This window comes from Perca fluviatilis, chromosome 8 (assembly GCF_010015445.1).
Source record: "Perca fluviatilis chromosome 8, GENO_Pfluv_1.0, whole genome shotgun sequence".
NCBI lineage: Eukaryota > Metazoa > Chordata > Actinopteri > Perciformes > Percidae > Perca > Perca fluviatilis.
Window position 1 is genome coordinate 14448050 of NC_053119.1, and position 120000 is coordinate 14568049.

General features: G+C 40.2%; 2 protein-coding genes across 3 annotated transcripts; both read right to left on the reverse strand.

Moving 5' to 3' along the window:
- Positions 1-15309: 15309 nt before the first annotated feature.
- LOC120564472 (hepatocyte growth factor) lies at positions 15310-32737 on the reverse strand. Of its 2 annotated transcripts, none has more exons than XM_039809493.1 (18): positions 32571-32737; positions 31010-31166; positions 30597-30709; positions 29873-29987; positions 27991-28139; positions 26458-26578; positions 25340-25458; positions 23340-23505; positions 23114-23247; positions 22193-22286; positions 20796-20926; positions 20087-20116; positions 19471-19576; positions 17950-18024; positions 17553-17702; positions 17344-17450; positions 16757-16899; positions 15310-16259 (listed from the first exon to the last, which is right to left on the reverse strand). In XM_039809493.1, exons 1-18 carry the CDS (start codon positions 32617-32619, stop codon positions 16080-16082), a joined length of 2139 nt encoding a protein of 712 aa, XP_039665427.1. In that variant the 5' UTR covers positions 32620-32737; the 3' UTR covers positions 15310-16079. The 2 variants fall into 2 exon arrangements, with proteins under 2 accessions (XP_039665427.1, XP_039665426.1); XM_039809492.1 differs by having other exon boundaries at positions 27991-28154.
- A 21109-nt stretch (positions 32738-53846) lies between these two features.
- LOC120563775 (voltage-dependent calcium channel subunit alpha-2/delta-1) lies at positions 53847-110179 on the reverse strand (the record flags this gene model as incomplete). The annotated part of the gene is made up of 40 exons (XM_039808182.1): positions 53847-55878; positions 57589-57668; positions 57994-58076; positions 58912-59024; positions 59777-59906; positions 60821-60876; positions 61272-61324; positions 61645-61797; positions 63167-63238; positions 63377-63415; positions 63527-63594; positions 63696-63785; positions 64343-64446; positions 65051-65113; positions 65642-65723; positions 66775-66866; positions 66960-67020; positions 67374-67382; positions 68766-68777; positions 69697-69773; positions 70235-70296; positions 71062-71133; positions 71415-71471; positions 74457-74516; positions 76088-76162; positions 76517-76597; positions 76701-76775; positions 77483-77572; positions 77664-77713; positions 78729-78807; positions 79771-79875; positions 80654-80812; positions 84371-84470; positions 84685-84735; positions 85247-85316; positions 86836-86967; positions 93404-93533; positions 94410-94445; positions 95049-95108; positions 110066-110179. Coding segments are annotated over 40 exons (3132 nt in total), but the record flags the coding sequence as incomplete, so codon positions are not given.
- Positions 110180-120000: the final 9821 nt, after the last annotated feature.

Sequence of the window (120000 nt, forward strand, 5' to 3'; positions counted from 1 at the left end):
GCCGAACAAGCCTACACATCTTCCGCTGAAGGCTAAAAACACATCTCTTCTGACTACACCTCAGATAAAAAAAATCTGCGTATAAAAAATGGTTCTGCATAGGCTCCACGCAGAGCTTTCGCCGTAGCCTACGTAAGTGGCTTGAAGTTTATACTTGTGCGTTGGTTTGTGCGTCGAACCGGCATGTGTGTGTTTGGGGAGTGTGTGGTAGAGTGAGGGAGAAGTGAGAGAGCGAGTAGCGACTTTAGAGTCACAGTGAGAGAAACAAAGTGTCTCCCCTGTGTTTTCTGACCACGGTGGAAAATCTGTAGCAGGAAAAGTTAACCCTTTAATTGATTTCATGTTGTTTATGGAGAAGGAGAACCAGGAAATAAGTAGGGGGAAATGCAACGCTACCAAGCCCCGACATGCGTGGCCGCGACGTGTTGTTACATTTTTCGTCAGGCACGTCAGGCTACAGCGCAGGGTCCGGCGTATGTCCGTGTCTCCACGTACCTATGTCTGTAGCCACAGTGTAGAGTCACACTGTAGGTTTGAATATATTCGAATATCTATTTTTGCGCTATTATGTCCATAAGAGGGCAAACCAATATGAGGGGCCGTATAAGACATTATTCATTCTGATACTCTTACATACATATATTCTCTTTTCACATGCATATATTTTCAGTCTCACACACATACATACATTCTCCTTTCACATGCGTATATTCTGCTTTCACATACATTTTCATTCTCACATACATATATTTTCCTTTCACATACATACTGTTTTTTCTCTCATAAGAATATATTTTAAACTCACACATTCATACATTTTACGCTTATATTTTTTATATTTTAACTGGCACTGTGATTGGCTGTGAACTTCACGCTGTGATTGGCTGAGAAACTCAAGCAGGGTCACGTTCAGGTCGCGATCAGCATGGACGGAGATGAGACGAACGCTTTGCAGCAAGACATTGGAGTTTTAAGAACTATTTTAACATCCTCTGATATTATTTCTGCCATTGAGCGGCAAAGGACATGCTCATCTGCACCTAACGTTGTTCACAGCACGGCAGAAAGTGAAATAAGACAACTTTTCAGACCAGGCGGCAACTCACAAGTCCGTGCTACAGGTCACGCAGCTCAAGCGACACAAGGCTAAACATGAGGATCACGGCAGTCTTTGCGATATCAAATGCAGCAACACTTTAGCAAATGGGGCTCTGGTCCGAGGAAAAGGTAAGAATAAATAAGCTTTATTTTTCTGGTGCTGATTTGTATAACTGATTTGATTGTATATTGGTAAGTGACCGCGCTTTTCCCCCCACCTGTCTAGCCTAGCTTTAACCTCCCGCAATTGTGTATGATCTCATGCCCTCACTGCAAAGACATATTATAAGGCTTCAAACATGCGCTTTGTCACGCTAAAAATTAAAGGCAAACAAATATTTTATTAAAAAATTATTAAAATAAAAAAGAATTCTCGACACTTTACCTCTCCTTAGCACATGGCAATTTAATGTGTTTTTAGAAAACTCTTTCCTGAGTGGACAGTGGCCTCAATAAGAAATGTAAAAAAGAGGCTTTAGGAATTGAATCTTCAATGTTGTGAATACATAATAAATTGCAATTATAATACATTTCCAGGGGCATTATACACCTGTGTGATAGGTTATTAGTTTTTGGGGGGTAGTAATGGAAAAAAAAAAACTCATTCAAACTTAACTCAAGTTAACTCACTTTACTCCTTTTGGATTGTGCTTTTAAAAAATTCCAATAAAATGTAAATCACAACTACAGATCATTGTCACTTTGTTCAGCGCTGAGCGCCAGTAGCATTCACAATCCTAATATTGACAGTGTCAAATTTTAAGTAAAAAGGGGTGTCATTATTTGTGGGAAAGCCTTTTCTGATTTTTAGTTGTATGGTATTGTTGTTTCATCAGCTTAATTTAAGTGAATCAAATGGTTTAATGTAGGCCTAGCCTACACTGTCACCAGTTTTAGTGAAATGTTGAAGGACATAAATCATTGAATGACAGCAAACTTTAAAGTTGTTGTGGTAGAGTTCTAGAAATAAAATAGCCTATAGTTAATAGTTAATAAAAGGATGAATACATATCAAGTATGAGGTCTGCTTTGTTTTGTAGGACCACAATTCACCATCACAATACTTTCAACAAAGATGTCATCCTTCTTTCGAAGCCACCACGCAATGTCGTCATCAAGCATCGCACAACAATGGTTACATGAACGACGACATATATTGGATGGGTTTGAATTCCAGAAGTCTTGGGACCAGAAGACTGTCACTGAACAAATAAGGGAAGCCTTTGGAGAAAAACTGTCTGCTGAAGTGAGGTAAGCATTTTTAGTTTATTGGCTATATCATGTCCAATCATCACTTCCAATGTGTGTTGTGCATTTTGGCATTGATCCCAAAAAGAAGTTTTTTCTTTTTAAATAAAACCATGTTTACTCTTTTTTTTTTCAGCCTTGAGTTTCTGATGGCATGTGGCAACAGATTGATTTCTCCCAAACTGCATGCTTCGTCTTAAACACCATAGACCTCTCTCTCTCTGGAGCATTCAGGAGGCAGGAGAAGACGCAGATCGTAATCACGTTTGTAATTTTGTCAAAAGACACCGTGGGCCCTATTTTAATGATCTGAAGCGCAAGTATCAAACGTGAAACGCAAGTAGCTTTGTGGGCGGATCTCGGGCGCTGTTGCTATTATACCGGCGGGATAAATGAGTCTTGCGCCCGACGCAAATCTAAAATGGGTTGGTCTGAAGTAGCTAGGTGTGGTTTGCGTAACGTGAAAATAACCAATCAGAGCATCATCTCACATTCCCTTTAAGAGCAGGCGCGCTTGTTCCATGGCAGATTGCTATTATAACGGCGGATTTGCCTGGCGCACGCCAGCGGGAGCTGTCCGGGATGCGGCAAAGTAATAAATGCCTGTCTTGACCGGGTGGCGATGTTGCTGCGGCCTCTCGGGCGCATCTCCACAGTCTGGAGAGGATTGCTGCAGCCGCACCTGTTGTGCCCCTTCCTCCACCCCCCACTCCATCTCCGTCCACCCGCTCCACCAGGAGCGCATCGCGCATTACTCCCGGACCAGATCCCGCCGGAGTGTCCAATCCCGCCGTAGTTCAACATCACATCTCCTTAAGTCCTCTAATATTTCCTCATTTATGTCATCAACACATCCATGATTCATGGAAATGTGTAAAATACAACAAGCCACAAAGAATGCTGCGACTTTTTGAGGACTGTACTGTAAAATGCCTCCTGATCTATCCAAACACCTGAAGCGCATTTTCAGTAACATTTTCCCTTGTAATTATGTATGGTTTGCAAAAATAGGAACTGCTGCATCCTTGTAGATAAGGGAAGCAAGGTGTATGCGCGTTGTGCACACGCTACATTATAGCCAAGCATGCGCCCCTAAAATAGCATCTGAATAACGCGCCACTGACTTTAGACTAGCGCCACTGACTTTAGACTAGCGCCACTGACTTTAGACCAGGTTTTTCCTGGTAAGTGGCGGAATTGTTTTCTGAAACTGCAAAATAGCACCAGGGAACGTTTCTGCCGGAACACTCCTCCTCTTTTCGCTGAACCGCCCCCGGGAGCGCAAATACATTCCCTAATTTACCGACGTGCGTCTGTGGAGGGAAAAGTCCCCTGTGCGTCGGGTGCAAAATAGGAATGATACATGCGTCGGTGTACAAAGGCAATTGCGCTGAGTGCAAGATAGGGCCCCTAGTCTTTTGCCGTTTCTTGAATTTGATCGACGATTTTGGCATTACTTCTTACCGACAGAGGTTCCTGAATCCCGTCTTCTCTCCAGTTAGTTAACCGCTGTACCTGTAAGAAAAAAACTATACCGTCACAGCCCTAGTTGACATATGAAAGCATCAAAGCATTTTAGATAAATGAGATAAGAGTATATCCATATACCTTGTTTTCTTAGCGCCGTTAAATTGTATGTACAGGATTTTTGGATGTCTTTTTTAAAACAATTCAAAAATACATTCAAATTTAGAATATTTGCTGACTGCCTTACTGGGGTGTACACTGTAGTGAAAAGGTCTCCACCTCTCTGCTTGTCAGAATGGCTGGTGATGTTAGCTCGCTATCCTGGGATTGCTCATCTGCCAGATGGTAGTGTTTCTAGCTTTCCTCTGGGTGCTATATGTTTACACAGTGGCCTATTACATAAGTACCTTGGGTTTGCCTGTGGCTTGCCCAACTGTGCAAAGATGTAAAAGTGATGCCTCCATTTGGTTATGATGGCCATTTTTACAGCCCACATCAGGGGCGATTGTTTGGCCTGTGCTGGTATACAGAACCGGCATCCTCAAACTACTTTGTAGTTGTAAGTTTGTTACAGTGCATAACCTGACACAGCTTTGGTCTCAGGTAAAACTTCTTCCTTACAATCTGTGATAAGACTAAAGTGGAAACACAAATGCAAACAGTGTTTTAATTTGGATCAATAGAAAACCCAATGTTATAGGCACCTAATCCATAATTGTAAACAGCACTGACACTCAAAATGTACTATCCTGAATGATGCTGAATAAATAAAGATACCGCCATTTAATCTCCTTTTCAGAGATAACATCTCTCCATATCTGATCTGCATGAAAATGATCAGTTCTAAGCAATGTTTGCTTATCTCTCGCCATTCCCTAAGAAAGATAAATAAGTGGGCATTTCTCCAAAACCATCAGTGGTATGAACTAAATAGACTCGCTGGGGGCAAAAAGACCTTCTCGCACACAAACACCGTAAAAGAATGAAACCAGAACTAACATTATAAGATGAAGTAGAAAGGGGATGGGGGGGGGTGTAGAAAGTAACACAGATGAGGCTAATTTTGACAGCAGTCAAGTACTTTCTGCTGCCTGGCAGGCTAATCGCAACACATTCGCCAACAGATAAGATTTCCCAGAGTGCCGCAAACTTCAGGTGAACTCCGTGGCTCTCATAAGGGAACAGGCCTGGGAAGAAGGACAAGTACACAGGTAGCTGTGGAGCTGTCTAGTAATGTGCTTACATCAACTTTAGTCCCGCATTCAGCACACAGTGGGATACATGCCTACCTACTGCCTCAGAAGAGAGTCCCTGACAGAATAAAGTATACAATAAGGTATATATTAGTTGTTTGTTATAATAAATAGTTAAGAAAAGAAAGAGGTCAAACCACGATTCTGGATGTACATGCCCTGTAGTGGAGTACTGTCACTTAGTGCATGTGGTCAATGTGTGTTTTTGTACATACATTTAAAACATAAAGAAGTGGCACAGTAATGGAATTAAGACTTGTGGAAAGACTGCAGAGAGTAAAAGAGAGAGAAAGATAAAACACTCGATTTGATAACATGTGCTGTGACAGACACACAACCACATTTGTAGCAGATTATGCATTCCTAATGCACAACAAACAAAATATCATTGAAAAATACTGCTCAACACAGTGGTAAATATGCAGTGTTTGCAGGGACAAAATAGACCTACTTATCGGGTGCTTATTTGCTGTGCTCCAGCACAAATGCCAAAGTTGTTTTCTGCAGCGCTGTGCACATTTAAGGAGGTCTTCTCACCCTGATTTCTTCTTAGACACATATCCTGGCTACCAACCTGCCTCCGTCAGCACACACATCTCTACACACACAAACACAAGTTTCCAAGGGCATTCTCACACATGCATGCAAAGGCACACACACACACACACACACACACACACACACACACACACACACACACACACCACCCACACACAGTCAAATACCCCTTGGCACCTGAATTCAGGTTGCTATAACTGTATGGGCCATTTTTAGCTCTTTAGTAATACTTGAATAGTTGTTACCTGAGATAACCCCAGGGAGAGGAAAAACAATTCCAGTCTCCCACAAGCCCTGGAGTTTAATCCTCTCTAGTATCCTAGGGAAATAATGCTTCCTCTAATAATTCCTTGGTCTTTCAGTTCAACATTGATGTCATTTTGTGTTGGCTGGGGCCATTAGTTCTGACACATGTATAATTGATTATCATATTAACAGCTGCAATCATTCAGCTCATTTTTGCTGAGGCCGTTGGGATCGACAAGGTGCATAATGGCTTTGAGCAGTTGGATCCATAGCGTGTCCTCTTTGCTTTAGTTGGAGATTAGCCATGTGACCCTGCAGTGTTCTTGCCTTTCTTTCAGTCAGTCTTTCAGCCCAGCAGTTCACTCCAAAGACTCATTTTAGTGCAGTCGTCTCAGCTAGAGCAGTGTGGCTTATATAGTATAAGGAAGGAGACACAGTCGTCATGGAACACAGTTCTCTTTACTCAAGTTCAAAGGCCACCAACTAACATTATTCAAAGGGGCTAAGTGTTCAGTTAGAGCCACAGAGAGAGTGAGAGAGAGAGAGAGAGTGAGGGAGAGAGAAAGAGAGAGAGAACAGGGAACAGGTTTCTGTGCCACCGTTCGATAAATGAGCAGAACACAAATTACTTTAAGTGTGTTGCCGTGAGCCAATTCAAAGGGCAGTGCTGGGCCAGCACTCTTTGACCTTATCTAAAAGGAACAATTAGTGAGTAGAGTTCAAAATGTGTCCGGTGAGAACACATAAACACAAATGTGCAAGCGCACCTACATTTTTACACAGATATGTAAGCGAGCAGTATAATTCAGTTTCAAATTATATTGAATTGAAATAAAAAAAATTCTGTACAACAAATTAAAACCAATTAATATTGTTATTAAGGGTTAAGTCTAATCAAAGAATAACAAAAACACATATCAAATTCAGTGGCGTGTTGTGACTTTTCCACTAGGTGGGGCTTCGGCCGTTTAGGTAGCTCTGTGGATTTTTGGCCGTTTTTGTATTTTTAGACATTATTATTTTGGTAGTATTTTTTTGTGCCTTTTATTTACTTGCCAGGTTTGTAAAAAAAAAAGTCAATATATGAATATCGAAAAAAAAAAAGAAATACAGCACTATCAAAAACCAGGCCAAAATGTTGTCAACCCACCCAAGCTTATTTTTAATAATCTATCCTAAAGCCGTCCAATTGGGCGGAAATCGCCTAATCTGGCAACATTTCATAAACTTTACTGTACTAATTATTCAAGTGTTTGTAAGTGTGTTTAACAGTGTGGTCAATTTAACCCCTAACATAATGGATGTCTTTTTTTCAATATTATAGGAGGGTTAAAGACAGAAAGGAAAAATGGCGTATGTGCAAGGAATGAAGGAGAGAAGATGGGACGAGAGGAGGTCTATGACGTCAAAGGGTAGTTGGTGGCATACATAGCTTTATCTGTAGCCTGTATCCCATGGTTACCATATGCCGAACTCGGCTGGGAACCTGGGCCGGAGAAAGCAGGGTGACGCACTGGACACACACACACTGCAGGACAGCTGGCACCCCTCACGAATGCAAGCAAACGCACCTATACCCGCACTGGTGCAATTCCACTGTACCTGAATACAGAACGTCTCGCTCACACAGGGGGTGGTGTTTCTAATTCCATCCTGTGTTAGAGAGAACACAGAAGGCTAATATCTGCAGAATCTCCAACTGGGAGAGGTAACACACCTCTATCCCCATGAGATCATCCTGACGGAGAGAGATAGAAAGAAAGAGTGAGACAGAAAGAGAGATACAGATCCAGAGAGAGGCGGAGAGAGACGCAGACAGAAAAAAAAAGAGAAAGGCGGTCTGATACGGAGTCAAAGACAGAGACAGACAGAAGGGAAAATAGGGGGACGAGAAAGCAGCACATTATCTCTGTGTAGAGTCCTGGGAGGAACAGCCTGTTTGTAGAGTGATACCTATCAGCTCCCTGGCTGTCTCTGGAGATATTACTGCACTGTGGTGTACTTTACCCAGATAAAACATCCCTGTGTCTCTGATAGAAAGACTCAGACAGATAGTGGCAAGGTGAAAGGAAAAGAGGCAGAAAGACTGTCAGACAGACTGACAGACAAAAGATTGGGCAATTTGGCCTTTTAATGCATGTTACAGCATAATGGATAAGATTATGCAGAATACATTACACTTTACAATACACTTTTGGCAAATCCTTGTATCAAAGGTTTGTACATGATGTCCCAGCAGAAATTAAACACACATTTGTGGCTGAATGAAACAGAAGTTTAAAACATGTTTGTGAAGCAAAGAAGAAAAAATCAGAATGCATAAAATGTACAGTTCTGGATGTATACATATATTCAGTATGCTGTGTATGTTTATTTGTGTGTATGTCGTTCCCCACCATATTGAATTTTGAACTACTTCTTCACCAGTTCAGTCAGTAGCAGTCAGGGAGAATCACATCATCAAATCAAAAAATGCATCAAGTTTTCCATATGGAAAGTCAGTTTTGATGTGAAAAAGACATGAACTTGGAAGTTGGTTGTCACTTGATTCACCCTGATGTGTGTCTGCCTGTCTGTCTCTCTGTCTGTCGTGATACATCCTGGGGCCCTGATTGAATAACTAATGATTAAACCGTTTTTAATGATTAAAAATTCAACACAGCCACTGCCACAGTGACTGATTTACCGCACCCATTGATCCAGACCTTGAGATGTCATGAAAAAAAGACGCAGATTGAACCGCAGGCAAGGTTTTGTACAACCAAATTATCTGAGCCTGACAACCGAAATTCTGTGTGCATTGGTAGAAATAATCCCCAGGACAGAACTTTTCATCCTCAGTTCTAAGCATTAAATCAAATCATCTATTAGCCAGGTGTTTTACAAAAAATAAATTTCAGAATTTGTACCTGGTTGCTGCCCAGTATGAATATAATGTCAGTTTGTTGGCCGATGAGCAGCTTCATTTGGACAGTTAACTGCTTTTCTCCAGGGTTTTTGCAAAGCAGTTGCTGAGCAAAGATAGAGCACTTTACCCGTTCTTTCTGCCAGATTTTCTAAACCCAGAAATATGATGCGGAGACTTTCTGGAAACAAGTTAGCTTTTCTAAAAGTCTGAATAATGCCACACTGAGATAACTCATCACTGTTCCTAAAACATTAATCAAAACTGGGACTGAGAGTTGAGTTGTGGTAGAAATTAAAAATTAGATTTCCAAATAAATATAAAACAGGACTTTTGAAAGCCTGGTTCAACCGTGCTGTATGATTTTCATCTTTCATCTCTGCAGAAATACTCTTTTGTCCTTTCCGTTTCATCTCTCTGACTGTCTTAACTGATCAAATATAACCTGCACTGTTAAAGTACAAATGTATTAGTCAAAAGTGGATATCTCCAACATGTATTCAGACATACACAACATACACAGTTTGTCCAAACTGCCCAGTTGCAACCGTTGCACCCCTTTCTCCACAAAACTGAAAAACATTAGAAACAATACTAAATGTCTGTAACTACATGAGTGACCTCATAAAAATACAATGCTCATTGCACACCAGGAAACAAAATTGTTGTATGGATGAAAAATGTTGACACTTTTTCTAGACTCTAGTTTGCCAGAGATATGGTCATGTTGTCACCTAAATCCAAAGGATTTACTCTCTGTACAACGGTTGCCTATTTACACATTCAACAGTAGACACTCAGCAACATTGGCATTCATAGAAATTGTGTTTCTGGCGTATATAGTTTCAATATTCTGTCTATACTTGTAGCTTTGTTTTGAACTCCACAAATTCCTGAGAGTAGTATCTGACCCTTCAGCTGCTAAATGATAAACTATTTTCAACTGTAGACGCTAATTTTGTTTGTCTGCCATTTGCTACTGGACAGGTAGGGTAGAGTGGAACTTTTACGTTGAAAGAGCTTCCTGCTAGCCTGGCTGACACCAGACCCTTCTCAGTTGTAACTGAGAGTGGGTCTGGGAAAGGTTCATTGACAGTTCATTTCCAAAGGGGCGTCACCAATGGACGCTGCTCAAATACCTTTGGGCGCAATTGGATAATCCTTCAACCAATCAGACCAACGATCCGGGTGACGCTGCGCTTCGGTAGCTGTCATGTTGAATGTAAACAAAAAGCTGCTCGCCGTCGCTGCGCTATCGTCGTCGCGTAAAGCCCGCCTCAACGGTTGTGAGTGGTGTAAAGCCCGCCTCAGCGGTTGTGAGTGGTGTAAAGCCTGCCTCGATTTTGGGGACATTGGAAATGGGTTTGAATGGGCTCTTCGCCAGTCTGACTTGCAGAGCAAATCTCAAATTTGCCAGAAGTTCTTCAGGGTTTACCCAGGCTAGCTTCCTGCTGCATGTGGAAAGAAGGTTCATAAAAGCACTTAGAGTGAACCAAAATAGTGAAGTTGTGGGCCTGAAAACCAAAGCATAGAGCTGAAACACGCTGAAAAACTCTGTCGAGATAAGGGGAACTGCAGAGTCAGGTTTTCATTCTTTGTTAATATGAAAAATATTGATTATAGCACCTTTAGGAAGAAAAAAAACGTCCAACACATTCATCCCACCTGATAAACTATAATTCACCTCAGAAATGAATGCAACTAATACTTCTACTAAAACGTCTAACAAGATCATGCATTACTCCAAAGGCAAAGCTGAAGAAAACAGCCAAAGGGAGCTCATTTGACCAGACCTGATTAGTGACCATTTGCTGCACACCTCATCTCATGCATGAGCATTTTTACAATGAGACGTCAGTCAGTCTCCAGGAGTCCTGAAGTTTATTGAACACTTGGTTGGATTTGGACAGTTAATTTCATGAGCGTTGTGTTCTGTTGTGTGTACTGCATATAGATTGCTCTACCTCCCTTAGTTGCTGAATTACAATTTCTGGCAAACTCAGTAAAATTGTATTTGTAAGTTGGTAGGAATCTAGATAACAGGCACAATAGCGTGCAAATACATTTAAAGATGTGAGAACATTTCATACACATTTGTAAGTCCCCAGAGAAAGAAAATTTTTTTTGTTGATGTTATTGTCAGAGTATCTTTCCTTTTTGAAGTGTGTGAGAGGCCAATATGTTTTTTACTCGCTCTGTTGCATTTGACTGTCTGGTGGTTTTTAACTGAACATTCTATGAAAAGTGAGAATCATCTTGATGGTAAAGTAAGTGTGAGGGTAGAATGGTGAGTCAAGTTACCGGATGAAATACTGTTACATACGGGAAGGATTATTTTAAAAGCTTTACTATTCTCTCACACACACACACACACACAAACACACACACACACACACACACACACACACACACACACACACACACACACACACACACACACACACACACACACACACACACACACACACACACACACACACACACACACACACACTCCTTTCTGTCTCATGTGTTGTAATGTGTAATCCTACACGTGACACTTGGAAATATGCACTCCTACACAACGGGTCTTAAAACTGAAGAGTCCGCAGAGAGGGAAGAAAGTGCCTGAAAAGAGAGAGTTAGATGACATTACAAAGACAACCCAATTAGATTATGAAAGATATTCTTAACTAAGTCTGAAACGCAATGATCTGTAATGGGAGTCCTGTGGCTTATAAAAGCCTTTCCTTGAAACAATCAGTCTCTCTCTCCCATTTTCCCTTTTTCACTCACACACACACGTGCATGCATGCACGCACGAATGCCCGCACACACAGACACACACAGGCACACACGCATACAGAGGGATTGCGAGGCCACCAGTCACACTTAGATCTCTGCATACAATCATCAGCCAACTGTGGCTGCATGTTCCCTGCTACTTTGTTAAAATTTCAATCGCCAGCCAGTCAGAGTTTTAGTTTGAAATTTATCAGGAAATGCCACATTTATCCATTACAACAACTCAGTCTGAGTTCACGGTTCGATATTACAGTTTTTTTCGATTGCTAAACGACAGTGGGCACAACTGGAGTCACATGTGCAAAACTCAAACTACAGTCTGCACTACCTACAGTCACCTGAGCTAAACAGTTCACATCACCTGCAAAACTCATTCAAAGCAACACAACTCCTAACACATGTCTCAAACAGTATGCACAGGCCTCACTGAGATAACACACACTGTCACTCAGAACACACTGAGGGTAAAAACACTAGCATCAAACACCAATACAGAAATTACAAACGTTCTCATCTTTACAGTTTGAACAATTTGAGTGACTTGACACTACTCAACAGTTTATTTAAGGAAAAAATATAGATTGTATAGCATACCAATTTTTACATAAGGTAAACAAGAAGGAATGAAAATCAGCAGTTTTCTTCAATAAAGTATTTTGTCTAGTAATTTATGGAATTACTGGGGAAAAAAACTAAAGGTACATAACAGTACCAACAAATAGTGTGACTAATCCTGCCTCTCTCCAGCATCATGTGGCAAGTTCTCTTCATCACATTGGATGTCTGCATCATCTCTAAATACAAATTAATGTGGTGTTTCTATTGCTTTCACCTCCATTACTTTCTGAAAAACAGTAAGAACGCAGTTTTAATATTGTAAAGATATAGTGTTTTTCACTTTTTTTTATAGCTGTGTATATAACCTCAGACATCTTACCTGGACATATTGGTATCTTTGCTCTTTTACCCGTTTCTCTCAAACAGTACAGTGTAGAATTGTTTCATTCTTATTTGGTGTTTGTATACAAAAAAATACTTTCTGAGCTGTATAAATACCATATATGTTCACTAACTAGTCTAAAACTAGACACCTGCTTAGGCTTTCAGCTAAAATTGCAATCAGCAGTGTTTGATAGGCACCAGACTGAAATCTATTCTGTTTTGAATGTGTGGTTTACAGTTTTGACAGCAGTGTGTTAGCATTTGAACAAAGTGCTGTAAATCTACAGTGTTGTGCACGTTGTGGTTAAAGTCATGGGATAAGTGTGTAGAGTTTTGAAAACTGTGTTCAAGCAATGAAAAATGAACTAGAGTTTGGTCCACATGAACTGCTGCTGTGGAGACTGTAGTTAGAGTTTTGCACATGTGACTCCAGTTGTGCCCACTGTCGTTTAGCAATAAAAAAAAACTGTAATGCACCCTTATGTGAACAGTGGAACTTGCGAGTTCTTGGGTACAAGCGGCACCTTGTCCCACAGTGTAACAAACTACATTACAGGTTTAGAAGAGGGGGGGAAACAACCATTCACCATACTAACAATTCATAGCTGGGATGCTACACATCTGTACCTGTCTCCCTTTAATTCTCAACCTGTCATATTACAGCACTGCAAATTCATTTATTTTTCGATTTCGTCTTTGCACAATTTCCTTTTAACTGTTATGAGGAAGAAATTGCTTTTTAGAAATTGATTATTGTTCTAAATCATAACATAGGGTACATAATTACTTTAATTTGGGACCACCAACAATGATACATCTGAAGAGGTTCCAACGTGATATAAAAGACTTTAGTATTTACAGTATAACTTATAACATGCTAATATAATTGTAAACACATTTGCAATCAAGCCACTTTGGTAAATTGGACTACACACCAAAAGACAGCCTTTTGGTTCACAAGTGAATGTGCATCTCAGTCTGTTCTCTTTTTATCACTCTCTTGCACACACACACACACACACACACACACACACACACACACACACACACACACACACTAAAATGCTTTCTTGCCAACCTGAACAGACCTGACACAAGCAATGTTCTCTGGATCATTAGCCTCATGTATGCTGTAGATCTCACGGTGCACTGAGCCAGGGTCAAGTCAGCCGCTGTGTGTGTGTGTGTGTGTGTGTGTGTGTGTGTGTGTGTGTGCGTGTGTGTGCGCAGTTGTCCTTCTGTCTGTCTTGTTGTTTATGTCTACATTTTCTGTCCATCCAGCAGATGAAAGCAAACTTCTTACACTTCATCTCCCTTTGATGCTTCTACAGTATCTGTTATCACAGAGTGCTTTGTTCGTGTGCCTGTGTGTGTGTGTGTGTGTGTGTGTGTGTGTGTGTAGCCTACTGCATACGTGTGTGTTGTGTCAGCATCAGTGCAAACAGTGTGCATAGCAACAGAAAATGTTGATCTCCATGTATTTTCTGCTTGCTCCAGAAGGTCCGTAATACAGCATCAGTGGATTCACAATTAATCTCCAGCTCTCAGTCCCCGACTTTCCTTCGCTCTTTTACCTTCACTCACTCCGCTTTTCACCCCCCTCACACACACTTACACAAACTCACACATACACTCTTGTGCCCAATCATATCTATCTTTCAGTCCATTTTTATTAAAACGCTGAGTAGAGTGAGAGCAGAATACTGCCATTCTGTTGTAGTATTTGATCAAGGACAGCTTCAAGGCTGAATGGGTGGTATGTGTAGGTATGTGTGCCTGTGTGCATGTAAATGGATTAGAGTGTGACTAAAGATGTGGAAATGTGTATGTGTGTGTTTGTGTGTGTGTGTAAGAGAGAGAGAGAGAGAGAGAGAGAGAGAGAGAGAGAGAGAGAGAGAGAGAGAGAGAGAGAGATTAAGATTACCAAGACGTCTTTATAGTCTCTGTGCTACTGTGGTGCCATCTTCTGGTAGGGAAGCACAACAGCTTTGATTTAACTATACAGCAAGCATGAGAACTGGCTGAGACAGTGCACATTTTGCATTCAGAACAATCAACAGGGCATTCAAAGAATGCAACATTTAAAACATGAAGTGAAAACAATACTCATAGATTAAAAAAAAACATTTAATATAGTGACAGACATCATACAACATTTCAAATACAGTAATTGCTGAAAATGAGTTTAACATTTAACATATTGGATATGATGACATGAAATTTATAGTGAATGTACATTATACAGAGAGCACAGGACAGTATTGTACAACCTGTAGAATATAGCAGCTTGCAGCATCTTTCAGTGCACACACATACACACAGAAACATTTTCTCAATCGTATACAAACATAATGCAGTTGTTCTATAAAGCCATCTCAATCATTTACACTGCTAAAAGAGATGTGTTAATTTGTTTCAAGGGCCATTTCAGTCATCTCAGTGAAGCATCCATTACAGACAATGCAGTTACAAAGAGCGTCCCTTAATTTCCATGACAAAGTTTGAAGTGACAGACTTTGTGACTCTAATATCCAGAGTGGATTGAAATTGGAGGTCTGCCAAGGTCTGAGTGTGGGGAGAGGATAATTCATTCAGCTCAGGCTCAAACACACACACACACACAGACACACAGACACACACACACGCCATCTGCAGTTTTATTTTTGCATACCGACACTGCTGCAGAAAAACTTACAAAAACTGATGCACACACTCGCACGATGAATTAACACAACAGGAAAATATGCAATTTTGTATAGAAAGAACTTGTGTGTATACATGAATGTTACACTTTCTGCTTTTTTTTTCAAATCCTATAAAGCTGACCAACTATGCATTCCTTTCAACTACACAGAATGCAAAGAGCATAATCATATATACAGTCAGTGGCTTTGTGGTAAACATTAAAATACTGAAAATGGTATTCATTTTGGTGTTTCTGTACAGCTGACATAATTATGAGACAGACACTTGGCTGAAAGCTGAAATGTAACACTGTACATCATTTATCTGCCTACCACGGCATTAATTTCTCTTGTCATAGATCTATAAGACCCAAATCACCTTTGGAGTGTCACAAATACACTCATTAAAATACTATGTACAGTAAGGACCACTTTGTCTAAGCCCTCTGGAGATGCATGGAGCTTGACAAGAGTGCCCTTAGCATTGCCCTACCACTGGATAGTTTTCTAAGTGGCCCATTGATGTACTCTACAAAAGGAGCTGATGAACCACTGCACTTTGGTGTTAAAACATTCAAGTAATGCCAGGAATCAAGAGTATTCACATACACACATACCACTCTAGTGGATTTGCTACCAAAAGAAAACCATAAAAATGGAAGAAACCAAATGTTTGCCTGGTCTGCTCCCAACTCAATCAAAGAATCAGTATGGTATCTGTTTATGAAGTGTTTAAATCACAGTGTTTACATTCATATTTTAAGAGTGCTCAGATCAGGTTCTTATTGATATGTGGGCTATGCAAGTATGAACAACAGAAATACCAGGTGTCCTGAGTGCACAGCTGGATTTACAGAAGTAGAGGCTCCAGGTTTGAGTTGGTTGTTTCATTCTCTATTGGGTGTCAGGGTTGGGGTAATATTTGAAGACCTTGTAGATCCACTGTGTGTAGAAGGGCACATTGACGAAGATGCCAGGCTGGTTGGCGCGAGCACAGCCTCTGCCATGGACGCTCAATCCCACAATAACCCTGAGCTCACCATCCTGACACACAAGAGGGCCACCGTAATCCCTCTGCAAAAGAAGAAATAGATAGCACATTTTTCTACGTTGCTGGTTGAGAAATGGTTAAATGGAAGCGAAATACATTTTAAGCTCTCAGTGACAGACAACACCACCAGTATTTGTGAACATGGACAGCTCTCCTCCAAAGCTAGAAACCACAAAACCAAGGCTTTGATCGCTGATGAAATTTAGTGAAACAGTCTCCAGCTGCTCTATTTACAACAGATTGAATACTAAGCCTACGGATTTAAAGAACATTTATTTGAGATGTGGATCAAACTGAGCTTTGAAAGCTCTATGCTTAACCAAGGCGCTAATATACTCATAGATTCACACTGGGAACAATTACTATATCCAATAGTCTAAAGGCCTTTACCAACAAGGACTAAATGCACCATATGAATTCTTACATAGTTTTCCTTCTGATCACTGAAACAGTTATTTTGGCTCAATTTAAATGGTAAAACAACTCACTGGGAAAAGAAGATGAATAAGTAACAGTTTACCTCACAAACTCCCTCATTCCTCCTGCCTCCTGCACAGATCTTGGTGTTGGTGATGTGGAGGTTTCCTCTGTGCATCTCTCTACACCTCACATTACTGACAATGGGCAGGTTGACTGCCTTCAATACGTCATCATGGCCAGTGCCTGAAAGAGTTGAAGGTTGCACTCATTATGCCTCTGTTCTGTTGTAGCATATGCAGTACAAATTCCACCATTGTATTATAAAATCCCTACATTTTTGGCATGGTCTTATATAATATGGTTATTGTTATTGTTATTATAAGTCTGAATGACTTATACAGAAATCATGGCACATTTGAACTTTTATTAAAAATATCAATCTTCTGTGGTCCTTTCTGTCTATCAAGCCACCCAACAAGCAGATCTGACCCAGAGTTAAAGAAACATATGGCCTAAGCTAGGCAGTAACGAATTATTTGAGAGAGGACTGTGTTACAATATACTCGGGCACCTCCAGAATATATAAAATAATCCAGGACTGCTGCAGTAGAAATGTAATATTTATGTAATATAGTGCAGACCTGGAGAGTAGATACAGCAGCTGTAGTGAATATAGAATATCAGTACCTTTGGTCTCCCCCCATCCATACATTTTACATATTGTTCCCTCTGGGATGGAGCACCCAGCCACGGGTAGCTGAAGTGTATGGACGTTGTCTGCAGGAAGAGCAGGCCTAGACGTATTGTAATGAACACAGAAAGTACAAAGCATGATTAACATTACACACATAAAAGTATATCAATACATCTTTGAGATTATTTTTCCAGGAACTCACTTAGAAAGTCTTATGAGTGCTAAACTGGAGCCCTCAGGACCACATATCACATGCGCTATGTTCACTTCCTGTCTCCTGGACCAGTCAGGAGCTCCTTCTCGAATATCAGAGACTCCCAGCCATACCCGATACTCACTTAGGTCTGGAACACTGAAGACAGAGTTAATACTTAATAAAAATATTCCACATTTATTACTCTCTACAAACTCAGACTAACCAGGACAGACATGAGCGAGTGAAGAGAGTCAGTTAGGTATTTAATAAAGAGAAATACATACTGAACAAATAAATCTTACATTTAATACACTGAGGGTAAAAAAAGCAAAATGCACTCACAGTTGAAGGTTCAAACAAAAGGAAATAAATGACATTAACAGACAGCGAGCATTGAAGTTACCATGAGGAGAAGCACTGTCTGTCAGTGAGTACCCAGTCCTCTCGTATTAGTGAACCCCCACACCAGTGCTGTGACCTGAAAAGAGCACAAGACACAAATAAGACATCAAGGAAAGCTGTGAAATACCCAGAGCTGTATAGTAACAAAGTAGAACTACTTCACTACTCTACTTAAGTACTAAAAGGCTGTATCTGTACTCTACTGGAGTATTATTTTTTTCTCCTACTGCCACTTTTACTTGAGTACATATTTTCGATGAATGAAAAACTTTTAATCCGATAGATTTGTTATGTGCTGCATAGTTACTTGTTACCGTTGTGAATTCCTCACGCTACGGAGTTAGTTACGTACGCTAATTACGTAATTTACGTAAGAAATCGTGTTTCTTTTCATTACAGTTGCCCGTTCAGAAGTCAGAGACGATGTAAGTTTGTACTCTTTCTATTTAGCCATTGTTGCAGCAGATGAAGCTATTCCGGAGTTGTTTCAGTCTGCAGTGAGTACTGAATGTTAACCGTTTGACCCTGTGATGTGAAGCTGCTAGTTTATCTGTATGTTGCTAGCTTGCTAACTTTCCTGTTCATCACACATGTTACTAGCTAGTGTGTGATACTTTTTTGGGGGCTTAAATCGTTACTGTGCTGGAGAGGATGTTCATTTTACTTGCACAGTGTGATAACTGTACTTTTTTATTTCAGTAATTGTTCATATTTGTTATTATTAATATATTTAATATTTGTTAATTCCTTTGGCTACAGCCTTAGGCTAAACATTTGACATAATATAAACAATATGATATTCAAACTTTTGACTGCTTTCTTTAATAACTAGATAACACAATACTTGTACTTTTACTTTCAGTACTTCAGTAGATTTTAAAATGAACTACTTGCAATACTTAAGTACAAAAAATGTTGAATACTTTAGTACTTCTACTTAAGTGTTGTGCTTTCAAGAGCACTTCTACTTTTTTGATAGAGCACTTGTACTTTTACTTAAGTATGGGTCTCTAGTACTTTATACACATCTGGACATACCATACACAAGAAATTACATAAATCCAGTTGTTCCCCAAGTATGTCAAATTTGAGGAGAGGGACATCCAGTAGTACAATAAAAACATATAAATATAATGTTAGTCCATAAGATCTCTATATAATATCTAAACTAACTAAAAGATCCAGTGAATGTGGGCTTTGGACAACTCAAAATTCATCTTTAGAACAGGTAATTGGCTTCGTATAATTAGGCGAGTTCTACTGCTCTTTGAAGGTACTGATGAATTATAAATGTTTGGAATGACCAAAGCTACTCTATCTAAAAATATTTGCCTGCACGTGTTTCTATCTAGGCATGGTGGGAGGGCCTCTGAAACAGCATTTGAACCCTCCACCGAAAACAAAGAGAAAAACTATTCTACTGAATTGCTTTATGAATTCAAAGGTGGTCTGGGCAGGATGACCTACTGTTCTTCTTCAGTGGTAGAAGAAAATGTGTAGAATATGAAATGCACCGCCGTACCCTCTCTGTATGCTGACCATCCAGCTTCCGTCTGATATGCCCACCGGACCTCCTCCCACGATCCTTGTTCTTTTATGGATAAAACATGCCACAGAGGACAGCTCACCTGGAAAAGCAGAAAGACACAAACACACACAGATAGTTTTATATATCTCATGTCATATAATACGCATTTAATTTAAGACATACATATGCATTCACAGGCACAGACATACTGTAGTTAGTGGTGAAATATTGTTTACACAGTCACAAGAGAAGAGGCACTTGAGCTGCCTAATGATCCACCATAATCATCATACTATATAACCAGGCCATTAATTAAGGTCATTATTGAAAATGTTCATATAACACATGGGTGTCATTTAAACTCTACACGTCAAGAGATGAGGGGTTCATTCTCTGTTCTTGAGTTATTATGTTCAGAAGAAAAACAGAAGCCACCATGACAACATAATGTCCTGCATTCTGTACCTTAATAGCTGGACATAAAAAGGACTTTGAGGGGGGTTGAATGAGGTGAAAGATGAGGTTTTGAAAACACCACTACTTGCCTAGGCTAACAAATACAGATCAGCAGCTGAGCCACAGGCAAACACAGACAGACATAGACACTCACCCAGTGGAATGGTGTTCTGCAAAGCATCACCTGCAGAAAGAAGAGGAGACAAACAAGGGATCAGGGAGTATTAACCGATGTAAGAGAAGAGGCCACCTCATATAGTGTTGCATACATAACGGTGACCACCAGGACACTTTTGTTTGTCTGCCATGAAACGGTCAGCATTGTTTTTGAATCTGGAGGGCTTTAATTGAATGTCACAAGCCTTAACGGACCATGCCACAGTATGTGTTCTTTAATTCCACACCGACAATTGGTTTTCATACATTTCTGTACAATCTGAATCCATCAATTTAAACATTACTGTTCCACTCATTTGTTATTAGCTGTGATGTAAAGACACACACACACACACACACACACGCGCGCACGCACACACACACACACACACACACACACACACACACACACACACACAGTCATGATGCCTCTGGCTCTTGGTCCATGTGGTAATAGTTAGAAGAAGCCCTCCCCTGTCTTCCTGATGAGTTGTGAATCTCCTCTGACATACACTGACCTGTGAGTGTGTGTGTAAGTGTGTGTAAGTGTGTAAGTAAGACAGACAACCAGACAGAGTGCAAACAAATCTACACTAGCTCTTAGACCAAGAAGAATTTCACACAGTCTCACAGATTGTTTTCCCCTAACTGTGTGTCTCTATGTGTGACTGTGTGCGGCTTGCATGTACACACTCTTGTCCACTCACATGGTTTTACATTGCAGTAGTCCCAGGGAATGGCAGTGTTGTTGGTGTAACACCAGGGACCATGTTTGTCTTTATCAGGGTTTCTGCAGTAGCTTCCCTCCAGGCCAGCCATCAGCATGCCCCTCTCGCCACTGGACAAACATACACACACACACACACACACACACACACACACACACACACACACACACACACACACACACACACACACACACACACACACACACACACACAAAGATCCAATAACTTATCTTTCATCAACATTCCGTAAGCCCAAAAGACAATTTTCAAAACAAAAGGAAGTTTTTTTTCCCCTTTAAGCAGATAATCCATCTGTTGCTGAAAGTTAAAGGATTTGCTAGTGATTTATAACCATTAGTAAAAGCTGTAAAAGCTGCCAGATAGGATCTGGACAGTCAAACTACACAGCTGTGTAGGCTCTGTCCCTCTGGACAAGATAAGGAGGTGATTTGCAGAGGAATTACTCACTGAGACAGTATGCACCCACCTACACTCACACATCTAATACATGCTCATGCAGACATATCCCACACATGAAGGTATTCTCGTAAGAATTTTAAAACCACGAACAGAACTCTTTCCCACACTGAATTCCTTGACCGATACGGTGGACAATTGTAAGGGAAAAGCGAGACATAGGAGAGGGACGCTGGGTACCAAATCACAGTAATCCAGTGTGTGTTGTGTTTCTAGCAGCTAGCATAACAGCCAGCTTTCACTGGGACTCCCTAACCCTGACTTTTGACCTTTGGGCAGGAGCCAAGCAGTGGAGCTGACTGGCTTTGAAGTGTCGCTACAAAGGAGAGGTTTGGGGTCAAAGCTGAGGAGTGAAGTGTATATCCCTCAGCCAAGTTATCACTCTGAGTCATTCCTGCTGAGTTAGGTCATCTTCAAGGAAACACTTCTATAGTCGTTAGGAGATGCTGGAGAGGCCAGTCACAGCACCCGCAGGAGCCGTTTTCTCCTCTGAGGAACAAGAGGCCTGACTTGATCCGCTAACAACAATAAGAAGTAACTAGAGGTCAATAATACGGCGCCTCCCCACACTGACCACCACGTCTCAGGTTCGCACACATGGTTCTCGAAAACACAGACACATTTCCCTGCACAGAGGGAGTTCATTTCTCAAGAATTATTCCACCTGTTGAATGCATCAAAATAGCATATTTTCTGCTGATGATTTCCTTTGATTGCACTGAGCTTTAAAAAAAAAAAAAACTACACTATGTTAGACTACCTGTGTGACATCTTGATCTCTGTTTTAGGCAGAAGCGCTTGTCTGCAGTATAGTGATGGTGCAGGTCTGTTTTCCACATCATTGGAGGAGTTTGGAAAAGTTATTAGGTTAGAAAGTAGCAGGGATCCAGTGGGCTGACCTGTTGTTATGGTCTCTCCAGGGAGCACAAGGCAGGTTTGATCTAGTCCTTGACTGCTCTCCTTGGTAGTTCTCTCCAAAGTCTTCGTAGCAGTCTGTATTTGGACAAAAGATTAGTCATACTTCATGTCTGTATGAGCAAACAGCTTTGAACAAAAAACATACATAACATGCAGTGCTCAACATCACAAAACCACAACAATAGTTTTAGTTTTTGTGCATTCTTTGTATTATTACTACAAACTATTAAAAAAAAGAAACAAGTAAATTATATGCAGAATAATAAAAACAATCCTGAGTTTCTGAGATATCGTGGTTGTCATTGGATCTAGAATATACAGAGCTGGGAACACAAAAAATTGTCCATAATGATGCCTAGAAAAACAGGGGTCATAAAAAAGGTTTTGAAACTGTCTGTCACCCTGCATCTCATTTCTATATGGGAACGTATTCAACACTCAAGTGTAGACCACAACACAACCTCAAAGGGGGTTTATATTCCCAATGCAAGGGCACATACTCTAAAAGACATGTCCCTAAGATCCCTTGGGAAATTTGCATTTGTGTACTCAGCCATAGATCTACATCTTTTACTTCCAAATTTCTTGCTACCCCAGAAAGACCCCCATTCAGCAATAATCCTTCCACTCCATCTTTCACTGTCCAGTGAGACCTGACAATCCTGAGCTGCTGTCAGAGTTTGTTTATTTGAGGCGAGGTGGTCAGTCCTTCCCACAGTCCTATAGGGCTATAGTACCCCGCGGGGACGGAGAATACGTAGTTACAAGCCAATGTCACAGGGTCTCATGTGAACTCGTCCACAAAATATAAAAATGTACGCTATTTCTCTGCTTGGGATGTAGTGAAGATCAGCTTTCTCATTGCTGTTTTGAGTGTGAAATAAAGCTGTCGAGTCTCTCACCGCTGACAGGCTTGTTTTGGGTGCCGCACTGGGGGATGTTGGTGCAGAACATTGTGCGGACTCTTGGGTCCGTAGTGAAGCACCACGGGAATTCTTGGCCATCTGGATTCCGACAGTAGTTTTCTCTCAGGTCTCTGGAAAACACAGAGAAAGTCATTCTGCAATCTGCTTGGATATACAGTAAATGCATCCAGGTGGGTGAGTGAGTAAGTAGTGTATGACTCACTTGCAGGGGTAGGCTTGAGGTATGAATGTGTGGTTATGGGGATACTGAGAGTCCCAGTGTTGACAGATGATTCCGTTGGGCATCACGTCTACTGTCCCTCTATAACCCTCTCCTCTGCCCTGGTAACACTCGGTTGTTTCCACCACATTACTTTTAGGAGATGTTTCTGTGAATGTGCAAAATATATGAAGGGTTGGGTGACTGGTCAAGGTAAAATACAGCATGTTTATATTCACCCAAATTACTTGTGTGAATATCCAGATGAAAGAAATAGTTTGAATAAGCGTTGAACAACGTAAGAGCGAGGCGGACTTCAGATGAACTGTGGCACTGCACTGAAACCTTGATGAACGATAGATTATAGAATAATACTCTGAAAGCATAGCACACCACACGTTTCTATCTGCCTGCCCTTCTATTTCTATTTCTCCCACTCACACACAAAATGTAGAGTTCCCAAATCTGTTCTTAAAACACAAAATGCAGAATTTTGTCTCCCAACTGTTAACACCAAATGGTCCAGACTGTAACAATTTGCTCCGGTCCAGAGTGATGCCCAAATGAATTGTCCAAAACATTTCTAGCGTCTCCGCACCCTTGGGTTATAAAGTGTTTACATGAGAATGGCAAATACTTCCCTTTATCCGGTTATAATCAAGGTATTGTAGAACATGTACAAACAATTACAAGCAATGATGAACAGTAAATAATTTAGCACTGAGAAAGAAGACAGTGTGCTTTTGACATGATGGATGGCTAAACAGCCTCAATGTCTTGGCCACCTGCTTTCCACAGAACAGCTCACTCTATGTGTTTAAAATACTCACAGTATAATGAGGCTGATATGGCCAAAATTCAAAAAAACAAGGCCGGAAATCTTATCTGCTCTACTTTTCTTTATAGAAGAGCTGCTCATTACGCAATGAACACAAGTTCATTAGCCTGAACAATGTGCGTCATTGTATCCAACAATGTGCAAAGTTGCAGATCTTCAAGACTCTAAAACAGACATTTTCTGGCCATACAATATGTCTAAAAATAGATATGCACTAGTTGTGACAGTAAACAAAAGAGCAGGTCTTGACAAAAGAACACTTTGTCTCTCTCCTCTCTGCCTTGTTTTGATTAAGACTAACTGGGTCGTAAACTTGGTCTGTTACCAACAAACTCCCAAATTAGAGAGAGAGAGAGAGAGGGAGAGAGAGAGAGAGAGAGAGAGAGAGAGTCAGTGAGAGAGAAAGAGTCAGAGAGAGAGAGTGGGGGAACAGTGAATCACTGGGTCCACATGGAGGAGTGCCATCTAGTAAACATGGTGCCAGGAGTGCTGATGATTCTAACAGGCAAACAGGCCAGTCACAGACCCAGGAGAAAGAAGCTAAGCCCAACAATAACACCAGCACTCTCTCTGTTTTATGTTCTTGAGGACCACAGTGGTGTTCTCAGTGATTATAGGTCAACTACAGTAAGAGTGTGCATTATTTGCTGATGTTCTACTAAGTATAGACACCCAAAACACAAAGCCAGACGTGCACCTAGCTCTTACACACCAATCACACTGCTTACGCTAAGTGTATGAGATGTAATGAAAGCAATCTGCGTGTATTGTGCGCGACCCTCGTGTTTTGTCTGTATGTGTAATAGGAGGTTAATGTGGAGCAGTAACTGAGCCCAGTGCAGTTTGACCACCACACATGAGCTGGCATAGAACAATAAACAGCAGTCCAGTGGCGCAGGGGAAAAATAAACATTCTGGCTATTAGAGAAGACATAACAGAAAGTCAAATCAAAGAGTGTGTGTGTGTGTGTGTGTGTGTGTTCCATAGTATAAGCCAATGAGAGTGAGAGGAGTGGTAAAATGGAAGGTACAGGAAGCTGTACATTTTGGTGCCGTCAGTCACACTTCTTGGGCCCGTACAGAACACACCCATACACAGACATGCATAGACTTCCACTTAACATGCATGACATTCAACAGCGCACAAACATGTATGCATGCTTACCACAAACTTTGATGTTGCAGTACTCCCAGTGCGTGTTTGGGTCCGTGGTAAAGCACCAAGGTCTGTGGCGTCCATCTGGGTTCCTACAATAGTTATCATCCAGGCCCTTGTCAGGGTACCTAATACAAAACATGCAGTACAACAACCTTAGTGTATAGACAAATGCAATATAAGAGTAAAAAGAAAAGCACAAAGCAACTACCATACTGTTGCATCACCCGTAGCACAATTCAATTTAAATTTTTCTTCCAAATTCGTTAGGAGAACTGTGTAGAAGTGGAGAGATAATTCACTCTTGCACGCAACTGAAGCATTAATAACTGGAATGGTGCAAGGACTCCATCTGTGAATCTGTTCAGAGCTCAAGGGAGTGAGGAAGATAACAAGCTGCACCACTACAGGTGTTCTACAGTAAGTCATCCCAAATTCCAACATCCCTTCAAGCCTCCAGCCTCCAGGCGTGCAGTATCAGGCTGTGGGACCCTCTCATTACATTAGTGCTATGAGCAGTCTGGGACCTCGTTTACACAAACACTGGGATGATTAAGGATGTGTTAACGAGTCCCCGCTAATCCAGACCACCTGCCATCCAACTTCCTGGAACACTCTCCTGACACAGAGGCACACGCACACAGCAGACATGCACATACACAAACAAGGATCATGTAAGGAATACTAATACAGACTAAAATATATGGCCTCCCTATAATAGGTATAAGCTTATCTCATGGCTGGACACCAGTCTGCTTCTTAATCTATTGAGAGTTTAAAGGAATTTGTGCCAATTAAGTGAGAATGAAGAGTATTCCCAGCATACTGTAGTGCTGTTAAAAACATACAATTACACACTGGATTCTGATGGCATTCCTTCAGGGAAAGGCACACTGGCTGACTCCAAATCACTCCAGAGTTAGTGCACCACAACCATAGGAAATGATTATGTGAACTTGTTATTACATCAAGCATTCTCATGCTTTTTTTGCTATAAAATTATGTGTGTCCATGTGTGTGGGCCTAAGTGTGATTGAGCATGCACAATTTAGTGTGATGCTGAGTGATGCAGATGTGTGTGTGTATGTGTGTGTGTGTGTGTGTGTGTGTGTGTGTGTGTGTGTTACCTCTTGGGGTGGTACAGGTGTTTGTGTGGATCATCCAGGTCCCAGCGCTGGCATTCCTTTCCACTTTCTGTGTGGTCCATGGGTCCTCTGTAATCTTCCCCATTACAGTTCATACATTCAACTATGCAGCAAAGAAACGCACAAACACAAAGAGCAACAACACAAAATCAAAAATTCACTTAAAAAAAAGAATCTCCCAAAAAATTTAGAGCATGGAATGAAAGTAAATCATGATACTTTTAATAGTATAGCTGTGAGTTAACAAAGCAATACACATTTTAAGTCATGACAGTTTGCCCTAATGGTTGTGCAACATTTTGAAATAAAACCCTTCACAAAAGGTTGATATATCTCTATCTATATATAAGTTCAGACATTATACACGTAAACTTAATGTAGGTACGGACATATTATGTATCACACTAACTGCAATGTTCTCTTTGATGTAGAGAAGGCACCATGTTTTGCATGGTGACTAGTACACACTGTCAGTGTAAACAACAGAGAGCGATTCAGATTGGAAACAGATGGTTATGAGTCCACTGCTGTCATGACACTTGTAATACCACTGGCTGCATGAGTATGTGTGTTTGCGCACACGCCATGTTTGCGTGACTGTGTGTATGTTTCCTATTAGGACAAGCTAATTTCTGGAGAAACCCTTCCAGCCAGTACCTACTGAATGAACGCAGGCTCTCTATCAAAATAAAAAGTAATTATCTCTGTTGTACAACTTGTGATAACCCAGTGGGACACCATATGTGAGTTGGAGAGCAAGAAGGATTCCCATACTGTCTTATCGAGCCACAGCCTGGTTCCTCATTAAGGTGATCCAGTATCATACATGCAGAGGAAACAACCTCTCTGACAGCATGACTCCCCAGGGATTAGATAACAGAGGTCATTATCATCCTTTTCTTCAGGGAGACACCAGTGCCTGACAGTAATATTGTGTGATATAACATAGAGGCTGAAACATTGGTGGGAAAGTGTTTTTCTTTCATCACAAGTTTTACTTTTATAGACCCATAACTCAAACTCAGCAGTTACCTTCTACATGTGCCAAAGGGATGGATAAAATAGCTAACAATTTATCTATAGGAGACGACAGGGGATTAATATCCTCTAACATTCCAACACCAGCCTCTTTAGGTACAAACCATTTACAAAAGCTGAACCTGATGGAATAAGAGAGGACAGCATAAACTGAACCACACACCTGGAAACGGCTGCAGCTGGCCTCAGCAAATAAATGTCTGTGCCCCATACACATATGCACACACAGAGCACAGAGCACAGTTAGAGCCAGCGTTGCTTAGTCCAGGGCACTATGTGACTGCCTAATTTGCTGCAGCTCATTTAAGACTATCAAGCCTCAATTGGTGAGGCAATTTGCAACATGGAATGGGCATTATAGTATTTAAGATAAATGTCTGCTAAGATACACACAGACATATACACGTGTGTGTGTGTGTGTGTGTGTGTGTGTGTGTGTGTGTGTGTGTGTGTGTCGTGTGCGTGTGTGTGGCCTACCCTGTGAACACTGTGGTATGCCACACTCCTGGTGTCTGAGGTGTGGCCGGGGATCGGTGGTAAAGCACCATGGGCCAACAGTGGAGTTGTCTGGGTTGCGACAAAAGTTTTCTCTGAGGTCCTTCTTCCTGAACCTCTTAGACATGAATCTGTCAGGAGCAGAGCTGCAGTTACACAAACAGGCACATGAACTCTATCAAGACCAGTTGCCAAATATTTCACTGTCATACAGATCAACTTCTTTTTGAAAAACACCCAAGGTCACAGTCTCTGTTGTCGTTTTATATATCTCTTTGACAGAATGATGAATCCTCTACTAATTTATGAGACAGCTGCTGCTTCGCTCTGAGGGCCGAAACCTGCCTGTAAACATGACCAGTGAAAATTAGAAAGTAATTGATGGCAAAGGTAAAGGGTTAAACCAATGATGACATGATGTTATTAATGAGAGGAATCACATTAATATGTTGAAGCAATGTTAGTTTTCCATGAGGCAGGTTCTGTGTAAACACACACATGACTCATACCTTCTACATCAGGCAAGCACATGGCTGTGGTCACCGGTTGCGATGTTAGACAAAGTGTAGTCTTTGAGTCAGGCTGTGTTTTTTCACATAATGATGAAAAGATAACGTTCTGAAGCAGTCTTTCTGTCTGTCTTAATGACAGGTACAGAAACGAGAAGGCCTTTGCTGGGCAATCATAAATGAGGAGGAACCTTTCACGGATAAGAATGCAATTTGTTCTTGTGTGTGTGTATGTGTGTGTGTGTGTGTATGTGTGTGTGAGAGAGAGAGTTTCCCATGCCTGTAAGCTAACTGATAAAACATACAAAGGGCCTGGGTTTAATTACCCGATCTACAGAGACATTAATAGTAGTTTGATAAAGCAGGTTCACTGGAGGTACAAACGTATACTGCCCTCTTTGATTCGTCTGCTGCAGCGATATCTCACTACAAAGCCTTTCAAAGTCATTTAATACCTCGGAGTAGAGGGGAGTGGAGAAGGAAGGAGGTAGCATGTAGTTCAAAGATAATAAGACAAGGTGTATGTGTTGTTTCTGAGGTTCTCTGATGATTATTAAAATATCTGGCAAGTGATCAACTTTGTTCTTATTGTACTTGTATTTTCTCCTCAGTTCTCCTGACTTTTTTTCTAACATTGTCCTCCCTTGACACAAAATATTGCAGTATTTTTTTATTTTAACAAAACTGATGGGATGTGTCATATTATCATGTTTCAGAAACCTAAACTCCATCTACAGTAGACTGAATATGAGACTAAATACTTTGTTAGATATTTTGTAAAGGATAAATGCAGTTATCTTGTTTCTTACCAGTTAATTACTAAAGATCAGTGCTCATTTAACTTCCATAATCCTACAGAAGGAATTGCTTCACTTGAATCCCTCTTCTTTAAATTCCACTTAATTGGCCCTTTTTTCTATTGGGAGCTACACTGCATCAGAAAGTATGCCTGCATATTGAAAAATTGAACAAAAAAGCTTAACCAGAGGCTGCATATTAGATATGATCCTAATCCCAGTAAAAACGCACACACACACACACACACACACACACACACACACACACACACACAAACACAAACACATGCGCACACACACCTAGATAAACAGTAGGGCCACAGCAGGAAATGATCTGTGACTCTGTAACGCGTTACAATGAGGTCAGTTCTGATGAATGACTGCTCCCAGGAGCCTAATCAACCTCTAATATATCATACTCATATACACACACACAGACACATACAGACTAGCCCCTAGCTACTAGCTAATTGCATCACTAAAATACCAACACTAACACTAAGAAGCAGCTTTAACACTACTTTGACATTGTGGTGAAAAAGTTTATCGGATTCTTACTTGTGTTCATGAGGTATAGGAGAGGCCCAGGCCTGGCACAGGATGCCGCTCACCGTCACCGTCCTCCGCCCCCTGTAGCTCTCACCTGTACCCACAATGCATTCCCTCACATAGTCTAAATGAGAGACAGAGAGAGTAAGGATGAGGGGAGACAGAGAGACAAGATTACAGCAAAAGAGTGAGTGTGAGTGGGATGAGCCAACAAACTGATCGCAGTGTTGTGTACACAGAGCCAGTGTGGATGATGAAGAAAACAGACAGAAGGATATGTTCAGCTAAAATGCAGAGCTTCACAAAGACGCCAAAAGCCAAATCTGTTTTCCTAATCTTCTGCAAAACATTTGGATCCAGTAAAATAGGTTACACAGCTTGCAAGATCACTGTTGTGGTCAGTCAGCGTCAAGTTGGGTGGGGGTTTCCATCGTTTACACAAACTTAATGACAGAAAATGAACCATAATGTGCTGCGACACAATAAACACGACAATGGTCTTCGCCCTTCCTTGTCTTGCTCATGAGAGATTACAAAGCTACAATCACTCTGAAAATAGGTATTTACAGTACAGGGGTATAGAACATATGCATACAAAAAACATGCATATAACAACAACAAGGAGTATGCTGCTGATTAGAAGTGAGACTACATGTAGGGACATTTTTTTTCAGATGGAAAGGTCTGGTGACTTTAGTATCAGCTGGTTGAATGAAAAGTTGGAACAGGGCACCTTTCTTTTGATAGAGTTGGTAGTTGAAGTCCGGTTGGCTCTGAGCTCCTGGTGAGTTCCTGTCGAACGACAGCCACTGGCATTTCCTGTTTTTATGATCATAGAGGAATGCTCTAGAGAATAAGAAGGACAGGAAAGGACCAAGAAAGAACAAGGGAAGTGCGAATTACATAATGTCAGGGCAATTAACACAGCTGTGACATGAGTATGTAAAGCAGCTAGGAGGCCTACAGTGAACCAGACAGGCAGCATTATACATGTGGAATGCGTTATTAAGAAACCTCAGGAACCACCACTTTGCTCTTTGTGTGTATTGACAGCCATTCATTCACAGTGTGGAAGAGTTACTTTACCATGTCACATCAAAAGAAAACCCTGCAGTTAAAAGGATGAAGCCATAAGAGCAGACATACCTGCAGCTGAAGGGGAGTCGTCTGTTGCGGCTGCAGGCTTTGGCACACTTGGCCGTGCTCAGCTTCTTGCTTTTGGTCAGGTGGGAGGCATCTGACACGACAATCAGCCGTATACCATCAGTCTTCTGGTAGTCCTGGAGCGCATTTCTTTTGCCCTCTGATACACAATCACATAACATGACCATTCAGCAGTATTTATGTCTACTTTTCCATCATCACAAGGCCTATGGCTCTGATGAGAATAATGTATACTAGCCTCATCATTGCGACAGTCTGCCTACTTTATGGATTGTTTTATTTAACCTTTATCGCTACTATTTTCTTATATAATGAACATTGAATTGCACTTGAAAGGTAAACAGGCCTAATAAGGCCTATTATTTTTATTGTTATTATTATGAATAATTAACATCCACACCAACCAACACACTAGCAAACCCCTCTCTGTGGTCTGGGAAGCAGTGTGGATAATCTGCTAATGAGCCCAGCTAGACTGAGAACACTGTGGAACAGCAAACAATGTGTGAATTAGTATGATTTAACTGTCATTAATCTGCAGGACCTAATAGGATGCGCAGTCATTTACCACTGCCCCTAATGAAACCAAGGCTGACACACACACACACACACACACACACACACACACACACACACACACACACACACACACACACACACACACACACACACACACACACACACACACACACAGTGGGGAAGCAGGGTTGTGTTTATATGTTGCTTCGTTTGTTGGCAGGTTCTCTTTGCAAAATCAGAGAGCCAGTTAGACATGTACATCAATCATGAAAAGCTTCCCGACAATCTTTCGATTCTTGGAATCACGTAAGCAATTTGAAGGCATCAGAGCTTCAGATTCAGTATTTGGGTGTTTGGGGATGCGGTGATCAACCTGAGGATCGCGGAGTGTTATCATGTTAGTCCGATCCTCAACTTGAGTTCACCATCTCGTTTCTCTGGTGCCGGAGCAATGAGCCGCACTCTCTCAGGACAACAGGATGACTCAAGCACTTATTTGATTTTAATATAGGTCATTTTGTGGGACAATGGGTTGTAGATATCGGTTCACTTTATCATAGAATGTATTTATCTCGTGATCCATTCAGATAATATAGCCTATGTCTATGCGATGCAAGCGCTCTGGTACGGAGCGGTTACACTAATACCCTACTACAGCAAGAGTTTAGATTAAGCCTCTGCTAGATCGTCATTATAATAAAAACATCGTTTTCATATTTCTTCCAGGAATGGCCAACTTAAGAAATGTTCTCATGACTAAGAATCACTTTTACTACTCTATCTTGTTAGAATTAGATCCGAAAATAACTGAAACAGGCATATCACAATTATCAAAACACTAGGCTACACATAATAAAGACAAGATAGGGATTGTAGGAATATTCGGCTACAACATAACATAATAAAGTTACACGAATAAAGCATCTGTTAACTGTGTATTTTACACGCAGCGCAACGCGTTGTGACACCAGCTCCAGTCCAGTGGCAGACGTACGGGAGCAAAATGCTTTTATCCAAAACTTACCCGAACAAGAAATGACGAAGAGTCCGAAAATGAGCTTGTAAATCCACATCGCCGCGTCAAAGAACAAAAGTTTCAGAAACAAATCGGCAATTGCTGCTTGCTGTGCTGTCAGCCTGCGACCAGGAGATGTTGCTTCCACCACTGCACAGATGATGCGTCTCCTCTCTAAGTACTTCCTCGCCTCCCTCCTCTCCCTCCCTCTCCGTGCGTGCGTCCGACTTTATCTCTCGCTCCCTCTCTCGCCTTTTTCTCTCTCTCTTTTCAATTAAGTGTTCTTTATTGGCCTGAATGTGACACACACTATTGCTAGAACTTCAGTGACAGTGTTGAATATGCCAATTTTCCTATGATCTTTATGTCACCGTGTATGTTTGTACGTTTGTGTGTGTGTGTGTGTGTGTGTGTGTGTGTGTGTTGTGTGTGTGTGTGTGTGTGTCATTAGGCTATTATGTTACTATACCTTCCCAGTCCAAAAGACTTCCTATCATAAAACAAATGTATTACATTATAAGCAGATTGTGCTACTTTCTCTTTTAATTTCTTTGTCTAAAAAAACTAACTGAGATAACATTGGAGAACCCTTTTGCAATTATGTAAGCACATAATGTAATCTGAAAACTGCTGCCCTAGATAAAAAGACAATGCAACTGATCTCAGTTGGTATTCTGTCTATAATGGAATGGAATAGAAATTTTGACTGGTAGTGTGTATATATATATATATATATATATATATATATATATATATGCACACTATAAATCCCTGTGCAAAAACTGGAGGAATATAATAATAATTGTATTTATTTATTAACAGATTGTGTCCATCCCTCCTTGTCACACAGCAGCATCCCACTCAATCATCTTCTTGTACCTTTTTTTTTTTCACTCCCCCAATCGCACAGTGTGCACAATGAAACAGATATTGGCAGGCACTTGTCAGTGCCGGGAAACTCAGTGGGGATGTAAAAGAGGAGGGGGAGGAGTGTGTGGCATTGTTTATGCTACTTTACTTCTTCCCCCCTGTCTCAGATAAGAAGTGAAGTTGGGGGGGGAGGGGGGGTGGTGAGGACATCCTAATCCATCTCCTGAGTGTCATCTCTATTTTCAGCGATGACAGCATGAGATAGGAGATGTGACACTTAGCTGGCCTTAGCATTTTCTCTAAACATCTCTGAGCACTCCTGTCCTCCAGTGACAGTCCAATGGGGTACACACTAAATAAAAAATCCCATTAGTTATCACGGCGCAGATTGGCACTTAATGTACTGTGGGGATTCCCGGTATTTTCTTTAAACAGAGGAATAGATGGATAAATATGTAGGAGGAGACATATTCCATCTCTATCTCCTCTCTGGTTCAATGAGTAATGCTCCTGTGGCTTCCTGAGAGGACCACAGAGTCATTCGCAATAATAAACAATCAGCCATGAGTCAGATACTTTCACTGGAGTGGAGCGCAAGCCTCTTTCTCTCTCTCTCTCTCTCTCTCTCTCTTTCTACCTTCCTTGACGTACATACACATGCAACACAACCACACACACTGTCTCTTGCAGGAAAACATGCATTCAGACTCTCTTTCTTCTTTCTCATTCAAAAACACGCATGCTTATACATAACGAGCAGCAGATGAGGGCTCCAACCTTCACCAGTTTGAGCCCTCATCACCACAATCTCATTACTGACTCTCCTAGCAAGAATCCAGTGGGTGTTTTTTCCGCGTCTGAGAGACACAGCTTCGGCTAAAACATGGAAATTAGAAAGACCCAGTAGCCCACTGCTCGCTCAACCACTCAAGTCCTACTCCTCACATCTGTGGCTGGTTATTGCCAGAAACTTCATATCTTCATGCAGCTTGTAATTGAGGGAGGAAGTTCGGTGGGAGATGGAGATGATATGGAAAATGAAGAAGTTGATACAGAGAGAGTGTAGATGAAGAGCAATGCAAGTAAAATGGATGGACTGTTGCAGGGAGGCACAATACAGACCAGTGTGCTGAAGGCTGGGCTGTCTGAGTGCATATTTGGGGAGTGCGTGGCGTATTAATAGACTTCCTGCAGATTTGTTTGGAAGTTTTTTTGTGCATTGTGTGAGTCATGCGATGTATACTGTTATTTCTCTGTGCATGTGTGTGTATGTATGCGTCTACGTGTGTTTTCATCTGGAGCAAGTAAGTTAGACCTCCTTGTGACCTCTAATCGTTGCAGACTCTCATCCAGATGTTAGCCATATAACCTTTGGAGTGTGATGTAAAATTGAAAGAAAGGATGACAGCGATAGGGGACAGAAGAGTGTGATCATTTGAGTGATACGGGAGAGATAAGGAAAGTGGAAAGGGACTCAGATTGAGGAAGTGTGGGAGTGAGAAACAAAGGCCATTTAGGGGTTTTGTGTGTGTGTGTGTGTGTGTGTGTGTGTGTGTGTGTGTGTGTGTGTGTGTGTGTGTGTGTGTGTGTGGATTTGTTGGGGTTAGTGATGACAGTGGTAGGACTAGATGCTGTAAACACAGATACTCTGTCAAGAGGTCCTTTAAACAAACACACACTTCCTGTTGTCAGTGCATGCGATTGTAGTCACTGCTCGTAATTAAGATGTGCCGACATTTACGGCTAACAAAAATAAATTACGCACACGCACACTCTGTCCACACAAACAGTTAAAAATCCGGCTTCTCAGATAAAACGCGTTTAAAGAAAAAAAGACTGATTGGTTTTCTTTTAGCCCGGTTGTCTGCCTTCATGTCAAATTTCCATTAGATTTTCCTGAATGGTGAAAAAGGGCTGGAGAGTACAAAACTGGAGTTTTAACACATCAGTTTGTTATCACGCACATTAGCAGACTCACACCAACACATCACCAAAAATAGCTTTAAAGAGGATCAGAGGACTCTAACAGATATACAGTAAAACACTCAATGTGCCATTGAGGTTTCTTCACTCTCTAACAGAGAGCAACTGCTTTTGTCAGTGTCACTGACATACTGGAACTTTGTCTAACAATCACAGAAAGTAGAGCACAAAGTTTTAGTAATGATTCATGATGTGCTGAATCATTCAATGCTGAACAAAGTGGTCATGTCTGCAGATGTGTTTTAAATTTGTTTTTGGCAAAAGTGATTTTAAAACTTATGAGAATTATTATGAGTCTGCAGTCAGTTTCGCATTGCACTGGGTTTTCACAGGCAGCTTCTATAGCGGCAGAGCAGAGCAGTTCGTTTCATTCCCCATGAGAAGAGCTGTATAACGTAATAACGCTGTAAGTGCTCGGATCAGCTCCTTCAGAGAGACTGAGGGAGGGAAAGAGCACCCCCCCCCCCCATTATTTGAGTATAAGAAATGAAAATAAAAATAAATAATACAAGTTTCCGGAGATAAATAAAGGTTTACTCATGAAATGAAAGTCCCCTGAAATAAATAAATGTGTACTTATAAATAAATTTGTACTTATAAATAAACGTGTACTTATGAAATAAATGTCCTATAATATAATCATTCGGAAAAAAAAAAAGCAGAGTTGCAGTTGAAAAAAGCTGCCTGTGACAACCCAGCGTTAGACCGCAAATTTATTAACTCACAAACTTTAACAGGATAATTAATAATTGAGTCTTAAGACACACTAACCGTTTCAACTCAACAGAACATATCCGGTTCACAGGGCACACTCCTTATTCAGCCTTTTGTCTGTACCTCCTCCTGTGTTTATGGGTGTTGATGTGAACGTTTGAGGCAGAACCTTGGAACAATTCATCAACAACATGGCCTGGTGAGTTTGTATATCCACACAAGCCATAACTGTTTAAATGACACATCCTTTAGCATGGTACACATGAAGTCACATCAACCTCCCACACGCACTCTATTGTGCTGGCCCTTTGACAGTAAATGTCAGTCACTCAAAAGCGCCCAATACTGAAACAAACTGGAAAACACACACAAATAGGTCATGTTTACTTACCCAAGCTATATTGTAAAGGAGGGTATTATTTTGTACTATTGGCTATCTATCAAATACAAATGTTTATTTTTTAAACAACCTTCCTGGACACAGTGGTTTAACCTATACTACCCCTTGGGACCTGGTCATTAGAGCTTAACATTTGATCAGAATTACTCAAAATAACATCTGTTCCACACAGTGAATTGAACTCCTTAACAATCCAGTGTAACCACCATAGATATTTAATACAGTAAAGTGTTTGAACATTTTACAATTTCAATTTCTCAACTACCACATGGACACAAAATACAGCTAAGTTAAGAAACCAAACACTGCCTGAGGACAAGTCGAAAAGGGGAGAGGGGGTCTAAAAATAGTGCCCAAACCTGTGTTCCCTCATTTCTTACACATCTGCTAACAGTCAGCTTGTCTTGTCTGCTGCTTACTGCTAATTTACCCCCACATGACTTAGAACTGAGACACACAGGGGAGAGAGGGTGGTCGGTAAAATTAGAAAAGAACAGAGGGGGAAAAACTGCTCTGGGGCAGTAGGTACATTTCATCCCACATGTGTCCGTGTCAGACCTCATACATGTAATTAACATGTTGATAGTGAACACGGCGTAGGGCAAGCGGGACAATGTGCAGCCTGGTCTAGAGCCCACCTGAGTGATTCGCCAGGCACTCACACAGGTAACTTGATGCTTGACAACAAACAAACATGTTCTGTGGGGTCTTTAGGATCCAGCTGCAAAAGTTTTTCCAGTCCACCCACTCTTAGTGGAGGGCCGGCACAGCAAAGAAGCTGCCCCCCTTTTTTTTTTTTTTTTTTTTTTTTTTTTTTTTCTCTGTAGATCTATCTTGTTTCCATGTTTATCTAATTTTCTCTTTTGGGAGCAGTCTTGTGAGTACATTATTGTCGCAAAAAAACAGGAAAAAAAAAAAACAGACAAACAAGCACTAGTTTCTGGCCCAAGTAGCTTTTTTATAGCTGAATAATGTCTTTATTAATCAATCAATCAATCAATCAATCAATCAATCAATAAATCAACCAATTTGTATAGCACCTAATCAGTAGGTTAGTGCAATTCAAAGTGCTTTACAGATGACTCACACGCTGATATTTATTTTAGTTAATAAATATTTTTTTAATACTAAATCAGTAATAAGCCATTACGAGCAACATTTGAGTTGGCAGGTTGTCAAATAAAACTTTGGCTGATGTAATCTTATCCCAGTATAACTTTATCTTTTGAGTCAGCAATTTAACTTGATGAATTATTGTAGTGAAATATCTCGACATCTACTAGAAGGACCACGACAAAGTTGGGACATTCATTATCCCAAGATGATGAATGCAATAACTTTGGGGATCCTCTGACTTTTTCTCTAGCACCATCATCATCATCATCATCATCATCATCATCATCATCATCATCATCATCATCATCATCATCATCATCATCTTTATTGCTGATCCCATGAAGATAATGACAAATACTCTTTAACCATCCATCTTTAATGGATGGATGGATGGATGGATGGATGGATGGATGGATGGATGGATGGACTCTTTAACCTTGGTGAATGTGCGTGCCCCCGACAAATCGAACACCTCATGTTACCAGTTAATGTATGTTAGGCGCCACTCTAAACACAGACAAAATCCACAAATCAATCCCCAATCTGGGCTGGAATGGAATGTGTCCCGTTGAGACTGTTCACCTGGACAGAGTTTTCCAGTGTTACGCCTGCCAATCACAGAGCACACACACTCCCCATGCGCAGCATGTTTACAATCTGAGACAAGAGGAGAGAGGAAAACCAAGGTAGTGAGAACAGACAAGTGTGTGGTCATGTTTATGTGTTTGGAAAAAACCTGTGGCATTTCCTGATAATCCATGCCAAGTGTGTGTTTGGTGTGTTTGTCTAACACCAATCTTTCCCATTTAGCAAATATAGTTTAAGGGTTTCTTTGGCTTAGGTTGTTGCCAGATTGAGTGGGGGTTTGTAAGGTGCCAAAAAATTTGAACAATTGCAGGAAAATATCTGAAGCCTATTTAGGTTCCTTTTCTGTGATTAAGAACTTATTTGACGCCATCTGTATTTTCCTTTTGTGGCAAACAAAACCCATTAAGAGTTCCATAATGGTTAGCAAAAACATTACGATTTATCTACAAATACTTTTTGATCCAAGTCTGGGGAGAAAGAGTATGTCTCATACAGGAAAACCCACTGTAGATCAGTCACAGGGAGCAGTCACTGACAATACTGAAAGACTTCAATGCACAGTAAAGAATTGGTTTAGGTTTTTTATGGGATGTCAGAGCTACACCGCAGAACCTCAGTGACCCTGATGCCCTTGCCCGGCTGTCTTTTATGGTGATGGAAAAACTGTGACCTCTTTGTTGCTGCTTACAGGGAGTGTACACTTATTTCAGTATTAGAAAAAGAACAAATGAAGCCAATTAAAAATCTTGCAGCTAGTGTAAACCACACTATATTTACCAGATTGAGGGAAGTTTATGCGGACTTGGGTTGATTGCCCCAGGGTGTCATGACCCAGAGGCTGCTGAGAGTGTTGGGACTAAATTTAGGGCTAATGGTACAATCAAAGTGTCCTTAATCTGCAATACTGTTTCAAAAATAGCCTTTACTGGTAAAACTACGCAAATGGATGTTACTATATTACTATCAAATGAACTTTAGAGGGGTTTATAATGACACGCTGATCCTTGGAGTTCCAGTCACGGGTCATGTTGTTGATGCAGCATCAACCTCATGTGTGTCACTTCCTGCAATTAGGGGAAAAAAACTTAAAAAAAGCCACTCTCTGACTTTAACTTCCAGCTTTGGGGGCTTTATATTGGGTGGAATGTTCTTGTCTTGGGGAACATAACACTAATGGTGTTCAGCAGAAATGTGTGTGTTGGATCAGTGGGTAAACAGAAGCGAAAAAACATCAGGACATCATGTGTTTGAAAAGTGGGACGTTTTCATTGTTCAAAAATGAGGGTGAACCAAAAGTCCATTAGTCTGTTAATCATCATGTGCACGTTTGCTATACTGTAAGTACTGTACTGTATGATACGTCAAAGGTACACCAGAAAATAAAATGTTTGACAGATGAGGTAATTATTTTAATGTTCATCTTTATTTTCTCCCTAAACAAACGGTTTAAATACCATGGTAAAAATATGGACTTGTTTTGTGTTAGGCCAGCGGTCTAAGACACATGCCATAACTGCGATCCCACAGTTTGATTCTGGCCTGCAAGCTTTATTGCATTTTACCCCCTCTTGCTCTCTTACCATGACTCCAATCACACTTGACTGTCAACTGTCCAGTAAAGGAAAAATAAGAAGACAGAATTGAACAGAGAAAAATGGGAAGCTGTTGCATGTCCTAAATTGAGTCAGTTAAGCCATGATTAGCACAGTCACTTTGGTCCCTTATGTCAGCATTGAAGTTGCTAACTTGTCGCAATTAAAGTGATCCATTCCATGAGCTACAACAATAAAAAAGCAATTCAATCATTCTCTTATTGTGGGTTTTTGACTTTGACTATTCCAAATTCCAAATTGAAAAGAGATGTAGAACTTGCTTTTCCTGCGTCTGTAACTTCTTAAGCCAGGCATGCTAAAGGGTATGACCTCGTCCCCATTTACAAGAGTATCCTGTTACAACCTCCCTTCTAATTATTGCTATATAGCACACATACGAAGACCTCCCAGTCTGACACATTTCCAAGAAAAACAAACGCCTTTATACTCTCCACTTCAACTGTGGCCATTGATTCTTGGATTACCATCAGATAAACACAAATACAAAAGTTAAGCACTTGTAATGTGCAACTGTATCTTTTGTGTTAGCATCTGCTGCTCTGGACAGGAGATGGCTGAGTTGTCTCTGTCAATACTCAATTGCCAGATGCGTCACAAAATAAGAAACATGGATAAGACCTCAGTCAGAGTTCACTGGGACAAACGTGTGTGTGTGTGTGTGTGTGTTACCTCTTGGGGTGGTACAGGTGTTTGTGAGGATCATCCAGGTCCCAGCGCTGGCATTCCTTTCCACTTTCTGTGTGGTCCATGGGTCCTCTGTAATAACTAATTCATGGATTATTAAAAAAGGGCAATTACAGGGTAGATATTCTCCGGGGTGGCCATTTCTACTGTATATTAATGTGTGTATGTAGTATATGCATGTTCATTTTTGGCCAAATCTGTTTTTAAGCTGACATGAATTGTTTTAAATAAGAGATAACTTAACAACCCCCTGAATATTTTGTTTTTGCTGACTGCCATTGGTTTAACATCTGACCTTCCTGAAGTGACATAGAAGTGTATTTTAGGGTGTGTTAGTACTTGACATTTGTGACATTTCTGTTTGTTGGCTGTTGTTACACATGCAACATAGCACACTGCTGACCACAAATCACCAGTGGTGTTTGGTGTGGTCAGACGTAAAACAGACTTGAACCTATCAACCAAAGGGTAGTGAAACACTGCTTTTCAGCATGGTGTTAAATTACTTTTGAATCCTATTTTCTTAAAATACACTGTTAAACCTAACAGCACATCTTAATGAAAGAAGTAATTTAACAAGCACAACCATGGCCAGAGGTAGCAATAACTCCTAAATGTCTTTTGAGCAGCATAACGAAGTTATAATGGCATAAACATAACAAAAAGAAAAAAAACATAAGTTACATTTATTTGATAATTTATATAAAAAAAAAAAAAAATAGAAAAACAGTTGAAGCAGATAATTAAACAGTTCCCTAAGGGAACACATGTAAATACAATTCAGGAAATAAATAATTTTGGCTGTAAATCATTCACACAAATAATTATTATTTCTACAAAGGTAACACATCCAATCTCTGTACGACCAAAGTGAGAGCTGTGTCCGGGTTCTCGGCAGTAAGTCGGACTCGTTTCAGGTGAGGGTTGGCCTGCGCCAGGGCTGTGACCAGCACTCACTGGATCGGTTCACAGCCGAGTGTGAAGCGGCTGGGATGAGGATCAGCACCTCTAAATCTGAGGCCATGGTTCTCAGCAGGAAACCGATGGAGTGCCTACTCCAAGTAGGGAATGAGTCCTTACCACAAGTGAAGGAGTTCAAATACCTTGGGGTCTTGTTCGCGAGTGAGGGGACAATGGAGCGGGAGATTGGTCGGAGAATCAGCGCAGCGGGTGTGGTATTACATTCAATTTATTTGTCAGTTTTCGTTCCTACCCTCACCTATGGTCATGAAGGCTGGGTCATGACCGAAAGAACGAGATCCAGGGTACAAGCAGCCGAAATGGGTTTCCTCAGGAGAGTGGCTGGCGTCTCCCTTAGAGATAGGGTGAGAAGCTCAGTCATCCATGAGGAGCTCGGAGTAGAGCCGCTGCTCCTTTGTGTTGAAAGGAGCCAGTTGAGGTGGTTCGGGCATCTGGTAAGGATGCCCCCTGGGCGCCTCCCTAGGGAGGTGTTCCAGGCACATCCAGCTGGGAGGAGGCCTCGGGGAAGACCCAGGACTAGGTGGAGGGATGATATCTCCAACCTGGCCTGGGAACGCCTCGGGATCCCCCAGTCAGAGCTGGTTAATGTGGCTCGGGAAAGGGAAGTTTGGGGTCCCCTGCTGGAGCTGCTCCCCCCGCGACCCGACACCGGATAAGCGGATGAAGATGGATGGATGGACAAAGGTAACACCAGTGGTGGAATGTAACAACTTTAGTTACTAGTTTTGGTGAGTGTGTGTTATCAGACAGTAATACTCTGTCGTCTGTGCTGGTTGAACTCAGATCTAGTTCAACAAATCTTACAATCTTAATGGTTGCCTTGGATGGTAGGTTGTCAATGTTGACCAAATAGCAGAGGGCATTGTCAAACTCTTGGTCTTGAAACTGAAGATGAAAGTCATAGGCTAGGTTCAACTTATTGTTGATCTCTAATATGAGGGCATTTACAGTCTCAAGAGGGCAAAATAAGCCTCTCAGCTTTGACATCATCAAGGATGACCCTTAGTTTCAAGACATCCATCGCTTCCATTTATACTGTGTTAGGGAAGCCTGTAATATGAAACAGACAGAGCTACTCCAGGTGCTGCTGCTATGTTTTTCACTAGCCTCCTAGACCATCCACACATTATCTATCTGAAGCTTAATATACCATACAGCGCGACATTGGTAACAATATAAACATCAGATTCTCCCAAAATGTCATAAAAGGTAATGGTTAAACATTTTAGAACATAGTATGGTATAACTGGGATAGCTCAGTCCAAGTGTATTCTAATTATTACTCACAGACAAATTACCACCTCATTGCATGTATTTACCTTTGTGATGACACATGGGTCAAAGTGGGAAATAGACATTACCTTTAATTACTGTATGTTGTCCAGTGTGCCCATGATTACTAGTGTTCCAGACAGATCTTTAGCCTCCCTCAGGTCACTGGGAAACAGGCTGGGGGTGTGCTGCTCTGTTACTCAGACACTGTAATGAAATAGTTGTTAGAATTAGCTAACTTGAAACCCTGTACGGAAACAGTGGCATTTGGTCAGTTAGCTTACATACATATTTCACTTTAGGGCCCTTGCTTTTATGATCTGTTAGCTCATACGACCGCAAATGCTGAATATACCAGGCCTCATAGTCTTTCAGTAGAAAGATGTCATTTCCAATAAGTAATATGTTTCTGATCTCTTTAAACTCAGGCAAGGCAGCATGTGCCCCAGTGCAAACAAGCATGCCCACAACAAACGTGCCTTCAATGGTTACCTGTTTTGTGGCATGTACACTGCTGCCGTCTGTTATGCTAGATATTAACGCATGCATATCAGTAGGCAATGACTCAACAAAGAAAGACTCCACTTTTGAAGTCTATACTGGTTGCTTGAAAAAATGTTGTGATGACAAATAGAATGTCATCATGTTTTGGTGTCTCTCTGCCAAAGTTTTCAACACATATTTGTAGTTATGACTGCCACGAGCAACTGCCTTGAAGACTTTGTGCTTCCCCTCAAAAACGATGGTCCATAGATGCCCCAGAGGACCAAAGCACTTAATGAGATGAGGATAATGCTCAACTGAATGATGCTTTGGTCATAATCGTAAGTTGGGAAAGAATTCCTGAAGCAGCTGCCTGTGATCTGAAATCTTACAGTCCACATACTGAATGGCAGAGGTGTATAGTCCAGGTGCCAGAAAGTAGAAATCCTGTCCAGCAGCTGTCCCAACCATCACTAAACCAGCTCCTCTACCAGGTAGATGAGCTCGTTACTGAAAACACCTGTTCTAGATGTAGAGGCAGATCCAAAAACATGGCAGGATTTTTACTTTCTGGCACCTGGACTATACACCTCTGCTGAATGGTATCATTAGTGAACGTATGGCACATAGCAAGCTCAACTATGTCTTTTAAGTGCATTATGACCTCCAAGAATTTGTCCCCTTCAGGGACTCTGGAGCCAATGAGAACAAGTAGCAGTCTAAGCAGAACGTGGTTCTCATGCCCATTCCCGCCAATTGTTCCTCGACCGGCAAAGAGAGATATCAGAGAGAACACATTTTCTAATCTCAAAACTACCAGTTACTGCATTTGATGTTTGCATTTCTGACTGGGTGGCGAGACAAAATCTGCAGAAATATGTAGCCCTGAAACTCTCTGAAACCAGCTAGCCCGTGGGCAGCAAGGTTATCAGCTGCAACAGAGTAGACTGCGCCTTTGAGACAGTGACCAACTGTCTCAATGTAGACACCCACTTCTTCAAGAGTTGTTAGGTCACTCAAGAGAGGCGCGAAAACCTTTTCATATTCATTTGAATTGCACAAAAGGGCCAGTTGAGAAGAGTGGAGGGCTGACCGATACTTTACTGGCAGGTTATGTCCAATGAACAACATTTTTTTTTTTACAATGAACAACATTTTTTTTTTTTACATTCCTAGAGGGTTTGCAATTTCAAAATCATCAACATAAAGAATTGATCATTTCTGACCCTCATCTGAGAGAAGCATATTTTCCTGGAAGTAGGAGCCATCACAGTACGAGGAATACTGTCCAGGCAACAGTGAAGTGGTTTCTTGGACTTTCTCAAGTACATCTCTTTTTTTCAACAACAGCTGCCAAGATGTAAGAATAGGCACATACTGTACATAAAGGTACGCTGTGACGATTCAATAAGGTACTCTACAGGCTTAGCAAACGGAAACTTATCTTCATATGTTTTTCTCCTCTTTGCTGTTGACAGTGGTCCTTCAGAAGTAAGATTTATACAAAATATTTCTCTCTGAAATTGCCTGGACAATCTCACTAACAAGTGTGTCAGTAAGAGGGCAGTTGTATTTTTCCAGTATTTTGATTAGATATCTAGGGTGGGGGCTGCACGCGCGGAAAGAGGTGCAGACTTCTTATATTAATTGTACTGCAAATATTTGTATACAAAATTCTGCAGTTAACAATTTAAAAAAATATATGTAATGGTATAATGCAGTAGGGGAAGGGGGCATTCACATCTGACTACACTTGATAACAAATTCAGGATCACGTTTTGCTCCTCAGTTGAAAAATGTAGGAGTGACTTACATAAAGTAACTGCTATTACTGTTGTAGCTAATTTAGTACAATAGTGTTATGAATACAAAACATTATGAAGTGTAATGGTTTCTATTTTGAAATATTGATAAATAAATTGTCCGTGATGTAGAGTAACAGACTGCCCTTACAGTTCGGCATGCATGTGAACCGCAGATTATTGCAAATGTAACCATATTTCAATCAGGAGAGACGTTGTTGCAGATATGCAAACATTTATTTGTAAGAACCAATTGCAAAGTAAGACAATACATATAATTATTTTGGAGACTAGGTTTACAGACAACCCAACATATCCCCCAATGGAGTCTAGACACTGGTGGTGGCGACTAATGGTGAGTTCTTTTTGTCCACCGAAGTCGTTTTACGAGTTGTTTTCCGGAGTTACGACCCGGAAGTTGCAAAAAGAACGCCACCGAGGTCGTATTTACGACTCGTCAAGTCGTCTCAACTCAGAGGACCCCGAGCTCACTTTCAAAGATGGCTACGTCGTGCATCACACGTAGTAAACATTGTGGTTATCTACAATTTTAAGCACTTTTGTCTTTGTTGTAACCAAATGAAGAAGTCGTACACATAGTGCTGTATACTGCTACCTATAGGCATGTCGCTACAGTCTTATTAGGAGTTAAATACCGCCTAATTAGTTATTTTGTAGCTTGTGCAGCTGAAATTGGCTAGAGACGCTCGGTTGCTATATGACAACAACGGCTTTAAGCCGAGTCTTGAGCAGAAAGCAGAGCAGTAGCCTAACGTTAACGTTAATCAAAACGTAATTTTCATGTATCAAACTGTGAAAATATATGTGTGTAATATGTCAATAACTGGGTGAATAGAATCCTAAATCTTACTAAAAATGTTACAAAAATCCATCTTTTCTCCGACAGTAGTGTGACAAAAAGAATGCAACAACCCGCGGTTATTCGTTTTTCGACATGGATGTGACGTCACACTCGAGCTACTAGTCGCGATTACAAGACAAAAAGAACGCACCATAAAATCTGTAGACCAGAAGACCAAAAGGGAGCCATCAGCCAGATAAGACCGAGACACCGTAGTCGAAGAAGCCTGGAGGCAGAAGGGGAGGAGGCGGGTCACACTCTCGTCTGAAACGACAACTGACAGAAGCGGGAGAGAGAACAGCTTTAAAACAAGGTAGTCAAGCTGTGATTGGCTTGAACATACATGCCCGATTCTGATTGGCTTACACGAACGTAACACCCACCAACCAGCTGATCAGTTTAATAGAAGCGAGTAAACGTAACTGACATCTTCCTGACAGAATTTACGCTGCGCTACATTAGTGTGAAATACAGTTTAACTGCTGCTACTATGTGAACGGGCCTCAGCAGACTCCCTGAATATGTAGAGACATCGTCTCGCTCCGCCTCTACATATTCAGGGAGTCAGGGCAATGGCCCTAAAGCACTCAAAACTTTGAATTTCATGTGTAGGCTACTCCCATATGGCTCGCATCAGGTGTTAAAATGAACTGTACCAAAACACAGGGAAAAGTATTTAACGAGACGTTTTTATTTTTACAGGTTATGAAACTGTCTCAATTTAATACTGATAGACGGCAGCAAAGCCTGCCGCGCAGACAGACAGCAGTCAGAGCCCCGGCGGATGGAGAGCTCTACGTTCGTCAGCAGCGGTTTCTCGCTGCGCCGCTGGTCCCCAGAGCAGCATGGTCACCGGGAGAGTCCGGTACAGTCTGACTCTGTAAACGCTGGCAGCTGAAAATCAGACGTTTTGGCGCTCTTGATATTCCTTTGGCGCTGGCTAAAACCTCTTTAGGGGGCGCCAAAACTTTCTCTATGCAGTAAAAACCCTGAATAAATACCGGTAATAACTTCATAATAGAGCTGGGCAATATGGAGAAAATCAAATATCACACAACTTTTGACCAAATACATCGATGACGAAATTGCGGCAATATTGTAGGGTTGACTATTGGTGCTTTCACAAAATATTTACACAATGATATTTTTGATAAATAATCACCAATAATGTGGATACAATGACTAAGTGGGTAAATGCAAAATAATAAAACAGTAGAAAATCTGGTAAGTTCAGAAAATGACTTCACTTTACTGTAATGCAGCCTTTAAAACCAGGAACAGACAACACTTGTGTTATATTACGATGGTAAGATATCCAAAATGTAAGACGATACCTAGCCTCATATATCGATGTAGATATAATATTAATATATTACCCAGCCCTACTTCATAATACTAACCATTAAATTCTGGATTGACTCTAGCCGTCTTCTCTGCGGGGAAAAAGATTGGTGTGGGAAAAGCAACTTCTTCTTCTGTGTTAATTAGCGGATTGCAAACCAAGTTTAAGACTGATACCGCCACCTACATTACTGTATTGGAGTGTGTAGAATAATCAATGGCATTAATTCCTCTGCACGGAGAAGTAGGGGAGGAGTAGGGTATGTTGTGTTTGTTTGTGTGTGTGTGAGAGAGAGAGAGGAGAGAGAGAGAGAGAGAGAGAGAGAGAGAGAGAGAGAGAGAGAGAGAGAGAGAGAGAGAGAGAGAGAGAGAGCGTTTTGTGTGTGTGTGTGTGTGTGTATACAGGTGCTGGGGAAAGATGCTGTGCTGTATAAAGTATGCCTCATTACCACCCTTCCCATCTTCTTGGGCTCATATAGTGTAGCAATGTGCCCCTGAAAACAGACCCCAATTAATTCTTTGCATTGTGCATGTAGATAGATTTTCTAGAGAGAGCATATACAGCAGTATGTGGCAGTCAACACTGACAACCCGGTCTCACGGCAGTTCGTGTAAATGTCCACGTTATTCTTAATCTATTGATACGTGTTCACGGAGACGTTTTTCTCGTTTTTTACGTGTAACCGTCACGTTATGTTTTACGTGTAAATGTCACATTATTTTCTCGGGGAAATAAGCCGGGAGGCGCCCGTGAGGCGGCCCGCTGGGGACCCGCCGGGAGGCGGCCGAAAAGGACGCTCCATAAGCCGGGAGGCGCCCGCGAGACGGCCCGCGAGACGGCCCGCTGGGGACGCCCCACAATAACGGGATGGCGGAGGTTGGGTTTAGGAAAAAACTTACGGGGAAAGGGCGCCTTAAACGCCGGGGAAAGGGCGCCTTAAACGCCGGGGAAAGGGCGCCTTAAACGCCGGGGAAAGGGCGCCTTAAACGCCGGGGAAAGGGCGCCTTAAACGCCGGAGAAAGGGCGCCTTAAACGCCGGGGAAATTTCGTGCTGTGGCCACGAACTATGCTTCCCATTGAAATACATTACTTCACATTTTCGTGTTGTCCACCACGTAAAAAACGACAAAAACGTCTCCGTGAACACGTATCAATAGATTCAAATAACGTCACATTTACACGAACTTCCATGAGACCGGGCTGACACTAATTGTGTGGCGGCCGCCACAGATATATCAATGTATGGGAAACACTGCATATTCTCTGAAAACTGGTTCCGACAGTGAAAACAATTGATCAACATCCTCAATGACTTCCTGTGTTGCTCTCGTGGCTACGTGGAGAATAGTTTGCATTATCAAGAAGGCAGCCAGATTGTACTGTAGTTGCTCTGTTAATCCCTCATTACTACTGCCTGCTATAGGGATAGTTTCATTTTCATCTGAAAGCTCTACTGGATCATGTGCAATGTCACTATCCTGGTTTAAATAGGTTTTAGCTAGGTAGCTCACTCGTTGTGGGCGTTTATATTACTGTAGCATCTGTTACATTTAAGATAGCTTACTTAGCTAAGGTTAGCTAGCTTTTTAAAAAAAACAATTATTATTAAACACACTTATTTACAAAACACAATTTACAAAATATCTTGTTGGGAGACTTATGTGCAGAACATAGTTAAACAGTTAAATAGAACAAATTACTTGGCTTGTCAAAGTTGTTCACATACATATAATGTCCTCAGTCTTCATATATTTTTAAAATAAAATTACATGGATGCTTTACAAATTATAATGACAAATATTTTGAGACATCTTCACATAGAGAGTAAAACTTATCACTGGAGTATTTCAGAAGTTTCAAAGAAGCAAAGTATTCCCTCAGTTCAATTTTAAACACCATTAGGGATGGATTTTTGTTTTGCCATTTACATTTATGGATGTGGTATTTACCCATAATTGTTATGATGTAAATTCTAAAAAGTTATTTTGGAAGGTTTTCATTACCAAAAAGAATTTGCTCTAACTTTAATTGTGTAATTTTCTCCATTTTTGTTTCCAGCCAATTCATGACATCTTGCCAGAAATTTTTTTTATCACTGGACAAGAGAAAAACAAATGTTCAATAGTTTCATCTTCCTGGGAACAGAACACACATGGCTCCACTTCAAAACCAAATCTCTTTTTAAGCATTGCTGCTCCTGGATAATATCCTTTTATAATTTTGAATTGCATTTCTTTGATTTTAGGAGGTATAGGCCATTTCATGAATTTGATGTATTTATTTGTTATTTTGTCATCAAAAGTTTTTGCTATTCAGGGGAATTTGGTTTAGTTGCAGTTTAGGCAAATTTATTTGACTTTTGGAAAAATGTAAATAGTTTTGTATCATATTTAATAGGGCTATTGGTATTGCTTTACATACCTTATTATAATCCCTTATTGAACTTTGTATATTAAATTTTGTTTTAAAATCCGTAAACCTAAGAAAATTACCTTGTTCATCTATAAGGTTAGCTAGCTAATCAAAAGAAAAAAGGCAAGGGCATATTACGTTTGCTAGCGCGCCAACATAGTTTGCTATCCTTAACATAACACTTTCACAAACTAACGTTTGCGTTGGTTTAGCAGCCGAGTTTACTCGATGAATGACTTTGAAAGTGCCTTTTAAGTAAGTTAAGTGTTAACGTTAACGGGTTTTTTCTGAAGCAGAAATTGGTGCAAGCTAATGCTAATGTTTGCACAACTCAGTAAGGTAACGTTACATTAGCTGTAATGTTGCCTGAAAATTAAAATTCAAACAGCAGGACAAACAGAATGCAAACCATCAACGGTAATAAAATAACCGAACAACGTTATCTCGCTTGGAAGACAAGAGCATGTCCCGTCACCCGTGGCAAATAAATTATGTCAGCAGCAAGAAACACACAGACAGCACACTGGTGCAGGCAGTGCAGGGGCTTGTTGCAAGCTTCTCCATCAAGTGCCGAGTGCAAAGGGATATAAACTGGTTACATCTTCTCTGTTTAGCGCAGCATGATCAAAGTGATGTCGAGATAAACTGTTCACTGAGCATAATGCATCAAACTTGCCCAAATAGGGAGTTTAGGTCAGCAACTAACTGATAAAACCAATAAATCTGCCGATTTTATTATCGATTTATTTTCTGGTCTAAAGACATCAGGAAGTTTCCGAGAGTCCAAAGTGATAGTCCTACCAACACTCGAAAACCAAGAAAAATATTGAATTTACTAATGAGTCAAGCAAAAGCAACACATTCTCACATTATAGAAAATGAAAACATAAAATGATAATCAGTTTTACTTGAAATGTACTTAACATACTCTTATGAAAATAGTTTGTATATGACTAACATTAAATATTTACGTTTAGGGAGATCATAAGGAATTTTTTGGGATTATGCTATATGATTTATAAAATGAAATTTAAATGGAAAATCCTAAACCACCCTTGGCAGCAGGGCTTACATTTTTGTAATGATGATATGAAGTCAACTTAAAGAGAATAGCCTAAGTTAATAGAACAAACTTGGAATCATTACCATACTTAAAATAGCGCACAAAGTTAAGTGCACTTAAACCACCTCAGTTATTAGTTAAACAATTCATTTGAATGAAGTTAAATGTATGTATATGAGTCACTCCAAATTCTGGGGAGGATAAAGTTATGTTAACCCTCTGAAACCCAAGCCATTTTTGAGCGTTTTTTTTTTTGCTGCTGTCACATTATTACTCACTGTGAGCTCAAATTTCTTTTTTACTTACAATCTTACATGGCTTAAAGTTGTGATAATGAATAATGCAAGTTAATTTTCATAATTTGTGCTTTTGTTTTTTCATGCAGCTCTATAGTTAATTCCACAGGATCACCAATCAAAATCTACCATTTTCCTTCTATGCTGCACTTGACCCTCAGCTGCTGAAGCTCTATAAAAAGAGGAAGACGTGAAGTTTTGGTGAGAGGATGGAAGAAGTTTTGATGGCATTTGAGCAACAGGTAAACTATTTTTAAAGCATGAATGCATTACATTTTTGTTGAACAGCAGATCCTAACATGCATGCCTTGTCTTTGTGCAACAGGACAAGAACAACATTACTTTGTCTAAAAATCAACAAAGTAATGTAATGGCTGGCCTACCACTGTACCTAAAGGAGAATTCGTCAGAGGTCTTCAAAACTTGCAAGATACTTTTATATTCTTCTTTTCCCGTTTCCATAGCCAAAATCACCATAAACCTAGTGGTTTTATTTTGAAATCCGTTTTATTTTGTAAAGTACCCGACCACCCTGGACATAAAGACAAATTTAACAGATTATCTGATCCCAAATTTGGAACACAAGTTGAAAATTTAAAAAAACAAAACATCATAGACCTCCTACTCATTTATTTTTGTATGGTGTTTGTGCTTTTCTAAAATCAGAAAGCTTCTACATTAAGTCCAGATCCTCATAAATATCGATAGTTAAAAAACCTTGGTAACAAGACACGGATTAGAACGCTCCACTTTTTATATGGAAGGTTAAATTGAGGGTATGAATCCACTTAAATAATCTTGCATTTTATGACAAAGTCTCCGTTTGTCATAAGATGCAAGTATGTAAGTACTTTTTGGTCAAGCTTACACGTTGGCCTTTTTTTATGTTGCTTCTACCTGCATCTAAAACTGCATCTGAAACTAGTGGTGTAATGATGTTTTCTTTTACATCATTAGGCTTTTTGTAACTTAATGATTTGTAACACACACTGAACATGTATTTATTTTTCAGGATGATTTGGAGGCAATCCAGGAGGGAGCACTGGCTCTGTTGGCAGTGGTCAATGAAGAGGAGGTGCCTAGAGGAGTGCCCTTCGAAACTCACCATGTATCAATTGTCCTCGAGGATCAGGTTGTAATGACTCACATATCTTGGACAGATTCACTGGTGATTTTGTTTGGACTGATCTATGCTGTCCATGTGAGCTAGCCGGAGAAGCTAAGTGGCTTCTTTGAATTCATTCAGGGTGTCCTCTTAAACATTGATGATGGCCTTGAAATGAGCTAGATTAAAGGTGTCACCAGCTTCTGTTGTTAAAAGGGCAGCAGTTATCTGAAAATTATCCATTGGCTTGCATGCCAAAAACTGCTTTCAGTTTTGATTTTTGGGTTGAAACAGCTACTTAGTTAGTTGGCTTTCTATTTCAGATGTAGTGAGAAACACAAGCACAAATTAATAGTGTTGTAATGCTTTCAGTTTAAAGGTATTTTTTTGCCTGTACAAAAATGATGTACCATTATTGAACAATCAATATTTGACCTCAGCTGGTATGACATACACATCTTTACACTACAGAGTGTTCAATGAGTCTAGCTGTGTATACTAATGTCAAAATCTTAGTATTAAAACTCACTTCACACATACAACAAATATACTGTCAAGAGTTTCTCAAAATTTCCTTTAACTGTTGTGAGGTTAATTTTCTTTCTTGTGTTGCCTCACAAATTACAAATTGTTAATTGGTACAACAACTTTGCCAGAACAGTGTAATACAGTTGTTTGGAACATTGTGAGATGGCGCACGGTCACTGAGCTAAAATAACTTTAAATTTGTTCTTGCAATCGGTTTCCTCAAATTGAGTAGCCATAACAGTGTAAAGTGGTCACACCTGAAACGTTACAATTTGCTTAAGTGGAAATGAACTGAGTAAATAAAACTTAAGTGGTAATATTTGTGTAAAGAAGATGGATTTAAGTTAGTCTTACTTAAATGAGATATATTAAATTAATACAGTTGTAGTAAGTTTGGAGAAATACAACATTTCAGTGAAAAAGAATGTATAGGTTTAAGTTCAATTAACTGAATGGAATTGATACTAATAACTTTATTTACCTAATTTACCTTAACAAAAAGTACGTGAGTTACTTGGACACAAATCAAATATTTCTTTATGCTTAAATTATTTGAGTTAATACACTTAAATGGTTCAAGGCGATCGGTTTCCTCAAACAGTTTGAGTTGAACTAACTCATCCGGATTTACAGTGTATTTGATATTACAAATGAGAATACCCAGTATGTATAATGATGCACGTATGCGGAACCAAAGTTCACGAGTGCGAGTTCCGCCCTTAAACTTTTAGCTGTATGCCGTTTGCACCATATGTGAGGTTGGCACAACAAGTGGATTGGCGTGAGAGTCAGTCACACTATGGCGAGTGCAAATGAAGACCCGCCTGTCCAGCAACAACAGCAACAGAGATACAATTGTCTATCAAGGACAAGGGTGGTGTGTCATCATTGCTCCACCATTGTAGGGTATGTGAATGGAAACAAATCCAACCTTCTAACTGCATCACCCAGATGTGCCAATCACCGGGAGGCGGAAATAATTACCGTTACACCACTAGGCAGTGTAAAGGCAAAGTAGCTATCACCAACACATACGTCATACACAGACAGTGAAACAGATGCGGATGCGCTTTTTCAGCAGCTGTTTTCTTTCTCCAGGAAGTATGACATGTTGGTCTTCTCCAAGTGGAGCCAAAGCAACTGGCCAGATGTGATAATAAAAAGAAGCATCTCAGGTCATAACAATACAACACTTTTATTGTGAATATATTATATTTGCACAATAATCAACACCATATTATAAACATTTTTCTTTTCTTTCATTTTTCTCTTTTATACAGTAAATATTATTAGTGTACAAATGTATACAAAATGTATTCAGGCTAGTCAAGTTCCACAAAAGAGTAATTCATGTACAGTATTAAAGCACAATCAGATATCAGAGGGGCACACACATGCCTGCACATAGACACGGGATCCCCTTGGTAAAACACAAGTCAACACACAACTTTGATAGACAGGCATAACCTGAACACTCAACAAGGTCAACATGAAGGCGAGGTGGAGAGAACTCAATTTTAATTGTTAAAATAGCTAAAAAAGAGGAAAAATGTAACACTTAAGTGTGATTTCTATGACTTATGGCAATGCAAAATTACCACTGGTAGTAGTATATTCTCAAAGTTCTCTCCAACAGGCCCTAATGCTGACCATAGGCATAGACAGCGTTCAAACACAGAACAAGCTCATCCCATGACATTGCAGCGTTTCGACACCGAGCCCTCAGCGTCTGCTTCACAGCACTAAAACAAAGAGGAAACAAGCAAAAGGAGGAGAACAGCAAGAAGAAGAATATAAAGAAACAGTCATTTTGATATGCTGATCTCATTCACAAGTCATCTTGGCGATCCAGAAAGGGAACAGAAACAGGACTAAAAGAGAGAGGTGTTGGAACGCAAAGCTCAAGTCTGGTTTAGGTTTGTTTTGACCATGGAGGAACATGATATTCCTCTACTACAATCAAAATCACTGGTTGTTTCTACTGAGGTCTTGACCAAATAAATTAGAAGAACTGCAGCAGTTTTGGCCCAATTCAAAACTTACTACTACCCGCTCTGCTATACTGCAGAAAGCATTAGCATACACGCGTACATGGTAAGAATACAACTCTGACTCATTGTTTCATTCAGATAACTACTATGTAGGCACTGGGAATTTGATGCATCAAATTGAAGACAACCAAAGCTGTCAGACCAAGTACAAACATATTTGAAATTGTAATATCCTAATAGATTTTGATTCACATGATCTCACTTAATTCTCAGCGAGGTGTCTAAGCTATCCGTCTTACTTATCTAGCTAATGTTGTAACTTTAATACTGGAGTACATCCACATGTGAGGAATCACTTAAAATAAACTAGCCTGAAGATTCTCTAGTAGCTTTGTATCTGTGGTCCTTGGTACTGTGTGAGCTTTGGTGTCAGAGTACTGGTGTTGTATTTAGCTCTGTACTGAGCACATGCTGCTACAATACAACACCTAGCTTGTCATGTAATGCTAGTTGATTTTGAGTACAAAAGATTTAAATAGGTACAGTACATTTAAAAAACATTTAAACAAAAGGGATATTCTTCATAGTTGCACTGGTTGGCAAAAATAAACAATCATTACAGCATAATGATTCATACGCAATAAGTATAATAAGCAACAAACAATATCGACAACTACACAAATCAATGCTGTCAGTGAACATACAGTCTTTGAATGATATTTAGTTGGCATAGTGGGACTCTTCAACCTCCGCTTAATAAATCAGAGAAACAAATGAGGCAGAATTAAAGGGTTTGGTTAGCTCTTACTCTTGCACCATAAGAGAGTATAAAGGAGTATATCATGGAACTGAGTGCAGCTGAGCACAGTAAATGTGTCTCTATTTTTGAAGATGACAAGGAGGAAATGAATGAGCAACCTTTGGCATTGGAAAATGGAAATGCTCATACTGTCGTCAGAAAATGAAATGTCTTGTTGCAAATACTTTTCATACATCCTGGATGGCATAACTGGAGTGTTTTCTGGCATCTTGTTTGATGAGATGATGATCAGTGTGTAAGTGTATGAGTGTGTGTGTGTATGTGTGTGTCTATGTGTAGGGTCATGAGTGTTGTAAAGATGTGACAAGCCACAGCAGCAGTAGTTGGAGCCCAAGCACTGGCCAAAGACACGGGCTTAAGCAGGTCCCACCTCCACAGTCAGAATCATCCTCCTGTTGGACAAATCAGTTGTCAATCAATCAGATGAACTACATCCAGTAGCTCTACGACTACCACCATTATCGCTACTTTTACTACTAACAATAATGAGCAGTTCATGATTGTATTGTATCTTATCCTATGGTATTCTATCATATTATATCATGTTGTGTTATATCATTTACTTAAGCCTACCTGTCATTTTTTGAAGAAACATGCTTATTCAATTTCTTGGCAAGAGTTAGATGAGAAGATTGATATTGATCTAACTCTCGAAAGGAAAGAAAATTAATTTAAATTTGAATGCTCTGCTGCAGTTATAGAGGTACTTAGGACCTCATTCTGCTTTTTGTGTATGTGTGTGTATGTGTATGTGCATGCCCCTGCCTATGACAGTGTGTGGCTTTTTTCATGTTTGATGGGAGTATTCAGGATATCCGTGCATGCCAAAGGCCTAGGGGAAAGAGGTGGGAGCCTTCTGTATTCAAAGGGCAGGAAAGCCACGTGGAGCTTCCTCTGTTTACTCCAGTTACAAAATGGACTGGACTCAGACTGTCTTCCTATGAGGAGCTGAGCCAAAAGTAAAGGGACAGATGGAAAGAGGAAAAGGGACGCGGCCTACTTTTACTCTGTTCATCTACTTCCTCAGCCATTCCTCCCCTTGCCTTTGCTTCCAAGCAAAGCCATTCCACAATATAAACATGCAGGCACATGAATAAATGGCCCGTTATGTGTGTGATCTACGCCTTTAGAACACAATGAAAGGCTGAGTTCTCAAAGATATGGGAAATATTTTTTCCAAATATTTAGACGTCTTGTAAACTGTTCAAAGTTGGGTGTTGATGCAATGATCTCACACAGGAGTTATCCACCTTCCTCCTTTGTTTTAATGATTTACCTCAAATGGTACAATACATGAACTTCCATCCGATCTCTGCAAGGGAATCTACTTACATGTGAGCACATCTGCTACTGTATCAGGTCTAAATATTGCATTGCAATCCCCGAAGACTTCTCAGTTTGAGGCAAAATACATCAAAATATACTTACATATTTGGTTGACAAAGCATTTAACAATGCTAAATAAAAGGATTATGGTTGCAGGTATATTTATACGTAGTTGTGTGCTGCTATTATTGATTGGTGGTGGTGTAATGCTATATCAAATTGACTGCCAAGATTCAATCTGCTCTCCATCTGTTGGGGTAAAAAACTGAAAAAAAACTAAAGAAAAACAAGATGCCAAAGAAAAATGTAGCATTCTGTTAGGGATATAAGCATGCAACAAATAAATGAATACCAACTGCTTGTTATTACAGTGGGTTGTTCACTTAATTCTAGTGGGCCATTTACATCTCAAATTATTTTAATGTGTATGAAAAAAATGGTAAAATGCAACATAAAATATATAAACATAGAAATAATGTGTAAATGTACAAAAATCAATGTGTTTGAGAGTTATTCAGGTGAATCAGCCATGAATAAACAAACATCACATCATAATTTTTTAGGTTAGTAAGAGTCTGTTGTTACTAGGATGGGGGTTGCTTGAATGTTTGTAAAATGAGTTGAATGAGTAATGATGACCCAGCAAATAAAAAAATGTACATTACATTAAAAAACCCATTGTAGTGCCTGATTTACCCTTGCCAAGCACATTGCGATGGCCGGAAAAAAAATCCTTGTGTTAATAAGTCTGCATGGAGCTGTGTGAGGACACTGACCCTGAACTCAGCACCAGAAACAATAAGAGAGGTGTGGTGCTCAATGTAGAACCTCTGCTGATTGGACACAAGGGCTCATCCTACCAGACAAGAGCAGCAGCCATTGGGATGCAGAATAATAAAACAAAAATGACAGATGATGAGTGAAAAGGTCATATAAAGCAAAATAAATAAAAACACTTGAGTGACAATTGCATGCAAAATTCATGAAATAAAAATAGTGAATATAAAAAATAATAAACTGAATGAATAAATAAAGTAGTTAAAGATCAAGCAGTGCTTCGAATCTCTGCAGAACGCTGATGAAAACCAGACAGAATTGACAGAGGCCAACTGTGAAGCCTCACTAATAGAGCTGTTTCCAGCAATGTTCTCTGCAAGGAGGCATGTGTGGTTGTCTCTTACGTTTTCATTGTTGTCGAAACACACGTCCGGCCCTTTGCGATATCTGGGATACTGAGCCAGTTCGCATGGATCTGGACCTTCAGCTGCACAGACACTCTCAGGAAAAAGCGATTTACCGTCAGCAGTGCACATTTCATACTTTAAACAGGAACTATTAAATGATGTGCTGGCTTAATTTGCCTGCCAAAAAGCCTTATGTAGTTCTAATTGATCAGCCTTGCCTGCAGATGCCCTGATTTCTTTTCTTTTTTTATTCATCTTCTATTAACATCTAAGAGAGATCAAAATAAAGGAATTCAGAAAGGCAGTCCTAGAAATAATCATACATGATACTTGTGGTCAAGCAGATTGCAACGCTGTATTCTTATGAAGACATTTAAATTAATCATCATTAATCCATGCATGCCGTATGTTCAGTATGTGTGTGTATATATAGTGTGCTACAGCAGCATGTGTAATGTGCATATATGTTAGGGTTTGAGTGGGTGGAGTGGTGTCCTTATTAGCAACTGGAGGCCCTTGTTGTGAACCTATGGTAGTGACCTCTGATGATGACATCTGTATTGTAAGAAGCTACACATCTGTCAAACAGATCCTGAGTATATTATACTGTACATGTATATAAACACACTTCTGCTCTTAACCTTAAATCATCCTGATGGCAGCACGCAGCCCAGATGAATTAAAACTACGACATCTAATCTGGGAGTAATGTGAGACAGGCTTTCATATGCCGTGCATCTGGTTTACTGTTCACCCGTGAAGATTCAGGAGGGACCTACTGCAAACTCCTTAGGTGTGTGTCCTTGTATTGAGATTTTAAAGCCCCCCTGTCATAAGCGTGATGGATGAAGGGCTGGAGAGTAAAAAGGAAGTGCAACTCTATGTTCGATTTTTACGAGTTGAGTGAAAGGATACAGGGTTGTTCAGCCTGTCGAAGCGGCCTTGGGTCACACGACAAACACGTTGCCTTGGCATCAGTGATCAGGAACACTAGGTTGGTGTTTGGCAGCTTCTCGGCACGGTACATCCTAGAAAGCACACATGGCCATAGGAACAAACTGGTGAACAGTGTATACAGTATTCATACATTAATATACCTGTGGTGTAAGGATATCATGCATCTCCAATTTACATGCAATAACAAATTATCTACAATATATTACATTTGCATATATAGTATACAGTATATACTGCACACACACAGGTATATGTGCAGTTGTGCACATATATACACATTCATACCTCTTCTCTCCTCTTGGGATTGGCTTTTTATCGTGGTCATGAAAGTTTCTGTGTCTACAGTCGTTAACATCGGGGGGTAAAGCACCAGACACGTGGGACTTATAACACCCACTAATTACAGCCATATTTAACCCCCACTTACAAAAACGCAGGTTAAAGCAAAGTGGATGTGCAGTGGTCCGTGAATGTGTGTATTAGTGAGTTTGAAGTTTAGCCAGAGAGCGAAGGAAGAAAAACAGATAAAAGTGCTTTTGTGCTTCCCTCTGCAATTCCGGTCACTGACAGATCAAGGTAATCTGCGTCTGGTCAGAACTCATCAGAAAACAGCTGCCTAAAATCAGGCTGGAAAACAGAAAGAGGCCAGGAAACTAACAGTATTCTGGACCCATCCCTGCAGACCATTAAACAGAAGGATGTCCAGGAAGAGAGTAAGAGGTGGAAAATCCTAAATAAAGAAAACCTTTTGCAGTATGAGTGGACAGAGCCATGGAAATGGAAGCACGTGCAGATTTGTACACATATGAAGAAACACCCATACCTGGAACAGTTTCCACAGTCCAGGACACCTGAGTAGGATCTTTCATCATTGTCAAAGAAGTACTGAGTCTGCTCTGTGATGCAGCTTTCCTTAAACATGGCATCTGGTATGTCATCATCTGCTGACTCCGCTGGAAAAAAGAGACAGGTTTAATGAAGAAAAACACACTGGGAAGGATTAGTGAGAAAGCAGTGGAATTAAAATCTTTCAAATGAATATGTTGCCCAATACTGTTTTCTCATCTAAATAAGATGAATGAATGAATTGTTTATTTCCTTGTCTGGCCACTTAAAGTCGTGACACACAAACCCTCGGCAGAAAAGGCAGTTGTACTGATCAGTCTCCCTAAGTTGGTCAAAAAAGTGCCTCGGAATACACCAAAGTGACGAGATGTAATACGTCTCCATAACAGCAGGCGGCGCTAATCTGTATTGTCGCCGGGTCTGGTTTCTCCGGAAATTCAAAGTCAGACTGTTATGGTGGCTTGGTCAGAGTACAATCTCATATTTTACTAAAATTGTTCACCGAAACTTGTTTCTGAAAACATTTTAAGTGAGACTGCTGAATCTGTCTTCATTTCAGATCGACAAAGGTCAGTTTAAAACATTTTCGTCAGATTTTGAGAGACTCTAGTCACGCTCATCAGAGATTATCGGCTTGGTCTGTCTGGGCTTTACACGGCCCATCCATTATAGGATTATTCAGACACATTTTAAATAAACACTTTCCTAGTGCTGAGACTAACAAAATATATACATAAAGGTTACAAGTATAAAACAAAAGAAACATACAGATAAATAAAGAGTAAATGCAGGTAGGGTACTAACATAAAGTTAACATTTCAACATAAAACCCTTTCAGACCAAAATAAATTATAGTAGAAGTTAGGGCTGCACAATATATATATATATATATATATATATATATATATATATATATATATCATGTTTTTTCTGGCGCGCCAAACACATTGCGAAAGGCTGCGACACACCGCAACATTTTTACACAATCACATTTTACACAATCACAGCTTTTGTTGCTCACCTGCCTCTAGAAGGTTGGGGAACATGAGACCAAAGAAGAGCTGCTGGAGTATCGACCTAGACAAAGAGAATGGAAAACAAAAAAAAATGATTCACATGAATGAGTCAATAGGCCATCTTTACATACAACAACAAAACGCTGTTTATAACACATCTGTTCAAGGCCAGAGTCACTGGTGATGAGAATGTCAAGGAAAGTATCAGTCATTATACTTTAAAAAGCTGCTTGTATTGCAGTTGGACAGCCATACAGATATTGATGCAGTATAATGTTGTGTAACTGTCCTTGTCCTACACTGACCCAGCCAGCTGCATCCCCCAGCAACATACAAGCCCACTCCCATACAAACTTCTACCCTAAAGTACAAATGTACTCCCACTCTAAAACGCACATGCAAACAAACACAAAAAGTGCAAGACACAAAACACAAACACACAACCTGTACACTCACCAGGCAGCAGTGGAGGCCCACCAGCCAATACTGAGCAGGTCTGCAATGGTAGGCTGGAGAAGGACAGGTAAAAAGTCACGTAAATAGTCAGTAAATTCCAAAATGAGGCAAATAGTAATGGTAAAAAAAAACAATTAAGTTAGAACCCCTAATTTCTTTCATTTGGCCATTTTTATATTACTATTACGAATCTAGAAATATTTTTTTTATAGCAATCACAATATTTGAAACTATAAGAATCAAGAGTCAACAGGTTTTCCCTACCAGCATGTAGAATAAAGACAAAGTTACTGTAACTGCCTATATGTGTAAATTATAGTTATACGAAAGAGAGTGACTGCTGTCTGACAGCTTGTGTGAGTGAGTATCTAACCACATAGACGGAGCGGGGTCCTGCTGCGGCCTTGCTGTCTTTCTCTGGGTCGCAGACAGACTGGTAGTCGTAGGTCTTGTTGAAGGAGTACAGGGAGGTGTTGACCAGGTTGATCATCAGCACAGGGTCCACCTCGCCAAAGAACTGACCTATCTAGACGAGTTCACACACACACACACACACAAACAAAAACAACAGTCAATAAAAGCAGTGTAAGACTGCTTGTACAAACAGGAAATACAGCTGTGTACTATATCCTCTGAAGGGGCTTTGTAGTCTTAGCCATTCACCGCTTTGCATCAGTGCACTAAAAATTTGCATTTACCTGCTTAGCCAATTAGGATGAGCCCATTCAAATGTTCTGTGGCAGCACAGATAAACAGATGGTAGTCAACCTATCACTCTTCCACATTGCTTCTACAGTACTGCCATGCCCTTTCAACCTCTGATAAAGCAGTCTGCATAGGTGGAGAGTGGCAGTGTGCTCCAGTGTCACTGTTAAATGTGTTGATGTTATGTTGCTGTCAGTGTCACAGCAGGTTTTGAGCAACAGTGGTTAGACTTTGCACACCGAACCAAAAGACCAGTTTAAAGGTGAAGCCTCTGTAACATAGAATGAAGGTTGCATATTTATAATCCTATGATTAAAGTCAGAACAAGTAACTCTGAGTTTTCATAAGTAGCTGAACACCTGTTGGATGACCAATCGAGTGATTGGTCTTTTTTTTTTATAGTAGCAGCCTTCATTGGGTTGAAAAAGCATATGCTGTATATCCCTGATAAAAGGGCTCTAGAACTATGGCTACTATACGTAACTGTTGTTCTACAACGGCACAAAGACAGTCAGCATGATCCCAATGGACACCAAATGTATCACAAGATGTGAAAAAGAGATGGAGGAGGAGGGTGCTTAGTCTAATGCTGAAGACCATGAACTGTATGCCAGACATTGTGATGGTAGAATTGATCAAAGACAGCAGATGTCCTGTCTTTACTGACATGTAATGTTTCCAGACCCACTGCATGTCCTACTACTAATACACAGGGGCCTATAGCAGCCTGAAAGGAGTGGAGTTAACACAGCAGAGCTGACTTCTTGCTCACTTAACTATAGCTTCCATGATTGACTAAAACCCATTAGAACCTTCCCTTTGATCCTCCTCCAGTGGCTAGGGCTTTACTGTCCTGGAGACATGAATCTACTGCTGTCCTACAGAAGCTTTCAAACAGCTCACAGGCTATTCTGATAACTGAGACATAAGCCCTTTATTTGATCTCTTTATGAGATTGATGGATCCTTGGGACAAAGAGGAGCTAGGTATGTAGAAAGTAGTGAAACGTAAGAAATATGAATGTTGGCAAAGTCTTTAATTTCAACTTTTCTGACTACATGTACATATGTGACTACAGATGCTTTATTGTGTGATGGTTTATGATGTACTGATCATCTGGAGAAAGACAGCCGATAAGTGAAGGAGACATGGTCATGATAAGGTGAAGAAAACAGTTGCCAGTAACTCACCAGGGAGATATACTCATCCTGGTTGGACATGAGAAGAAATCCCCCATCATCCAGGATCACACAGTCTACATGCTGTAGGGCAAAAAGATAAACAGTTGAAAACTATAGTGCGTAGTTTCTGTCTCCCCCATGAGGAATTCCAAGTAATGACAACAAAACTGTCGCCGCATCCACATGATACAAGCCTTCCATGATCGCGCATTGCTGTACCTTGTCATTCCTCAGACAGCCACAGATCTCATCCTTGCACTAAAAGGGTAAAAAGAAATGAGCCAGACAAGAAATTAGTATTGTACACCAATAGATAGACATGTCACACATTGTATATACAACACAATGAAACTTAATTACACGACTTACATTAAGTTTCATTGTAGCATTCATGAAACTGTTCATCCAGAATGAGATATTGAGTTTCACTCCAACCACTACAGAACAAACCACAAAACAGGCAGATGCACAACTAGTGAGTGTTTTCATTTGTGTTGCATGACAAGAAGCAATCAATCCTTGGATTAGCAAGACTGACCAGCTGGTTTGAGCGTGACTTTGTCAATCGTGATGTCCACTGCTTTGCTCACTAGAATACCTGAGTCAGAAACAGGCTCCCTGCTTTCTGCTGTAATTGAGAAGGGATAATCAAAGAAAAGGGAGAAAAAAATGAATGATGGCAGTTTAACTTAAATCATGTCCAAAAAATCTTGGCAAAGAACATTTCAGGATGGCAATCACAGTAAAATGGGAATAATCGCTATCCATTGTGGGAAATTCCATACATTTTTAGCTGCTCGTAATTTATGTGAGTGGAGTGGAGACTGTGAGGCCTGTACATGTGTTAATCCAGTCAAGTGTAGCTGAAAGCGCAGCTACATTACACTGACGTTTTCCTGTCCTGATGTCTGTTAGAGAGATCAGTGGAGATAACAGGAAGTATACAGGGTGGGAGAGAGGGAGGGAGGGGATGAGTGCTGAAAGACACTGCGGGAAAAGGAGAAGGATAAAGAGAGTGATATCAGAGGCCTAGGAGTGTAATCTCTGACCATAGGCTTGGGATGACGTCCAAAGGCAGATAGCAGTATAGGCTCAGTGCCAGACCACACTGAAGATCCTCACACATACAAAAGTGCTCACACACATATATATATATATATATATTGAACCTTTCAGAAAACTTACGGTTGAAAGACGGAGCTGTGAAAATATAAATTTCATTGTCCAGGGTCCTTTTGTAGAAGCTGGACTCATATGTCTCAGGATTCTCAGTCCACTCTTCCCCAGCACTGAAAACATTAATATGGTCACATAATAATATAAATGGACCATTATATCCATAAAACACCAAATGTGTTTGATCTATCTGGACAATTTATATTTTAATCTATAGCCAAATGTTAGTCATTGGAGTAAGAGTCACAACCAATGCACTTGATATATGTCAAGGCCATGATCCAGTAAAAGCAATAACTGATTCTATTTCATGTTTTATAGGCAGGAGGAATATGCATTCATCTTTAGTTGGAATATTATTTTCTGACCAAGTGGAGCCCCCAAATTTAGTTCAGACAAAAGTAGCAGCAAGGAAATTGAGGAAAATGAGCTGCGTTTGGCTGCTGGATGTGTGGCTTTGACCCATGTCCTTTACTGGCTTGGCAAGCTCTGGGAGTTCAGCAGAAAGTGTCTAATCCTCTATGTTCTGGAAAATAACCCAGTGGTGCAGGTGAGTAAAGCAGCCAAAAACGCTCAACCTAAGAGCATTACAGTCTGTATCCATTTTCATCTAACACATTTACACCACCAGACATTTGGGCCAAGCTTGCCGTGCTGTTTCGCAACGCCAGCGCTAACGCTAGAAGTTAAACTGTGTAGAGAGAAGGGAGAGAGTACCTTCTTGGATAGACTCTTGTGATTCCTCCATCTGTGGCTACAAACCTGGCCACTATCCCATCCCTGAGAACATGGAAAACAACAGCCATCAGAGCCAATCGCACTGACAAATGTTAGTATATAGTATAGTATAGTATTTGTGATCTGTGAGACCAAGCTGCAGACATGACACAAATTGTTTTTCGCTTGCCTCTATATGTCCTAATGTTAAACAGATAGCCTGCAGTGTGTAAGTGTGTATTCAGATTATTTCAGACAAGTGGGCATACCATGAAAGAAAACACAATGATGTAATTATTTTATTTTCTGCTGAAAACAGCATGTCTTGGCAGAGCTTAGCATGGTTGGGTGTGATATGCATTTTGTGCTTTGCTTTCATCATGTTTCTAGTGATCAAAGAGTAGAGTTGAAATAAATACAATTCTGGCTTGGTTAGTCAGTAAATTGTGCATGAAATAAGCATCAGCTATGCCAGTACAGAGCAATTGTGTGCACATGCAACAGAGGTTTCCATATAGGAAGACATACTTATTTTTAACAAGCACAGATAAATATTGCAAGGTAAAAAGAGCAAAAAGTTTTGGGACTCACACTGTCTGCTCATTCCAAAGTTTAACCAGTTCAGCTGTCAGACCTGCATCCAGGATTAGTCGATTCACCAGGGAAACATTACCTGTGGATTAAAGACAAAAGATACATTTTACATATTGTGGACATTACAGCACCATAGTAACAGTGCAGGGGAAATATGGCAATGGAAGCAAGGCCAGCCTATAGTAAACAAATCTTGGCAGGGAAGAAGAATATGTTACGCTTTTGGCTCGCACAATAGTCAATACTGATGTGCCACTGAGCAATGCCCTTAGCCCAGCATTTTTTTCTGCACATCTGTTTCACTGTCCAGCAGTAAGAATATTGAAGAGACAAGTGATGTAGTGTCTCAAGGCGGATCTGGCTGAAAAATGTGTTCAGCCAAAACCTCTCCCTGGATAAATGAGGGATACATCATTGATCTCATGTCACTTGTTAGGAAATCATCCAACAGGTAGACAACATGGTAGGTCTTCTCGACTCTGAGTGACTATTAGATCGTCAGAAAGCAGGAATTACTTTGTGAAGGATTGGCTGTTGCAGCTTTAGGAGAGAGATGATGCCATGGTATTGAGTTCGAACCCCATTGAAAAGAAAAAATACTTTTGAAAGAAATGAAATTGAGTGTTCAATAACTTTCTTTCTTCCGTCTTTTTATAAAGACTTACTGTAAGACTCAAGAACCTTGACCTTTGGTTAAAATGGATGAAGGATACCTAGATCCATTAGCTGGATGATGGTGCTAAGTGAGGGAGATCCATTAGATGATGACAGATCAAACATCATGAGTCATTGAGTAGCATGACAACATCAGGCTTCTAGGAAACTCAGTCGATTGAGCTGATGTCACTCTGCTTAGACCATACTAATCTAATGACCAAAGTAATGCTCTGACTATCGTGATATCGTGGAAAATCCCGCAGTGACTAACTGTAACACATACCATGCACGTATACATTCACACAAACGCCATCTGTCATTACTGAAAATGGCGATGCGACACACTGTATATTGATTTAGGTGACATTGTGTGGGTCAGTGGTATTATAATACTCATATGAATACAAACAGGGCAGCAGACTGACATCACAACCTGTGCAAATGTGTCAAGTGAAAAACATTGCATGACTCACATGCATCTGGAGTGTTCCTATCAATGTACTGGCTGAAGTCGAGGAGAAACTGGGTGTTGTTGAGTGACAACTTCAGCTCTTTGCAGTATGCCCTGAAGGAACAGTATTGATCAGTTTCAATCTCAGCCCTTTGTTTGTTCCTGTACAGTGAAAGAGGGTTGTACGACAGTGTTGGGATTTCTCACCTTGGAGCGATGTAGGTGTAACCAAACTCATCAAACCTCTCCTGCTGTATGGTTTCCATGGCTTCAAAAAAAAAAAAAGACTTATTTTAGGCTGATAAGATTGTGAATATTAGATTAGGTCCTTAAAAGTGTGATTTCTATTTATGAAATGATTTAAAAGCACTGGTATTTGTGCTGTGAGATGACTACAGTACATGAATCCAGGAACACTTGACAAGTGGATGGTCATATCACATGTTAGGAAATGGACACAGTAGTGAACACACTGTAGCTGAAAGACCCCTACACACGTGCTTACACACACGCAAATACACATAAAATATTGGGCAGATATGAGGTGATGGATTAAGGTAGAGAGTGTGGATGGAGGTGCAAGTGGGGAGGCATGAGAGAATAACTGTGAAAAATACTTGCCTTCTTGCCCTGTAGTGACCCCAGAGAGACAGAGAAGAGGAGAGGAGACAGTAGGGAAGACAAAGGGTTATACAAATGCATTCATCATCTGACGTCATACCTTGGAAAACATGCTGAAATTGTAAACATTTCCCACAGTAGGTAATAAAACAATATGCCGCAGTGAAAGAAGAGTCACTATAATAGACGAACTTCACATAGATTAAGTGCACTTTCTAGAAATTCAGAGCAGGAAATGATCGAATGGGGGACTGCAGCATGGGCATTTTAAGGGGACAACATGTAAACACACAGTAGTAATAAAGAAAATTCCTTCCACTCTATGCTTTGTCTGCCCTGCCTCTGGATTTCATTTAAAATAGTGTCTGGTAATTCTTATCTCATAAATGACATGACAGGCATGGATGGCCATCATTCACTAGTCTCTTAAAATGAAGACATTTTGGACATTGCCTTTAAAATATATGAAGTCGTGTGGTGCAGTCTGCGAAAAAAATTACTGAGCGCTGAGTTTCCTCGGGGTCATGGAAATCTGGTGCAGGATGAAACAATGTCCTTCACATAAAACATAACAGGCAGATTAATTTTCCCTCTGTCTCTATAGACTGGGCAGGGTGTCTCTATGTCCAATTGCTTTCCACACCATACATTCTTTCTCTTCTTTCTTGCTTTTTACTTTGTCACCATCTCTTCAACCCCAGTATTAGGTCATTTATTCAATGCATGCAGCATTTCTGCTATATGGATGAAAAAAAATGTATCCATCACACCCTTGATTAGGGACTCTCCATAATGTATTAGGAGGACAAGTGGCTGCAGGAGCACCTACTGCAGGAACGTGGTATGATGGATTGAGGTATTGGTGGTCTGGCTCCAGTGTGAAACTCTATATGACTGTACAGAGAACTTTAGAGTCCCAAACTCCCTATCGGAGTAGTCTGTGGCAGCAAGGCATGGTGTGTTCCTTGCTTTAACAGGCCTGTAAACGTTCTGGCAGTCTTTATGGCACAATGACAGACTTGTTATGGCAGAGAGGGAGTGATACAGAGGCTGATATACTCAGTCAAAATCTCATCTGTTGGAATAACTGCACCATTAGCCGTTTATGCTTTGTGGTGTCACATCAAAGTTATGAAAAATCCACTAAAGCCAGATGGTTATGTGCTGATTCCGATGTTTTTTCTTCATATTATATCCCTTGATCAAATCGACTATTCAACCATGCATCTAAAAAAATCATGATTAAGCATTTATACTTCAGAGTCCATCCATCCATCTATTCATCCATCCGTATGTAATCATGCACATGTATAGTAGACAAACATGCTTATGCAGTGTAAGCACATCACATGGCAAGAGGAAGACAGAAGACATAGGATAAGGAGTACTTGCCCCAAGAAGAAGCTGTACGATTCCAGTGTGAAAGCAGGACAGGGGAGAATAACTTGCATCAGAATCAAAATGCAAAGAATTGTACAAAGAGTGACGGTTGCACAGTATGTGTGTATATGAAAGAGTTTTGTCCTTGTGATTATTAGCTATGTTCTGAGCTGTTAGGAGAAGCAGCCAAAGTGTATCATACAGCGAGACAGCCTTGAGAGCACAAACACAGCAAAAAATAATAAAAAATAAGCCAAAGAAAAATAAAAATGGGGGAGGGGAGAGGGATAGTAGGGGGAATAAAGAGAACGAGGTGAGGACAGATTTACAGATAGAGAGAGAGAGAGGAAAACAGAGACAGAACGAGAAAACGATCCAGAGTAAAGTCTGACTGATACATGGTGTCTGTTACCCCATGAAACATAAAGAAAAGACAGACGTAATGAGAGGGAGATAGAAAGATGTAATTGGCCACTGAAACATTGTGTAAAGGGTGGAGTGCAAAAGTTTGGTAGGAGACGCGATAATGAGCAGGGAGAGGAGGTGAGGGAGGTTTCGTCTTCTCCTAAGCCAGAACAAGGGCCAGAATAGGGGAAATGAAGAAGAGAAGAGCAAAATGTAGACAAGATCAAACAAGTTAGTTCTTGAGCAGGGTGTGGGAGAAGAAAAGCATGTGGATGAGTGTGTGTGGGAGTGCGGGGCGACTGACCAGTGGGTTACACTACAAAAGAAATGCACCGTGGGGGATCCCCTGATCTGAGCAGCAAATACAAAGGAGTGGTTGTGGTTCCAGCTAGGAGCGAGTTATACAAAGCATGAGGAGATACTCAAGAGTACGGACCAAAGAAAGTATGCATGGGAGTTGGTTTTGAGGCACCAGCTAAATTAAATCTGATTGATTTGTTTGCACGCTGTTTATTATGATGGTGTATGCTATACGTACACATAGCTTTTTTCATGTTGTCCCCCAGTTTAGCTTGAATGAAGTGTTCACTGTATGGAGGCAGAGCAAGAGCCAGGCTGCAGAAAAGACAATCACAGTCACACTGATGATGGCATTTTGTGGTCAGAGGTCATTTGAGTGAATAATTTGTTTTAGGAAGCTGTAACTAAAAGGTCATTCAAGGCATGCAATGTTTTTCAAAATGCTCTTTGAAGTGCTTTTACATACTTATTAGCATGTGGTTATAGGGAATGTATATCAATCAAGGGAAACAATACACAGCTAATTAGGTTTTCATGTCTTTCAGACAAGCACGCTTTTCTGCATGTTCAGTTAAAAGCAAAAAACAATCTCCTAAATGTACTTCCCATTAACCATGCAGAGCCTACTGTTAGAAACAAGACAGTGACCTCTGTTGGCTTACGTAGTGTCCTCATCAGCTGGAGTGCTCTCAGTAGTTAGTGACAGTGAATAGTCTTACATAGAGACAGCTCAGTGAACCATAAAGAAATATTACAAAATTGCTGAGATGGCTCACCTGTAATCTGTTCCATTGACCGGGGCAAACGTGTAGGTCCGGGATCCTCTATCGATGTACCTCTGCCAAAGATGATATGCACAGGAACTGGCACTTTGCATTGCTTTGTAATGTCGATGTATGAAGTAGTGCTCATTTTTGTATTGTTTATTGTTCAAAAAACAGATCAAGACATAATCAATTTGTTTATTTAAAAAAAAATACAAATATGTGAAAACATCTGTATAAAATCCAGGTAAAAATTTGATTATAAAAAGACAATTTTCAACTCAAACAAGGAAGTCTGGCACATAAATTGGCAGCTCCTTTGTGTTTTATCTGTTAATTACTGCAAACAACAGTGAACAATGTATTATTGTAGGAAACATGACAACTATAAATATGTTGGGGGCATAAAATGCAAGTGGAAAGTATAACCTTTGCATTTTTTTTTAAATGTTCTAGAACATTTTAAAATGTTTTTTGTTGTTTTGTTTTGTTACAGACTTTGTTAGTCTGTGAAAAAAAATCTGATAATAAATATTCAAACTAACTGCTGCTTCATTATGTTAATAAAATAGCGGAATTACTTATAGTGCTGACAACATTTTATTTATATACTGTAACAGATGTTTTTCCTGGAAAATACTGCACTGAAAATATATTGCTATTCAGCCCCAGTTTGTCAATTTTTACAATGTCTGAGAACATCTCTACAACATTACTACAGAAAATGAAGATTCAGAGTATAGCATAATGAGAAACCTCTACAAGCATCCAAACAACTTTACAGTTTCCCAACATACTCCTGTGTAACATGCTAAGCACTTCCCAGTATTTTCTCTTACCTCATCCTGAGTTTTCACCAGAGTGTCAATGGTGCGTTCGCCTGTCTCACCATCGATCATCATTCTTCTGATCTATAGGGAGAGATAAAGAAACAGACAGTACACATGTAGTTCAAGCCTTACTGGACCTGATTCACTGAGTATCAGCTGATTTGAAAACATTCTGTCTCCTAACCTCATGCTAACGAGTTAGGGACACTAAGTAAATCACTTGCAGGGACTGGTCATGATAGCTTTATGAGGAGGTACCTGAATATCTGCCTGGATGTATATCCACCTCTGTACCTTTGAGTGTGTGTGTGTGTGTGTCTGTGTGTATGGCAGGCAGATTTCTATGTATCTGCACACTCTACCTCCACTTTGATGTCATTCTCCAGCTCAGCATCCAGGAAGTCTAGGGTAACTGGTTCCTGGAATTTAGGATTCTGTGGAAAGGATGATATTTCAGTCTGAACTGTGACAATTTAAGATTCCTACACACAAAGAAACCTAATGACAGACTTACAGTATTGATGTGAACAAAAAAAGAACCCTTTACTTTAGGCTTATCCTGAGTCATTTGGCTGAAAGAAAAGTTGATTATGTAATAACCTACTTTCATATAACTGTATCTAAAGTCTGCTGAGTTGGTAGAGTAAAATGTCATAAAATTAAGTGGACCATTTTACAATTGTTATTCAGAGATTGGTTCTTACTATGGCAATTGGCCACAGAGAGTACAATATTGCTGCATCTCAGTACTGTCACCGAATGAAATAATATATAGTCAACTTTAATTATTAGAGCCACATTGTTCTTTTGTATTCAGTTCAGGAGCAATGCCAATCATTTACCCAAACACATGAATCCAATCAAATCCATGGTATAAAAAATAAAGGGTACCATGTGGCAGCATTTTGACAACATATCTGTGACACCAGACACAGCTGAATCAGATTTGATACAAAGTGACACTGGACCCTATTAATGTCCCCTCTTAAAAAACCCTATACGTCTGAGTGGCTTTATGGTGGTATAAAATGGTAGCAGTAATCTAGTGCTTCTCTATAAAACAGCAGTACATGGAATCTGATCCCAGTCTGTCCTCCACAGCGTTTGTTCACTCCGTGACCCAAAATGTGGGGTGATGCGGTGACAGCATATTAGTGTTTTCTGTAGTTTCTTGTTTTTTATCTTGACATGCAGTAAGTCCACACATCCACAAATATGCATTTCAACTTTAAAGGAAGGAAGATAATTAAAATAAAATAAAGTGTGAATCAGTACATGGACAAGAAGAGCAAAAAACTAAATAATCAATTAAAAAGCATGAGTTGGGTTCCTTACTTTTGATGGTACAGACAGTTAAATGAAATGAAGCAGCAAAGGAAGATGAAGCATCTCAACATGAAAATGAGAGAAGAAAAAATAAAAGATCAAGAGGTACAACACTGGGCGGTGCTAAATGAAACATCAAACATACACAAGAAAAACAGGAGAGAATATTAAAAGAGCAAAATTGGAAACACTAGATGGTGTGAACAGCAAAGTGAGAAAGATCAAATGAGAAATAATGAGAGCAACAAGATTAAAAACAAAGAATGAGAGAGTGAGAGAATACTATATGTCAGCAGGAGATTAGTTGAGGTGAGCCCCGGTGTGAGATCAAAATGAAAACGCTACTGCAACTGGGGAGATTTGTGTAATGAATATGAAATATGTACACACATAACCAAATAGAGAAAGTGCCACTGCTGAGAAAGTGAGAGAGAGAGAGACAAGGGAAATGTTCAAAGGGCCGAAGGTTATCATCACTATTCACGCGATCTCCCATCTGGCTGATTCAGTGAGACAGTGAGTGATTGACAGGCAGTCCTCTCAGCCTTACACACACACACACACACATACACACACACACACACACACACGGACACAGTACAAAGAGTTGATGCAAAAAAAAATAACAATGCTACAAAGGCAACAGGACAAGATTTTGGTATCAGGTTTCCATTTGTAGTCTGAGTAGTATTGACCAATCACGTTTGAGCAGGCTATGTTTGCATGTAGGTAAACAGACCATGTGAATGCAGATATCTGTTTATAGAGATTAGTCACCCCTTAACTCCAGCTTGATTCTCATGTCTCAAGTTGCTAATTGGACCTGGCCCACGGAAGAGGAAGTCTTCGCCCCGGATATCCGCTGACTACACCAGAACCCCCAAAATATTAGCCCCAGAGGCTAAATAGTCATCAGAGCGATGTGTTCTGAAATTGCATTATTAGTGATATCGGCTACAAAGCTTGATCTCAATCCATTTTGGTAAAAAACATGTCCTCTTTCAACTAGTGATAAGAAGACAGGTTCCTTTTAGTAACCCAGTTTTTGTCGTTCACCTGCCACTAGCGAACCGACTCTTGCACAACTCTTTTGGTTAACCTACAACCCCCCTCCTTTCCTCCGGTGGTGAGATGTGCTCAAGCAGAGAGTTTGATTGTTCCACAAGCTCTCTTTGCATTTTTAGTCCACTGTAATAAATAAACAACTCTGTGACATGCCACAATTATATAAACATGAGCAAGAGCATAGAGGTCAACCTGATGCAGACGTTTGGCTCAGTGTGTCTCTCAGTCTCAGTGTCTTTACAGCTCAGGTTGTGTTTGTATTCGTGAATGACTCGTTCACTGCTGCTTGCGAATCAAGGTAACTCGTTCCTCTTTAAGATTTATTCAAAAAGAACGATTTGTCATCACATCTTCACACTGTATTTTCTCTTGTATCCACATATGCAAGCTGCACTTCTAAAATCACAGTGCAACAAGAAATGTGAACATGGAAATAAGAAAAAGCTAAGCTAAAATAGCCAACACCTGTAGAACTACAACTTTTGTGGAAAATAGTGGAAAAGCTGTTGATTTGACAAAAAAGTTGTAAAGCTGCAAAACTAAAACTCAAAACAAGTACTTTTTTTTAGGTTAGTCAAATCCTTTGTATTAAATCAACCATTTATGTTTTAATTATGATTAATTACTTAGTTAAATTAGTTCATGCTGAATCATCCAATGTCCATTAAGAACGACTTTACCTATCATTTAGGCATGAGGTGACTACAGACTTACTTTCTCTCACACAAATGCATGTGCACAATTACAAAACATACCTACGCATTTGTAAAATGTTTCCATGACCAGAGCGATCATTACAAACAATAGAAGAATGTACCAATACTTCAGTCTGGGGGAATTCAGACATAGGGTTTTAGATCACATAATATATGACAATATCTAGCAAAAAGTAATTATTAATGACTGCAACTAAATACTGAAAAAGCTATCTATGGGACTACAACACAGAAAACTCTATATTGCTACCTTTAGGAACTTCTTCTGCAATCTACACTACTTGTACTTTGTCTCACCTCGTGAAAAGTGACAGCATACTTATTATTTAGCCTGAGCTTCCTGTTACGAATTCTTTCCTAGGAAAGTTATAAAAAAAAGATATACAGTGATGCATTTAGGTGTATCAAAAATGTCACTGTGGGGGTTTCAAAGTCTGCCAAAAAACAAACATACATTGTATCACTCCCCGGTGCAACTTAGTAACCATTTTGAGAAGTTCTTCACAAACGCACACACACACACACACACACACACACACACACACACACACACACACACACACACACACACACACACACACACACACACAGAGCTTTGACTAGCGTTACGTGTTTCATTCTGGGTGAAAAGATTGTGAGGAGACAAAAAAGAAGAGAGAAATCCCCTTTATTCAAGAGAGAGAGAGAGAGAGAGAGAGAGAGAGAGAGAGAGACAGAGAGAGAGATACAGAGAAAGAAAGAATATGCAGCTATGCAATATTTCTTACCACTGCATTAAAAAGGAAAACCAGAAGGATGTTAACATATAGACATTTTTAAATATCCTGCATGCCTATTTGCCATAAACTACTTAACAATACCAACACCTTACTTTTAGTAACATCTCTTTTCATGTAACTACCAAGAGCATAGTCGTAGTTATACTGTATATTACAGTAATGTGCTTTGACAACATACGAATGACCATGGCTATGAAGATAAACCCTGAATTATAATAATTGGATCCATAAGTGTTTGTCTTGATGAATTAGATCGTGGAGGGTTGTGGATTGATTGATGGGATGTAAGTATGCCCCCCTAAGGATCCACTGTTTCAGAACCAGGGAGGGGCCGCTCTGAACATCATGACCCCAAACACAGAACTCAGTCCTGGGCAGCACATGGCCACTGTGCAGCGTGTCAGAAAGCTGCTTGCCCTGGGCTGAAGGTGGGTTTGAAACTCTTGTGGGGTCATGGCTAAATTTTACCGGATCGTATAATAATAATACCTGTCATTGGCTAGAAGTCTTGCTGCATTTATTTGAGAAGTTGTAAGCCTCCTCAGGTCCTTTGGCCTTGTTGTAAACATACTTAAAACTGTTATAAAAACAACAATGCTTAATAAATTGAATTGGATAAAAGTAAGTTAGTGTAGTAAAGGCTCCACTACAAAAACAGCTTACTCTTTTTATCTTACAAAACTTAATACAGTAAATAAGAAAATACAAATAGCAGTAGCATAATATATTCCCATGGTGGAGCATATTAAATTATATTCTGGGGTGTACTACTTTCACTTTAAAACACATTCTCTCTCTCTACTATATGCTACACAGCCTCTCTTCATCCTTAATTCTTAAAGATATATGTCAGTCCGCTGCCAAGTCTAAATATCTATTTTATCTCACATGGTAATGAGTGACCTTCGAGGACTGATAATATGAAGTAATACTCTAACTGGAGAATGAATTCTCTTTATGAAGACTGATGAAGTGATGGCACATGGAAAAGTTTGAAAAGAACCTGCACCATCTGCTAGCCTGCATATTATTCACACAGCGCAAGCAGTTATTGTGTAACCATGTGGAATAGCCAGATATGTAATGCAATGCTTCAAGACATGGACCTGCTGAGCCACATGAAGTGATGCACAGGGCCAGATGCCATACCTTTGGCTGGAGATTGGGGTGCAGCAGGACATATCCATTGGGATCAATGGCAAAGTAGTATCCATTTGGACCAATCTGAAGCAAAAAATGACAGAGGAGAGGGAAATTAAATATTTGTGTCCAGAAAACCAAATGGTGACTGTACATATAATGTAGAGTGTAATGGAAAAACAACTGGTAATGGCTGTTTAAAAGTCTGTAAAAGAGGGGCCTCATTTGTCCCCAAAAACAGGAGTAAAACATGCAACATAGGGGCTGTAATTAACGATAAGGACATTTTTTATTTGCAATGATTTTATATAGAAGCTCGAAAAGAACAATGCATCTAATGCAATCACATCACTCACTCATTGCAACAAGTCTCCAGAGTTTTGGTTTGATAAATGTATTTGTCGCATGCATGTGATCACATATGGGTGTTAAACTCACTGTGAAGCGTGGTGTGAGCTTCTTGATGTCATCCAGAGACACGTCAATCCCCATTACGCCAAGAATCAACTGATTCTGGTGCTGAGAGACAGTATGAGAGAAAGAAAATGAGGAAAACTTTATTCATCAGGTCCTGCTACTGCTGTCTCCACTCATCACGTGTTCAAGCATTTATTTACTGCACCTCGCCATTCCTGTCATCTTTGGTCTTCGTTTTATTGAAGACAGGTAGTGTCCCAGTGATGACCAGACCCAGTTGCTGATGGAGAGTCCAAGCAAATGCACTATTCAACTCAGGAACTTTATCACATTAGAATTAACATGGCAGGAACAATGTTTCTGTAATTGTGAATAGGGCTGCACAATATATTGTTTTCGTCATCGCGATATCAACTGGTGCAATAAACACATCGCGAAAGGCTTTGACATATGGCAAAAGACACTACGAGATTTTATGTTAGTTGAAAGAAAATATCAGTAGAAAACTGCACTTTAAATATAACTGTCATTCTTTATTTAGTGGTGCCTTTTATACTCAATTCAATGTTCACTTTGTTCAAAAAATGGAATTGGAAATAATTTCCTTTCATTTGTTTTAAATTCAACAAGCAATTTGTTGTATTTTAGCAGGATACTGAAAGCAGAACTGAGTACACTTTAATATCTGTTTATTTATCGCAAGTTATATCGGTATCGCAATATAACAATGTTATCGCAAATCGCATATTTTCCTCAAATTATTACATTACATGTCATTTAGCTGACGCTTTTATCCAAAGTGAATGACAATTGCTATATATGTCAGAGGTTGCACGCCTCTGGAGCAACTAGGGGTTAAGTGTCTTGCTTGTGGGAATCAAACCCAGATCTCCCACCTCAAAGGCATGTGTCATATCCACTGTGCCAACCCCCATATCATGCAGCCCTACTTGTAAAATGAAATATAGGACACAAAAAGTGTCATACCAAAGCATCAAGGTAAACATTAGTCCACTGGACTTGTTTGGCCTGCTTGTCTGCCAAAACCATTGGTCTGCCTAGGACATCCAGGTACTCCTAAATTGGACAAACAACACATTTTCCAAATGAATGCTTTGGTGAAGGTTAACACTTAATAAATGTGACAAACAATAAATCATGGTTTAACCTGTGTGTTTATTCTGATGGCTCCGATGGAAGGAATCTCATAGAAGTAACCTGGATAAATGATCAGACACAATAATTTAACCAAAACTTAAAGGAACACGCCGACTTATTTGGACTTTATTTTATTCACAACGTATCCCCCAGAGTTAGATAAGTCCATACATACCCTTCTTATCTCCGTGCACCCACCGCTAGCCTAGTTTAGCACAGATCCTGGAAGTAACCGGCTCCAGCTAGCCTACTGCTTCCAATAAGTGACGAAATAATGCCAACATGTTCCTGTTTACATGTTGTGATTTGTATAGTCACAGCGTGTACAAATAACAAGGTCACATGAGACACAGCCATCTTCTAACCATATACAAACTGGGAACTATATTCTCAGAAGGTGAAGCACTGCTACTTGGGCGGAGTGATTTGCTCGCAGCACACGAAAAGCCCCGTGGTGAGGAGCAGAGAGTAACAACAGTGCTTTTCAGGTGTTGCGCTAATCACTCCGCCCAAGTAGCAGTGCTTCGCCTTCGCCTGGTTGGTAACTATTTATTTGGTAAGCTAGATGGAGGCAGTTACCGCCAGGATCTGTGCTAAACCAGGCTAGCGGTGGGTGCGCCAGACAGAGTTATGACACACACGGAGATGAGAAGGGTATGTATGGGGGATACGGTGAATAAGCTAAAGTCCCAATAAGTCGGCGTGTTCCTTTAATGCCACGATCACACATAGCAACAGGAGGGAATAGACGGCAACTGCACATCACAAAAACCCCAAGTGGTCAACTGCATTATGACACATGACACAAAACAAAGTTAATTAACATCCAAACTTTTTGCTTCAGTGTAAGGAATTATTTACTGTTTCATGTGTAAGAAAGTCTATCCAGTTGCATTGCCCATGAAGGTTCTTTTATTTCTAAAATGATGTTAATTATCACTTCACCACCCGTCTTCTTTAAACAAATCACTACCAAAATCTAGTCTTCTGTTAAGTACAACCTAATCTTATGCAAGGATTGTAACAAACTGATTACAATATTCAGTACGGATGTGTGTGATGATCTGTGGTATACCTTTGTTGGAACAGGCCATCCACTGAATGGGTCCTTTATCATAGTTGTGCTGTCCTACTGAGAAGGTGAAGATCCTCACCTGATGCACAAGATTCAATTCAACCATATTTATCAAAACATAACCTCTTACATCGATAACCTTCGAAGTCACTGTGACCTCTAATGTGACTATTATCACCACTGTTCATCACACCCCCAACCGGCCCGTCAGACACCGCCTACCAAGAGTCTGGGTCTGCCGAGGTTTCTTCCTAAAAGGGAGTTTTTCCTTGCCACTGTCGCGATAGCCACTGTTAATGCTTGCTCTTGAGGGAATTACTGTAATTGTTGGGGTTTTGGAAATTATAGAGTGTGGTCTAGACCATTTGATACTATAAATAAAATTGAATTGAATTGAATTGAATTACGTAAAGCATATTCTTTATCATGTTGGTCAGTTAACTGATATGCTTTTGTCATTTCTCTTCATTTAATGTAAATCTTTAATTAAATTGATGATTGTCTTGTCTTATAATATTATTACATTATATTCAACAGACCATTTACTTTAAATGTATTCAATTATGATTCACATAAAACTATAAAAAAACTATATAGAAAACAATCTATTTTCTTACACAATATTCTAACATATTTTAACATATTGTGGTGCCGTAATAATATTTCAGATCAATTTGAATTAATATTCACATGATTTTCAGCCTAAAAAAAACATGTTCAACTGTATGTGCTATTTTGATGGTGAAGTTGAAATAGGTGTGCAACCTTCTCACATGTGGGTGTTCATGTTCATAAGTGTGCCTGTGAGTAGGTCTTTACACAATATGCAGAAAACCTCATCTGCCTTTTGCATAAACCTTTGGGTAGGAAGGATATGCACATGGAAGTCTTGACCCAAAGGGAGCTCCAAAAAGCTGAGTCTAATAAAAACTACAACAGGAGTACATTCACATAGATAAAAGCAAACAATTCTCAGTGCGGTATCATACTCTCCAGTCTGTGTGTGTGTGTGTGTGTGTGTGTGTATGTGTCACCAGTGTACCTTTTTGTCAGCATTGTACTTCTCCAGTATGGCCTGAGCTCTTTCCTCTCCTCCGTCAGTAAACAGCATGATGATCTTGTTGCAGTTTGCTCTACTCACATTCGTCTATTTAAAAAAAGAAATATTTAATTAATCATTTATTCATACCCTGGCATACTTGATGTTTTCCTGACCTCATCCGAAAACTTCACTTATCAACACCCAGTGTATCTAAAAAAATTATGATTCACAGCAATATTCTGCTGTGAGCATGCATGGTCTCTAGAGGATAAAGCCAATAATCTTTGCTGACCTCCAGACCTTTCATTTTTATCTTAAACACATTCACCCTCTCAAGGAATACAACCTTTCAATTTGGATGAGCCAATGTTCTTTCCTCTAGTGCCTCCCTTGTTTGTTCAATCCAAAACAATTCAACTTTGGGGTGTTATGAATGTTGCAGATCCTAGGAACTGCTGACAAAGGCCTCAGGCATATTAACATTTCTTATCAAACCATAACATAATGTAATGAATACACGTATCTTCATGTATCAGTATAATCATGACCAAGACCAAGTTCAGAGTTTATCAAAAATATTAGCCTTAGCAGTTTTGTTGAATAACTCAACGTGAGGATGGTTCTTTGCCATTCCAGGGTTGTCATGCATCTGTAACGATCTAATGTTTCCTTCATTGTCTGGACAGTTGAGTTGAGGTAGCATTTCCAACCAGCAGATGGCAGTGAGAGACAATGCTCTGCTGCTGCTGCTGTAAATATGGAGGCATCAGACATAACATTCATACAAAACTTGTTTTAAGTCTCTCATCTTCTCAGTTACACTTAAGTGAGACAAAATGGCATGTATTTTTAAACAAAAAGAGAAAAAACTGGAAAGTCTTACTGTAGAGAGTTGCTCAAAAGCAAACTCAAAGCCTTTTGTGTAGTTTGTAATTCCTTTAGCTGTGATGTTCTGAACAGCATCCTTCAGCACCTTCTTGTTCCTCACATTGGCTTGAACCAGATGGTCGAAACACGCCGTCTTCTTCACCCTGGTGTTAAACTGGGAAAAAGAGGCAAGGAGTTATGACCTACAAAGTAATGATACAATTACAGCATATGTAAAAAACAATACAAATGCAGCACACACACACACACACACACACACACACACACACACACACACACACACACACACACACACACACACACACACACACACACACACACACACACACACACAAACACACAAACACACAAACACTTCCACCTGGCCTTGGCTGTTATCAGGCAGTGGTAAACAGACACATTCATCAAGCCGCACTAATTGCTTCACATCCTTGGAGCTCAAAGATTTGGTACCCATGGAAACAAGATTCTGCTATATAAGAACAAGGTTAGGCAGTAACACCATCTTTTTTTAAAGGTGAGACCTTCTCATTTCCACCCCACAGCAAACATATGCACACACTGCACCCAACATGAACCAAAAGCTAGTCTCCTTCTGTCCTGAGCTGTGCTCCAAGTGTAACTGGTGGTCCATATTTTCATTGTTAAATACTGTATGAGTATGTGTTATAAGTGTGTGTGTATGTTTCCAATGAGCCTGACAGCACTGAAGTTCATCTTAGATTGACAATAAAATACACACACATCTCCACTGAACTGAAAGGCAATACCACAGCGGCTGGGGTTTGACAAAAAGACTGAATCAAGGCGACAGCACATAAACACTCGCAAACGCGCACGCAAACACAGTGGAAGTTCACATAATTGCCCCATAGAGCAGACAGGGATCGTTTATCACATAATCTATTAAAAAGAGACGTGAGGAAGGTGAGGACATAAAAAGAGAAGGGGGAGGGTGTGACTACAGGATTTAGAAGCAGTTAAGTGAGATGGTGTTTCTCTTATAAAAAACAATGAGCTCACATACTGTATGTGAGGCATCAATCATAGGCTCATTAGAACTATTTTTGTAGATTATGTCAATAATTACCTTTTATACATTCCAGGGTAATTACTAAAAAACACATTCTTGCTTTGTAAGATAGTGTTACTGGCTTGCACAAAATGTGAATACAATCTTCTACAAATTCCACTGTTCCCTTGCGATCCTATTGCAACAGTTCTTGTGTGTTAGTGCGTTATGTCAAAAACACGTATAATGTGTAGTGCGCAGCACGGAGTGATAAGTGAATAAGTTGTCATGTGATGCCTGTACCGGCGCTGAGACACTAAAGTAAAGATTCAGTTCTACTCTACCCTGTTTGCATTGTCGTCAATAATACTTGTACCCGTGTGTGTTATGGTGCAGGCCTTAGGAATGGATTAGTGATGACACAAGAGAGAAGGCTAATCTTCAAGCCCTAATCCTGCTGGACTGTCTGCTACTCTGGTTTGGTACTCTGGCTTGCCCACTGAACTGACACCGGCCAACAGTACTGACACCGGCTAACACGGCTGAACAGGCTGGATGAACGTGACGGGGGCTCAGTGAGGTGGGAGGGTGAGGGAAAGTGAGAACACAAGTGCGAAAAATAGATAAATAGAGAGGATGAGGGCAGAAAGGGAAAGAATGAGCGGAAAGGAACAGCCATCAGCATTCTCCTGACCTACCGCAGCTGTTGAGGAAGTGTGTGAGCATCTTCCATGACCAAATGCCAATTTAGTCCCTGGGCTACTGTTACTGAGCAGAAATGTATGGGTAATATCAGAGATTAATGATTTAGTGTCAGGTTACAACACCCTCAGGGCCAGACATAGGGCGCTGAGTGTGTGTGTGTGTGTGTGTGTGTGTGTGTGTGAGTGAGTCATTGACAGAACGTAACAGATAGAAAGAGAGAGGATGACAGAGACAGAATATTGAGTTTTGGCAAAGCAATTAAGGGATAATTCTTGTTTATTATCACTTATTGTTGTCTTATTTTTGTAGCTTTGGATATCCTTCCTACTGGTAATAATAACATTATACTCACCACGTTACATTTCTGGGATCTGTAAACGTGCTAACACTGTTAAAAAAGAGTTCCAAGATGGAACTAAAAACAAAAGCGATCACTTGATCATACAGGTTGGAAAAAGACATCCCAGGATCAACTTTGAACTAATGTACTTGCCGTAGATGTGCACACCTAGTTTTATTGTGCAGTAACGGATTAGTACCAACATTTCAGGTGCACTCGCTTAAAAAAGTGCTTTGGATAATATGGCTAAACTGTTGGCATGAGCAAAACCTGTGTGATAGTTTGACTGCTCATGGTTTTACTCTGTTGAACTTTATTACAGCAAGGTCTACGTAGTCCCAGATTTCATAAATTACTTCGGTAAGGAGAATGTTACTGTAAACCATCATTACACTAAATCATCCTTTTAGTGCTTTCAACACATCCATGGGTGCCTTGCATCTTCCTCAAACCACTGACAGAAGTGGGTGTGATGCAGTTTTAGAGGATAGTAGGAAAACAATTTAAAAACAAAGTTCTAAGTCAAAACTGAGTTGGACTCTTTGATCTAATCTCTCTCATTCTGTCTCACTTTCTAAGACACACACAGACGAACACAAACACACACACTGGGCTCCCCGACAGATTCCGATAATTGCAAATCTTTGCAGAATCACAAGTTCGCCGTGAAACAGAATACATTGTGTTCAAGACAAAGGGTCCCAGGAGAGAGGAAACAGAGCCTGAATGGCTGTCTGTGTGCAAGTAGAAAGAAGACAGCTTCAATCTCTATAAAGACACATCTCAATAAACACCTCCCCGGGAACCCATCTAAGCATCACACACGTCTTCTGATTGGCTCTTTCTGAGTGTAATCACAAGCCTGGAAGGCCTAGAATAGATTGTCAAAGAATGAGAAGGTGGAGGGGGAGAGATATGGAAGTGATTGTTTGGTGAGAAAAGTAAAAACAAAGGGAAATAAGTGGAGGAAGTAAAGGGAAGAAAGTTGCGGTATTGTATGTAGAAGAGGAGGAGCATACATTGTATGGGAATCATTCATTGACATAAAGAGATATACCTGGAGGTATACTTTATGGCAAAATGCTGAGAGGAATTGCATGACTCAATGATGAAAGGAAAGAGTGATGGAGAGATCAAGATGGTGATGAATGAGTGTTTCCCGGGGTTCACTCCTGTCAGAGGTGCAGCTTTAATTCCTTAGGAGAAGTGGGAACGAGCGGCGCGCGCACACACACACACACACACACACACACACACACACACACACAACACACACACGTAAGGAGGTTGGGCGATGACATGTAGTGCAGTTTTAATCCTGTACACCAAATAGACCAGTGGGTATTTCATTAAAGGTCTGTTTCAGGGTGGCCAGACCTGAGAGAAATCCATATTTCATTACACTTCATCCATCTCTCTGTCTCCCCTGTGTTGTGTACGTGTGTATGTATGGGCATGTGTGGTTTATGTGTGCGGACATGTGCACAGTGTCTTCATGTGTGTATCTCCACTCAAATGTACATAAGCTTATTCATGTGCACACTCTGAATCTGTGTGTGACTCTGCCCCTTTTCTCATCATGCAACGCGCTCCCCGCCACCTCGCACAAACAGACCACCCAACATTCTGCAAGTGATGGGTTTAATAATACTCACGTAAACTACATTGACATAGTCATCATCAGACAGAGTCTCCAGCATCTCACTGACGGAGGTCCTGATCAGTTTGAGAGTCAAGCCAGACACACTCCCGCTTCTGCAACAACAACAAAATACCTGACAGCTTCTTGCTGCAATCTGTCTGCTCGGTTCTTGTACTGTGAGATTTGACTCAATATAATTAGATATGCTTTTGCCTTGGGAAATGCATTACATTATGAGGCAAATCTAGGAAGGCATGGATTGTAATCAGGGGAAATCATGACTGATGTGAGGAGGTTATGGATCAATGAGGTTATAAGGTAACTCACGCATCCACAAGGATTAGCATATCTTTGGGTGAGGCAGCTCCTTGAATGTACCTAGATGGACATTAATGAATGAAAAACAAACTGGTCTGAGACACACACACACAAACACTCTGAGCCGTTTGCAAATATGTTGAAGGCCAAAAAGGTATAATTTATAATAATTTACTTTAAACACAATATTGCTTTAATACTTTGAGTCATATGATATTTACATATTTAGGGCTAGGGAATATTGCTGAAATGATTTATTACAAAGTTAATAAATATTATGATATATATATATATATATAATTTGTAGTCCTGAAATATATATAAATATATATATATAGGGATATATTGTCACAGTGCAATTACACTGAAAGTAAATAGACAATAATGTTTAATTGTCACCCAGCTTTCATATAAAGCCACATTTATTCATAAGAACCTACAACCAAACAACCATACAAGCAAAGTAAACAATTATATATAAACCTGAATATGTACAATATGAAATTTTAAGCTTGAATTCTGACCAACATTGAATAAATGCTTATTGTAGTTTTTCTAGTAGTTTTCTTACCATGGCCTCCTGCGGACATCATACAGATCAATTTTACTTGGGGTCTTGCGAGCATCCATCCAGGGAGAAGCTTTGCAGAGAAGATTAGATATGTGTAGTTGGTCATAACGTTTTCACAATTAAAGGAAATAAAACACATATTCTGATTTCTGACACCTCTGTCAGACGAAAGTGTGTATCTGCACATATCTGGCAATATGCAGTGTCACATTCAGCCAACAGTATCTAGTTGCTCTCAGTTATATTTGAAGTATATAAAAAAAAAGCTTACATTTTTGCCATAATGACAGTTGGCTTGTTGGATGGAATCCCACATTTTTACACTATCTACATTATGACATATTTTATGCTCTGTAAAATTGTTCTTGGAGAGATAAACAGCAGGGTATTATGCATCTATTCATCTGAGATGCAAAGCACAAGAGCCCTGGATTCACTTTGACACTAATCAGCTGCTTTCTATGTGTATGCTATTAGTGAGGAGCACCATGAAAACAAGCCAGTAAGAGAGTGTGTGGCTGCCTATCATGCATGATAAGAGGTACAAAATGGAACAAAGAGCAATAAATTCAGGGCCAGTGAAAATTCATGAATATTAGACATAAACTGTTCCCATAAAGCTATATAGTGTCTATGATGACAGGGAATCTCATGAATAGAAATAGCTTGGCAGAGAAAACACTCACGATAGTGACCAGCACCAGACTAATGGAGCTCAGCGTAAGTTCTTACAGGAAGACTTCAATAACGTTTTCTCATCACTCCTAGTGATCAGCTGTTTCAAGACCTTCACTTGTCAGTAACCAATCACATTCAGCTATTCACTTTTCAGTTAAACCTATCAGATTCAGCCATGTATTTCACAAGCCAATCACAGCATGACATGCTGTTTTAAATCTGGTCTCTTCTCTGCGGTTGTCAGTTGTCGTTTCAGGACCACAGTGCGACCCACCTCCTCCCCTTCAAACCACAGGTTCTCACCCATGTTCCCTGGGTCTTCGTCAGCTGACCTCCCCTTGGTGCTCTCGATTGGGTTTCCTGTGCTTCTTCATCACCACCACCAGTGTCTAGATTCCATCGGGGGATATGTCTGGGTTTCCCTACCCCTTGATAACATATTTGATACGATGGAGTCTAATCTCCATAGACTTTGTACATTTCATATTTTGTTTATGTAACAATAAATCTTTTAAGTTAGTCTCTCCTGATTGAAATGCAGTTAATGATGGTATGACACTATCTATGGCACCACATATAAAATTAATGTAAATTGAAATATGGGGATTATTTATTGAGTTCATTTGTTCAGTGATGTGTGAACAAAAGCAAACTCATGAGTATGTTCCCTGGCTGTTTGTAGTTATGATTCAAAGCCACATGCTGCATCTTATTGTAGGTCAACCAAATAATAATCGGCTGATAAGTGCACCTCAGCTCACCTTTGATATGGAAGGAAAGCACACACACACACACACACACACACACACACACACACACACACACACACACACACACACACACACACACACACACACACACACACATATACATTTATATTAAAAAATAAATAAAAAAAAAAAAAATTTTACCTGGGTAGTAGCGAGCCAGGCCCGTAGCGCTACCATACACCTGCCAGAGAAGGGTTGGGTCATCCTCTCTGTTCTTCCTAAACACGTCCTCCAGTGCCTCCGACCAGTTCAGTTCATTCAGCACAATGGTGGCTAGAAATCCACACACATACACAAACACATAGATTTCAAATAACAGCATAAACAGCATACTAGAAAGACAGACATACTGGCACAAAAAATACATTATTGTAATGAGATGTTTTGTGCATGTCTGTGTGTGTATTCTGCAATAATGATCCATCGACATAGCGGTCCAGGTGAGCAGGCCAGTGTAGACTGTCCAAGACATGTGGACTCTCAGATTAACACATTCATTAAGATTCACACACACAGGCCAACTCAGTGTCTCCCCGCTCGCCCAGCATGATGCATGAACAAATATTAGGCCAGCACATCCAGCCAGTCCCGGTACTGATACTGATACTGAGGAGTGGTTTTCTGGCAAAAATGGGTTTGCAGCGAACTTTATTTAATTTTACCTGAAACACTCGATAACGGGTCTGTGTGTGTGTGTGTGTGTGTGTGTGTGCGTGTGTGTGTGTTTGTATGTGTGCATGCATGCGATTGATAGTGCGTGTTGTGAAGGCAACAGACATTATGGATGTAATGACACAGCTGTGACACAACACATCCTGCCCTAACTCTATGTTTGCTCTGTCTGTCTCTCTACTGCTCTTCTTTTTTCCTTCATTCCTTCCTTTCTCTTTTCTTCTGCTATTGTAGTACTGCACATATGCTCTGTACATCTATATGTGTGTGTGTGTATGTGTGTGTGTTTGTGTGTGTGCGTGCATGCGTGCGTGCGTGTAAGTGGTTGTGTGTGTGTGTGTGTGTGTGTGTGTGTGTGTGCATGTGTAAGCATGCATGTGTGTGAGATAGATTGGTATCCTGTATTGAGTGTGACGTGGCTCATTGATGTGCAAAGCAAACACTGTTCATTTGCATGCATACCTCTAGAGGGGAGAGTTAATGAAGCCTTGGTTGCCAGGAGTGCATGTTTTTTATTATATAAAGAGAGCGACAGACAGAGAGAGAGAGAGAGAGAGAGAGAGAGAGAGAGAGAGATTATGCAGTGTGTGTGTGTGTGTATGTGAGTGTGTGTGTGTGTGTGTGTGTGTGTGTGTGTGTGTGTGCTCAGTAATGTATTTCCCTCATTAAGGGTAGAATTTTAAAAGGGAAAGGGATAGAAAATAATACCACAGCCCTTGTTGGATAATGAGAAATTTATAAACTTTGTAATTTTTGAGTGAAGACTGATAAAGTCAAAGAGGTTGGTAGACAGCTATCAATACACAGGCATGCTCATGGCTCTTTAGATAGCCAAATAGCTGGATAGTTAGATACACACACAGATGATATATACATACATACACCACTATGCAAACAAACCAAAATACAGTCCTAAAAAAACAACCAAAACATCTAACCTAGTGATAATATCCTGCTTTTTAATGTTTCCATTGGTTTTGAGTACTCCTGAGTTAGTAATAATTTTTAATAAGCTAAATTCCACTGCTGCTTCATAAGTGATACAGTATCCTCTAGTTGCCCATATTTCCACTGACACTAATGAATTCCCTGGCTGCATTTGGCATGGCTTTGATGCCACACTGAATCTGCACCCTATAATGACTTCATCTCAATGGGATATCAGGGGTGCAATAAACTTCACTAACATAACATGGATTAGTTTATTCTGAACATTAAAGAGTACATTTACTCTTTCACTGCTTTAAATAAGGTAGTCCATCCCTACACTCATCATATACTTTATGTCTAGAAAAGAATGCTAAATCCACTAAAGAAAAACTCCCTTTGATACAGTGCTGTGTTTCATCCAGTAGTGGGTTCAACAGCGTGTCAGTTACTAGTTTATCTGTGTTTTAAGCCCCCAACGTTTCCTTCCATGCAGCGCTGCCTAGAAGGCACTAGGATTTGGCAATGGTTATGGTTGGGGTTAGGGATAAGGTTAAAGATCCCATGGCATGAAAATGTAACTTTATGAGGTTTTTTAACATTAATATGAGTTCCTCCAGCCTGCCTATGGTCCCCCAGTGGCTAGAAGTGGTGATAGGTGTAAACCGAGCCCTGGGTATCCTGCTCTGACTTTGAGAAAATGAAAGCTCAGATGGGCCGATTTGGAATCTCCTCCTTATGATGTCATAAGGAGCAAGATTACCTCCCCTTTCTCTGCTCTGCCCGCCCAGAGAATTTGGCTCACCCATGAGAGAGAGACATCATGGCTTTCAAATGAGCAAAGTTGGTCAGGCCACACCCCCACCCTCCACCTTGCCCCTCCTCTCTCCTCCTCAATAGCTACAGACACAGAAATGGCACATACTAAAGAAAGCTCATTTTCGGACTGGCTCTAGTGGCTGTAATTCTGCACCAAGGCTGAATTTCGGGAAAGAGACTTCAGATACAGTATTAGGGGACCACTAAGGTCTATATAAAAGCATCCAAAGAGCACCATGTCATGGGACCTTTAAGGTTAGGGTTAGGTGCCTTGAAGTTAACAGTCACAGCGCTGCCTGGAAGGAGACGTTGGGGGCTTAAAACACCATCGAGACAGTTACTAGATCATCAAAATGTCATAAATGTTTAAAGGAATAGCTTGACATTTTGGGAAATACCTTTATTCAATTTTTTTCTGGAGAGTTAGATGAGATACCACTCTTATGTCTGTACACAAACTTGAGACAGCCCCTGTTAGCTTAGCTTAGCACAAAGACAGGAAACAGGGGGAAACAGGTAGCCTGGCTCTGTCCAAACATAACAAAATCCGCCTGACAGTACCTATTAAATTCCCAGTTAATATGTTATATGTTATTTGTTTAATGCTTACAAAGACTGAAGTTTAATCTGGCTGTGATGGGAAGATCACAATGGGAAACTAAAGAGGAGTGGAGCCTGGGCAGGGTGATGTTGCAGGCAAGGCAGTGGCGTTTATAAAAGTTTAGATTTAGTTTTAAAAATGGTATCCACAGCGCTGTGGAATAAGGTCTGGCTACACCACAGATATATTCTATAATAGGAGAAAAAATGTTCCGGGTTGTTTGCATTTTCTTTTAAACCAATCACATTTGTCTTGGGCGGCGCTAAGTTCCAGAAGCAGCGATGGTGCCTCTGCAAAATGGTCTCAGGAAGTAACTTGTTTTGGTGGAACATTTGCTCCCCGCTAAAGAAAACAACAAATAAAATATTAAATGAAGTTAACTGTTCACATAATACAGTAACGTGAGCTATATAAATTATCTAAATGCAAACATAAACCTCCATAAACACATATACTACGTACATACACATAAACGTAATTTGCTCTTACCAGTGTATCGCCGTTATGACCTTACTTTGTCCATAGCAATCGCGGCCAAATGCCGTAAACATAGTCTTTGTAAATCTTTACAATTGTTCACCAAAAGAGCCAAACAGGCCTGCCTTATTGTTGTTTCCCATATAGAAGAGATTTTGAAAACCGCAACACACAGAGAGCAGAAGCGGAGGGGCGTTGATCCAGACTATAACAATGGTAACTATTTGGGAATTAACATACTGCATCAGCCTGAATAAAATACTATAATATTTCTTCTGTGAATTTGAAAAACTGGGGATCTTGCGACATTACATAAAGGTCATTATGCATTTAATACTCTTTGTATCTGTCTATCTCTTTTCCTGTCTGTTTCTCTCTCTCTCAGTTGTGTCTCTGAATGTTGCTGTATTTCTTGTCCACTGTTTTTTTCTGTTCTTCTGAAAAAGAAAAACATCATGCTATGCTTATGTTAATCATATACACTCTTCACAATGTTGTGATATAGATTAAAATAAATAAATACTTTTTAACTAGCCCTGGAGTATCGTATAAATTGTATGAATATATTTTCAGCAAAAGCAACACCATTTCCTTTTCTTCTCTGTCACACGTGACCATGTCCTTCACTGGACAAAACAGATCTTTCTGTCAACCGAACGTCTGCTTCCTAATCTACACTCGTCTCACACACGTGACATGCTGCTGCCTATAGATGGTGATTTCATAAACTTGCCTCCCACTTTACCCAGAAAATCAAATTTACTCCAGCTGAGCAAAAGCTATTCCTGGAACATTTATAGGGTGGAGATCAAATTGGGGAGTTGAAACCTCAATAACGTATGAATCCTCTGTTTCTTTTCAGGCATACAAAATACTCCTGCATGTGTGCCTATATCTGACACAGTATATGAGGTAGTGTACACTCAAAGACACATAATTATCTTGCTATTAATGTGGGGACTCTTCCAATACCATTCAGTCCCATCGTATTTTCATCAGCACTACATGCTAAAACTTAACCCTTACTCTAACTCTAGCCTAATCCTTAAACCTTAAAATAAATGTATAGGGACTGAAAAGCCGGTCGCCATAACAAAGATTGTTCCCCACTGTAAGTGTGCTACCAGCTCTGGGTCCCTACACACACATATCGTTTTTTTATCTCGCTAAGATCAGACTTCAGCTCTGGATAGGTCCCAGCAGCTCAGCGTATCTATGCATACTCATTACAGGCTAGCAATAAACAGCTTCTTTGAGAGAAAAGCATTGTGAGGAATCGTGGCACCCAGCCCAGATTATGGCTAGAGAGGCGTCTCAGGAAAAAAAAAAATGACAACGTCACAATGAGTTGAAAAACATGCTAATAAACCAGTCTTGCACTTTTACAGATAACACACACTGACAACAGTGTATGCCCATCCCTATCCCTCATTTCTGCCCCTGTGTTTGGGGTCAGCAGAAAGGTGAAGTGTGTAACCTTGGGGCCAGACGGTTCCCCAGCAGGCTGAGGTCCATGCTGAGGAAGTCACTCCATTCTGCTTTCCCTCCCAGTCACTGCTGACGCACCACATTCCACTGTACACTAATTACTGAACATCTAAACACATACATACACACAGATACTCAGTGTCACACAAAAAATAAACAAGCTAAGCAGCAACCAGTGCAGCCTGATGGTTGGGGAAACTATCCTGTAATTGGACACATGTTCATACATACGTGAACTAGGGCTGCACAATTAATCACAATTTTATCAAAATCGCAATATGGACTAGTGCAATATCCAGGGCGCAGCATTTGTTAAAGCCAAAATGTGTCAAACCATTCTGAATTGAGTATTGTGGTGCTGCAGAGACGTCCAGGCCTACAAATCGTATCCTACAGACTAAAGAAAACAGGTACAGATCCTCGTAGGAATCATAATTTAATCATTTCAATTTTTTTATTTTAATATTTTTCAATGAAAATGAGAATAATTATACAAAATGATCATTCCCTCCAATATCGTGAATCATATCACAATCACAATATCAGTCAAAAACAGTTTGATATTTTCTTCATATCATGCAGCCCTAACGTAGTATCCTTGAGCAAGGCACAGAATGCTTTATTGCTCATTGAAAGTCACACACACTATGATAAGACCACCACCCAAGTGCTTAAAATGTAAAAATAGAAAGGAAAAAGAACTGTTCAAATATAATACATAAATTAGTCCACAGTTAAGATATTCAACAGACCATCCTTAAGCCATTGACATTCAACTTGAGCTGTGCTAATGTCACAGAGACTCTAGAGAATCAAATTACTGCGAACCACTGAAGGTAAATGTCGCCACATGAAATGAAATTATCAGAAATGTACTTTTTTGACAAACAGGGCTTCTACACTCTGTAACAGATGCACATATGTTTCATTATGATCTTAAATTGTTTTGCAGACATGAACTACAATGCCAGGCAGTTCAAATACAACTGACAACATAAACCATACACAAGGAAATCAAACATATACTGGCCTATGATTTACAGTACAGAGAAATTATCCTTTCTTGTTTGAAAAAATGCTAATAGAGCTAGTGTGTTAGCTCTGTTAGCATTTTTTCAAATGCTGATTGCTTTCAGCATTGATATTACTGTTTTATAATGATAACTAAGGATGTAGCGTAGGGAACACATTTTTTTTATTTTAGGTTAGGTAAAAAATACTTAATTATCATACTGTGAAGAAAGACACATTTCCAAATAAAACCTTCCACTATGGGAAATTATAGAAAACTGACAGGATTATGCAGATAATATATGTTTAGTACAAATGAAGTTGGATAACTGGCTAGAATTCATAAAAGCTAATAATGTAAAGCCTGAACAGGTTGAATAAAACTGCTTATTACCAAAACCTTGATAGGTTTTCTCGGTTAAAGGCCAGAAAGCATCTGTTCATTTCATTCAGAGGATCCTCTATTCATTTATATCCCAAGGACACATAGCTTAGCCACAAGGCAGAAGAGTACAGGAGAAGATCCCATTGTGCTGTATCAGTTGTTTTTTTTAAAAACCATCATGTAACCATGGGCAAATTTGCCAGGGGCACAATCTGTAAATAACATTTCCTAATGGGTTGGTGTGTCACTTGTAACCATGGTTACCACTTGGATGTGTGCATGTGTGTGTGTGTGTGTGTGTGTGTGTGTGTGTGTGTGTGTGTACTCACAGCCATCATAGATGTCAGTGGGGATGTGGACAGCCGTGTGGTTGTGATCAGTCAAACGTTTAAATGATGGATCCTCTATAAAGTCTGGTCGAATCCTGTATTTTCTTCCCTCTGTCTCATTTGCATCCAGCTGAGGGGGAAACGAAAATCAAGATGCAGACAGTAATGCTGACCGTAGGTTTAAGATATCATACAAAGCCTCTTTATTCTATTTGCTGAAGCATCTTTACATGTTTATGGGTTTATTAAAAGCACAAGACTGTTTATACATCCTTATCAATATCGTCGCGGCACTTTTCACACCCTCCCAGCTCGTTTAAAAAGTAGTTATCATCATCGACTGTATTCTTAATGATATCCTGCATTTTCGCCTTGTAATCATACAGTATTTACTTGGGAGGAGTAGCAGGAGACAGTCAGATTGTCTAGGCCCCTTGTGTGCATTCACGAATCTACATCAATGAGAGCTGTACAGACAGGGAGATATATGAAGAAAAGCATGATGAGATATGAAGGAAAGAACGCAGAGTAGAGAGGGAGTGAGGTGGTGAGGCGGAGGGAGGGAGAAAAAGCAAGAGGGGGGAGGGAGAGTGCGAGCAGTTGCTTCCTAATAAAGCAACAGTGTAGCCAGCTCATACATCTCATCTGTCAATTAGAGGAGAAACATGGCAGAAACCTCTGCACCTGAGAGAGGGAGGAAGGAGGATGGGGAGGAAGCGACATGGGAAGAAAAGCCTGGAGAAGAGGCAAAAGAGGGAGGGGTTGCAGTAAAAGGCTGAGGCAATGATATAAAGTGAGGTTGAAAAAATAAGATATGGATGTGGTGAAAAGGAGAAGCAAAACGGACGCGAGGAGGGAAGATGAGGAGGAGAAAGGGAGGACAAGAGCAAAAAGGAGGGTGCTGTGTAGTCAAACCATATTACTGGCCCATGTCCGAGTGTGACCCGTGTGTTTGCCGGGGCAGGACAGCAAATAGGCGGAAGGAAACAAAAAAGCACACACTCACATTGTCCTTTGCATTGTAGTAGGAGATTTCATCACCCTGTAAACAAGTCACACAGAAGCACAAATATCACTTTGTGGATGCTTTAGGGTGTTGCACAAAGAAGAGTAACATTTATGCAATCATGAAATGCTTAATCCATTCCTAAACAGTTCTTTATTTTGTTGGTAGCAAACTCCATTAGTAAATTCTCCAGTTTTATGTTAATGAAGACACTAGTCTGTGCTACCAATCAAATGAATACTTTATGAGTTAAGCTGAGTGTTCCTCTTTTTACATCTGTGTCTGTGTGCCTACAGCCATTTGCAAAGCTTCAGGGAAGCATATTCCTGCCATTGAGAACGCAATATGGGCATTTGATGATTAGACACATCTTTATCTGTCTCTATGACAAGTATTTTTTTCCTGACCACTGCTTTATAATTGCGTGCCATTGTGGTTCTTAGAAAGCAGAGTATCTGTCATCTGAAATGAGGGACATCACACGTCATAACACAGTGTATAATATGTAATAAACCAATTTAGTAATGGACACACTACAGTATATAATACACACATTAAACTTACACATACTGTATGTAATATACTTATGCAGGTATTCCTGTATGTGTGTGTGTCTGTATTTTTGTGTCCCTCTGTTACCTCAAACTCATCTTTCCAGTTATGCTGCATCTGGAAATTCTCGGCAGCTGTGGCCAGTTTCTGGGGAGTGAAATATGACAGGGATTTAGATTGTAAACTGCACAACGTATGCCTCCTTCACAGCGTCAGTCTAATTATAGAAAACCTGAGCAAAAGAGAGTATTTTAAAAAGCACGATGGAGACCATCCCGGAGACTGTGATGTACTGATCTCACTCGCGGAGCTCAAACCACAGAGCTATCATGGTCTTACTGCACTGTCCGCTAAAGGCCACACCACAGAGTGTCGTACTGGCCGAATGAAAAGGTTGTACTGTTGTAAGAGAGTAGTGTTTGTGTGTGTATCACTGATTCTTGAAAATCTTGGCAAAAACATGTCCCACTAAGAAAAGTGCTAATTCTGTTGGAAATGAATACAATTTTCATGAATAAGAATCAAGGTTATAATCAGGGGGTCCTTTGCACATATGTAAGGTTCTTTTATAGGTTTATTTTTTTTTAATTATTATTTTAATGATTATATGCTGGCCCATTGCAGTTGTCCTTGGATAGGAGATAATCATTTCAACTTGATTAACAAAACAAAAAGTAATAATTGAATTGAATAATATCTTTTCCACATGAAAGAGTACTTTGTGATATGTATTAAAAACTACAAACAGTGAATTTTGAACAATATTTACTATTATTTTGTGGTTGCTCTCAATGTGTTCCACAACTACAAGGTCAGCTACATTCCTGAGGACCCCATTTTCAAACCTTCAGCTCTACTACATGCTTCAAGATCACTCAAGCTCCTGTAAATTTGCTATTTTCTCTTAAACTTGTTCATATTTTTGAACACTGCTACTGTCACAACCATAACATGTCAACACCGTCTCTTTTGTATAAAAAATATTAGATTAGATTATGGCATAAATGTATACTTTTTAAGAAGAGGTCTGAAGTAGCTACCAACAGAGGGGAAACAAGATGGCTAATGTGAACAACTTATGCATATCATGTGAAAGAGTATGTTTTTGTCACCACCGTCAGACGTCACCATCGTCAGGTTTTCTGTCTGACAGTGGTGACAAAAACCTCCGAATGGTCCTCAACGGAGGCTAGAATATAATTGTTGATCACAATAGGCCACAAGGCCTCGTGGCTGTGGCCGAACCACAGGCATGAGCCTGTATTTATTGTGATCAACAATTATATTCAGCCTCCGTTGAGGACCATTCGGAGGTTTTCTCTCCACCGTCAGACTGTACGTCACCAGCGTCAGACTGTACGTCACCACCGTCAGGCAGAAAACCTGACAGTGGTGACGTCTGACTGTGGTGACTAAAACCTACTCTTTCACATGATATGCATGCTCAGGATTCTTATTTTTTGGACCCAATAGTTAAATAAAGATGTTAAGCAAGAAGCCATTGACTTGAGTGGTATACATTTTGGAATTGTATGTTGTAATGAGGCCACAGTCACCACCATCAGAGGGAGTTTTATTTGTTTTAAATGAATATGCTTACAATATGTTTCTTCAGTGTTCAAGTAATAGACTCTTTTAATACAAAAATATGTTTGTTAAATAAAAAAACACTACTTTTTTTATTTAGGCTTAAAGTAAACGTTGTATGATGTTAGATCTTTAAAAGGAGTACACGTGAAACAATTAACAAAAGTGAATATTCAACATATATAAGCATATATGTGTACTACGAAAGCCAGATAATGATTTAAAAACTCTAAATACATATTAGACCAAATAAATAAAACAATATTTGCTTTTTATTGTGTCTGATGGTGTTGACAAAAACAAAGTAATAACTGGAAAAATGACTATTTTATGAAAAAAATACAAAATTCCAACTAGGTTCCAACTAACTTTTATTGTTGTTTTATCCAAATTCCCAAGAATCAGTGACGTGCGAGTGAGAGAAGGAGCGCATGAAAGAAAATATAGAGAAAAGGGGGGTCAGCAGTGTAAGAAATATCAGATCACTGAATAAAGTCAAGTGCAAATGGGCTACCAACAGAGAGGCTGTCAATCAATTTACATTCTACCAAATAACAGGGGGATATGAATGTAATTAACCTTTGCTCTCCACATCTCTCTAACATGCACACACACTCACACTGAGAAGCAATAAAGAAAATAGTGGTAAGAGTAACATACTGTATTCAGGGCTGGACTGGGAAAAACAAATCGGCTCTGGCATTTTTGGCCCAGGCGGCCCACCCCCACCGTGATTGGTCAGACCCATTCCCTGCAGACAGTCCTCTTAAAATATGCATTCTATGATATGAGTTCCCTAGTGTTCTGCGTTCATGTGATAGTTTTGGATCCTTCAATAGGGGTCTTAGACTTATCTGTTGATCTTACACTTAAATAATTCATTCATTCTTAGAGTTAAGATTTGTATATTTATGGTATTTTTATTATTTTTTATTATTGATATGTGATACTGTATTGCCATTATTGTTAGTATTACTATTTTGCTTAATATTGGCTTAGCAACTTTAAAAATTGTTTACTGTTAATTTTTGTATTGTAAGATTCATATTTTGTCACTTTGGACCCAAGTGTCTGTTAAATACAATAACCATAACCATAATCCTTCTCAATGTAAGCTTAAATAGTTAGGTTACCTGACAGCCACTAACTTTAATGTTAAAGCCAAACTGCTTGTTGTCGTTATGACGTGACACACACACGCACGCGCGCGCGCGCACACACACACACACAGCCTCCCTTCCTTCTGAGAGTCCCTGTTAATTTGCCTACTCCTTACCACATCCTCATCTAATCTCTCTTCCATCTTTTCCTCACTCGCTCCCATGGCCCTGTCGTGGTCACTCTCCTCCTCGGCTTCTTCCCTGTCATGATGTTGTTTCTGCTTCTCTATAGCCAGCCACCCCTCCTCCTTCCTCTACTTCAGGTAATGCTGATGTGGAAGCAGCTACTACAGCCCCAAATATGTCCAAAATGTTGGCACATTTTGAGGAATCCGCCTGTAGAGTCTTAATATTTTTCTCCCGTAATTTCTCTGCACCTCCCTTGCACTTTGGTGGTCGTTTGTCAATTTTAACGTGAATGCTAAACTTCCAGCATAACTATTACAGCTCGCATCTCAGGGCCCGGAGTGGGGACGGGAGTTCCTGGAGACAATTAACCAATGGGCCGATGTGAGTTCTTTATGGGCTGGCCCGGCCAAAAAATTAAAAAGGCCTATTTATATCGGCAATTCGGCCCAAAAGTGCGTCGGCCCACCGGGAAAATGCCCGGTATGCCAGATGGCCAGTCCAGCCCTGACTGTATTTATCGCACTAGAACATTTCTTACACAGTTCAAGCAATAAAAAGGGCAAGCACAAACTAAACAGTGCGTATTTATCACACTGGGAACAAGTGACTGCCTTAAGTGCTCTGTAGACATCCAGGGTAGTCAATGAACAGTGGAATTGCATTTAAAAACAGTTTCCAATGACCGCTTTTAAGATGGTTCTGTGTTAACAAACCATCTGGCGCCTCAGGTTACTAGCAGGTCAAAGTTTGGACATATTTCAACGTCTACTGCATGGATTGGGACTACATTTGGTACCTTGTACTGGGGGACATTCATGGCCACAGGATACATTTCAATTACTTTAGTGTTTCCCTGAATTTCCCCCTCATGCCACCAGCTGGCCAAACCTTTTACTTATCTACTGAACATCTCAACATCTACTAACTACGTAGATGGACTGGGACAAAATCTGGTACAGACATCTATGATCCCCAGAGGATCCTCTGAATTTTCGTCTAACACCATCCTAAGGTCAAAATTTCAATTCACTTCAATGTTTACCCAGGCAAATCCACACAGATCAAACCTTAGCATGGCCCTTGCCTGCCCTTCTCCTACAAAGTAATGACAACCCTGTTGAGGAAAGCCTTTAAATGAACCCCCCTGTCTGACACACTGACTTCCTTCACAACAGCAAAGTTACCATAGCCTCAGAGAAACTCCATTCAGAGATGTGTTTTTAATTAATCGATGCAATTAGAATGGATGACGTTAAAGTGTATTTATAGCTGAATCTCCGTCTGATACCCATCTGTAGAACTGCGTGAGTAGGGAAGTATAAAAAAGTCCATGTCAGATCTGTGCATGAGCAAGAACTGGATGAGATGCTTATAGTATATGTCATTCTGTGCTTTTACTGAGTGTGGGTCTGAATGTGTATATGTGTGTCTATGGACATGTGTCTGCTGTAGGCAATGATTCCATTCTTGATCAACAGTCCCATCCCTTTGGCCTCCAGTACTGGGCTCTGTTCCAGACCTGTCTCCTCCTCCTCTGCTGCTGTCAGCGGCTAAATATACACCCCATTCGAGCCATAACACACACACATACCAACACAAAATAGTGATCATTAGGTCATTACGCTCCAAAAAAGTTCCGTCACTGCATCAATCATCTGTTTTCCATTTATAAACTGTGTCAATCATATGCTCGACGATGACGCATGCTTTCACTAGACATTAGCAGAGTTTAGACTATTTTAGTGATTTCTTCTGGAGATTTACATCTGTATCAATATATAGCTGTAATTAAAGTAGAACAATTTAATGAGTAGTATGAAAACATGTCTGATTCAGACTCATATAATGCCAACAGATATTTAGTGTCTTTTTATCCACTCTAAGAATCTGTACGTGATACCAGGGCAGTAGATTCTAATTGAAATCATGTGCTGGTCATAAAAGCCACTGACTTTGCAACTCACTGCCTACTTACTGCTTTACCAGTGCTTACTGTGAATTCAGAGGTAAGGACAACCCAGGTAGAACTGGGTGGTCGTATAAAATCCCATTTGTTTCTCATTAATAGTTAAATTCAGTGACACCTACACTGCAAAATCAAAAAAGCAAAAACGCTCACAACAAAAAACCTGGTTCCTTATATTTTCATTCCATAAGTGTTTCATTAGAAAAAAAAGGAAAAGATAAGATTTAAGACTGTAATAATGTGCCACCTGAGGGAAAGTGGGAGCAGCAGTTCATATCCATGCTGAAAAGGCCAAATGAAGAAGCCCTTGTCATTAGGTTAATGTCAGCTAATGTCAATGTAACATGACATCATGTTAATGTCACACCATTGAACTAACTGTGTGTTATCACTTATGCACAAACCCAGATCTTTCAAAACATGTTCAATTTGCTAAATGTATAAAGTACCGTACCACCGTAAATGCATGTGGAAACACACACACACACACACACACACACACACACACACACACACACACACACACACACACACACACACACACACACACACATACAGTCATGCATGGACATATGGATAGTGATTACAAATCGCTCCATGATGTTGTATGTGATATGACAAAGGAGTATAAGCAACAGCTGTTTAAAACGCATAAAACTGATACATAATGCGTGATGCTGTAGCAATTTGTTAGACATTAATGGAGCATATAGGACTACTAGGATTTTGGGTCAACATACCATTTTCCCTTACACACTTGCTATATATGAACATGCACATGCAAATCCACACACACACACACACACACACACACACACACACACACACACACACACACACACACACACACACACACACACAAATACACACACACCGCCTAAGAGTGCAGACCGACAGGGTTGTTAAAAATTCATGACAGGGCTTTGACGAGGCTCCTCTCCCCTCTGGGAGATATGGAGGAGGGTGACGAGGGGGTGTGTGAGGAAAGATACCTAATTACCCTCCTCTTTTTTCTCTATTTTTCTCTGTATCCCTTTATATCTCTCTCTTTGTCAAACACATTACTACCCAAAGAAAGCAACGCCGTAATCAAATCCAATCTAAACTACAGAGCCTACATTTAATGAGACCACTCCCTGAGTGACAGCTAACCTCTCTAAACTGGCATAACAGTTCATTACAGAGCCACTGTAAGTTGCCCTCTCTGCCAATTGATTAGACGCCAGAGTTTCTCAATTGAAACACACAAATTTAGCACTACAACAGTTTAGTTAATGAGAGTGCATAACACAATCCCCATGCCTGATCGAACCACTCATTAGTCTCTCTCTCTCTTATTGTGGTATAGATATCCCAGCTCCACACCATAATGAGTCAACTCTGTCACTGGATGACCACTGGAGACCCGAGGAGAGCCACCACTCCCTTGCAGCCTTAATGATGGGGGGACGGACGGACACACAAATAGATGGATACGAGGAGACTGGGAAGTGGATCAATTGCCGATGGTAAGTGGAGTGGTTTAAGGAATGAGGTGCTTCAGTAAGAAACAGGAACAAAGGGAAGAAGGAATTTATAAGAATCATGTTATCTAATACTAGGAGGAAAAAATGTCCAATACTGTCTGCAGGCAGAATTGCTGATACATGTTGGTTGGCTATATCTTACTCCCATTTGAACATGAGAACAGTCTAATGATGGCTGCAACAACAGTTGTGCCTATCAATATTCCAACAGCCAAATAGGGCCCATAATATAATATTTCTCATTTCATGCAACTTTCATCGTTCAAGCACACTGATGTATGAGATTATTACACAGCAGCCATAGAGAGCACATAAACATTTGGAGCTGGCACGAGTGTTGGATGGCTATTGGACTCGTACCTGCTAGCCCCACTGCTAGCTCTCACCAGTCTTAGTTGTCATTCTGCCAGGGGAGCCCAGTAGCCCACCATGAATTTAGTGAGAAAGCAGAGCACAGCTTAAAGGATAGACAGGGAAGATGAGACAGGCTCTGCTTAACCTCACAGAGCCTCCCAGACTCCCTGTGTGTGTGTGTGTGTGTGTGTGTGTGTGTGTGTGTGTGTGTGTGTGTGTGTGTGTGTGTGTGTGTGTGTGTGTGTGTGTGTGTGTGTGTGTGTGTGTGTGTGTGTGTCTAAAGTCTCCACACGACTAAAATCAATGGGCCATTCAGAGCACACTGCCTTCTCCCCTAGACAACAAAGCAATACTCACAAGAGTAGTAACGGTCTAAAAGATCATTAACACCCACATCAAGTCTCATCTTTCCCATCCTTGTTTCTGACAACGTGTCCACATTCATGAATGCTGGTTATCTATTCGACATAATTAGTCCCAACTCAAAGGAATGACATGAAAGTAAAAATGTGGGAGATGTGAAGGGTCAGTATGAGAAGCAGAAAAGAAAGGAGTCTGAAAAGGGAAGAGGAAAATACATAAATTATGAGCAGATGGATTAACGGAAAGGACAGTCCAGAGAGAGAAAAACAATACTCTGACTCAGCATGATCACAGTGTTCACACTTCTCATTAAAATTTTGCTTATAAGAATGAACAGTGGGATGATAAAGATAGATATATACAAGGGTAGGTGGGGGTTGTTTAGTAAAGAATGATGGGAGCTTTATCCAGCAATGCATTAGTTTGTTCCCTTGGAAAATGCATGTGTGTAAGGAGTTATAACAGAATGAGAGTGGGAGATAAAAAGATAAAAGAAATGCAGAATAGGGGAGATGGACAATTGACAATTGAAATGGACAGTTGAATGGAGAAACAGATGACACAGGAAGTGTAAGAGAGAAGTGATACAAAAGGTGAGTTGAAGGGAGAGGGAAGAGACATTCAGTAGGAGAAAGGAGGGAGCATGACAATAGAGAGACAGAGGTCAGAAGAGATAAAGAAGGTTGATTTCAAATTCCAGTTTGACAGAGAACTGTGGCAAAAGGCCAAGAGCTGGACACAGGAGAGATACAGTAGACTGGAGAAGGAGGGCGACAGAAAGAGAGGGATACAAGGGTTGAAGGAAAAGGAAGGGAGATGAGACAGAGAGAAAGAGCAGATGAATCTGCAGCTGTGAGAGCCCATGGGGAGTGCCGTACTGCTTCACATGACTTCTCTCAGAGGCCAAAGCCTCCAATGGGAACAGTAAATCTACAGCTGCTTCAAGTCTTATTCGCTCCCTTTGGCTCTTTTGCTCTCATCTCTGTGTATCTCTACGGTCCACTTCAGATATTGTATATTGTTTGTCCCCTGATAATATTTCTTTACAACACACACCGTGTTATGAAGCTATACATGTTGGTACTTCATTGATCAGTGCTTATTGTTATTTTTTTTAACCTTTGGCTTTTTTCTATCTATGAATCATTATTAAAACCATTAGTAATAACGTATTATAGTATGTAATGTAGTAACTCATTTACTTGGGTGCCCTTTCAGAAAGTGGCAAGATCAAGACAAATTGAGGACAAAAGCAAAACTAATCAAATCTAAAAAGCTGCGATTTCCTGCAAGGCAAAAGGTAAAAAACAAATGTGGGAAGGCATGATGGAAATGTAACAGCAACAGTGTCAGAAAGAAGAAAGAAACGTTCATGTGGATTGTGATTGAGACACAGTATCTCAAACTGGTGTAAGACAAAGGCCACTAATTATCTCATCACATCCCGATTACTGTAATTACAACAAAGTATCACAATATTGATTCTGAAAAAACTACATGTCACATTTAATTAATGTAGATTATTATTAGATATGAAACCACTGCGAAAGATTGAAACTGTTTCAAGTATTCCATTGTTTTCTTGAGCATGTTGTGATCTACCAACACAGTTTGGATCTCTTCTCGATGAATGTATTAGATACTTGTCCCTGGCCTACCATAAGTCTAGTTAGAATTCTCAATCTGCACTGCTCCCTCCCACTCTCTCTCTCTCTCTCTCTCTCTCTCTCTCTCTCTCTCTCTTTATGTCCATCACACACACATAAACAAGAATGCAAGCACACAGACAGACACATGCAGACACCTCTTGTCTGCTTAATATGATCAGCACAGAGCGGAGATGGGAGGTTGAGTAACATCTGCTCAGGAGACTGGAATATCTCTGATCGTATCATGGTCTCTGTTCATTACTGCGTTACGTTGGCACACACACATACACACACATGAAAACCACCTAATGTCACATCTTGTGCTCATTATTATAACATTGTGACAGCAGGCAACAGATTAATAAAAATATGGTCCAACACCTGGAGCCCAAAGACTCCATCATACACACCAGACACTTAACTCACTGATAACTGAACTGCACAATGTAGACATCAAGGTGAAATCAGGTAGGGAAAGGTACTTTGTACTAATCCAAATTGGCAAAACAATGGAACAAATGCTTTGTTTTTGAAGAGCTTTTTTGAGCCTGGTTAGCTCACCGGGTAAAGCGGGGGCCCATATATAGAGGTTTACTCCTCGGCACACCGGCCGCGGCTTCGACTCGGACCTGCTGCCCTTTGCTGTATGTCATTCCCCTTCTCTCTCCCCTTTCAAGTCTAAACTGTCCTATACAAATAAAGGCCTGAAAAATGCCCCCCAAAATAATCTTAAAACAAAAAGAAAAAAGAAAGACATAGTTTGCAAGATCCAGTAAGCCTAAATTATTTACACAAAATGTTTAATGGCGCTGAGGAGAGAAAATATTTCAGAAAATGAAATATGATTTCATGAAGTTGCAAAATTAAATGTTAACAGTTGAAAGTTATCACATAGAATCAAGGATGCCAAACATACTGACCTCCTTTTAAATAGCATAGAGAGACATTGAGAGATGTAAATTGAAAGAAATATTCAATGTACAAGGGAAATATGCTGTGTCTATGGTATTATTGTGTAATATCATGTAGTGGCACCTGAAGCCTTTTAGAAATGTAAAAATAATGTGTGTAATTTTAAAGAACATGTGGCTGAACTAGACACTGCAGCAAAAGCCTGGATATTGTAAGTTGGACAAGTGAGACAAGGGGCCTTGTCTGAGCTTTTTAATATGCTCCCTTTGATTTCAACAACAGCAGAGAAGTGGATTCTGCCGCAGGTCAGGTTTGAGAATTTCAATGGACATTTTAAAATATTTATCCTGCAGTGAAAATGGATCATCTTTGGAGGCAACTGTAGCTGGATTCTGAATTCAAGCGAACCACGGTGCAAACTGGTAAGGTACATATTTAACAGTAACAATTGCCAAGAAGATACCTATTGCTAACGTCTGGCATAATTTAATAGTAATCACTTCATGTCTATTTCTAATATGCAGATGATTGCATCCACTAAAATGTTCCTCGTTCATAAATGATAACTTGACAGAAGCCCATCATTCCAAGGGTTTTCAATAATGAACTTAACTTGCATGCCAGTAATCATGATGCCGTCATTGGAAAAGAAAGATTTCATTTTTTTGTAAACACAAATATTAACCTACACACATATACAAGTTCACTCACTCACACACAACACACACACACACACACACACACACACACACACACACACACACACACACACACTGGGCCACCTGTGTCCTGTAGAGTTTTAGTGGTGCTGGTTGAGGTATTACTCTAAGTAATGTTGTAGACTGGCTCATTAGTCACTGGACAGAGTCTTTCACCCCAGGAGAAGAGTGGAAATTGAACTCACACACACACACACACACACACACACACACACACACACACACACACACACACACACACACACACACACACACACACACACTCACACTCACTCACCTCATGCAGATTGTTCAAACAAAAGCAAACACCACACGGCTGCTGGTTGTTAGTAAGAGAGAGAGAGGTGGACGGTTGACAATACCTTGATGTGTGTGTGTGTGTGTGTGTGTGCATGTGTGGATGTCTGTCTTCAGTGTTTTATCAGTTCGCCTTTAGCCATAACAGTTCTGCACCATCAATTATTAAGTGTTTACAGTAATTACAGTGTACATAGACAGCAAGACCAAGAGAGAACAGGCTGTGGATGGGGGTAAATTAAGTAAATGGAGCTGGCCTCCGGCACATCACACACTTTCACTATGTGGTCAATTGCTTTTGACAAACCTTTTTAGAGCCCTCTCTCTCTCTCTCTTTTTTTTTTTTTTTTTTTTTTTTTTTTTTTTTTTTTTTTTTTCTCTCTCTCACACACACACACACACACACACACACCCACACCCACACACACAGTTGTCTCTCTCTTGAAGTAGTATAAGTATTTTCTGACTCAAATTAACACTGTTCATCCCAATACTTTTTTAGGACAAGTCTATGTTAAATTATGAATGTATATGTGTGCACTGTAGAAGTGTGTCTGTTGTCATTGCCTACTGACATGACATTTGTTTCTTTACAGTAATAACAATGGCAACAAGGGTCCTCTGGAAATGTAGACTGGCTGCTCTGTGTTGACATATACTTTATGAATGTGATTAAGAGTTCACTCAACAGACACTCAACAGACTTCACTACAGAAAGGTAAAGTAGATATGCATTTACCATGTAGCCTACAATAAAAACTAATGAATATGTAAATTAAGCTAATAGGTGTAGCAAAAGACCTATTTGAACCCTGATACCATTAGGCTACCCTATGTATCTTTACTTTCCTTAGTTAACATAAAGCCGCTTTAACCTTAGCTTACGACAAGGGAAACAGCTGACAGGTGATTGTAATGTTCATTATTTGGTGAGAACATTTAAGCCAGAAATGGAAAAGGGGAATTGGCTTGAGCCACTATGCATATACATCCTAGTAGGTGTTTGACAAGGGGTTAAGCGAGCGTCTGGCAAGCGTAGCTCCTATGGCCCCATTTTGATGCTAACAAGCACTCACCCGCCGTTAGCATTCCATTGACTGCCATTCATTTTGACGTCACTTTGACAGCGAATAACTTTACATCTGAAGCGTTTAAAGACTTTATTTGTCCATTGTTTATTTCTAAAGAAACACAACAATGTATAAAAGGCTACCTTACCTTGTATCTCACATTATGGCTCCGTAGCAGACGTTTTTGTAAAGATAGGCTAACGATTGTGTCATAACCATGCGACTTACTGTCGCACAGTAGAGGAATTACCCTATAGTAGAGGAGAAGCTCGCAGGCAGTTTATACTTACATTAGGTGTTTAAGTTTAATTGCTAATGTTAACTAGCATTTTAGTTAGCAATAATTAGCATGTGCCCATGTTATCTCCTTATATATACCTACGCTCTCCGTCTCTGCAAGATTCGGAATGATTGAGATTTCTCTTGGCACAGCTACCAGAAGACTTACATCTTTCAGACAGGTTGCTCACATCACATCTACGTCTTCAAGCTCAGTTGGAGGCTGCGCAATAACGCTCAGCATTCACCGGAAAAGTGCTTCTAATATCCTTCACTGGTCTCCGTCCAGAGCAAGGGATCTCTTGGTCCATTCCTTTAACTGTCTATGGTGTTTGATTGTGTGAGTGCTCCCTGTTGCGATCCAGCCCAAATACATTGTAAAACCTTTGATAAACGAATCTCTCCTAACAGTGTGCAGCCAAGTTACTCATTCATAATGCATGTTACACTCTGCCACACACCTATTTATGGAAGCCTGCGTGGACACACATACACACACACCTGTGGCTCGGTAAACTGTGGCCTTTCAGAGGCATCCACCATGCAGAGTTAGAGATCAGAGACGGAAAGACAGAGAGGACGAGAGAGAGAGAGAGAGAGAGAGAGAGAGAGAGAGAGAGAGAGAGAGAGAGAGAGAGAGAGAGAGAGTGGAGAGGCAAAAGAAGGATTAAAGTTTTAAAGCAGTCGACAACTAAGTGAAAGTGGCTCAAGTGCCTTGGGCTATCTCCAATTATATTGACATTGAGAGTCACTCCCAACCTCATATCAAATGCACTCAACAATAAAGGATCTCCCTGCAATAAAGATTCCCTTCCTGTATTTTGTCTGATAAACAGCCAAATTTCTTCATTTAACTGAGATGATGATTGTTCAGCAAAAATCACGTCAAAGCACTAGTATAAAATCTACAGGGACAGTGTATGTAATTCAGGTTTAAGTTTGCTGGTGTTTAGTGTCACTGCTGTGTTGTACCCTATAAGTCTTAAAAAGACCCAACAAAAATAGACTGTTCAGTCTATCTGTCAATCACTCTATGTATCCATCACATTCATGCATTTGCTCTTCTCACATAATCCCTTCATCCATTTATCTCCCCATCCATACATCTCAGGAGAGAGAATTTAATATCAGTGTGCCTTGAGGTTACTCTTAGGAGAGGATGAGATGCAAAGACACAATAAAGAGTAACGAGTTATGAATGTCCGGAGGTTGGATGGACTGTTAGCATCAGGCGAGATGACCCACCACCTACAACATACCCTAACACACACACACACACACACACACACACACACACACACACACACACACACACACACACACACACACACACACACACACACACACACACACACACACACACCTGACCTATCATGTGGATAATGTGCTGTAGCCAATTTTCTCCTTGCTGCTTACGCATCTTATGGCACCAGTACTCGGAAAAATGATAAGAACCCCAGGGTGTTTACTTAACATACACAAGACAGACACTTGGCAGGAGATGTGTTTATGGACATTCATAAATACTCCCTCTCCATTACTAATAAGACAACAATGGTGATGCCTTATAAAGGCAGAATAAGGGGTGCTGTGAACTCTCTCTGAATGTATAAAAAACTGTTCAAACTCCTGATATACAGTAGATAAGAATATCTGACCCACTTCTAAGTTTAAAAAAGGGAGGGAAAAGAGGGGAGAAAGAGAGAACACCCCCAGGGTCAAAGCTCTCATTATCACATTGGATACTGTAGAAGAAACATCTGTCTTCGCTCTCTACTCTTTTGTGTGCATCTCACCATTGTTATCATCCAAAAAGTCACACAATTAAGTGATCTGTTCTACACATTTCACCTCAACCCTGAAATATTAGTGTGCTTTTACAAAATAACCACAACGTTGGGACAAAGTAACGGCCTCCAGAATTGTGAAGGTTGTTGAGTGATTTCTTTCTAATATTTGTTTCGCTCACAGCAAGCCTTTTGATATGGAAAAGGACCAAGGATCTTGTTGCCAGATGATTATTACAGTAACATGTTTTGAACGTGACTTCCTCAGTTTGAACGATCATTTCAACCAAACCCACAGCAATCCCACTTGGAAAACTAGTGTGAAACCTCAGGCAGATAAATAATCAATTAAATAAATACATCGCCAGATGGTGGTGTAACTGCAATGGAATGCTTTGTGTTTTGAGCAATATCTTATAATCAGATTATTTAAAATCTAAAAGTATTGCTTACATCATTTCACTATTAGGATTATAAACAATAATTTCCATTTACAACTATTATTCAATTTGGCCGAAAGGGGGATAATGTAGGCCTATAATTTATGCCCCAAATAACAGAAAAACAGATATTCAACTCAAAATTCATTGTATCTGAATATAGCCAGTCTAATATTAGTCCAAAGGTGTGGTAAATTTGCCTTTCAAGTGCAAAATATAAAAAGACAAAAATAAAAAATAGAGGTATGAAATTTAAAATATGTATGTTATTTCTCCAGGTTGGAGGATGGCTTGTTTTGATGAAAATTAGTTTGTAGTTCATTTGTGATTTAATAACATTTCGCTATAAAGTAATTGATCCCGGAAGTTTGAATCTGTGAATATCTTTCTAACTTTGCGCACGTTTCTAAAACCGAGGGCACAGATTATGAATCAGTGCGTATAGTTTCTAAAACCGAGGAAACAGATTATGAATCTGTGCGTACAGTTTATAAAACCGAGGGAACGGATTATGAATCCGTGCGAAGAGTTTATAAAACCGAGGGAACAGATTTTTATTCTGTGTGCACGGTTTAGTTTTTTTTTCACAGCTGACCCTAGGGGGGGGGTCTGTAAAATAAGAATTATTTGACATGTGAAATTACTATATCATTTGTTTAAATTATTAAATGGTGGATTAAACACTAGTTTGATCCACTTTTTTCTTTGGTTATTGAATATACTAGTCTACAATGTCTTAAAAAGAAGCAGATGGAAAACTTATTTTCGACGCCGTGGTTAATTAAGATCTCATCCTGTATACAGCTTTATAACCAAAGTAAAATTGCAAACTGACAGTTGGTTCCTCTAAGTGGAGTCAGTCTTACCTCCAAGGCAGCAGATCTCTTCCGCAGCAGCTGTTCAATTTTCGTGGCTGCTCTGGCCACCAGCTCCTCTGCGTCGTTTTGCTCAACACTGTACAGGTGCTGGTTTTTCAGAAAAATCTAGACACAAAGAGTACAATCACGTACGTAATTGATGATTTATCAAATAACCATGTGTCAGAAATGTTTTGGTTTACACAGAAGAATAAAAATATTTTTTTAAAAAGAATAGGCAACTTCTTGTTAATGCTATGGTGAATGTAGTAAGGCCATAGCTTTCTTGATGCTGTGTGGGCTCAAGTGTTTCCGGGGGCACTTCCCAGCTGTGCACTGTGTGTGCAGGGTGGCTCTTTCTGTATCTGATCAACCCATTCTTTAATCCTATGGGACAAAGCAATGCAGACAACCAAGCTTAAGGTAACTCAGATGTAACCGGTTTAGAAGAGACATCACAAACATTTCACAGTGCAATTAAACTGTCCATCATGTTACCTTACATCTATCATCTAACAAGACCATCTGGACAGACAGTGTAAACACAAACAAGGCCAACGAGAATCACTCTGATAGGTCAAGCAAAATGTCAACCAATCAAGCTTCAATCACCGGGAACAAATACAATGTCATCTAATCAAACATGTGTCATTGAGTGTCAGCCAATACGATTACTTTCTAAGAGTTCAAACATGAAGTCAACCAATCAGATAAGTGTCAGCCAGTGTCGTGACTGGTGACAGTGATGTGAGTGGACAGGCAAGAGGTGGGAGGTGGCCAGGAGTCAGGCGACGTGCTCCTCTGTATAGCAAAGAGCTCTGGAGACATCAGGTCCAGCCTGCTGGTGCAACACACTGTTTTCTATCTTCCTCTCATCCTCCTCCAATCATGTTGTCAAACCGTAATAAACTCACAGCATGCATTATAATTAGGGATGCACCGAATCCAGATTTTTGAGGTTCAGCCGAATGCCGAATCCACTGGTTAAGATTCTGACGAAGCCTAAACCCGACTAATCCATCCCCACTTCTCCCAGTCCGGAATAACACAGTAAACACATGAAGTAAACAAATGGTTAACAAATTTTTTTTAGCTGTGACTGTCCCCTTTTTTTCCCGTCCCTGAAGTTGCTGCATTTTGGGCTGTTGTCTGGTAGATTCGTCGTTAAAACACTCATATATTCTTTCGGATGTTTCATATGCAAATGTTTTGGCAGCGGCGATGTATTTGTATTAGGTTTAGGGTCCTTACGACCCACGAGGCAAATCGTCATTGCAAAGTTCCATTTTTTCCCTCCATATCAAACTTTCTACACTACATAAAAACAATATCCTAACCCATTCAACGGCAATTACGTCAACCCTAGGTGAGTAGTGCAAGCGTAGGGTTCGGTTCGGTGGAAAAAAATTGGAAGGTTCGGCTGTAACCGAACCCTGTCAAAAAGCCCAATATTCGGCCGAATCCGAATCCTGTATTCGATGCATCCCTAATTATAATATACCGACATAGTAAATCACTTCTTGCCTCCTAAACACAGTGGCTATGGTCTGTGGATAGAGATAGATGAGAGAAGAATGAGATCAGTGAGCCAATAAGCATGCAACATGCTTGTAGTAAGATCTAATAATGTTTGTGATTGGCTGTCTAACGTTACACGTCTACGTTACACAGAGACGGGGCTCACGTAATAGGAGCTGAAAAATAAATAAAAAGATTTGTGCCATAATGTGTAATGTTGTAATTAATTTTTGTTTTATAAAATTGGTCTCGAAAAAGTATCATTTAGGAACCGGTATCAGAGTCACAGTATTGGTATGGGTACCGGTATCAACATTTTTGAACGATACCCAGCCCTAAGCGCACCTAGTACAAGAGGCTTGCAGAAGCAAAATACTTTTGTGCATGTGGATGCATTACTGTAATTCACCATGTATACTGCGATGCGTGCACACGCACACAGGCACATTGAGACAGTTCCATTAATATTGTATGAGAATTATCAAGGTTGGACATGGGATACAGATGCTCTCATTGCTATGCATTCATACTAACACAGACTCAGTTGCGATCCTCCCCAATGGCAAATAGACATATCATACTCACATATACACACTGAGATAAACATAGACACCAGATATGCATACCCACAAAATATTCCTCAAAATTGGTATTGCAGCAGTGTAATAAGTGTCATGCAAGTTACAATATGTGTGCAAAACATCAACGCTCAATACAGCTGAGGAAGGTGATAAGATGCAAACAAATAAAGAAAGGTGCAAAAGATCAAGAAGCCAGACAAGATGTGGGAAAGATGTATCAGGGACACAGAATCCACAGTGTATAGGGAAACATCTGAGCAAGCATGCTTGTGGAAAAATAGAAGACACTTCGCAAGAGCGAGAATACTATTGGGGATAGTGTAGTTTAAAATTGTTTAGGAAGAGAGAGGGTAGCTGGAGATTTTAGAGCAGGGTCAACCATAATTCATGCTATACCTTAATTATCAAAGTCAGATGGTTTAGCAGTTGTGGGCAACACTGTAGACTGAGGCTTGGCAGAGCTGTATGGCTATGTGAAGGAAAACTGACATAGATGTCCAGCTACTGTACCACCAGTTGGTGGATCTAAATCACCCTAACAGGTTAGTGTGATTTAGATCCACCAACTGGTGTTTGGGTGCTCATCTTTCATCTGCAAACAGGTTCAAAGGGATCAGTGGTGCTGGATGTAACAACAAATCCTTCAAACAATATGATAGGTTGTTCATTGCTACTACTGTATCTAATATGACCCATAAGAGCGTGTTGTAAATGGTGATGTCCATTATGGAAAATGATATCTGCTGATAAAGATTGTGATATGATCAAAACCTCCAAAAAAGCTACTAAACAGACCTTGTGGTGAGATTGTTTTCTCAACTGATTACTGTAAATATTCCTGTGACTTATTGGTCTTCATGAGTCACAGGCTGCCTTGTACTGCTTGTAATTACACTTTAATAAAGCTAGTAGTTACAGTTACATGCATTTTGGGTTATTATTTTTATTTTTTCATATTTATATAATAGGTTTATATATAAACCTGTATATTAACCTTATGCATAATCTGCTTAATATGCTTAAAATTAGTTAATTTACTTGTTTTCTTATTCTACTGGGGATACAGGTACTGTATGTGCATTTGAGAGCAACACAGCCAGTCAGATTACTTATATGTGAACATAGTTACAGTTAGGCCAGCTATACACACTGGCTGCGTCGCGTGAGCGTGTCAGCTACGTGGCGTGTTGGTTTTTATTTTGGCTCCCATGTTAACAGGTTAGTACTTACACACTGCCTGCGTGACACGCATGTCTCAGCCAAAAACGCGTGCATGCTAGAAATAGAACCGACGGCTATTTTTCACGCAACACGCAAGCGTGTTGGAAGCGTTTCCAGGCAAAATAGAATAGGAAAAGATGTATATATGTCATTTTGACATGAATACATATTAATAAATGACATTTTGATGTTTGAAAGTCTCTAGGTTTTGACATAAATGCAGCTATAAATGTAATTAAATTTTTTTTCAAATATTGCACCTGTCAATCAAAAATGAAATATTCTGAAGCCTGTTTTGCCGTCAATACTGCTGAAGTTGTCTTTGCTGTAATCAAATCAGTATATATATTTATGTTCAACATGAAGTATACTACTGCTTGAATGCAGTAATCAATGGGAAACATACATGTGTACAGACAAGGCTAGCAGCAGCAGCACCGCGTCAGACACGTTTCTGGTGTGTAAAGACATCCACGCAGCCGCCACGCAGCTGACACGCAACAGAAACGCCACGCTTACGCTGCGCAGCCAGTGTGTAGCAGGCCTTAGTCAAATCCTTTATGATTCTTGCTACATATTAGTTATACAAACTACAACTATGCATGAGATGTAGAGAAACTGCCACTTTTCTCTTCTCCTCTTCTAAACTCTCTTTCACTCTCTTCTCTCCTCTTAAATTCTCTTCTTTTCATCATCTCTCCTCCTACCCTTTGTTGTCCCCAAATCTATGGACAGAAAATAGATTGTAAGGTATTTTAGTGGACCTTGGACCCCTAAGCTCTCAAAGCCTGAGGCATGGACAGGTCAATTGTGAGTTAGAGTTGTACAGTTTATGTGTGTGTGTGTGTGTGTGTGTGTGTGTGTGTGTGTGTGTGTGTGTGTGTGTGTGTGTGTGTGTGTGTGTGTGTGTGTGATTCCAGGGACTTGATATTGAGAGAAGAGGGTCTTTTCTCCAGAGTTTAGCTTCTGTGAAATCTACTGCTACCAGTGCAAATCTCTATAACAAAAACTCCCAGGTGCTGACAAATGGATGAGACAACCCAGGCTATGGTGCATGTGGGCAATGTGTTTTTCTGCACATCCACTATGGATAACATAGACATTTTTTTATCTCCAAGATTTATTTAGAATATTTTGGCTTCATGAGAGTGTCTCATCTGCATCCCTATTAACACCATATTGAATCCCTTGTATGTGCATTTGCTTCGTCTGTGTGTGTGTGTGTGTGTGTGTGTGTGTGTGCGTAAATACCAAACACTGCAATGTGCAGACAAAGAAGTCTTGACTGCAAAGCACTCACTTGGCTCATTATATACAGTAAGTAATGGACCATAAAGTAAAAACTGTACGCCTGTTGCTTTATATGAATATTCATAGTCAAATCCCTTGTTAAATTGACCTTAAATGGTCAGATGTATTATCTTTAGGCATAGAAAATCTCTGGATATTAACTCCTCATCCTTAAATAATGAAATTCCAACCATCCCTTAAGGTTTAATGGTGACGCTTCATAAATACCATAAGGGGAGGCTTGCTCTCAGCCTGTCATGGTTGATCTACTGTATGTGAAGTCACATCACATCCTTCATGTAATGTATCTCATTTCACCTTTTTCTATATGTACACAAATAGGGGAAGTTCAGCAATTATTATTTTATCATCATTACACTGTTATCACACGTATAATGTATGCTGTTTTTCAATGACTAAAATAACACAGTGATTCAGTATATAAAGTAATTGTTATTGAGCTGAGGTAGCTAATTTTTTCTGCTCTGGTTGCTGGGCTCTGATTACTGCAGCCTCTGGTACAACGCTGGATAATTAAACACACACACACAAATGTACATGCAAATGGCAACTGGGTCAGACACTGCCCTACATTGTTTTTCAGACACAGGAAGAGCAAATGAGAGCCAAACAGAAAGAGAGGCAGAGAGAAAATACAAGAAAAAGAGAGACAGATGATGCCATCACTTTGGCACTAGATAGAGTAATGAGCTGGCCAGTATTGTGTATTTCAGTGGGCCGCTGTGTTAAACTACAATCTAATTACACATCATTACAGAGGCTTGGACCGAAGTCCAGACAGCAAAGCGGAATGAGGCATGGAAACACCAACTGTGATGCACCAACACAACCTTCGGTGCTCTGCTCACGCTCTAAACCTATTCTGTACACTCACACCCAAGTGGCCAATTTAGACATTCTTCAGCCTAAAAGTACCTTGATCTGAAGTGGAAGGTTTTTGGATCAAGGTCTGACCACACCAGCACCCTTTGTCTTTTTTCACAACAATTATCACCTTAGAATTGCAATTTTATTAGGCTTGGTGATCTGATTCTGTAATATTCCTGGCACAGCCAACATGAGTTGCAGTTTGCAAACCCCTTTTGCATTATGAATATTTTTCTGTCCATCCATGTGATCAGTATGATCCAGAAGAATGCGCTTGATGAAAGCCATTTTATTTTAATTGCTTTTGGCTCATTTTGTCTATGCTCAAACATTCTATTGCATCTAATCATTATCATGCCATGCAGATAGACATGCAAGGTCAGTAACTTAGAAGATGTCAATCTTCTAAGTTACAGTATACTTACTTATAATTGCTTCTTATTTCACACTGATGTGCTTGTGAGGCAAGAAGCATTATCTTGTATCTTATTATCTTTATTTCGGACTGCAACAATTATGAAAAAAGGACTTGAAGATCAGTGTTTCTTGATTGGGGGTACGCATACCACAAGGAGTACTTTGGAATACTTGCAGGGGGTATTTTTTTTTAAATGTTAATTTAAAAAATATCATTAATTCATTGTTTCTAAAATACTTATACACTATAATAATGAATGAATGTAGTGATTCTAAACACTTCAAATGTAGCATTTAAGTGTTTTTTAGTTACAATATTGTTGTTTTGTACATCGGACACTGATAGCAAAGCGTTGTATTGTGCTTCTTTATATATAGGCTTTTTTTTCTACCAAAAATGTTTTGTGCTGGTCAGGAGGTACTTATGAAACGGTATTTCAAAGTGGGTACATTATTGAAACAAGTTTGAGAACTACTACTACCGCAGATGTTTTAAAAGAGGAACCCTCCACAACCTCTAATAGTAATGAAATTCAGCAAACATTCAACAAACAGTGAAAGAAATATAAAGACTTGTGCTAGCCTTGTGCTACTGAATGTTCACCATCACCATAGTAAACCCAAGGCAGACTGTCAGCTTCCAGTGTAATGTGCATTTAGAATGGATGCAGGGGGAGCCTGCAAGTTTTTTTTAGCACTTGAATCCACAATATGCATTTGAGGTCTCCATGCTACAACCTGGAGAACATGACATTAGAAATGAGCAATGTAGGTGAAAGGAACAGTCAAATGGTGCTTTGTGAACCAATTTAACCTGCAAGATGATGGAGACCTTTTGTAAATATGAAGCACCGAACAGAATTAACTTTAAAACACATTCATACACTTCCACATCCAGCAGAATGAGACTGTTGTGTAGTTGAGTCCAAGCTGCAGCGGTAGCTCTTTGACTTGAATTGGTGACACGTAGTCTCGCTTTACCAGACCATCCACACGCTGCGGAGCGGAGCAGGGTCTGGCCAGTCCACATAGCATTCCGTGATGGGAGAAAAACGTGCTCTGGTTTATTGGCATTTCTTTAAACCAATCACAATCGTCTTGGGCGACACTAAGCTCCGCACAGACCGCTGTAAAATAGTCGTGCGAGAGAAAACTCAGATTGGACAGATAGTCTAGCTAGCTGTATCAATTTACCATGCCAAGAACTGAGGAGCAGTTAAAGGTGTCCTGCCACACAAAACTGTTTTTACTTGCATTTTTTTGAATATGTTAGGTCCATATGTGTTTGTGTTATGTTGTGAATGTGAAAATGAACTGCTACCTCCTTTGTCAGCTCTAGCCACTGAAGATAAATAAGCAGAGAAATCAGATCAACTACAAAAGCTGGTCAGTCTGACATCATATTGCCTGAGCTCATTACTATTCATTAGCTCACCCAGTAGGGCGGGGTAAAAGATTCTGACAGCCAGGCTCTCATTGGCTAGCTGTTAGCCAATCAGATTCAAACAGCTTAGCTTGTTGAATATTGGCAGAAATCGAGCTGAGTCTTCCTGTAGGCTTTCTATACCACACTAGAATGGCTTGAAACAAGGTAACCAAGGCATTTTTTCCACAAAAAATGTTTCAGAGTCCATGGTAGAACTTCAGACATTACCACAAAGTACTGAAATATGTGTGGCAGGGCACCTTTAACCTTAGTCCTCATATCACAGAGTTTAAAATTCCAACACAAAGAAAGTTGAAGGAAACACACATCGGCAAACTTTCATCCGGCGGAATTTCCTGCGGCACCGGAGCAATCCCGGAAGTGGAACATCAAAGATATAGACTAGGTGACAAGTGACTTTGGAGTTCGAATATCAGCAAAAGTGCTGGTGCTGTTGAATCGTATTGCATTATACTAAGAGACTTTTCTACCTTGATATAAATGACATAAATGATAAATTATATCTGATTTTCTCCCTATCAGAGGCGGCGAGTCGAGCTGGACGCCCCTGATTTGCATAAAGTTGCCCGGCTGTCTACATAGACAATGAATGGGAAGTGTCCAAATGACGCTTGCCAGGGGACACATGCCACAAAACTTAGTCATCTAACTTACTTCTTTGCTCCCGTGATAATTACTACGGGGCGAGATGTTTTCGCCTAACAGAAAACGTAAATATCTGTCGTTGCTTGTGCAATCAACCTATGCTGTCGTTTTCTGGGAGAGGACGGCCTGCAAATAACAGTTAAATCTATTATTATGTTGGTAAAGTTTATAGTTGCAAACACAAGATGCTAATTTTCCATCTTACCCAAACTCTTGAATTAAATGTGAATATACCTTCAATTTATATTGTTAAAAAATTACTGGTTGGGCCATAGGCCTATGTGCTGTTGGGTGGCTCTTAATGTAAAAAGGTGTTCAGGTGAATATGGAACTGGATGTGAACTGGATGTTAAGATAACTTTGAATGGAATTACCCGTCTGAATGTAAGAGAACATATAAAAGTCCAATAACTCTGATTTTGCAAATGAATAATAGGATTGTTCTGTCAAATAATAAACCAAGACTTGACAAGATCGTTTCAACCAGTCAGGGTAAGGGCCAAAGACAAGGGCCAACTTTTGTCATTTTACATAAAGGAACAGGACGAAGCCACTGTTAACTCCTCAACTTCAAAGAGGAGCTGTCACGGAGCTCCGTGGCCACAGACACCCACCGGCGACAAAACCGATTACGGTAACCAAAATTAATCACCGCCTGGAGGCGAGCAGTCAGGGAAGCTGAAATATTGTATAGGCTGCCTTCAAGATGACCACTGGTGCACGAATGAAATGACCTGCCCAGCCCTCTCTCACACCCCCAAGCGCCAACGCACCGTGAGTGGCTCGTTAATATAGCCCAATACTTGTCTCCAAACGACGAGCACTTGAAACAAGGAGTCTGCAAACTAGAACATGAACTGCTCGAAATAGGATTATAGAGGCTATAGCCTACTTACATGAGCTGTGTGGGAAACTGCGATGCCAAAGTCCCGTTGTGCCATAATAGGACCAGAAACACCCAGGCATGTACCCTGCAGGTATTCATTGTAAAAAGAGGGGGGAAATTCCCCGACGCGCGTCAACACCAAATGTGCTCCGCTCCCCTTCGCCGCCGATGAATGGGAGCGGTGTGCAGAAGCAGCGTGAGTGGCAGTCTGTCGCTCCCTCACAGATTAACGAACCCTGACACCTCTAATCTGAGCACCCGGCCATCCCGCGCTCTAACAGGTACTGGAGCTGAATATCCAGTGTCTCTCTCTCTCTCTCTCTCTCTCTCTCTCTCTCTCTCTCTCTCTCTCCGTGTCTGTCTCTCTGTCTCCCTGTCTGTCTCTCACTCTCTCTCACACACACACACACACACACACACTCACTCACTTACTCTCTCTCACACACACACACACACACCTCCTTTTCAATTCAAAATAGTGAAAAAAATCACATATGATCCTTTTATCTTGTCTATGACTTTTGTCAGTGATACTCTAGTGACATGACCTAATCCAATTAAGACTATCCCCATATTATAAAACCTAATAGTGGTAGTGTTAATAAATACAGCCTTACCACAACATTACTGTAACATGTCATTAAATGCATTACATTTTAAAGAGATTTGTTTTGATCCAAAAAGCATCACTCTAAATTAGTTATCATTGTCATTGTCACTGTCATTCCTTATTTGAAGCCACACATTTTCTTTTTTTACCTCCTTATAAAGAAACACCTGCTAAAAGGAGGGTCTGACCACAGGTACCACACACACACAAGGGCACGCACACTGAATACAGATGCAGGTTTGGCTCTAATGCCCTACAACCTTTCAATTCCTACAACCTAAAGGGATGGGAGATTTTACGGGCTTTGATAGCACAATCTTTGCCAGTCGCTATCAGTCATCCTTGTAGCATGAGTGGCAGCGAGCAGAGAAACTGTCCCACATGGGAATCAGTGCTAGTGTGACAGATCTATTGATTTCACACATAGTGTAAAATCGTATG

What these genes read in the sequence shown, in the direction of transcription:
- LOC120564472 (XM_039809492.1), bottom strand. Translation starts at nt 32,619, where the DNA reads ATGTGGATTTACAAGCTCATTTTCGGACTCTTCGTCATTTCTTGTTCG. An exon ending in CATACCACAGTGTTCACAGG is followed by an intron (nt 26,579 to 27,990) that starts GTAGGCCACACA and finishes TTTGCTGCATAG; the next exon opens with TTGAATGTATGAACTGTAAT. An exon ending in GCAGAACACCATTCCACTGG is followed by an intron (nt 19,577 to 20,086) that starts GTGAGTGTCTAT and finishes CTGCTTTTCCAG; the next exon opens with GTGAGCTGTCCTCTGTGGCA.